Source organism: Somniosus microcephalus, chromosome 3 (assembly GCF_052327205.1).
Source record: "Somniosus microcephalus isolate GS21.2 chromosome 3, FLI_Smic_1.0, whole genome shotgun sequence".
NCBI lineage: Eukaryota > Metazoa > Chordata > Chondrichthyes > Squaliformes > Somniosidae > Somniosus > Somniosus microcephalus.
In genome coordinates, this window is record NC_140989.1 from 57,963,181 (window position 1) to 58,107,359 (window position 144,179).

Genomic DNA, 144,179 nt, shown 5'->3' on the forward strand with positions numbered 1-144,179 from the left:
TGGAATCTGGAACTCACTGCCTGAAAGGGTGGTAGAGGCAGGAACCCTCATAACATTCAAGAAGCATTTAGATGAGCACTTGAAACGCCATAGCATACAAGGCTACGGACCAAGTGCTGGAAAATGGGATTCGAATAGATAGGGCTTGATGGCCAGCGCAGACACGATGGGCCGAAGGGCCTCTTTCTGTGCTGTATAACTCTATGACTCTAATGCAGACTTTAATTGAAATAAAAATCAGGAGGGTTGTGAAACCGGCTGTCAAATTGCTATCACCCAATTTTCACTATCGCACAAAATCAAAATCTACCCCATCTTCTCATGGCTGGGCCTCTGAAGTCATTATCTGTGTCCTGAGCAGAGCTGGCAGAGGACCTGTGCCTATTGAAAAGTGGAGATGAGTAGGGCTTGTGCATATAGTGCATGTGGTGAGATCTGGAGAAGAAGCAAGGTGGAATGAGGATAGGGAGGTGATGTAAAGCCAAGTGTGTGGAATATGGTGAGGAAGGAGTGTTGGGAGGAGTTGGTAGGTGTGCAAATGCTGGGATGTGAGAAGAGAATGGAGTTAGTGTAAAGAGAGGAAATGAAGAAGCGAGTGTGCTTGGAATGAGAAAGAGCGGTGTTACGGTGTGACGTATGATTGAGGGGACGTTAATTGTTGAGAGTGGTGGGGAAGGGGTGAAAAGAGTGTTGTGAGATACTGTTGAGAGAGGTGGAGAAATTAGGAGGTGTACTCATCCTTGCTACTCTTGTGATGTCATGGAACCTGTTCTGACACTGAAGCTAGGTCTCGGAGCTGATGCTGAAGGCACTGACCCTTTCAGCACCTCACTCCATGCCTGCTTCATCCTGGTGTGGAGATGCCGGTGTTGGACTGGGGTGGACAAATGTAAGAAGTCACACAACACCAGGTTATAGTCCAACTGTTTTATTTGAAATCACAAGCTTTCGGAGCGCTGCTCCTTCGTCAGGTGGAGTGGAGAGATGCATAAAGACACTGCTTATATAGTCAGAGAATAATGCCAGATGATTACAGGTACTCTTTCTAACTGCCATTTATCACACCTCGGCAGAGAGATAATCACAGCAATCAAAGGTGTGAATGGTGTCCAAACAGTTAGTCAGGAAAACATTACATCAAAGAACAATGAGGTGGGGTCACAAGGGGTCAAATGTTGCAGATGCTGGGGTCTGTATGAAAAACAAAAAACAGACAAAAAAACATTTTTTTTGCTGGAAATCACAGCAGGTCCGGCCGCATCTGTGTAGAGAGAACAAGCCAACGACGACTCGAATCTGGATGACCCTACGTCAGGTGGGGTTACATGTAGCATGACATGAATCCAAGATCCCGGTTGAGGCCGTCCTCATGAGTGCAGAACTTGGCTATCAGTTTCTGCTCTACAATTTTGCATTGTCGTGTGTCTCGAAGGCCACCATCCCCACGCCTCCACTACTCGCCTTCAAACAGCCGCCTAACCTCAAACAGACCAGCGTTCGCAGCAAATTACCCAGCTTTCAGGAGAACAGTGACCATGACACCACACAACCCTGCCACGGCAACCTCTGCAAGACATGCCAGATCATCAACACAGATACCATCATCACACTTGAGGACACCACCCACCAGGTACATGGTACATACTCATGTGACTTGGCCAACATTGTCTACCTCATACGTTGCAGGAATGGATGCCCCGGAGCATGGTACATCGGTGAAACCATGCAGACACTGCGACAATGGATGAATGGACACCACGCAACAATCGCCAGGCAGGAGTGTTCCCTCCCAGTCGGGGAACACTTCAGCAGTCAAGGAGATTCAGCCTCCGATCTTCGGGTAAGCATTCTCCAAGGCAGCCTTCGAGACACACGACAACGCAAAATCGTCGAGCAGAAACTGATAGTCAAGTTCCGCACTCATGAGGACGGCCTCAACCGGGATCTTGGATTCATGTCATGCTACATGTAACCCCACCTGATGTAGGGTCATCCAGACTCGAGTCGTCATTGGCTTGTTCTCGCTACACAGATGCGGCCGGACCTGCTGTGATTTCCAGCAAAAAAAATGTTTTTTTGTCTGTTTTTTGTTTTTCATACAGACCCCAGCATCTGCAACATTTGACCCCTTGTGACCCCACCTCATTGTTCTTTGATGTAATGTTTTCCTGACTAACCTGTTCGGACACCATTCACAACTTTGATTGCTGGGATTATCTCTCTGCCGAGGTGTGATAAATGGCAGTTAGAAAGATTACCTGTAATCATCTGGCATTATTCTCTGACTATATAAGCTGTGTCTTTATGCATCTCTCCACTCCACCTGACGATGGAGCAGTGCTCCGAAAGCTTGTGATTTCAAATAAAACTGTTGGACTATAACCTGGTGTTGTGTGACTTCTTACAATTGCTTCATCCTGGTCTTGGAGACACCCTTGTGGCTTGTATGGAAGAGTTGCTCTCGCCTTCCCCTCACTTCCTCAATTACAATTTCCAGGAAGGCACAAGAGTATAATGGGGCAGAGGTTCTGCTTATCCTGGCTGCTAGAAGGTGTTTTCCAACCATTTGCAGTAGTTTGAACACAACAAATGAAAACGTGAAGTGCTCAGAATGCAATCAGAAATTGCGCGGGGCGGGTTGGAATGCACGATTTTGCAAGCAATCAGGAGGGCAGCCTGCCCATGATATTGCAATGAGGGGTCCGGGAGTTTAAATGAATTGGGCTTCACGCTCAGCTTACTGCGGGGGTTTCCCTCCCATCCCGAACGTACACCGAATTAAAATTGGGGCTCTGGAATTCATGTAATAAAAATGGAATTTCACTTATTCCATGACTGTAAATCAGTGGCCCTGGTAGTAAATTCTATTTTACATGACAAAACACCCTTTTTGTTATAAAACGACAGCCTAGATTTTCTGCTTGGGCAAATGTCCGAGCAGAAAAATGCAAAAGTGGGATTCCTACTCACAGAATGAGAACTGGGTTGCTCCTGACGGAGTTTCCCGGGTTAGCTGAATTTGCATAATGCTTTTAAAGGCCCGCAGCAGCTTAAAAGGGCAGCTTAAAAAATCAGACATTTCAAGAAGATCTTTAAAGAAAGATGTTTCAAAGACCTGGAGAATGAATTAGATGCCCTGGTTCATGGCTGAGGCCGAGTAAGTGCAACTAGCAGAACTTAGGCAGAGGAAGGAGTCCTTACTTGAAATCCCGTGATGGCATCCAGCAAGGAGAACAGAGCGGCAACAATAGCAGGAGGAACCTAAGGATATCATTACCTCAACTACCCCATCCATAGCAACACAAAAGGATTAACAACCCTACCAGATATGCCAAGGAGCCAACCATACTTTCTAGGTATACATGGCCTGTTAGCAATTTACAGTCAATGTATTGAAGGGCTTAGGCCATACTACACTGCTGATGGCCTCCTAGTCTGCCATGGACATTCTCTGGTTCTCCCAGGTAGGCTTCTGGACAGACACTGAGGAGGCTGCCAGAATTATTTAAATGATCCTGACCCTCGAGACTTGGATGGGGCCAAGGGCACCTCATTGTGATATCCAGAAGTCCTGCCCTGATGCACTTCAACCGGTGTTCCAACCGAGCAGATGATTAAGTGACTGTGTAAGCCCTGCCGCCTCCTGTACTTCTGTAAATCAAATAGATTTATCCAATAGATTGAGAAATATTTTTATTTTATTTGTTTATTTTCCAGGAGCCAATCAAAAAATATATACATCACAACCTTTCAGGAGGTCTCTTAGAAACTTTCCTCTCACTCTTTTCAGTGGGGATGTGCTCCCCTAACTACTTTTACACCTCTCTCCCAGCTTGGAAGAGTGCAACCTCTGATTCACCATGAGCACTACCAGGAAGATCTGTTCGATCTGATAATATTTTAGATTGCTCCAAGACCAATAGACAGATGTGCACATTGGGTAGAGCTCAGACAGGAACAAATAATAGATTTTTATTTCCAGTGATGAATATGGGAATGGGACTGGAAAACTACACTTAACAGGAAATTATTTTTATTTTACATTTGCAGGCAACGGGATTCCAATTACTAGCTAACAGATGCTGACTTTTCTAATTGGCATTTGCAACATAATCTTGTGATATTGGGTGGTGCTTCGACAAGGGAACTAAGATGGCCATAAATGATTGATTTTCTGGCTTTTGCCAAACTTTCTTTTATTATCTTTGAATTCCTGTGCTTACATAGCAAGGGAGATTGGAGCTCAGGAAAAGGAACATTGAAAAGTCAGAAGCCAAATTGCATAACTAAAATAAATATTGCCAGGTTAGTGTCTTGTAATAGCAAAACCATCTGCTCCCTTCTGTCACTCGATAATAATGCAGTATTTCATGAAGCTAAAGAGAACGAGAGGTCGTCAATAAAAAAATGGCAGATCATTTTTTTTTACATCTTACCCAGAGGAGTCCTGGGTGAGTTGAAGTACAGTTGAATTTGCTTTTGATCGGCAAAATTAATGAACGAACACAATACAATCTCGTACATTACAATAATAAATATTGGGGTTATCATTTCATCAGAACTGCAATTTGCTACATCAAACACTACATCGCTTTTGGCTACATTTCTGGCATTTGTTAAAGAAAGTCACAACTTCCTCCCTTCCTTTCTTGAAGGCATTGACTCTTGCTCGGCTATGATTCCACTCACCAGCAGCCACCACCACCCCCCCCCCCCCAATGGCATTCTTCATGTTTGAGGCTAGACAGTGATTGTCAACAGACCACTTAACCTTCAAGGGTATCACTGTCAATGTTCCCTCTATTTCGCTGTTGTGTGTGGCCAGTTTTTTCAATGCGCGGCATCTTTAAAAAAAAATTGCGCAGCTGGAGAGCTTGTGAGTGGCCTGCACGGTTGCAAGATTGCTGCATGCCCACACATGCGCGCAGCTTAGAGGGAACATTGATCATTGCTAAGCTCAGTCACGTCCTCGCCCAATGTCCCCCATACACGGTCCAGCAGGAGTCATTGGATACCAATCAGCTTTGGGAGACCTAGCTGACTTATCCCCTCTCTAGCCCAAGAATGTGAGATCAATTGAAGCCTTGCTATCAATACCCTGGCTGAGATTTGCTAACTTGCACCTGAGACCTTCCAGGGTCCGTATGCTTCAGGGCCACACCAAGGGCTGTATTTTCAATTAAGCCGTTGAGAAGTGTCGTATTTCTGTATTTCACATACGTCCTAAATGCTCCATTCCACCTTCACTTTTCTCCTGTTCTATGAGTCCTGGCCATATGACACATTGTTCCTTTCTATTATACTTTACTGATTTGTCTTTTCTCTATTGCTGTCTGTTGTACCTTGTGCACAAATAACAAGGCTGTAAGGGAGAAATATTAACCAAAATGACTGATGTAGTAAATAGTGCTTATTTTACCAGATAATGGGCCAGAAATGTACTGCAAAACATGCACATCAGTCCATATCGAACCCTGTGCATACTCGCAATAAATCTCATGGTAATAATAAAAAGTCAAAAATCCATCAAATCTGAGGAGAAAAATAAACAGGCTGTGTTCTGTTGACCCTGTTTTTAACTTGCATTTATCATGAAAACAATGAAAACTCTTTGGTGCTGTAATTAGAAACTTATAGGCTAAATGGTGAATGCTGGGGTTTTGTTATGTTTTTCTGGCTGGGAACTATATACAGGAATTTTTGATCAAAGTGGTTAGAAGAACTAACAATCTGTTCATTCATGCAAGCACCAGAAAAGAAAAATTCCTATGTGGCCAGTCTGTGCTGGGACTTTGATCCTCCTAAAACTGGCAGCTTCAATCTGTATTCAGAGCTTCAACTATGGGATGCTGACATTGCTGAGAATAGATATCTGAAACAGTCATATATTCTGTCTTGTAAAAAAGTCATACAATCGTAATAATAATGCTGTATTTCATTAGTAGTGGTGGGGTAGAGGGTCTCCAGTCAAAAGCCAACTTCTATTGCTCACTCTGATTATATTTAAATAGGCACTGTGTTCATAAGATAGCACCTTGGCAAACCGGTCTTAAATTTGTGCAAAATGTATAACACAATGCAAAATACTTTCAAGCACATCACTTAAAATTAACAAGAGGTTCCGTTGGACTCTTCTCAAACAAAGAACAAAATGTAGCTAAACATTATTTTTCATAAAAATTCTCCCTTTAACTGTTGCACTTGTTATTGTTTTCTCTTTTTTCTCTCCCCTCCTCTCCTGAAGGAATTGACTACTTTCCAGGGCATAGTTCCATGGGCACTGAGTATCCTCTGCCATTTTGCTTAAATGGCCATAATTCATATTTCACCCTTGACAGTTAATGTTAAAACGCGATTCATCCACAGGCAGCACCCCAGCCAATTCTGATCTTATGCTCACCCAACATTCACACCCCCACCACATGTTACAAAACTTAACATGTGGTTCTCCACATTCTTTGGTGAGCTGTCGACATCTTGGGATGTCAACTTGACAGTGATCAGAAGCAGCAACTTAATTTTTCCTTTCCTACTCAGGAACGCTAAGGCCAATTTTAAGACCCAACAACCTTCCCAACTGTGATCAGTTAGCTCAGCAAAGACCAGGGCCCCGATTTTCCCCGAGCCATTGGGCGGGGTTTCAGGCGTGTGGGGGGGGGAAATCCTGAATTTGGGGGTCCCGACACCATCCCGCCCAAAACCCCGCCCCACGCAACTTTCAGGGGCGGCGGGTACCTGCCCCGCACTGGGACCTGCCGAAACCAGGCGGGAAGGGATTAGTGCCAATTAACTGCCTGTTAACAGGTAGTTAATAGGCAGTTTTTAGCCTAATCCCTATTTTGAGGGGTTTCATGTGGGATTCCCAACGGCTCCAAACCACGCCAGGTTGAGCAGGCGGGCCGTCGGGTTGAAGGAGTTGGAGGGGTCGCGATGTCGGCGCTCAGGTGAGTGATGGGTGCATGAGTGCAAAGGTAAGTGTGTTTGGTGTGTCTAAAGTGTGTAAAGAACTTTTACTTACCTGTACTTACCTTAACAGCCTTTCTTCCTGTAGCTGTCGGGAGCGCATCACTCAGCCGGAACTTAAAGCTGAACGGCTGCGATCTGTGAAAAGTGACAGCCTTCAGCTTTGAGTGCCGGTGACAATTCTAACTGAGTCTGTGCAGAAGGACTCATGTTAGAACTCAAACTGTCAGTGTTTCACAGCTTCAAACAGCTGTGAAGCACTGATATTTCATCTGTGATGAAATTGCAGTTTGTGACGTCACCTGTTGCCGGGTGGCCCTTAATTGGCCTGCTGAGCCCGCTGGGTGAGCTTAACAAGGTCAATCAAGGGAAAATCGCGCGGATTGGCCGGACGTCGATGTAGGCGGGTCAAAAACCCGAAAGTTGACGTCCCGCCTTCTTCCCGACAGGTTCGGCAAAATCTACCCCGAGGGATCAAACTTTGGACTTGTCTGATCTGTATGGTTCAGTTGTGTACTGGGCAGTACATTTACCAATAGATCTAATTAGAGGTTCCAGCAGAGGCCATTGAATAGTAACGGCACGTGCCTGTTGATGTGGTCCCAGAAATGTACTGCAAAACCTGCACTTCAGTCCAAAACCTTGTGCATACTTCAGGCAAATCCCATGGAGATAATAAAAATAGTCAAAAATCCATCAAATCTGAAGAGAAAAATGAACAGCTGTGTTCTGTCAACCTTGCTTTTAATGTGCACTTATCATAAAAACAATGAAAACCCTTTGGCACAGTAAATCGATTCCATTCGACCACTGAATGTGAGACAGTTGGTGAGACTGTATGTGTATACAGAGATGGAGAGACAGAATGTTTCTGTGTAGCGGAATGAGCTGTGACCGTGAGTGAGATTTCAGCATAGGAGCAGGAGGAGACCATTCAGCTCCTTGAGCCTGATCTTCCACTCAATTAGATCCTTGCTGATCTGTATCTTAACTCCATTTGCCCACCTTGGTTCCACATCCCTCAATAGAAAGAAAGAAAGACTTGCATTTATATAGCGCCTTTCACAACCACTGGATGTCCCAAAGCGCTTTACAGCCAATGAAGTACTTTTGAAGTGGAGTCACTGTTGTAATGTAGGAAAAACCCTTGTCTAACAAAAATCTACCGATTTCAGTTTTTAAATTTTCAATTGACCGAGCCTCAACTGCTTTATGGGGGAGAGAGTTCCAGGTTTCCACTAATCTTTGTGTGAAGACGTGTTTCCTGACATCACCCCTGAACTGCCTAGTTCTAATTTTAAGGTTATGTCCCTTTGGTTTTGGACGTCCCAACCAGAGGAAATAGTTTCTCTCTATCTACCCTATCCAATCCTTAAATCATTTTAAACACCTCAATTATATCACCCCTTAATCTTCTATACTTGAGGGAATATGTCCAGTCTATGCAATCTTTCCAGCCATTATATCCCAACAGTTAGCCGGAGAGTCTCCCCAATCCCCCTTTGGAAGTGCTCAATAACATTGGATACGCTCAGTAACAACTTACACTTATAAAGTCTTCTTAAATAGCAAAATCTCTCAAGGGACTTCACAGGGGGAGTGGAATTTGAACACTGAGCAGTAATTGGAGGGAGTTAGGAGAGATGACAGAAGTAGTTGTTTTTATGAAGGGTTTTGAAGGTGGGTAGAGATGTAGCACAGTAGAGGGTTTTAGAAAGAGAAAAATCATAATTTATAACTAGAAATCTGTTTTACTTGATGTTCTTTTATGCTCTAATCCTCAAAGTGATTTCATTGCAAATTTTAACCAGCACTTAAAACAAAGCTGCAAATAAGAAAAAAATGTATTATTTCTAAAATAAGTCAGGTTTATGCACACATTTGTTCATTAGGGTCAATATTGATCCTGAATTAATAAATATACACAGCATGGAAATATGTGGATACTCTAAGATCAAAAAAGCACATGAATTTCAGTCTATTTAATCAATGATCCTCTCAACTGCCCATTCTATTTCTCATACTGCATCGCCCCCATCTGGATTTCTTTTGTCAGCTCATATTGTAATTTCTAAATCATTTGAAAAGGAAGATTATCCAGTACTGAAAATTCTGGGAGATGCAGTATTGTATCATTTAGCAGAAATTGCATGAGAAGGGACAAGAGTACTGAGGAAATGTTTTTAAAATCTGGAGCAGACTAAGCTGGAAGAGTGAAGAGAGGGAAGACTGAGTAGATGATTATTAAAACTGGTGCCTTCAACTTACACTATGAGAAAATACAACCCAAATGCTCAACAGGTTTGTATGAACTTCCTCTCTGCATGAGTTTAGCTGGGGCTCCATAAAGATAGTGGACGAAGGAATTTCAGATGAGTGCATTAAACATTCATTCACTGTAATGATCAGTAACATGTCATTCTAGAATGGTACACTAGGTGGAGCTGTATGTTTAGTAGGGGCTACCCACAAGGCAGTAGTCAAGATGGATGCCTGTACACTAGTCCACATGGCTGAATACATGACTAGCTCAAGCTAGCTGTTTATAATGAAAACATCTATTTATTTATGAACATAACATGGTACCAGGAGTGGGGTTGTCAGCACTGTTTTGAGGTTCATCCACTCTTGTTCATGTCTTTCTGTCCATGTGAACTCATTTGTTTTATGTAGCAGGTCTCGCAGACAGGCTGTCTTGGCTGACAAGTTAGGAATGAACTTTCCAATGAAGTTTATCATCCCCATGATGCGTAGCACTCCTTTTTTGTCAGTGGGTTGGGGCATGTTGAGTATGGCATTTACTTTTTCCATATCTGGCTCTATTCCTTTACCAGATAGATTATCTCCTAGGAAAGTGACTTCCTGGACACCAAAATGACACTTGGCTTTGTTGAGCTTTAGTCCATTCCGGCGTATGCTCTGTTGCACTTTAGTCAGTCTCTCATTGTGTTCTTTCAGTGTGGAGCCCCAGATGATGATGTCATCAACATAAACCCGAACTCCTTCCAGACCTTCAATTATGTATTCCATCGCTCTATGAAAGATTTCAGATGCAGATATTATCCCAAAAGGCATTCTGAGGAAACAATACCTGCCAAATGGTGTGTTGAAGGTACAGTATTTGGTGCTCTCTTCATCCAGTTTTAGTTGCCAAAATCCTTGTGAGGCATCAAGCTTTGTGAAGTATCTGGCACCTGACATTTCACTGGTGATTTCTTCTCGCTTGGGAATCTGGTAGTGTTCACATTTTATGTTTGCATTTAAGTCCTTTGGATCCATGCATACTCTTAGATCATTGTTCTTTTTCTTTACACATACCATGGAGTTAACCCAGTCTGTTGGCTCTTCGACTTTCCTGATGACTCCAAGTGTGGTCATTCTGTCCAGACATGTCATTCTAGAATGGTACACTAGGTGGAGCTGTATGTTTAGTAGGGGCTACCCACAAGGCAGTAGTCAAGATGGATGCCTGTACACTAGTCCACATGGCTGAATAAATGACTAGCTCAAGCTAGCTGTTCATAATGAAAACGTCTATTTATTGATGAACATAACATTCACTTTACAGCTGATTTTGTGGTCCAGCCTAGGAGCAGGCTTTAGTGCTTAGCTGCTAGCACAAAGTTGGTCAAAAGAGCATTGACCCAAAATTTTGCACAGTTTGTTTACAGAGTTACTCATAATTATCCGGGCAGCGTTGGTCTTGAGCAGAAATCTAGCCTAATGGGAGGATCTCAGAATTATGCTTATGCTGAAGTTTAATTGTAAGTCGCTGTATGAGGGGAAATATTATTAGCGTATTCAGAAAGGCTCAAAATGCATTTCAACCTTTTGACAGGTGCTGAAGGGGGAGAGGGGAGGGAAAAGTTTTTTTTATTGGACCTGGGATGTGGGCGTTGCTGGCAAGGTCAGTATTTATTGCCTATCCCTAATTGCCCTTGAGAAGATAGTGGTGGTGAGCCACCTTCTTGAACCGCTGCAGTCCCTGTGGTGAAAGTACACCCACAGTGCTGTTAGGGAATGAGTTCCAGGATCTTGTCCCAGCGATGATGAAGAGTCGGCGATATATTTCAAAGTCAGGATGGTGTGTAACTTGGAGAGGAACTTGGAGGTGATGCTGTCACCATGCGCCTGCTGCCCTTGTCCTTCTGGGTGGTTTGGGAGGTTCTGTCGAAAAGCATTGGCGACTTGCTACAGTGCATCTTGTAGATAGTACACACTGCAGCCATGGTGCGCCGGTGGTGGAAGAGGTCCATGTTTAAGCTGATGGACACAGTGCCAATCAAGTGGGTTGCTTTGTCCTGGATGGTGTCAAGCTTCTTGAGTGTTGTTGGAGCTGCACTCATCCAGGCGAGTGGAGAGTATTCCATCACACTCTTGACTTGTGCCTTGTACATGGTGGAAGTCAGGAGGCGAGACACTTGCCGCAGAATACCCAGCCTCTGACCCGCTCTTGTTGCCACAGTATTTATGTGGCTGGTCCAGTTAAGTTTCTGGTCAATGGTGACTCCCAGGATGTTGATGGTGGGGAATTTGGCAATGGTAATGCTGGCAAGGCCAGCATTTATTGCCCATCCCCAATTGCCCTCGAGAAGGTGGTGGTGAGCCGCCTTCTTGAACCGCTGCAGTCTGTAAGAAGTCACACAACACCAGGTTATAGTCCAACAGTTTTATTTGAAATCACAAGCTTTCGGAGCGCTGCTCCTTCGTCAGGTGAAGTGGAGAGATGCATAAAGACACAGGCACAGTCTGAGTGGTGAAGGTACTCCCACAGTGCTGATAGGGAGTGAGTTCCAGGATTTTGACCCAGCGACGATGAAGTAATGGCGATATACTTCCAAGTCAGGATGGTGTGTGACTTGGAGGAGAACTTGGAGGTGGTGGTGTTCCCATGCGCCTGCAACCCTTGTCCTTCCAGGTGATAGAGATCGCGGGCTTTGAAGGTGCTGCCAAAGAAGCCTTAGCAAGTTGCTGCAGTGCATCTTGTAGATAGTACACACTGCGCAAGTGGTGGAGGGAGTGAATGTTTAAGGTGATGGATGGGATGGCAATGAAGCAGGCTGCTTTGTCCTGGATGGTGTCGAGCTTCTTGAATGTTGTTGGAACTGCACTCGTCCAGGCAAGTGGAGAGTATTCCATCACACTCCTAATTTGTGCCTTGTAGATGGTGAAAAGGCTTTGGGGAGTCAGGAGGTGAGACACTTGCCGCAGAATACCTAGCCTCTGACCTGCCCTTGTTGCCACAGTGTTTATGTGGCAGGTCCAGTTAAGTTTCTGGTCAATGGTGACCCCCAGGATGTTGATGGTGGGGGATTCAGTGATGGTAATGCCGTTGAATGTCAAGGGGCGGTGGTTAGACTCTCGCTTGTTGGAGATAGTCATTGCCTGGCACTTGTGTGGCGCGAATGTTACCTGCCACTTATCAGCCCATGCCTGAATGTCGTCCAGGTCTTGTTGCACACGGACATGGATTGCTTCATTATCTGAGGAGTTGCGAATGGCACTGAATACTGTGCATTCATCAGCGAACATCCCCATTTCTGACCATATGTTGGAGGGAAGGTCATTGATGAAGCAGCTAAAGAAGGTTGGGCCTAGGTAACTGCCCTGAGGAATTCCTGCAGTGATGTCCTGGGGCTGAGATGATTGACCTCTAACAACCACAACCATCTTCCTTTGTGGTAGGTATGACTTCAGCCAGTGGAGATTTTTCCCCCTGATTCCCATTGACTTCAATTTTACTATGGCTCCTTGATGCCACACTCGGTCAAATGCTGCCTTGATGTCAATGGTAGTCACTCTCACTTCACCTCTGGAATTCAGCTCTTTTGTCCGTGTTTGGACCAAAGCTGTAATGAGGTCTGGAGCCGAATGGTCCTGGCAGAACCCAAACTGAGCATCGGTGAGCATGTTATTGGTGAGTAAGTGCTGCTTGATAGCACTGTCCACGACACCTTCCATCACTTTGCTGATGATTGAGAGTAGACTGATGAGGCGGTAATTGGCCGGGTTGGATTTGTCCTCCTTTTTGTGGACAGGGCATACCTGGGCAGTTTTCCACATGGTCGGGTAGATGCCAGTGTTGTAGCTGTACTGGAACAGTTTGGCTAGAGACGCGGCTAGTTCTGGAGCACAAGGCTTCAGCACAACAGCCCAGATGTTTTTGGGGCCCATAGCCTTTGCTGTATCCAGTGTGCTCAGCCATTTCTTGATATCACGTGGAGTGAATCGAATTGGCTGAAGACTGGCTTCTGTGATGGTAGGGACCTCAGGAGGAGGCCAATATGAATCATCCACTCGGCACTTTTGGCTGAAGATTGTTGCAAATGCTTCAGCCTTGTCTTTTACACTCTCGTGCTGGGCTCTGCCATCATTGAGGATGGGGATATTCATGGAGCCTCCCCCTCCCGTTAGTTCTTTAATTGCCCACCACCATTCATGACTGGATGTGGTCGGACTGCAGAGCTTTGACCTGATCCATTGATTGTGGGATCACTTAGCCCTGTCTATAGCATGCTTCTTCCGCTGTTTAACATGCATATAGTCCTCTGTTGTGGCTTCCCCAGGTTAGCACCTAATTTTTGTTATGCCTGGTGCTGCACCTGGCATGCTCTTCTGTACTCCTCATTAAACCAGGGTTGGTCACCTGGCTTGGTGGTAATGGTAGAGTGAGGGATATGCCGGGCCATGAGGTTACAGATTGTGGTGGAATACAATTCTGCTGCTGCTGATGGCCCACTGAGCCTCATAGATACCCAGTTTTGAGCTGCTAGATCTGTTCTGAATCTATCCCATTTAGCACAGTGGTAGTGCCACACAGCACGATGGAGGATGCCCTCGTTGTGAAGACGGGACCTGTCTCCACAAGGACTGTGTGGTGGTCACTGCTACCAATGCTGTCATAGACAGATGCATCTGCGACAGGTAGATTGGTGAGGATGAGGTCAAGTAGGTTTTTCCCTCATGTTGGTTCTCTCACCACCTGCCGCAGGCCCAGTCTGGCAACAATGTCCTTCAGGACTCAGCCAACTCGGCCTGTAGTGGTGCTACCGAGCCACTCTTGGTGATGGACATTGAAGTCCCCCACCCAGAGTACATTCTGTGCCCTTGCTACTCTTAGTGCTTCTTCCAAGTGGTGTTCAACATGGAGGAGTACTGATTTATCAACTGAGGGAGGGCGGTAGCTGGTAATCAGCAGGATGAAGCCATGAGACTTCATGGGGTCTGGAGTCAATGTTGAGGACTCCCAAGGCCATGCCCTCCCAATTGTATACCGCTGTGCCGCCTCCTCTGGTGGGTCTGTCCTGTCGGTGTCCTGTCCTGTCATGGGATGGTGATGGAGGAGTTTGGGACATTGGCTGAAAGGTATGATTATGTAAGTATGACCATGTCAGGCTGTTGCTTGACTAGTCTGTGGGGCAACTCTCCCAATTTTGGCACAACAACAACAACACCAACAACAACTTGTAATTATATAGCACCTTTAATGTAGTAAAACGTCCCAAGGTGTGTCACAGGAGTATTAAAAGACAAAAAATTTGACACCGAGCTACATAAGGATAAATTAGGGCAGGTGACCAAAAGCTTGTTCAAAGAGGTAGGTTTTAGGGAGCGTCTTAAAGGAGGAAAGAGAGGTAGTGAGGCGGAGAGGTTTAGGCAGGGAATTCCAGAGCTTAGGGCCTAGGCAACAGAAGGCACAAGTCCCCAGATGTTGGTAAGGAGGACTTTGCAGGGTCGACTGGGCTGGGTGTGCTGTTGTCGTGTCCGAAGCCGGTGCCTAGGTCGATGCCGGGTGGTCCGTCTTTTTTTAATTCTTATTATTGCTAGGTAAAAATTTAGCAAAAGCTAACCCAATGTCGGGGCGGGAAATAGAGTCTGTGGTTCGATGGCTAGTGAAATGGAGGTGCTCTGTATGAAATGGGTGCAAAGAAGGTTGCACTGTTCAACATTCCATTCGACTGGGTGGGTGCACCATAGAAACATAGAAAATAGGAGCAGGAGTAGGCCATTTGGCCCCTCGAGCCTGCTCCGCCATTCAATGCGATCATGGCTGATCACCCAAGTTCAGTACCCGGTCCCTGCTTTCTCCCCATACCCCTTGATTCCTTTAGCCTTAAGAAATATATCCAACTCCTTCTTGAATATATTTAATGAATTGGCCTCTACTGCCTTCTGTGGTAGAGAATTCCATAGGTTCACCACTCTCTGGGTGAAGAAATTCCTCCTCATTTCTGTCCTAAAAGGCCTACCCCTTATCCTTAGACTGTGACCCCTGGTTCTGGGTTCCCCAACCATCGGGAACATCCTTCCTGCATCTAGTCTGTCCAATCCTGCCAGAATTTTATAAGTTTCAATGAGATCCCCTTTCATTCTTCTAAACACCAGCGAGTACAAGCCCAATCGACCCAATCTCTCCTCATACGTCATTCCTGCCATCCCAGGTATCAGCCTGGTGAATCTTCGCTGAACTCCTTCCATGGCAAGAATATCTTTCCTCAGATAAGGCGACCAAAACTGCACACAATACTCAAGATGTGGTCTCACCAAGGCCCTGTCATGTCTGTAGCCAGTGCCCAGGTCCATCTGGTTTTATTCTTATGGTTTTTCATAGCAGTTTTTTACAACTGAATGGCTTGCTCAGACATTTCAGAGAGCAGTTAAGAGTCAACCACATTGCTGTGTGTCTGGAGTCAGACCAGGTAAGGATGGCAGATTTCCTTCTCTAAATGACATTAGTGAACCAGCTGGGTTTTTATGACAATCCAATAGCTTTATGGTTACCTTTACTAATACTAGCTTTTCATTCCAGATTTATTTAATTAACAGAATTTAAATTCCCCAGCTGTTATGATGGGATTTGAACTCACATCTAACTAGATCATTAATCCAGGCCTCTGGATTACCAGTCCAGTAACATAACCACTATGCTACCGTTCCCTACATGATCACACCCAAAATTGGATGGGATCATGGTGGAGAATGATGGAAAATTCAGGTAGTGAAAGATTTCTACTCCCTCCCCACCTCCAGCCCCATTTTGGATTTTGAGGAGGTTTTTAAAGGAGGGAGAGGTGGAGAGGCAAAGGAGTATAGGAGGGAATTCTAGAGAATAGGACACAGGAAGCTGAATCCTCCGGCACCAATGATGGGTGAAAGGGAGTAGGGATGCACAAAAGGCCAGAATCAGAAGAACAGTGTGTTTGGAGGCAGTATGGGCTGGAGGAGATTGCAGAGATAGGGCGAGTGAGGTGAGGCCATCAAGGGATTTAAAGACAAAAATGCGATCTAAAATTTAATGTGTTGGGGATGAGAAGCCAACGTAACTCAGTGAGGGAGGGGTTATTGGTGAGAATTTTAATTGGGTCAGGATATGTGCTGCAACATTTTGCATAAGTTTAAGTTTATGGAGGGTAGAAGAAGGGAAGCCAGCAAGGCGAGTATTGGAGTAGTAAGTCTGGAGGTGACAAAGGCATGAATGATGACTTCAGTGGCAATGAGGCTGAGGTAGGGGCAGTGGCAGGGAATGTTATGGAGATGGAAACAAGTGGCTTTGTGATGATGAAGATAGGGGGTTCTAATATGAGTTCTACAAGTTACAGCTCCCAACCCACTGCCTCCTGTAATTCAAGTTCCTGCAAATTAGTCGTCATATAGCAATAACTAAAACTCTCTTAATTCTACCAACAAGGAAGCAGCATTCTCCCTTAAGATTCTCTCACTATGTATTTTGGGTCAGGGTTACTTTCTTTGGAAAAGAGGAACCTTAAAGATGATCTAAGGTGCAATTATTTACTTGTCAATATCTCGTTGGCATGCAAACATAAGAACATAAGAAATAATAGCAGGAGTAGGCCATAAGGCCCCTTGAGCCTACTCCGCCATTCAATAAGATCATGGCTGATCATCGACCTCAACTCCACTTTCCACCCGATCTCCATATCCCTTGATTCCCCTAGAGTCCAAAAATCTATCTATCTCAGCCTTGAATATACTCAAAGACTCAGCATTCACAGCCCTCTGGGGCAGAGAATTCCAAAGATTCATAACCCTCTGAGTGAAGAAATTCCTCCTCATCTCAGTCTTAAATGGCCTACCCCTTATCCTGAGACTATGCCCCCTAGTTCTAGATACTCCAGCCAGGGGAAACAACCTCTCAGCATCTACCCTGTCAACCCCCTTCAGAATCTTGTATGTTTCAATGAGATCACCTCTCATTCTTCTAAACTCCAGAGAGTATAGGCCCATTCTACACAATCTCTCATCATAGGACAGCCCTCTCATCCCAGGAATCAATCTAGTGAACCTTTGTTGCACGGCCTCCAAGGCAAGTATATCCTTCCTTAAATAAGGAGACCAAAACTGTACTCCAGGTGTGGTCTCACCAAGGCCCTGTACAATTGTAGCAAGACTTCCTTACTCTTATTCTCCAACCCCCTTGCAATAAAGGCCAACATGCCATTTGCCTTCCTTATTGCTTGCTGTACCTACATGCTAGCTTTTCTGTGTTTCTTGCACGAGGACACCCAAATTTCTCTGAACACCAACATTTGAAAGTTTTTCACCATTTAAAAAATATTCTGTTTTTCTATTCTTCCTACCAAAGTGAATAACCACACATTTCCCTACATTATACTCCGTCTGCCACCTTACTGCCCACTCACTTAGTCTATCTCTATCCCTTTGCAACCTCTATGGGCTGGATTTTACCAGCCCTGAGGAGGTGTGTCTGGAGGCGGGACTGCTGGAAAAATCCCCAAAAATGGGAGCGGGTCCCAAACTCGCTCCTAACCAGCCTCCAATCAATCTTCCCGGGAGTCGGTCCCCGATTTGTGCAGGGTCCCGACTCCTAGAGGCGGGAAGAGGATTACAGCCACTTAACTGCCTGTTAACAGGTAGTTAACGGGCAGTTAAGAGGCTTTTTCCCATTTTTCCACTGCTGCTGTGGGCTTCCTGACTTCAGGGAACCCCGTCAGGGTAAGTGAGGCTTGATGTGGGTCTACTGTAATTTTTGTGTATATATGACAGCTGCAGAAGTGGTTTAAAGGATTCAATGGGACACTGGTGAGTATCAGAGGTAAGGAAAAGTTATAAAAGTAATGTTTAATGTGTTTAGATGTATCTGCAGGTGACAAGCTGTGAAGTGTTTGTGGAGGCTCATCTCATTGGGAGAAGTGACAGATGGCTTCTGCAATCTCAGCTGCAGCTGCCACCTGTTTTATCCTAAGGAGAGAGTAATTGGAGAGCCTGGGTACAAGGGCTCACCTTTGGACAGTGATTCTAGGTGTTTGACAACACCTCAATGCTGTCAAACACTGTCAAATCATCTGTCAAACAAGTGTGGTGCATATGCCTTTAAGAAAACCGGCAGATGAAGCGTGTTCAACTGATGTCATCTGACACCGGCTTTCCCTTAATTGGCCAGCAAGCCCGCAGGGCGTGCTTAACAAGGCCGATCAGGGGAAAATAGCATCAGCTCATCAGACGTCTCTGGGGTGGGACTGGAACCCGAAAACCAGCAGTCCCGCCTCGAACTCGGCCTTCCAGGTAAGATTCCACCCTTTGTGTTCTCCTCAGTTTACTGTCCCACCTAGCTTTGCATCATCAACAAATGTGGATACATTACACTCATTCCCTTCATCTAGGTCATTAATATAGATTGTAAATAGCTGAGGCCCCAACACTGATCCTTGCAGCACCCCACTAGTTACAGTCTGCCAACCTGAAAAAGATCCGTTTATCCCTACTCTCTGTTTCCTGTCCATTAATCAATCCTCTATCCATGCTACTATATTACCCCCAAACCCATGAGCCCTAATCTTCTGTAATAACCTTTTATGTGGCTCCTTATCAAATGCCTTTTGGAATTCCAAATATACTACATCCACTGGTTCCCCTTTATCTACCCTGCTAGTTACATCCTCAAAAAGCTCAAATTTGTTAAACACGATTTCCCTTTCATAAAACCATGTTACAAAGTAATAAATGACCAAACTGTCAGAGGAGTGTCCCCTTCAACTAACTGAAATTGTTTCTAAAATTGCAGCTTTCCTTTAAAAATATGGTCTGTCAGTGAACTGCACTCATTGTAGCTTGGATCGTCCGTTGGGTATACTTGAATGAGTTCCTCGTCCCAGGCTTCAACCACACCATTGCAACACTTACCACAGCACAGCGCAACACAGCTTCACTGGTACATCAATTTCCTGTGGGGAATCGGGAAGTTACACCCAAAATTATGCCCATTCGTGTGCCCATATTGCCATTGTCTATTTACACCCAAATTTCCTGCCAATCTCATTAGAATGCACTGGAACATAAAAATGGGCTTAAACAAGAGAAATCCGTGTAAACAATTAGGGCCCGAGGAAAGCGCCAAATTCACACCATATATTCCTTGTATGAAAACTAAAGTTTCAAGCAATCTGAGCATCATGCATGCACATTAGGCACAGCAAGTTTAAGAACATGCAGTCATGGAAGCTTTCCAATTTTTAATGTGATTTTTACTAATGCCATAAAAATACATTCAAAGAAACATTTTTCTTGTGAGGATAAATTTAAAAAATCACTCATAAAATTGCAATAAAAGACCAGAAAAATGATTTTGTTTCTTTAGCCTGGGGCTGGAGCCATTATAATGAACTGAGATGCGTTGGGGCGCAGGGGTCATAGACAGGCATAAAAGAGAAAGGAAATTTGGGTGTAGGGTAATTACGTACATAACACACTTGCGCCTGAGTTTACTCCACCTTTTACGTTGGGTATTTGCTTTATGGCGGGATTATACATGTCTTTGGTTGCAAATACACAGGAAATTCCACCCCAATTTGTTTATCTCGTGGTATCTACCAAAGCTGTAGCAATTAGCAATTGAAGAAATGGTTGAGAAAACAACGGCCCTGAATTTGCGGTGGGAGGAGTACCTCGGGAGTCTGCCTCCGACCCACGAAATATATCCGAATTTATCTCCTGGCTCCAAAGCTACAGAGTTTTCGAATTCCGAGCCTCCAGGCGTATGCCTGCGTAAAGGCCCACGGATCCCAGGGCCGTAGGCGGTTCGGAAGCGTTCCTGTGATCATGTGGTCCAGGTCCTCCAATAAGAAAAAAGGAGGATTCCATTTACGAACAGAATCCCCATAAACCCTAATGGAATCCCGAAATAATGAAACAATATAGGCAACTGGAATAAAAATAAATGTTCTCATTTTCAAATTTAATTAAAAGTCCCTTCATTACAGCAAATACAATAAAATTTTAATTTTTTGAAAAATAATTTTAATCCAGGCCAAAATTTGTATAACTTAATGTTAAGTGTTTGTGCATCACATTTTATTTTTAATTTTTTAATTTAAGATTTATATTAACCCTTACACTGGTGAACGCAGGCCCTATGCCTGCTTTTACCATGGTGTGGAGATGCCGGTGTTGGACTGGGGTGGACAAATGTAAGAAATCACACAACACCAGGTTATAGTCCAACAGCTTCATTTGAAATCACAAGCTTTCGGAGCGCTGCTCCTTCATCAGCTGAAGTGGAGAGATGCATAAAAACACCGTTTATATAATCAGAGAATAATGTCAGATGTTTACAGGTAATCGTTCTAACTGCCATTTATCACACCTCAGCAGAGAGATAATCACAGCAATCAAAGGTGTAAATGGTGTCCAAACAGGTCAGTCAGGATAACATTACATCAAAGAACAATGAGGTGGGGTCACAAGGGGTCAAATGTTGCAGATGCTGGGGTCTGTATGAAAAACAAAAAAAGACAAAAAACATTTTTTTTCCTAGAAATCACAGCAGGTCCGGCCGCATCTGTGTGGAGAGAACAAGCCAACGACGACTCGAGTCTGGATGACCCTACGTCAGGTGGGGTTACATGTAGCGTGACATGAACCCAAGATCCCGGTTGAGGCCGTCCTCATGGGTGCGGAACTTAGCTATCAGTTTCTGCTCGATGATTTTGCGTTGTCGTGTGTCTCGAAGGCTGCCTTGGAGAATGCTTACCCGAAGATCGGAGGCTGAATGTCCCAGCTTTCAGGAGAACAGTGACCACGACACCACACAACCCTGCCACAGCAACCTCTGCAAGACATGCCAGATCATCAACACAGATACCATCATCACACGTGAGGACACCACCCACCAGGTACATGGTACATACTCATGTGACTCGGCCAACGTTGTCTGCCTCATACGTTGCAGGAAAGGATGCCCCGGAGCATGGTACATCGGCGAGACCATGCAGACACTGCGACAACGGATGAACGGATACCACGCAACAATCACCAGGCAGGAGTGTTCCCCCCCAGTCGGGGAACACTTCAGCAGTCAAGGACATTCAGCCTCCGATCTTCGGGTAAGCATTCTCCAAGGCAGCCTTCGAGACACACAACGCAAAATCGTTGAGCAGAAACTGATAGCCAAGTTCCGCACCCATGAGGATGGCCTCAACCGGGATCTTGGGTTCATGTCACGCTACATGTAACCCCACCTGATGTAGGGTCATCCAGACTCGAGTCGTCATTGGCTTGTTCTCTCCACACAGATGCGGCCGGACCTGCTGTGATTTCCAGCAAAAAAAATGTTTTTTGTCTGTTTTTTTGTTTTTCATACAGACCCCAGCATCTGCAACATTTGACCCCTTATGACCCCACCTCATTGTTCTTTGATGTAATGTTTTCCTGACTGGCCTGTTTGGACACCATTTACACCTTTGATTGCTGTGATTATCTCTCTGCCGAGGTGTGATAAATGGCAGTTAGAAAGATTACCTGTAAACATCTGACATTATTCTCTGACTATATAAGCTGTGTTTTTATGCATCTCTCCACTACACCTGATGAAGGAGCAGCGCTCTGAAAGCTTGTGATTTCAAATAAAGCTGTTGGACTATAACCTGGTGTTGTGTGATTTCTTACAATTGCATTTACCAGGCATAAGAGTTTTGTGGGCAATTACTGGGCAGTAGCCCTGCGCCAGTGAAAGTGACTTTCTAATCTGTTCGGTAGACCTGTCAAGGCTATCCAGATAGATCGCAAGTTCCGAGTTTTAGCGCATGAGCAGCGCATGCGGAAACCCGGAACTTGCGGGGCCTTTCAGAAGGCTTACGACGGCATCCACTGAGCCTACGCCGTCATCGGGAGCGCAAATTCCGGGCCATTAATGTTACACCTTCCAACTGTATATATCTGTACCTGTTTCATGTTAGGCTCGGCTTCAATATTTCAATGTCATAAAGCATTCATCTGCATTCTGTTTTTTTGTGAATTATATTGCTTTAACCTCGTCTCCAGTTTCAATACAGTTCTGAACAAATTACTGGTAGATTTTTTTTAAATTTCGGACAAACTTTCAGTTTTCTCTTTCCACTTCCTATTGACAAGGTAATTCTCGTTAATTTGGGGCATTATCGCAGCCATCTTTTATCTGCCACAAACACACGGAATAGGCTAGTTTTGTATTTATTCAAAAAATACCTCAACATATTGCCAGAAGCATGATGCTGGTTGACAGGTATTTTAACCTGTATTTTTTTCTTTTCATTGCATCTGGTTTTCCTCTTATTAGAATTTGTTTGGAAAACAATAAATTTTAAGTAGAAAAATGAAAATGCTTAAACATATTCCGAGGTTTTGCAGTTATATACTATATATGTATTAAACATTACAATACTCTGATAGTGACATTTTAAAGAGTTAAATAGAAAGCTGGTTGTTTGAGAATTTCCCAGGGATAGGCTTCAAGTAGATTCATATTTATGAAATGAAGAGGGCTGGTATCGAATCCCAGAAATAATAATTCCACCCAAGCAAATTATTATATGGGCAGGATTTACCTATTTCTGAAATGTGTGACGCCAGCACTTTCAATTTATCCGCCTCTTGCATTACTTGGACTCACGCACTGTTGTGAATGCGAATATGTTTTATTCAATATCGCATCACAGGATCACAAGCTCGGTTGGTCTCCAAAACAAATTGTTGATAATGAAACCGCGGCAGTAACCGCGAAATGTAACCTGCGTATCGAATCGAATCTCGATGCCAGTGTTGTGTGTTACTGAAATCCAGAGAGCAAGATGAGGGTAGCACTCATTTTTCGATTCTCAGTACATCAGACTCGAACCTCACGCTGTGAGAAGTGTTTCTAAAGCTGTCAGACATTACTATGGTCAGTGAAGTCATGTACGTCAATTCGATGGAACTCACTGTCCTTATAATGTAAACTGAGTGGGTGCACCCAATATACGTATTGGTTTTTTTCTCTTTTTTAATTTATCTTGTTTCTTTAATCCTAAAATTTCTCCTGATTTCCGGTCCCATGTACTGAATTTTCTCTGCAGCAAACCCATTCCACTAACTTGCTGACTTATTAACGCTCTTTTTTTAAATTTTTGCAAGCCCTTTACTTCGACATGAGTTGATTTTGCAATGCAGACTGATCTGTGGTTCCGTAAATCTTTGCAGAAACTCCAGTTAACGAGAGTGTCATGGCGTCTGTTTGATTTCCAGTTGAGATTGTTCAGGACAGATGCACGCCGCGTTTATGGCACTTCAAATAAAAAAAAAGAGTATTTCATTGTATTTAAAATATTCGGGGACGATTGAAAAGTATTACATTTATTTGTCATTCAGCTTTTCCGGCATCTCTTTCCTATTTCGAAATGCAGGACATTCATTCTTTGCACGCTTCAAATAAATCCTATAATCTCTGTTTCGCAAAGCCTGTTTCAATTACTTGAGTGCATGTTTGGATTGCGAGTGCAGCTGCAACATGGGCGGTTTATGTCCCAGTTCGGGTGCACGGTGACGGTAAAGTTCCTTGTGCGAAGCATTTACCGAGTCGTTCAGACTTTACTGCACCGATTGTCGGCAAAAGAAGAGTTTCAGTAACGGGATGTGATTTAGACGAAGGATGGTTAACAAATCTACCACAAGATGCTCACAGAATTCAACGGTCAGATCCATTGAATGGGAAAAGGCCAAGTACAATTAGTTTGCCTCGCATGCATCCTCACTCTGCCCCTGTGTGATGGTCGTGGCGACGCTTAACTAATACAGCAATTTGTTTTCACCCGAGCTGAACCAGTAGCTGGGAGGTCCTGTGATCCAGACCTGATTTAACTCGGCAATGCTTGACTTGACATAGCAAGAGATAAACAGAGCATACTTCTTTCACTTCATTCCGAAAGTCATGGGTCGGAATCCATGCTCGTTATAGACAGAGGAAGCAGAACATTATTAAATGCTATGCGTTAAAGGAGTAAAGTACACGCAGAAATGTAGACAAACTCCCTAAATCTCAACTTCTGAAGCTAACTATTGAAAATAATCAGATTTAAAAGCGGAAAGAATTTTTTTGAGAACAGGCAAGGCCATTCGGCTCAGTTTTTGATCAAGCCCACTTCTCGTAATAACTCTCATCCTTTGTCTCTCTCCAGAAATCTCTAATTGTCTCATGATCCCACTGATGTGCCTTCAATAACTCAAAGACAAGGAGTTTAAAGGATTCAACTAAAGGCTTTTAATCACTAAGAACATAGCAGCATAGCAGGTCTTCCCACATCGGGTTCATCTGGTAGTGAGTGACTCATACAGCTCCTGAGACCTTTATATGGCAAAAGACAGGGGCGTAGCCAATACACACAATAGGAACAAAAGGGTGTGGTTCACACAATACAAGCAGGTAAAATACAAGCAGGTCTGATGAAGGCATATTTCATCACATTTCACACCCACATATACTGCCTTTCCCAATACTCCTTTGATGAAAACATTTCCACCCGATATCCTTTCTTACACCCAACTTCCTACTTTGTAGCTGTCAATAATGTACCTGAATCAGCTCTGTTGACTCTCTTGATAACCATGAAAGTCTCGGGTAAATCACTTTTTTTCGCCAAAGAATTAAAACTTGGTAACATTTCACCATCACTTGGGCTGCAGTTATACTACCCCTGTCACATTGATGTAAAGTAGTTTGGAGTCCACATTGACACAAAAACCTAACTGGAGTCAGACTAGCAACCCAGCCATCGAGCCCATTAAAGAAAAGGTGACGAGGTCACCTGCAGCAGACAGTCTCATATAACGTGGACTTCACACTGACTGTGAGATCATATCATTCCTGGTGCACAGTTTAGAAGTGTCCAGGTGCTTGTAACATTAAAATATCCCCCCCCCCCACACACACACACCTTCAAGAATGAGACCTCTGTGCATGCACCCAGTATAAATGTGTAAGTTATGGTCTGCTAGCTGACAGTTACAAGTCTGATGGGATATTTGTAATATAACTGGAAGCTAAAATCCCCAATACCTTCAATCATCTTTGTTCTTCCCATCTGCACCTCCTCGCCTGCTCTGATTTGGTGACCATAACACAGTAAAGGTCTTCAAATATTGTGGTCTTTTGCCTGGAAGAAAATATGAAATGTATTGCTTATTCCAAAGAAAGCAGATTCCGAGCTGGTTCCTGTCAGTTACTTAATTTACATGATTATACAAGTCAATTTCAGTGCAAGGAAGGTTCACCAGACTGGTTCCTGGGATGGGGTGGATTGTCCTATGAGGAGAGATTGAGTAGACTAGGCCTAGAGTTTAGAAGAATGAGAGGTGATCTAATATAAAATTCTTAAGGGGATTGACAGGGTTAGTGCTGAGAAAATGTTTCCCCTGGCTGGGGAATCTAGATCTAGGGGTCACAGTCTCAGAATAAGGGGTCGGCCATTTAGGACCGAGATGAGGAGAAATTTCTTCACTCAGAGGGTGGTGAATCTTTGGAATTCTCTACCCCAGAGGGCTGTGGAGGCTCAGTCGTTGAGTATATTCAAGACAGAGATCGATAGATTTTTAGGAATTAAGGGACATGGGGATAGTGCAGGAAAGTAGAGATGAGGTAGAAGATCAGCCATGATCTTATTGAATGAAGGAGCAGGCTCGAAGGGCCAAATGGCCTACTCCTGCTCTTATTTCTTATGTTCTTATGTAATTACGTGCTGTACAGTTATTGCGCAATAGAGTTATTAAACAATAGAATGAATCATTACAGATACAAATGGAAAAACTACTGCAAGTGCTGGAAATCTAAAATAAAAATATAAACTACTGGAAACATGCATGGGCGGGTTAACACCTGAAAATAGCTCAGGGTTTGTGAAAACGGATCGACACTGGAAACGTTAACTTGTCTTTTTTACTTAAAGAAATCGTCAGAGGAACATTCAATTCCGAAGGAGATAGTCGCATATATTACTGGGATATCAGAATGCTGCCTTGTTTGGTGCAATGAATGTGTAAGTTCAGACTTCCTGAGACAAACGCAAATCACAACAACTTGAGGCTCTTGCAGTGAGAGCTGCTGCCGCGCCTTGCCCTCCTCTCCGCTTCATCGTTTGCCTGCTGTTAGTTGACTGAGTTTCCATTTTCCCTCCGATGTCCAGCCGTTCCATACCGCGGGGAACTTTAAAAGAAAAACTCGATTTATATCGACATGGCGCAGAGCAGTGTCAACAATGACGTCTAAATAAAACCGCACAGTTGGAGTGCGGAGGGAGGAGGCGCTGGAGACAGACAGACAGACGCATCCTTGCACTGTATTTGAAGGTTGAGAAGCTGGAGGGAAGCCACATTACACCAGGGTAAGCGGCTTCAGAATATCACCGGCCACAATACGTGGTTGCGCGGAAAATGTTCACTAAAAGAATGCAAACCTCATCAGAACATTTCTGTAATTGTTACCCAGTGCAAATAGTTTCTTTTAGGAGTCGAGATTGTATCCCCTGGAAAAGTACGAACTACAATTTTATGTATTAACTGAATGTGCAGGGCGAGCACGCGTTAGAGAAAATATTATTTTGGTATAAGAAAAATAATTATTTAAAATAGATTTCACACAAGCAACTAGAGGATTCAAAATAACTTTACAAAAAAACTTCTATTTGAGGTCAATATTCTCCAAGATGGTGACAGCAACCTTTGAAAATGTCCTTTTACTGCACAGTTTGGTTTGAGCTGCTTTACTGTTAATTAATTAATAACTCCTCACCCCATCCAGAGATCACCACCTTGCAAAAGCTATCACCTTTCAGAAACACTAGGTAGGGGATTTAGCTTTGATATCAAAAACTGTACCTAGCAGAGTTTTAATATTCTATTTGAAAGAAGGCCCCTTTAGGCAGGGATTGTTTTTGTCCCTGCTGAATTGAGATTGCAGCTCTCTTCCCGTCCACGCTTGCTATAGGTTCGCTATCAAGCTGAGATCTGATTACAATAAGCTCAACGTTAACAAGAACCGAAATTGCACTTATTAGAAGGTAATAATTGAGCTAAAGTTGTGTTAACTTTGCAGTCTTACAATGCTGTAACCTCTGTTGCCAACATCCTATCCCCACAAAGTCTGACTTGTCCATCACCCATCTCCTCGCTGACCTACATTAGCTCCTGGTGCCAGAACATCTCAAATTTAAATTTCCCACCCTTGTGTCTAAATTCCTACATGACCTCCCTCCTCCCACTCTCTGTCGCTTCCTCCAGCCTTACAACCCCCCTCCCGAACGCTCTGTTCTTCTAACTCTGGTCTGTTGTGCATCTCTGTCCGTCACCCCTCCCTCCCTCCCTTGACCCGCCATTGGTGGCCCTGCCTTTAGCCGCATAAGCCACACACTCTGGAATTCACTCCCTAAACACCAGCGCCTCTCCATCTCCCCTTCCTCCTTTAAACCCTTCCTTAAACCTTACTTCTTTGATCAAACCATTTGGTCACCTCCTAATATCTCCTACTTTGGCTAGGCATCCACAACCCCCCCTTGGCCACCCCCCCCCCCCCCCACCTGCCATACTGCTCTGTGTAATACCTTGGGCACCATACTGTTCTGTGTAGTACCTTGGGCACCATACTGCTCTGTGTAGTACCATGAGACATTTTCTACATTACAGGTGCTATATAAATGCAAGTTATTGTTATTTTAAAGAAACACAGCTTACTAATACATTCTGCATTACTGGTATTATGCCTGAGGTTATAAAACAGCATGTGATCTGGCTTAAAAACAGAAAATGCTGGAAATACTCAGCAGGTCAGGCAACATTTGTAGGGAGAGAAACAGAGTTAGCATTTCAGGTCAATCACATTTCATTAGAACTGGAAAAAGTAAGAGATGTAACAGTTTTTAAGCAAGTACATAGGCAGGAAAAGGGAGGAGGGGAGGAAAGAAGAAAAGGGAAGGTCTGTGATAGGGTGGATGGCAGGAGTGATTGAATGATAAAAGGGATGATGGTGCAAGGCAAATGGGGATGGTAATGGGACAAGTAAAGAAACAAAAGATGGGTCTAAAGGAGCTGTAAATAGGAACAGCAGAACCATTACCAGCACCTGCTCTCCAAAAAATGGTGGTGTTTAGCAAAGTGACCACCCAATCGGTGTTTGGTCTCCCCAGTGTAGAAGAGACCGTATCGCGAGCAGTGAATACAGTACACTAAGTTGAAAGAAGTACAAGTAAATCGTCGTTTCACCTGGACGAAGTGTTTGGGGCCGGGATGGTGGAAAGGGAGATGGTGAAAGGGCAGGTGTTGCATCTCCCGCATGGGCAGGTGTGTGGGAAGGGGAGCGGGCGTTGGGTATGATGGAAGAATGGACCAGGGTGGCTTTCTGTGAGCAAACATCACAGGTGGTAGGCTAGTATATATAAAGATAAATGAAAGTCTCATATCCAGCATGTATCTGTTACACAACCAAACATCACATTCTGTTACAAATTCAAAATAATCATTGAAAGAAAGGCATTGAGTAAGCCTGAGATTTACAAGCAGTTACCTCTGGTCTCTGATTAATCTCAGCAGTTTATTTGAGTAGCTAGAATTACCTGGCTTTGTCCAATTAGAGCAGTGGCATTAACAGTACAGACCAGGTTAGAAGCAAAACATCATAGCCATGCTCCAGATCTCAGATGACCAGTGAGTTACAGCCCATGAGATTTGCTAGAACATTGCCTTGTATTGCAAGAAAATGCATTTTCTTTTTTATATGGCATGATGCAGTAATCACTTCTTGTCTGTTCTAATGACAGTGAAAATCAAGCTTGCTTTTGGAGATTTCAGATCAAACTAAACCAGTACATAGATAGATAGATAGAATCCACAGCACAGAAACAGGCCATTCGGGCCAACTGGTCTATGGAGCATTTATGCTACACACGTGCTTCCTCCCACCCTTTCCATCTAACCCTATCAGCAGATCTTTCTACACCTTTCTCCCTCATGTGCTCATGTACCTTCCCCTTAAATGCATCTATGCTATTCGCCTCAACTATTCCTTGTGGTAGAAAGGTCCACATTCTTACCACTCTTTTGGGAAAAGATATTTCTCCTGAATTCCCTATTGGATTTATTAGTGAATGGGAGTGAAATTGGCAAATGAATTTCAATATAGATAAGTATGAGGTGGTGCGTTTTGGTAGGAGGAATAAGGAGGTCACATGCTGCTTGGATAATAAGAGTCTGCTATCTTATATTTATGACATCTAGTTTTGGACTCTACCATAAATGAGAACATCCTTTCTATGTCCACCCTGTTGAACACTTTCATAATTGTTACGACCTCTATTAGGTCACCTCTCTCTTTTCTAGAGAAAAGAGCCCCAGCCTGTTTAGTCTTTCCTGACAGTTGTATCCTCTTAGTTCTGGGATTATCCTAGTAAATCTTTTTTGCACTTTCTCTAGTGCTTCTATATCCTTTTTGTAATGTGGAGACCAGAACTATGAACAGTACTCTAATATGATCTAACAAAGGTTCTATACAAGTTTAACATAACTTCTCTGCTTTTGAAATCTATTCCTCTAGAAATGAATCCTAGTGCTTTGTTTCTACTTTTTATGGCCTCATTAACCTGCATCGCTACTTTAAATAATTTGTGTATCCGTACCCCTAGATCCCTTTGTGCTTCTGCCCCATGCAGACTCTTATTATCCAAGCAGCATGTGACCTCCTTATTCTTCCTACTGAAATGCACCACCTCATACTTATCTATATTGAAATTCATTTGCCAATTACACTCCCATTCTGCAAGTTTGTTAATGTCTTCTTGTATTTTGTTGCATTCTTCTTCAGTATTACTCTACCCCCCAATTTGGTGTCGTCCGTGAAATATTTACAAAATTACCTGCTGGTGCCCAGGCTGAGAAGAGTTGTGGTCTCAGGCCTCGAGGCAGAGGGCAGTGTAATGGCCCATGGATCCCCGGGATGCAAGCAGTTCAGAAGCATACGTGGGATCACGTGGAACTGATATTTCAATGACAAAGGAGAATTCCACTGCAATCATTTATGAAGGGAATCCCCTAATGATATGCCATGGAATCCTGAAATGTAAAAATGATACAATTAGCAGAATTTTAATTTTAATCATAATTACCTTAATTCCACCAAACTCAATAAAAATTAAAATTTTTGTTAATTTCACACATCATTAAAACTGTACTCTGGGCCAATATTTGCATAATCTCATTTAATAAAGTGTATGTGCATAAATTTGGATATGAAAATGTTTAATTTAATGTTTAGATATCCCCTTACGCTGATGCAAGCAGGCCCTATGCCTGCTTGCATCAATCGTAAGACTTACACAGGCAATTGCTGGCCAGTCGCTGGGCAAATTGCCCAAATCTGCACCAGTGATTGCTTTTTCGAAGCCCCCACAGATGGCCTGTCAATGCGAGCTCATGCAGAAATCCGGAACTTGCGGGGCATTTCAACGGGATTACAATGGCACACTCCGAGGATACACCGTCACAGACACCGCAATTTCAGGATCATTATTTAGGGAGAAAGGGGGAAACAAAGAGGAAAGAGAGACAGTGAAGTAGTTAGGAGGAATAGAATTATAAAATGAAAATGCAAGAGTGAGCTCAATATATCTGACCAATGTCACAGAGTGATGTAGAAAGGCAGGTGGGATATTCCCAAAGGGAAGTACAGGGAGGACACAGTTATAATGCAGTCCACGAACTCGCTTGTTTAAATAGGAATTGTCATTAAAGAGGACATTAAGTTTTATCAGTCTTCTCTTGAATCTCAATTATTAGGTCTTTATCTATCTTATCTATCTATTATATATATATAAAAGAGTTTGTCTGTCTGTTTGTCTGTCTGTCCGGCTATACAAACAAATGTTATAGAGCGTACCTACACATATGTTATATCAAAAGAAAGCTTATCATTAGTGGAGTCTAATAGGTGTATTTACGTTTTGGTTAGACAAAACTTGTTCGGACAGTATACAAAAAAGTTTCAAAAAATGGCAACATTCCACTCATTAGCGTTGAGTGACGTGATGGTTGACCAATCGTACAGGGGATTAACCTGATGGTTGACCAATCAGTGCATCACGGGGGGTCATTTCGTTGCTTGTGTGGGCGGGCCTAATCCTTCTGAGCTGAGGTGAGTGGCCGCCATCTTGATTCCTAACTATTGATTTATTTTTTCCACTTTCTGTGTGCTTATTTTTCCCACTTTCTGTGTGTGCTCCGTTAGGTTCTTTTGTGCAGTTGTCTTCTTAACTATGGGGTGCTTAAAAACCTGAACTTTAATATTTAGGAATCTCTCTTTATTGTAGTGGATGCGCGGAGCCGCGGCCTAGCAGCGCGGGAAGCCTGGGCCTCGAGTTAAGCAGATTCCCGGCGCGCCCGGAACCTGTCGAACCTGCTGAAGGCCATTCATTTCCGCAACCACGTCACTGTCTTCGCCTCGGCCAACGGCATCAGGGTGATGGCCGAGCCCGCCAAAAACGTCCAGGGGAACGCGTTCATCCAGGTGTCGAGGTCCGGGCCCCGGGGCGGAAAGCCGACCAGGTCACCATCTTCGCCTCAGCCAACGGCATCAGGGTGATGGCCGAGGCCACCAAAAACGTCCAGGGGAACGCGTTCATCCAGGTGCCGAGGCCCGGGCCCCGGGGCGGAAAGAGGGATTGGAGCGGGGGATGAGGGAGGGGAAAGGGTAAGAGGGAGGGAGAAGAGGGAGGGGGGAGGAGGGGGAGGGAGGGAGGAGGGGGAAGGAGGGAGGAGGGGGAGGGGGGGAAGAGGGAGGAGGGGGAGGGGGGAAGAGGGATGAGGGGGGGGAAGAGGGAGGAGGGGGGAAGAGGCAGCAGGGGGAGGGGGGAGGAGGGGGAAGAGGGAGGAGGGGGGAGGGGGGGAGGAGGGGAGAGGAGAGGGGGAGGGAGGCAGAGGACAGGGGGAGGGAGGGTGAGGAGAGGGGCAGGGAGGGAGAGGGGAGGGGGGGAGAGAGAGTAAAGCAGGGAGAGACACCTGGAGCGAGAGAGGGAGGGTGAGGGAGGGAAAGAGTGAGGGGGTGGGAGAGGGAGAGAGAGCTCGCCTTCTTCCTTCCTTCCTTCCTTCGCAGGGGTCCATCGGGCCAGGCCTGAGGCGCTCCTTCCCCCCCTCTCTCTCCAGGCTAATCCCGAACTAAATCCAGCAGTCTCTCTCTCTCTCTTCCCCCCTGTCTCTCTCTTCTCCCCCCAGTCTCTCTCTCTTCCCCCCCCCCGTCTCTCCTCCCCCCGCCCCCCCCCCCCGGCTCTCTCTTCTCCCCCCCAGTCTCTCTCTCGCTCTCTCTCTCTCACTTCCCCATCTCTCTCTCTCTCTCTCTTTCCCCCCAGTCTCTCTCTTCCCCCCCAGTCTCTCTCTCTCTCTTTCTCTTCCCCCAGTCTCTCTCTCTCTCTTTCTCTTCCCCCCCAGTCTCTCTCTCTCTTCCCCCCAGTCTCTCTCTCTTTCTCTCTCTTCCCCCCAGTCTCTCTCTTTCTCTCTCTTCCCCCCAGTCTCTCTCTCTTTCTCTCTCTTCCCCCCAGTCTCTCTCTCTTTCTCTCTCTTCCCCCCAGTCTCTCTCTCTTTCTCTCTCTTCCCCCCAGTCTCTCTCTCTTTCTCTCTCTTCCCCCCAGTCGCTCTCTCCCCCCCCCCAATCTCTCTCTTCCAACAACAACATGCCCTCAAAAAACCCTCGGCACCGCTGGGCACTCCAGCTAGTAGTGTATATAAAAGTCACTGTGGCCTGGAATTTCCTTCATCTAATTAATGCTGTATATACACCGTCATTTGTCGATCCAAATCAGGTGATGGGGGCTATGCTGCACCTCTTATATTCGAGCATAAATATATGTCAGTGCATTGGTGGTGCTAAAGAATGAAACTCACACCAAATGCACTGTTGGATGGGTACTATGGAAATGAACGGTACAGGGTTTTGTAAGGTGAATGACGGACACGGCCATAAAGAGCAATGGAACCTGTGTGTAGCGATTCTTCAGCGCAAAAGTTAAAGAAAGTCTCCTCACTAAAAATTAGCACTCTGCTACTCGTACACCATATTTATTGAAGGGAACATATTGGCCCAGATTTTCCAGGGCCTATGACTGTGTACGCCGCCGTAAGTGCCCCACATGTGCTGCGCATGTGTGAAAACCCGAAACTTGCGATCTGTCAGGTTTCAGCTCGACAGGTCCACCGCATCCCCGGGAAATGGATGTTCACTGGTGGAGGGTTGGACTATTTTCCAAACTACTGCCCAGCGAATGCCCGTGAATGCCCCTGAAACACTTACGCTGGTAAAAGCAGGCATAGGGCTTTTTTTTACTAACGTAAGAGTTTTAAATAAATACTAAAATAATTTTTTTAAATTAATCATACATAAAAAAACGTAAAAATTAGTTAAGGTTATTTTTAGCCCCTTTAAAACGTTTAAATTTATTTTTCAAAAAATTAAATTTTTGTTTTAAATATTTAATTTAATTATATTTTAATTAATTTTGAACATGTAATGATTTATTTTTATTTAACTGGTGTGCAATTGTGTTTCAGGGGATTCCTATTCATGCTAATGGGCATTCCGTATGTAAATGGAATGGATCCCCCTTTCTGATTGACTTGCCTGGCTCATGTGATCCCAGGGACGCTTGCGAACCACGTGCGCCCCTGGGATACGTGGTCCTTTACACATGCGTACACGTAGATGCCCAGGAGTGTGAGTCTATGAATCTCCGGGACCATTAGGTAGATTCGTACTTTTCTTGCGGTTCAGAGGCATTCACCCGTGGGAAGTATCTGACCGCAAATTCAGGCCCCAGGAGATTCTAGACCTGTGTATTTTTCTCTGCTGGACTGCCTCTATTCTAGAACCTGACCTGTTTCTGCAGGCTTGGTTTTCCGCTCCTCCGCTGTGACTTTTCACTCTACATTGAGCTAGCTCTGATGTGTTCCTACTGGTTCCCATCCTTCTCTGCATTCTGCTTCCATGTTGCTGAATGATCACTGCTTTGCTGTTATCTGCTTGCTTCCTGTGGCAGGTGTCTCTGCTCTGCTCCACTCGACCTTCAGAACCATCTTTGCTGGACAGGGTTGCACCAGCTCCTCAAGCTCCTACTGCTGCTCCTGCTCTTGTAAGTTCTTCACTTGCCTCCCTACAGCTAATCCTCAGACCAGATTCCTTATTTACACTGATCCCATGGATTTACTTTACACCCTCGCCTGTCTCCTTGGACTTCACTGCTACCTGGTCCTTGGTTTTCACCTCCCACTGCTCTTCAACTGGTATTTTTTTGAAAAATCAAGCCAATGCAGACCAGCAGATAAAAATACTGCTTCCCTACAGTCACTGAGAAAGACAGTCCATTGTTTTAATGTTGGCCAGTAATTAATTTGAAATGTTACAAATGAATTCTCTGCTGGACTACCTCTACAAAGCTGGGTGGGAATGTAAGTTGTGAGGAGGATGTAAGGAGGCTTCAAGCGGATATAGACAGGCTGAGTGAGTGGGCAAGAATATGACATGGAATATCATGTGGAGAAATGTGAAGTTATCCACTTTGGTAGGAAAAATTGAAAAGCAGAGTATTTTCTAAATGGTGAGAGATTGGGAAATGTTGGTGTTCAGAGGGACCTGGGTGTCCTTGTACACGAATCACTGAAAGTTAACATGCAGGTACAGCAAGCAATTGGGAAAGCAAATGGTATGTTGGCCTTTATTACAAGAGGATTTGAGCATAAGAGTAAAGACGTCTTACTGCAATTATAAAGGGCCCTGGTGAGACCACACCTGGAGTACTGTGGACAGTTTTGGTCTCTTTACCTATTGAAGGATACACTTGCCATAGAGGGAGTGCAGCAAAGGTTCACCAGACTGGTTCCTGGGATGGGGCAATTGTCCTATGAGGAGAGATTGAGTAGACTCGGCCTATATTCTCTAGAGTTTAGAAGAATGAGAGGTGATCTCATTGAAACATACAAAATTCTTAGTGCTTGACAGGTTAGATGCAGGGAGGATGTTTCCCCTGGCTGGGGAGTCTAGAACCAGGGTTCACCTCTCAGAATATGGGGTCAGCCATTTAACACTGAGACAAGGAGAAATTTCTTCACTCAGAGGGTGGTGAATCTTTGGAATTCTCTACCCCAGAGGGCTGTGGAGGCTCAGTCGTTGAGTATATTCAAGACAGAGAGCGATAGATTTTTGAATATTAAGGGAATCAAGGGATATGGGGATAGTGCAGGAAAGTGGAGTTGAGGTAAAAGATCAGCCATGATCTTATTGAATGGCAGAGCAGGCTCAAAGGGCCAAATGGCCTACTCTTGCTCTTATTTCTTATGTTCTTATGTTCTTATTATAGATTTTTAGGATAGATAATGCACAAATCCAATAAGTTCCTGAGCACACATGACAGATGTGAGAAGTCATATGCATGGCTTCTCCTTCACCCTGCTGTGCTGCTTTTATTTGTAGTAATAGTGAGTGTTTAAATCCTCAGCTGAACATCTGACCACTGTCAACTTAAGCTATAGGGAGGAAATAACATCCAGGCTTCATGTTATACCAAAGAGGGCGAAATTGTATTATTGATTTTCCCATCTATTTAACCAGGCACTGTTGTCTAGCTCATTTTCCACTGGTCAGTCAGTCAATGGCATTGATTTACTACCCCTGTGGGTGCATTCTATTAAAATGGGGTAAGTGGTAAGTGCCGTCCAGTCCTACTTTACCTGTTCAAAACTAGTGTGATGATAAAGGTTAAAAAAATACAGTCTTTGACATTGCATCTGCCAATAAAATAGCTTGTTCAAAAAGGTTTTGCTAGATCCCCCTCTGTAATAACACAGTGGATAAACACATTGTCCACTGCTTTATAGCCAATTACGTACTTTTGACGTGTAATGACTGTTGTAATGGTGTAAAAGCCAAGATGTAAATGGTTGCTTTGCAGCAGATATAGCTCTAAATTAATCAACATGTTCCTGATCCCTCATTGAATCTCCCCTCAAAGAAGTAGTTTCTTGCAGTATTTGTAATTATAAATATATTACCCCGGCAAAACATTAAACAGGAAGTAAAATTGCTGGTACCACAGACCAGCGGAAAAGTAGGTGGATATCAATGATTATTATTAGAGTGGAGGTATCATTTGGATTTTTGAGAGAAGGAGCCACTGCTGGTAACTGTGTGAAATGCAGGAAATCAGAGAATGGAGTAGAAAATAGGGGAAGGGGGAAGGACCAGAGTTAGGGGGGAATGGAATTAGAGAGACAAGGAGGGATGGGGATGAGAGAAATAGAGAGAGGGGGAATGGGAGAAATTAGGAAGGGTGAATGGGGGGGTTAATGAAAGAAAAACAGGGAGAGAAGAAATGAAAGAAACAGGGAAAGAGGGAATAAGTAAAAAGGGTAAGGAAAGTCTGGAATAATTGAGGAGAGAAGGAATGAAAGAGAAATAGAATGAGAAGGTAGGAGAGAGATAAAGAAATATGAATGAGAAAGAGCAATGAGAGAAAAAGACAGGGAGCAAGGGAATTAAAGCATTATCCTTCTTCTTTCTCGCTTCAGCTTGTGATACAGTAGACTGTCTTCTTCCAATGCCTCTCCTCCATTTTCTAACTCAGTGGGACTCCCCTCGCTTGGTTCAACACTTACCTATCTGATCATAGCCAGAGCATCTCCAGCAATGATTTCTCTTCCTGCCACTGCAATGTTAGCTTCAGAGTTTCTCATGGCTCTATCCTTGGCTCCTTTTCTCTTCTATATGCTACCTCTTGTGACATTATGTGTAGACATAGTGTCAGCTTCTACTTGTAGTTTGACAACACCCATCTCTACCTCTCCATCATCTCTCTTGATCCCTCCACTGCCTCTGTCAGACTACAGAATCAGACTGTACACAACCTTGGTGACCTATTCAACCCTGAGCTGAGCTTCCAGCCCCCTATTCTCTCTGTGACAATGGCATCAACTTCCACATCTGTAGCATTACCTACCTATACATCTGCCTCAGCTCATCTGCTGCTGAAACCCTTATCCTTGACTTTGTCACCTCCAGATTTGACTATTCAAAAGCACTCCGGGCCTCCCATCCTCCACTCGCTGTAAACTTCAGCTCACCCAAAACGCTTCTGCCAGTATGCCATCTTGCATAAGTCCTACTCACCCCGCACCCCCGTCATTGCTGATCTACATTGGCTCCCAGACTTCCAAAGTCTCAAAGTGAAAATTCCCATCCGCTTGTTTAAAACTCTTCATGGCCCCATCCCTCTGTAACCTCCTACAGCCCTGGAATTCCCCAGTTCAAACTCTGTATTCCTCTATCTCTGGCCTCTTCTGAAATCCCTCTCCCTTTGTCCCACCATTGGTGGATATGCTTTTAGCTGCCTAGGCACCATGCTCTGTAGTTCCCTCCCTAAACTCCTCTGCATCTTCACTTCCCTCTCTTCCTTGGAGACTCTCATTAAAACCCACCTCTTTAACCAAACTTTTCATCACTACTAATATCTCCGTTGACTCAACATCTATTTTTTATTACACCGCTGCAAAGCAGCTTGGGATGTTTTTCTACGTTGAAGATGGTACATAAATGCAAGTTGTGTTGAAAGAAATTGAGAGAGAGAGAGAGAGAGAGAGAGAGAGAATGAAAGGGAAAGATGGAAAGAAAAGGAGAAGGGATGAAAATGAGAGAAAGAATAAGAGAATGAGAGAAACAAGAGTGGGAATAAGAGAAATAGAGAGAGAATGAGACAGAGGGGAATGTGAGAGACATTAGGAAAAAGGGGCATGTGAGAGACAGGTAGTGAAGGAATGAGAAGCAGGAAGACATAGGATAACAGAGGAGTGATTGTGAAAGTGACAGCAATTGTTTGAGAAGGAATATGAGAAAAAAATTGAGATATAGAATGATAGTACAAAAATAGACTTAAAATAAAGCCAGTCAAAAGTTACATTGATGTGGTAGGTTTCATAAATTCTTGCATGGTATATTTGTAGTTACAGGGAAACTATTAGGTAATATAATACTGTATTTAAAACTTTGGGCTCTTTTTGACTATAGTGTTTCTTCTTACAGCTCTTGAAAGGTTGGTCAGCACTGATACAGATGGTTAATTTAGATGTTTCAAATTTGATCTCAGGCCAAAATTAAGTGAATTGAATCATTTATGTTGAACTTTTAATCAACCAAAAGTAGAGATAGAAAATGTAAGCAATCTGTTACATACATTCTTTCTTATTACTTAATAAAATCAGGGTAAGCCTTTTAAGGGGATCATAAACAAGATATATTCCACAATATGTTATTGTTTGAAGAGGGAAAGGATGTCTGAAAAGTTACATTTTTCATCATAATGATCTCTAAACATTATTAAAGCAGATTTTCTTGTCATTATCACATTGCTGTTTGTGGGACCTTACTGTGAAAAATTGGCTGCTGCGTTTTCCACATTACATTCTTCGGCAGCACCTCCCAAACCCACAACCTCTACCACCTAGAAAGGACAAGGGCAGCAGGCACATGGGAACATCATCACCTCCAAGTTCCCCTCCAAGTCACACACCATCCTGGCTTGGAGGTATATCGCCGTTCCTTCATCGTTGCTGGGTCAAAATCCTGGAACTCCCTCCCTAACAGCACTGTGGGAGTACCTTCACCACATGGACTGCAGCGGTTCAAGGCCTGCAATGGTTCAAGGCGGCGGCTCACCACCATCTTCTCAAAGACAGTTAGGGATGGGCAATAAATACTGGCATTGCCTGCAACGTCCACATCCCAGGAACGAATTGAACAAACAACAATGACTTCAAAAACACTTCAACACTACTTCATTGGCTATAACGTGCCTTGAGACGTCCTGAGGTCCTAAAAGGCACTGTATAAATGCAAGTCTTTCTACTTTCTTTCATGAACAAGTGACTCAGTGACCATACATTTCTGCCCCAATTTACGTCATTGTGTGTTTGAGGAAGCAAAACGAGGCTTGTGCAACACTATTTTACAAAGACAACTTAACACAGGCTAGGAATACAAGAAAATGTCGTAATGTGGACCAGCGTTTAAGATCAAATCTAGTTCCAAAATAAATAATTTCTAAAGCAACAAACCTTCTAGGTCTACCTGGGACAGGGGGCTATTATTACAAAACACTTCGCCCTTGAAGGAGTTTTCGCAGATACATTACACAACCTGTTTGGCGTTCATTTATCCGGTCTGATTATTTATAAATTCTCCCAATGTAGATCGCAGAGGCACAACAACGTTATTATCCTGCAAATTGAGAATCTCTTCTCGTTAAGTTCTCTTTATTCTTTCGTTCCTCGTTTTGCCATGATCTGCCTGCAGGCTCTTGTTGGACCAAGTCACATTAATTGCAGACAGTCCAATTCTCTTCCTTTAACTTAGTTTCAATCGATTTATATTTAACGGTTTTTTTTATTGTAATCATCAGTTTCTGTATAGAAGCAATTAGCTCTCTTTCCCTTCCATTAATTGCTTTATAATTAAAGACTTAATGCGATTACTGTCCTGTCGAACAGCAATCTAAACACTTAATGAATGCAGCTTTCAGTTTCCGATGTCTTTAAATTAAAAAAAACTTGATTTGTTCTGATTCTAGTTTGTCTTGATTGTTGAGCATTCTAACTTTAATTATGAAGTAAAATAACAATAAGTTAAAAAAAAAAGTAGGTGATAGCCTATTGCAATGGTTTTGTAATTCCTGTGTGTGGTGTAGAAAATTTCAAGAATATGAAATTACAACGTTTCTGCGCAGGTTAATGAAAACTGGTCCGTTTGGGTATGCAGAAGTTTGTAATAGTGCCAACAACACCGAGAGGAACTATTGGGCTGAACCATACTAAAGAAACTGGTGCAAACACTGTAATCCAAATGAATGTATTCATAAAATACATACACGTATAAGCATAAATGCAATAAAAAGTTGCATCGTTATCCTCACTTGCACCCTATGTTTAAATTGCTATGAAATATTTCGTGAACAATATTACACAATTGCATGGAACCTTGACAACCCACCCAAGCATGTTTCGAAACCATAAAGAAGCCCTTGATGAAAAGCACACAGGGAAATTACATGTTTGATTACAGCTCCTGCGCTTATTGTTCTTATAATTATAGTATAAGTTAAAGGCTTTAAGGAAAGCTCATAGAGGGAACTCAAAGCAATACCAGGCAATCAGCTTTTTTCAAAAGATCTACCATTGTCCTTTAAGAAACTGCTCAGCCTCGTTGGCACATTTCATTTTTGTATATGCCGTCGGGTAGAGGCATGTCATCTAGGTTATTAGAGATGAATTAGCTTTTTACAAAAGGGACGCTTAGTTTAAACCTCACGCCTGTCCACCTGAGTGCTGACATACAGCCACCCACAACGTTTCCCCCTGACTTTCCTCGCCATCCATTTCACTTCAGCGCACTTTAATTATTCGAATTAAAGCGCAAGCCCATTCACTTGTCCTTCAATCATGCCACTGCTTGTCTGTAATAAAGAGGTCATCGTATTCATTACTGAGTCTAACCACTTTCATTAGTTTTGCTTTGGCCGACGATTGGCTGCTCGGGCCCAGTGGGGTCCTGAGGTGATGTCATGGTGCCACCAAGTAAACTTGTCAAACTGCGTCCAGAGGTGGAGAAGAAGCATTCCTCAGAGCTGGAGGTCCAAGACTTTGGTGCTGCTCCATAAAATGAAAATGGCTGAAGAAGTGCAGGCAGTCGGCGGACGGGGAGGTAAAAGAAAAGGTGATGACTTCCCAGACCTTTATCCCGATCACATCAACTCTGTCAATTCAACTGCAGGTCAGTAATTCAAAGAAAGACTAAAATTTATATAGCATTCACAGGAATATTATATATTCATACTGCATACACTCATAGAATGATACCCACTCATGCAATAATTCAAGTTATGTAATATTTTCATTCTTACATACTCATGATCAGATATTGATTGCCATTTACCGTATTAATAGTCATAATACATTCATCCATTGATACATAAGCATACAATATTTCCTTATGGGTATATAGTAGTGTATACAATAATTCATGGTAATATAATCATACATTCGTACAATAAGTCATGTTTATACAGTAATGACTTCATAGTGATTCATAGCAATATCAAGCAGGTATTCATTATCACGGATACAGATCTATCAATTAAAACAGAAGGACACATTGAGAATGTGAAAAGCTTATTATTTCGGAAAAGATGTTGGTCCTAAAGTATATCTTTAACCCTGGCCGCAGGCCCACCTCAAAATAAAGACCCTGTTTATTGTTTAAATTCCTCATAACGAAAGTATTAAAAATAGGCTAAAATAAATACAACTGCTAATCCAAGATATTAATTCGTGTACACTATTGTATCTTGTTTGTTTAAGTAACATTTGTCTCAGTAGAGAGTAAGGTGGAGAAGTATTTAGTTGTGCCAGTTTACAATCTAACTGGGTGGCGATTTGCGAGAGGTGAATGGAACTTCAGCTGAAGAACAGGTTGGGATGGCGAGAAGGTCAATCCGCGATCTTATCTGAATCTGTCAGGGCTGTGACCAAGTACACCAGCTCCAAGTCAAACTCTCCAATGTACTGAAGAAACACACAAATTAGCAGTTCCTCTATACACAGGGTATAGGTTAAATACCTTTTTAAATGGTAATAAAATCATTGAGTTGAGTTACAGACTCGTGTCAACGAAATATCAACCATAAAAATCACCAAATTTGACAAACAGGCTCTGGGTGAGAATTGCCCGACTGGTGACCAGCAAACATATAAAACAACGAAACACACACAATTGTTTGCTGAGATAAAAAATAATTTTTCACTCCGGATTTGTAAGGAAGGCTGACTCCCTGTTGGAAGTGACGCCTGGGTCATGTTAACCTGTCTCCTGTAAATACCGTGGAGCCCTGGTGTAATGTTTCACTACGGTTGAGGAAAAGGGATGAGGACCGCTTAATATTTTAATCCAAATCCACTGTATTCGCTATGAAACATAACTGTCTTTCGCACATTTAAGTGGGAAACTTTTAAGTGTCGACATTAATAAGAATTCTTTCAAAATACAAATCGGAACAAATTACGCCTTAAATGTTAGCCACCTCGCACATATTCACATACATTTCCATTTTATCATTTTAAAACGAATTAAGTTTTTAAACGAACGATCTGTAAACCTATTTATTACATTTGTCATTACCCAAAACAATTATTGAAAGAAAGCTAAATTACTTTATAAAACAACTGAAATGATCGTAAATCCAGCAGGCTAAACGTTGATATTAATATCCCGTGACTCAATTTCCGGGGCAAGGATTTTCAAAGTATAAAGTGGACCTTTAATTTTATCCAAATACTTGTTGGTCTTAATTTGATAGGTATTCTACTGTCTTCACATATACGCCTGTTATACGCCCTTTTAAAACATTATTAAAAATAAATCTGTCTGGCTTCCTATTTTTGCCTATGGAACTCTGGAGTGAAGTGGTTTGACATCAAAGTGCACGCCCAGTGTGGTGTCAAACCATTGGACCTCCTAGACACCTTTTTAAAGCCTATCTTACTTCAATTCAAATGTTTAGAGAGTTTGGATTCTCCTCTTCCCCTCTCTCAACATTCACATTTCTAACTGTTGGTAGCAGAAAGCTCTGCGTGTATTCAGGTATGCACAGAGCTCTCTCCTGCACAGGTAAAGGTCCAGCCACGCAGGAACCATGCAATGTAAACAGGGTGCTGCCTGGCTCGCACCCGAACTGCAGCTACCCAAGGTTGCCTGGTAGAACTCTCGTGTACACTACCTGGAGCTCAATTCAATTTTCAGGACTGGGGGAGAGCTCTGCACACAGATGTTTATAGTCAAGCGGAGAGTTCTGCTCACAAATGATAAATGTTAAATCGTTTGACAGAACTGGGTGGTGTCCACACTAAACACTGGCAGGAAGCCTCGCCCACCGACGTGAATATCGGTAATCATAGGTACACTTCCCACAATTTACTATTAACTTTAATTGATAGAAAATCGTGGGCAACGTGCCTGTGATTTCCTGATCTGTGCGGCCGGTAAGTGAAGTTCTGCCAGTAAACAACATATTTACTGAAAAGGAAAATTTTTACAGGGCTTTGGGGAAAGAACAGAAGAGCAAGACTAATTGGCCATCTCTTTCAAAGAGCCGGCACAGGCACGATGGGCTGAATGGCCTCCTTCTGTGCTGTATGATTCTAAGTCTGTTCTATGAAGTGTCAATGGACTCCTTGAATACTTTTTAAACAAGATTGACATGCAGTGGTGTTATACTCCATGCAGGGTCAAACCAAAGCAGCCTTCCTCAGGGTGCTTATGCTACTCCAGAGTCAGGCCACGTTATAGTGTCACTTTGGTGTTGCTTCAATCACTTTACAATAGGGTATAATTGCGACCTTTCTCCGTGTCCCATTTTTAAAGCTGCAAATGCTTATTTGTTAATTGATCCTCCTCTTGCAACAGTCCAGCCAGTGTACACGTTATACTGTACATTTCAAACGGGCCAATTTCATGCACCTTTGTATCGTTGGTAAATGTATATGGAATGGACAGTTCAGTTGTGGGAGAGAATAGCATTGGGGAAATAGAATTTGTTCTCTTAAATGATTAATTTATAGAAATTGAAGACTATATATATCATCCCAAGCTAGCACATTGAAAAGAATAATTGAAATATTTACATTAATAATGCATTATTCATTTTCTACTTATGAAAAAGCATGTGTATATTTTTCTATCTTATATTAAAATATAATAGGGCAGTTTTAATAGTGAACATTCATTTTTATAAAATATGCTCTGTTTAGAAATACCTGCTGATATGCTTAGTGTAGTCAGTTTGAGTGAGAATCGATAAAAATACATGGCATCTAGAAGTTGTGTGGTTTCGATAGTAGGGACAGTTTCTGTAATTTAATAATAAAAATCTAAGCCCAAATGAGACACTGAGCATTATCATTTGCTTGACATTGTAGGTCAGTCAGCATTTGATGAAATGATAGGTTTATCTTTTAAAATTATGTTCATCACTGAAAGGTCTTTACAATTAATTTATGAAAAGATTCATGTTAAATATTGGTGGAAATATTTTCATCATTCATCTATTGGCAGGCACAGGCACAATGGGCCGAATGGCCTCATTCTGTGCTGTGAGATTCGATGATTTTATTGACATCGTAAGGATCTACCAAATTTTTAAGTATGATTACAGTACCAAATCTATATCCATAAAATTTGAACTCGTATCACTACAAAATTCAAAGACTGTAATTGCACTTTTATAGAGGGCCAGTCAAAAATTGCAAAAGAGCAAATGTGAATCTAACACATCGCTGATGATTACCTAAAGAAATAATGCCTTAGATTTATTCATTAAAGAAAGGAGTCATTTGGTGACAGAGTAAGAAAGGTGAGTGCCCTTCATCCAGTATTCTCAAAAAAATTAGCTGTCCCATTAACAAACCAAAAAATCATATTTCAATTTAAAGTTAGCATTTTGTATCACCTATTATGCAAATATTAGAGGAAGGCACACATGCATATCTTGAATCAAATCAATGTTTAAAAATCTGTAAACTGTGGAGAGATGAAGATGAGCTAAGGCCAGACTTTCATTATATCTGATTAATAACAGTTATACACAAACAAGGTAACATATGTTATGTTTTAATTTTTTCACAATGATTGTGAATGAAAGCTGCTTTAAATAAAGAACAATCATTTTAGCAATGCACAATACAACATAAGTATTATCAAATTGTTTGATACCACATCATTAGCACTACTATTTAAATGTCTATTTACCATAACTAATTGCTGAAAGATAATTTGGTAGGCGTTTCCTTTGTGTTTTGTTTTGTGATAATATCCAAACTGTCAGACAGGAACATTATATTGGAATGGAAGTCAAATTGCAAAGACTTGTATCATGATCTAAAAATGAATACTAGTCGTGTTCATAGAGGGCATTTGAGTGACTTTCAAAAATTCTAATTGTCATTTGACTCAGCCACATACTCGCAAATTAAGATCCTCTCTCAGGTCAGAATAGATTGGTACAGAAGTCTAACCAAAGATACAATAACCCCGTTCTTCACTGATGTAAGAGCAAAACCTACATATCTGTACTTGTATCTTTTGCATGAATAATTTTTGCTCATGTTTATGACACCTTATTCAATAATTTTACATTATTTTTAGTGCTTCAATACATTCTTTATGAACCTGTGGTATTAAGTTACAAACCTATACAGATAATGCTGGATTAGTACAATTGCAATAAACTATACCAAATATAGCCAAATTCCTGAGGATATTTTTTGCAGTGTCAATACTGGCCGTGATATTCTCCTTTGCAAGCTATTTGCCTTGACTCCTTAGGACCTTGCCGCCAACCATCATTTCCCATGTAAAATGGTGATCAATGCCCCTCAATAATTGCTAATATTCAGATCGCAGGCTAGCTGAGGTGCAATTTTCATGGAATAGCATTGGATTGCTTTGTGGGCTTAATTTTATATAATGTTGTTAAGTGCACTTATGTGGTGTCCCAAATATAAGGATACCCTACTACATAGAATGATTCCCAAATTTATATATTGTTTTTATATGGTTAGCAATAATATGTAGACTAGTTGTAGGCAAAAGTTAGTCATATGTAAAATTTTATGAATAGTGATATAGTGCATACAAGAGTCTGAACTAGATATTGGGTCAACAGAGTCTGCATATTGTATCTGACTTACCCTATTGAGTTCTTTGATGAAATCACAGAGAAGGTTGATGAAGGTAGTGCAGTAGATGCTGTATATGTGGACTTCCAAAAGGCATTTGATAAAGTATCACATAACTGACTTATTCGGAAAATAGAAGCAAGTGGTATTAAAGGGATGGTGGTAACCTGGGTACGTAATTGGCTAAGGGAAATGAGATGGGAGTAGTGGTGAACGGATGTTTTTCTGACTGGAGAGAAGTATGCATTGGGTTCCCCAGGGGTCGATATTAGGACCATTGCTTTTCTTGTCATGTATAAATGACCTGGACTTTGGTGTAGGAAGTGCAATTTTGAAGTTTGCAGATGATTTAAACTTGGCAATATAGGAAATAGTGAGCATGATAGTAGCAAACTTCAGGAGGACATAGACATACTGGTGAAATAGGCAGACACATGGCGGATGCAATTTAATGCGGATAAGTGTGCAGTGATGCACTTCGGGAGAAACAAAATGGAGAGGCCGTATAATCTAAATGCAGGAAACTCTTTTTTATCCGGCACCGACGGGGCCGGCGTGGTGCCGGTTTATCAAAAAGTCCGGATTACAGAGAGTTATAGTTAAAAGGTATGAGAGCTCCGTACACAGCAACAAATCCAAGCTTCCCAACAGGTACAAGAAGCCCGACCACAGACCAAGCGTCCCTGCTGCTTAGCAACAAGTGCAGGAACCCCCGATTACACAGCCAAGAATCAAGAAACGGCCACTAATATGAAGAAAAACTTAACTGAACCTACTCCTGAATTTTGCCGGTTAACCGAGATTTCCAGTTGTTTGGGTGCCGGTAAATCGAGAGTTTCCTGTGGTACTATTTTGAGAGGGGTGCAAGAGCAGAGGGACCTGGGGTGCATATTCACAAATTCTTGAAGGTGGCAGGGCAAGTTGATAAGCCAGTTAAGAAAGCATATGGGGTACTTGGCTTTGTAAATAGGGACATTGAATAAAAAAAACAAGGAAGTGATACTAAACCTTTACAAATCTCTGGTTAGGCCTCAGCTGGAATATTGTGTACAATTCTGGGCACCACACTTTAGGAAGGATGTCAAGGCCTTTCGAGAGGGTACAGAAGAGGTTTACCAGGATGCTACCAGGGATGAGGGACTTCAGTTATGTGGAGAGATTGGAGAAGCTGGGATTGTTCTCCTTAGAGCAGAGCAGAGAAGGTTAAGGGGAGATCTTATAGAGGTAATCAAAATTGAGGGATTTTGATAGAGCAAACTGGTACAGGGAAACTGTTTCCTCTGGCAAGTGGGCTGGAAACCATAGGTCATAAATTTAAAATAATCAGCAAAGGAACTAGAGGGGAAATGAGGCAAAATTATTTCAAACAGAGGGTTGTTATGATCTGGAACGCACTACCTGAAAGGGTCGTGAAATCAAATTCCATAGGAACCCTCAAAAGGCAATTGGACATTTATTTGAAGGGAACTAATTTGCAGGGTTATTGGGGAAAAAGCTGGGGTGTGGGACTAAATTGGGCAGCTCTTTCAAAGAGCCGGCCCTGACACGACAGGGCGAAAGGCCTCCTTCTGTGCTGTAAGATTCTATGTTATATGGATTCCTCAGTAGTTTGGTTTGGAGATTGTTAAGCATCTGCCCATTTTTTGCAGGTGACATATTGTTTGAGGATTTGCCTGGGATCTTGTGCATTCCACTCACCATCTTGAACAATGACTTAACCAGTAGGAAACGGTGGTGGGTGTCCCCACGTGCAGTATATGGCTTTGTACAGTTCCAGATGATACTAATTGAAAAATACAAGGCACATTTGTCTCAATTGTTAATTCATATTGATATCTGGGGGTTCTAGTGGATATCAAGTTCACAAGATAAATACAGATGAGGAAGTCCATTCACCTATCTTGTTCACCCATCCACAAAAACCCTCCAGCCGCCAACCACCCTCCCCGCCCCCCCCCCCCCCCACCGCCCTTATTGTAACAACCGATTGTTTCTTAAATAATTCCAATGTTTTAACCTTCGCTATTCTATCCAGAAGTCAGTTCAATGCATTAATCACACATTGTGTGAAGGATTTCCTAATATTAGTCTTAAATTTTAGACTGATGCTAAAACTCTCTGGCTTGCAATGACACTTGATGAAAGATGTTCCTTTGAAGCTGATATCTGTACACGTATTCTTTTATTCAAGGTTCGGTGCTTACCTTGACTGAGTTGTAGCAAGGCAAACAGTTGCTGCTGCAGCTCCGACTGGTGGAAGCACTCTTTAATGGGTATATTATGCGTCCATGCTGTGGACAAGTGGATGGTGGGAATGCGTTTACACATTTTATGATGAGTTGTGCTGTTCAACATGCTGCTTGGGAGAACTTCCTGTTGTCCATCTAGCAAGAGCTCCAACCCACACTTGTCATTGGCAAATTACCAAACAGTGACTCTATTCTTAGAGGAGTATGCAAGGTCCCTTTAGGGTTGAGTTGGCAAGATGACATTCTTAGCAATGGGGAATTGGACCGAGGCAATCTTCTGTGGCAGACTCAATCATCCACTACCTCAGCTGTAGTAGTAGTACTCCAAGATTCTGTTGATAACTGCTAGCTAGCTTGTTCATTGATGGGATCTGCAGGTGTCTGCCCCTGGCAAAACCCTTCCTCCAAGTTACTTACAACTGCACTTTCAAACTCTTCTTCACTACCTCAAGTTCAAGGGGCGCAGACTTGCGTGTATCTGGCTCAGAATAGTTTAGCCATCCATCACCAGTTCTAGCTAGTATCAACTTAATCCATAAATTAGCTGGGACCAGCTGGGGAGCAGATACACACACACGCTGCGGACAGCCGCCTTGGCCCTTGTTTTCTCAGTAGTTAAATATTGCGCACCATCATGGGCCGGAAGTGTACATACAAATCTTGCTAATGTGCAACTGAACATCGCTATAAGAATCATCAAAGGAGTGCTGAAATCAATACCAACAGTCTGGATTCCAGTCCTCACACATATCTTGTCACCACCTCTCGGAAGAGAAGTAGCAATAATCAGAGAATACAATTGAGCGCAGCAAACTCGGATCAGCCTATTAATGAAGATCTCAGAAGCTCCCAAGATGCTGCCTTAAGTCCAGTAACCCTTTCTGCTTAGCGGCTGAAGCTCTCAAAAACTTGGTTCTCTCACCTAAAGACATGTGGCAGAGGATGCGGGAAATCAGTAGGGTCAATAATCAGGAACTGATCATGGACTTCACGGCTCAACCACTTGGTCTTTCTCCCTCATGTACTGATCCAAGTTCCCCTTAAATGCATCTATGCTATTCACCTCAACCATTACATGTTGTAGCGAGTTCCACGTGCTCACCACTCTCGGAGTAAAGAAGTTTCTCCTGATCTCCCCATTGGATTTATTAGAGACTATCTTGGATTTATGGCCCCTAGTTTTGGACTTCCCCACAAGTGGAAACATCCTCTCTATGCCTACCCTATCGAAACCTTTCATCATTTTAAAGACCTCTATCAGGTCACCTCTCGATCTTTTTTCTCGAGAAAAGAGCTCCAGCCTGTTCAGTCTTTCATGATCGTTGTACTCTCTTAGCTCTGGTATTATCCTTGTAAATCTTTTTTGCACTTTCTCCAGCGAGTTCATGGTTTCTTAATTTGCGGAGGAAAGGTTGAATGGTTTGCGACTGACACCAATATGGTTTATAATGGCTATTTTATTGTAAACAAGTAAAAGATCAATACATATGGGTAATAAAAACAGAAAATGCTGGAAATACTCAGCAGGTCAGGCAGCATCTGTGAAGAGAGAAACAAAGTTAACGTTTCAGGTCGATGACCTTTCATCAGAACTGAAAAAAAGCAGGAAATGGAACAGATTTTTAAGCAAGTGTAGGGGCTGGGAAAGGGGGGAGGGGATGAAAGAAAAAAAGGGAAGGTCTGTGATAGGATAGAAGGCAGGAGAGGTTAGGAGACATTAAGAGATATTCAAGGCAAAAGGAGATGGGAATGGGACAGGTTAAGAAACAAAGGATGGCTCTAGATGAAGTGTAAATTGCACTGGCAGAATGAAAGACAGCTGCCATGTGGGAGAGAAGAAAAGAAGACACAAACAAAGTGTGGATAAAAAATATACATATGATAGGGGCCGAGGTTATGATCTGAAATTGTTGAACTCTATGTTGAGTCCAGAAGGCTGTAAAGTGCCTAATCGAAAGATGAGGTGCTGTTCCTCGAGCTTACGCTGAGCTTCAGTGGAACAATGTAAGAGGCTGAGGACGGTGAGGTCTGAGTGGGGGTAGAGCGGAGAATTAAAGTGACAGGCGACCGGAAGCTCGGGTGGGCCCCTTATGAACTGAACGGGGGTGTTCCGCAAAGCAGTCACTTAATCTGTGTTTGGTCTCCCCAATGTAGAGGAGACCGCATCGTGAGCAGCGAATACAGTATATTAAATTGCAAGAAGTACAAGTAAATCGCTGTTTCACCTGGAAGGGGTGTTTGGGCCCTGGACAGTGGGAAGGGGGGAGGTATAAGGGCATGTGTTGCATCTCCTGCGCTTACACAGGAAGGTGCTGGGTGAAGGGGAAGGGGTGTTGGGGGTAATAGAGGAGTGGACCAGGGTGTCGCAGAGGGAGTAGTCCCTTCGGAATGCTGAACGGGGAGGTGAAGGGAAGATGTGTTTGGTGGTGGGATCACGCTGGAGGTGGCGGAAATGGCGGAGGATGATCCGTTGAATGTGGAGGCTGGTAGGATGAAAGGTGAGGACAAGGGGAACTCTATCGTGGTTCCGGGAGGGAGGGGCAGGGGTGAGGGTAAAAGTACGGGAGATAGAACGGACATGGTCAAGGGCCATGTCAACCACAATAGAGGGGAATATTTGGTTGAGGAAAAAGGAAGACATGTCGGAAGCACTGGTATGGAAGGTGGCATCGTCGGAGCAGATGCGGTGGAGACGGAGAAACTGGGAGAATGGATTAGAGTCCTTAAAGGAAGCGAGGTGGGAGGAAGTGTAGTCCAGGTAGCTGTGGGAGTCAGTGGGCTTGTAGTGAATGTTTGTCAATAACCTATCCCCAGAGATGGTGACGGAGAAGATTGGCACCCCATCCACCACCTTAAACCTTCACTCCCTCCACCACCGGCGCACCATGGCTGCAGTGTGTACCATCTATAAGATACACTGCAGCAACTCGCCAAGGCTTCTTTGGCAGTACCTCCCAAACTCGCGACCTCTACCACCTAGAAAGACACCATTAGCTGCAAGTTCCCCTCCACGTTAACATCATCCTGACTTGGAAACATATCGCCGTTCCTTCATCGTTGCTGGGTCAAAATCCTTGAACTCCCTCCCTAACAGCACTGTGGGAATGCCTTCACCACACGGGCAGAAGCGGTTCAAGTAGGCGGCTCACCATCACCTGCTGAAGGGCAATTAGGGATGGGCAATAAATACTGGCCTTGCCAGCGACGCCCACATCCCCTGAATGAATACATTTTAGACCAGAACTGTGAACAGTACTCTAAGGGTGGTCTAACAAACGTACTATACAAGTTTAACATAACTTCACTGCTTTTGAATTCTATTCCTCTAGAAATGAACCCCAGTGCTTTGTTTGCACTTTATTTATGGCTTTGTTAACCTGCATTGCTACTTTTAATGATTTGTGAATCTGTACCCCTCGATCTGTTTATACCTCTACCCCATTTAGAATCTTCTTTTCCAAGGAGCAGAATGCCTCCTTATTTCTCCTACCAAAATGCAACACCTCAGTTATCTAAATTGAAAATAATTTGCCATTTACATGCCTATTCTGCCCCCTTCATCCTCCCTTTCCTCTCCAAAGTCCTTCAATGTGTTGTCACCTGCCAAATCATGCCTATCCTTCCTACAACTGCATGTTTGAATCTCTCCAATCAGTTTCCACCCCTGCCACAGCACAGAAATGGCCCTAATTAAAGACACAACTGACATCCTCTGTGACTGTGACCACGAGACACTATCCTGCCTCGTCATCCTCAACCTCTCTGCAGCCTTTGACACAGCCAACGACGGCATCCTCCTCCGCCTCCTCCTTTAAGACCCTCCTTAAAACCCACTCCTTCTGACCAAGCTTTTGTCACCCTTCCTAATATCTCCATCTTTGACTTAGCATCCATTTATTAATGATTATGCCTCTGTGCAGTGTCTTGGGACATTTTTATGTTAAAGGCTTATATTAAGCAAGTTGTTATTGTTGTAGATGTATCACGGACTGCCATCCTTCCCATTTGGCTCCAGATCTTCTTCCAAGCCAATGCAATAAAGAGCAAACTGGTGCTAGTTGCAAAGAGGCAGGAAACTTAGAGTGCTCCGTGCTGGTAAGCTGTGAAATTTTAGCTGGTTAAATTCCAGGCTGTATGCTGATGGACATTTGGGGGTCTGTAGCTTTGGTTCTTACCAACCTGAGACTAAGTTCTTTGAGCTTAGATGAGGTATTTAGCTACAGGGATGGAGTGTGAATTCTATGGTAAGTAAATGGAAACTACCAATATATGTTTTCTGTAATTTGGTTAAGAGCATTGTTCTTTAGCATTACCTTAGACATCTGAGTATGTCAGACATCCACTGACCAAAGAAGTACAATATTGCAAAAAGAGGATTCCATTGCATATGTGAACAGTTTATTTATGATCTTTTAAAGTCACCAGTTTCTAAGAAGTACTGCTTGCTGCAGCAAAGACTGATGTCTAGTGTGCACCAAGTTACAAGGCTCACTAATGAGTTTGCACAAAGCTTGAAGTACAGTATTACATTCTAATTCTAAAGCCAGTTACTTAGGCACAGTCAATTGACTTCCCCGCTAATCAGTAGCACCAGTAAGCTCAGCGTCCTTTTCAGACAAATTAGTCTCTTTGTTAGTTTTGTTCTTTCTGGCTGAACAGTCTAGCCCTGGCTCTTGTACGCTTTCTCACGATATTGAATTATATGAACTAAAACCAAGTGATTATCAGATTCCACATTCCCAGTAAGGTTGGTATAGTGGGTATGATAGAGTTTAATCCCTGGATCCAGGGGCTGAATGAGCATTTCCACTGCCATCTTCACGTCCGGATGAGCAATCAGAACCTGGCCCAGCTCTTCTGCTTGCTGAAGCCAGGGCTTGACCTGTTGTCAAATGCAAAGCTTATACCTCTTTATACTTGTGTTATTCTACTGACAAAAGAAAGTGAACACAAAAATGAAGCTTTTTCCATTGCATTTCTTTACAATCAGAAGGTCTATTGCACTGCCAAATCTTTGATTGTTTTAAAGATAGAAATGGAAGACATGTCAGTTTACAAATGTCCTGAAATGTTTTGCTTTAATTAAACCTATTTTGTTCCAACCTGGGATTTAGATCCACTTTTGAACAGTAATGAATAGAAATTGGATAATTTTAGAAGTTAACTTAGACACCGATGAAAGAAAACATTTATTTTGAAGAGGCTAGATCGCCATGGGGCAGGTGTTGCAATCTACCCAAAGAAGACGAGTAGTGGAAGTAAGTTTGTCACTGTGGACTGTTTGCCCTAATAGACACAGCAATGGCCTAACCTATGCTAATTTAATATGATGCAACCCTGTCAAATCATAGTTATTGCTCACAGCTTCATAATTTTCCTCTCATTAAGCCACACTTTATCACCAACAAATTCAATTGATATTATTAGGGAGACTCCTTTTTGCAAGGTACTTAATATGGACATGTTGAGCCCTACTTTTCTGATCCATGAGTTTTAAGACACTTAAGGCAATAACTCTTAGTTCCCATTGAACTAAAAAATGAGTTTTTTCAATCCACTGCTTTGCAACTTACCACCAGCAGCAAGTTAAGTCACTCAATAATAAGCTGGTGGAAATTATTCAAATTTATCACTTTAACAACCATAAATGCACTTGTCCTGTGGAAAGAAGCTTGATGGAGGTAAATGGCAGCGAGTGCAAACATCATCCTCCACTAATTGGATAGCTCTATCAAAAAGCCGGCACAGGCACGATGGGCCAAATGGCCTCTTTCTGTGCTGTATGATTCTACAGAGGGCTATCAAAAACATCTGGAGTATTATAGTCTATGAAATTAGTTAAATTTAATAAACTGCTTATGGTGCAGAGAATCGAATAAAGTTGTACCAGAAATTTCTTCACTCAGAGGGTGGTGAATCTTTGGAATTCTCTACCCCAGAGGGCTGTGGAGGCTCAGTCGTTGAGTATGTTCAAGACACAGATTGATAGATTTTTGAATATTAAGGGAATCAACGGATATGGGGATAGTGCAGGAAAGTGGAGATGAGGTAGAAGATCAGCCATGATCTCATTGAATGGCAGAGCAGGCTCGAAGGACTGAATGGCCTACTCCTGCTCCTATCTTCTATGTTTCTATGTGAACTTGAAGGGATTGTGTTGTGCAAATGCAAAACCCTGTATTTATGTCATGTGCTTTTTTACATAGTACTTACAGCACAGGCCATTCGGCCCAACAGATCTATGCCAGTGTTTATGCTCCACACAAGCCTCCTCCCACCTTACTTCAACTCACCCAATCAACATATCCAACCTCTGTCCTCCTCTTGTAGCCAGTTTTGATATGGATGATCCTGTTCAGCTTCAGGTCAATAATGACGACCCCACCCACCCCCCACCACCAAGACCTCAGTTTTGCTAGGTCTCCTCAATCACATGTTGCCTTGCTCTTGCATCCCTAACTGAAGCAAGGATGTAATAAGCTTAGTAGCCTAGTGGTTCTGACAGAACCTTAACTGGTAGAAGTGTCACTGGGTGGCACTATTGATGACTCCTTCCATCACTTTACTGAATATTGGGAGGATGCTGATAGGATAGTAATTGGCAGAGTTAGATCTGTCCTACTTTTTGTAGATGTAACATACCAGGGCAATCTTTCGCATTCTCAGGTAGATACCAGTGCCACAGCTGTACTGGAACAGCATAACTAGAGGGGCAGCTCGCTCGAGTGAAAGGATTCGCAAATTTCATGTCTCCCCCGAAGATTTACTTTTGGCCTATTGAAGAAACCCTGGCTGGACTGAGTTTAAAATCCAGGGCTCAACAAGATGGCTGTGGTCAACCTCATGGCCAAGGCCTGTAAGTTTCAGTTTGGACTGACAAAGAAGGAACTTTCCAGAAATTAAAATGCAGACAGACTTTATGCATGAGAAGCAAACCCAGTGACATTCGGGCCTCTGATTAAAACCCATCAAGGTTGTTTGCACAGACAATCAAGAGCAGGCAAAGCCTATTCAATATGTAATAGCTGCATTCAGACCTTCGTTAGAGAACATCAACGGGGCATTCAAACTGGAATGGCCCCATCACGAAACCAGTTGGACAAAGGGGAACACTGATGTGATGTTTAAAACTGATTAACTGGCCATTCAGGTCGATGGGCCCAGATCAGTACCCTTTGTATGAGCTTCAACGCGTCCAGGTCAGACAAAAGAAATAAGCTGATCTGGCGAGAGATAAGGGCTACCAGGAAGGGTATAACTAGTCCCTCGGGAAGCCATCACTCTCTCTCTCTCTCTCTCTCTCTCCTCGCCTCCAGTGCCCTGCCGTATCGTCAACCCAGCGAGAGTATCGTTGATGAAGAGCCCGTCCAGGGAAGTAGGACACCCGCAGTTATGTTTGAATTACTGGGGTATCTCTGCTTTGGGGCGGTGAAAACATAAAAATATCGACAGGCAACAGGGCACGGAGCAGGCATTTCAACATCCTAGACTGCTGAGCATCAATTTTCTGGCCCATCACAAGATAACCTAGATAGGTGTAAAGGGTGGGAGTTAAGGGGATTGCTAAAATTGGCATTTTAGTCATTTTCCCTCGATGTGTCCGTTTCTCCTCCCCCGCTAAGTGTAATTGTGTTGCATCCATAGTGATTTTCTCTGTATAGTAATTATTTCTCTATTTTAATAAACATTAGTTTTCTTTGCACCGAACCACTGGTCTTGTTTGTCTATATCGCTACTCGTAAATAAGTCCGGTGCTCAGAACTAAAAGGGGGAAGCGATTCGAACCGCACGGGGCTGGAGCAGCTCAGACATGACTGACTGGCCTGACACAAGCCCCAAACCAAAACCCCCTACAGAAATGGTGAGCCAGGTAGGAGCATCGGCGACGGTATGCAATATGACAGACAGTGGTGCGGAGGGAGAAGCCGCAATGGAAGAGAGGTTGTCCACTTATGTGTGTAGAAAGGTTAATATCGCCAAGAAGTGGGTGGGCGCTATGTTAAAAGCCGAGCGTCCCATAGACGCCGCCGCCCAGTGGACAGCGAGTAAACCGCATAAGAGGGCAATTGAAAAGGCAGTCTGGTTAATGTGTTATAAGAAACAGGTCCTAGTGCTGGACAGGGTTGTACCAGCACAGGCTGCCAAGCTCAAGAAATTGGCCCTAGAAATGCAGGATAAGGTTTTAGCGGAAGAGAAGGTGCTAGTGGCGCTTCAGGCATTAAGCCAAGAAAGAGAGCAGACGGCCAAGGAACACCAGGCAAAGGTAGAGTGCCTGGAGGCCCAGGCCCTCGGAATGCAACGGGAACACCAGGCAAAGGTAGAGCGCCTGGAGGCCTGTGCCTTCGCGGTGCAACAGGAACACCAGGCAAAGGTAGAGTGCCTGGAGGCCCAGGCCCTCGGAGTGCAACGGGAACATCAGGCAAGGGTAGAGCGCCTGGAATACCAGACCGCTGAAAGTAAAGCCAGTGCTAGGCTCAAGATGGAGCACTTGGAATACCAGGTCAGAGAGGCGAGGGGCAGCGAGATAAAGCTGTAGGACACGATTTGCGACCTCATCCAAAAATTAAAAGAGCAGGAGGAGAAAGTAAAGGAGGTAAAGGCAGCATACAAGCTAGCCTGCGACCGGGGTTTCGAGGAGGCAGATCACGGGCCCTGTAGGGAGGAGATAGAAAGCTTGGGCATGGCCTTATCGAGGGCGAAGGGCATGGTATGCCTCATCAGCCCAAAGGTGGGCCAGTCGGACTTTACCGGCAACCCAAACAGAACCGTCCTACAGGCAGCACCCAGAACAAAGTTGGCTAGGGAATCAGAGGTCCCACGGCCGCCACCCATAGCTCCGAGTTTTCAGGAGGTCTGGCAGCAAGGGGGGGTGGAGGATGAAGTGGTAGGGGAAGCACAGCAGGCCCCGCTAGATAGGCCGGGACCAGGGCCGGTGTACCCCCTCCGACAACGGAGGTACGGCCCGCCCGTTGACGATGAGGACCTGGGGCCATCCAAAATCAGTTTGTGGTGCCGCATGCCACCCAACAGCTCAGGGCCATGGTTAGTCACATCCCCAAGCTCACCGAAAAGGGAGACCCCTCTCTGCATTTCAGGGACATAGAACAGGCAGCGTGCGTTAATAACTGCGATGACGCAGAGCAAGCTAAGATGCTGCTGTTTTCTCTGGGGAGTGATCTCCTCCAGACCCTGTCTAATGAATGTAAAAAGGGGCAGAAAGATTGAGGATTTGAGGAACGAGATATTGGAGGCCATGGGACTCGATGACGGTAGTTCGTTCGCCCGGGTGGAAAAAACGGTACAGCTCCCAGGGGAGTCCCCGCAGGCGTTCACAGACAGGCTGTGGCCAGTCTACCGGAGCGCATGCCCGGGAATGCCAGCGCGGACATTACTGAACCAAGTCCAATTGACCCACTGGCTCCGTTGTCTAATGACAAACTGCCTGCCCCAAATCCAAGCCCAGGCTGCAGCCTGGTTTGACCCCAGTAGCCCCCAAACCACCAAGGAAATGGTGATCAGCCAGCTCACGATAGCATTTAAAAATATGAGGGGTATCGAGACGCCCCAACCCAAGGGAAAAGTCCATGAGGTTAAACCTGGGGGCCAGAATAAGAGAGTGGCACCAGGAGGGGAACCGTCCCTCCCAGACTAAGTTAAACTGTTACGGGTGCGGGAAGGACGGCCACTGGCACAAGGATTGTAAAAATCCATGGAAAGACAATAAAGTAAAGAACTCCACAGCCCCAGCCCAAAAGGCAGAGCCAGGTATCCCTCCCGCTGCGATCGAGCCACTCTTGGAGTCAATACGATCTCTCCTCCTGACCAGCCAGGGGAGAATAGCAGCCACCACCAGTGCTTTGACCCCGTCTGCCCCATCCCACTCCCAGCAATGACTAGAACCAGCACAGCCTGTCGACCTGTGTCCCTGCAGAAATGCTGAGGGGAGCAGGCCCTATGTTAAGATGGGGGTGAAGACGGTGCAGGGGAGATATTCGGTGGACACTGGAGCTTCCAGCACGGTGGTCCATTCGGAAGACCCGACCAATTCACCCCGGTCTAACAAGGTCCCATTTAGCTTAATGGGACCCACAGGGAACGAGCAGGCTGGGAAAAGGTCAAAACCTTTGGCCATAGGTTTAGGATCCCTCCATACCACATGGGAGGGTAACCAAAAGACCGACGAGGTGGCCAAGCAGGGGGACAGGGAAGGAGAGTTCTGGGACCCCTGGAGCAGGCCCGGTAGCAGCAATCCGGGACAAGGGAGGCACACGGGGTAGCTTTGGACCCGGACCAAAAGCAGGTCCAAGCCCAAGATCCCACCTTTAAGGCCGCCCTGGTAAGGACAAAGAATTTAGAACAGGGTTACTGGCAGGCTGCTAGTTATATTAAACGATGTAAGTTGTTTAAACCCGAAAAGAAAGAGCAGCCAGTTGGGAAAAGGTCTGAGGTTAGAAATCATCAGCCCGCAGCGGGTACAAGCTCACAGGCTGCACAGGCAGGCACTGTGGCTTGTGTTAGGGGAGGAGCCATTCCGCCCACTGTTCAGGACACTCCCCCAATCCTCTGGGATTCAGATGGGAAGGAGCCCAAGTGCGAGAATCCCGCCCCCGACCCAGGTTTGGAACCTGGGGGCGGAGACACACAGCCCGCTGCAACAGGCGACAACAGGTTACCTGCCCTCAGCCCAAGTTTGGGAGAGGTGAAACCTGAGGGAGAGGACCCCCAGCCAGCGGTCGTGGAAAACCCACAGACCGTGCTAGCAAAGGCTGCGATCCGAGCCAAAGGTCCACCCGCCAAGAAAACCCCACCCGTAGCCCTCCCTAGAAGGTTCCCTCGGACACCCCAGCCCAGAAAGGTATGGTCACCGACTCCCCAGCTTAAAATGACAACCTCCCGAGTTAGAGAAGTCGGAAGACAAAGGTCCCCAGCTAGCAGCTACAGACTGCAAGGGACCGGAAGTGCAGGTCAGTGCAGCCACACCGCAGGGAGCAGCCTGCAGCAGCCCAAACCGGGATTAGGCTGGCCGCCCGGAGACGGGCGGCAGTTGTATATAGTTTAGGTAGTTTAATTTTTAAGTTTATATAGTGTTAAGTTTAGGGTGTTTAATTTAATTCTAATTAAGGTGATGGTTAGTTTTATGTAATCTGCTCCGAGTGTGTACATTTGAGTCGAGGTCGCAAGACCCGACCATGCTTCACCCAAGCCAACGAATCTCTAGGGAACCTGGCTGTGTGCTTCGATATCTATTGCAGGAAAATTTACGGAATGAAGGGGGGCGTAGTCCTACTCGCCCTGATAGGACTGAGCTTCGGAAGGAGAGGTGATGTGGAGGATTCCCACCTCTATGGGTGCTCCGGAGACACAGTACCGATAGCGATCGATGGGAGCGGCGAACGGGATGCAAAGGAGAATTTTACCAATTATGGGGATAGCTGTAAGAATGCCGGTCATGGGCGGGATGACCCAACCCGCACCGGTATACAGGGTGGAGAACATTGGAATCATTCAAGGGGGTGCACACATTCATTTTGCAGCGGTCCCGCCCTATGTCATAAAATGGGAGCACGCTATGACGGGTACTGACCTCTCGGGGTGCCGTAGCCGGGGAGCACACATCATCCTGTGTCCCCAGCGCTTGAATGCCTATTCGAAACCACAATGCGGGTTCAGAGCTGCTGACACGAAACCTATAAATTGTACCATGGAAGCCATGGCACAAGGCCATGTTCCCCCACGGGTATCATATATAGGAGGTGGGACATATTGCGTCACCACAGGAGCGTCTCACTACCAGCACGGACAGCACAGCTGGTGCGCGGAGAGTGACAGCAGCTTCTGTTTCAAACCCGAGGCAGAAGTTCAAGTGGCACAGACACGAATTGTCCCCATTCCTGAACCATCCACTGTTCACCTCACTGTGGAGGAGAATTTTACCCACCTCCAGAAATATGTCGCCCACTTCGGTTACCCGATTTCCCCCTCTCCCAGAGCACCTTACCAAATTATTAAAAGCCATTCTAGTATCACAAAAGCACTTCTACACTTTGGAACGGAAGACTGTACAGATAGGGGCTGACATTTTAGATATTACAACCCCACCCTGGTGGGACGTTTTTGAGAGTATAGAGGTCCCCTCCTGGATTTGAATGGCATCCCACATCTTAGTAGTCTGTCAGCTAGGGATCGTCCTCTACCTGGTTTGTGTCCAGTGTAGGAGAAAGGGTCCTGAGGTAGAATTTAAAGCAAAAGGGTTGTGGAAGGACCAGTATGCCCGGGTGGAAGAAGAAACACCCGCGTGAGCTTTGTGTCATATCACTGCCAAGTGATGGCAGATCTGTTTGCTATTTTTAATAAAGCTCGTTCCTTCTGTTTGCTATTTTTAATAAAGCTCATTCCTTCTGTTTGTTATTTTTAATAAATATGTTTTTTTGGCCTGATGTTTATTTTTATTAAAGGTTGTGTGTTGTAATGAAGTTTTATGATGTCCCAAGTAGTGCAGGGGTGTTGGACCCCCTCCGTGCTTGGACTATTGTAACAGATAGTAATTGTTTCTATCAATAGATACCTGTCATACACTGCAGTTTTCTCTAAGTAAGGGGAATGTATGTGTCGAGGGATCGTGGATAGATAAATATAGGGGAAGGTTGTTTGTGGGGGGTCAGAAATTTGCTCACCTTGATTGGACACTTCAAGCAAGTTTCAGTATCCTAGGGGGGGACTGAAAGGATTCACAAATTTCATGTCTTCCCCCGAAGATTTACTTTTGGCCTATTGAAGAAACCCTGGCTGGACCGAGTTTAAAATCCAGGGCTCAACAAGATGGCTGCGGTCAACCTCATGACCAAGGCCTGTAAGTTTCAGTTTGGACTGACAAAGAAGGAACTTTCCAGAAATTAAAATGCAGACAGACCTTCTGCATTTATGCATGAGAAGCAAACCCAGTGACATTCGGGCCTCTGATTAAAACCCATCAAGGTTGTTTGCACAGACAATCAAGAGCAGGCAAAGCCTATTCAATATGTAATAGCTGCATTCAGGCCTTTGTTAGAGAACATCAACGGGGCATTCAAACTGGAATGGCCCCATCACGAAACCAGTTGGACAAAGGGGAATACTGATGTGATGTTTAAAACCGATTAACTGGCCATTCAGGTCGATGGGCCCAGATCGGTACCCTTTGTATGAGCTTCAACAGGGCCAGGTCAGACAAAAGAAATAAGCTGATCTGGTGAGAGATAAGGGCTACCAGGAACAGTATAACTAGTCCCTCGGGAAGCCATATCTCTCTCTCTCTCTCTCTCTCTCTCTCGCCTCGCCTCCAGTGCCCTGCCGTATCGTCAACCCAGCGAGAGTATCGTCAACAAAGAGCCCGTCCAGGGAAGTAGGACACCCGCAGTTATGTTTGAATTACTGGGGTACCTCTGCTTTGGGGCGGTGAAAACCTAAAAACATCGACAGGCAATAAGGCACAGAGCAGGCGTTTCAACATCCTAGACTGGTGAGCATCAATTTTCTGGCTCATCACAAGATAACCTAGATAGGTGTAAAGGGTGGGAGTTAAGGGGATTGCTAAAATTGTCATTTTAGTCATTTTCCCTCGATGTGTCCGTTTCTCCTTCCCCGCTAAGTGTAATTGTGTTGCATCCATAGTGATTTTCTCTGTATAGTAATTATTTCTCTATTTTAATAAACATTGGTTTTCCTTGCACCGAACCACTGGTCTCGTTTGTTTATATCGCTACTCGTAAATAAGTCCGGTGCTCAGAACGAGAAGGGGGAAGCGATTCGAAGCACATGGGGCTGGAGCAGCTCAGACACGACTGACTGGCCAGACACAAGCCCCAAACCAAAACCCCCTACACTAGTCAGGATGTTGTCAGTAGCTAAACTTTAAGCTGAATTGTGGCTAATGCCTGTGTTATGAAACCAAATAAGTTATAGTTACTCTGATAGCTGAAACAGCTTATTTAAAATGTTAGGATATGCATATTGACAGACAGATTTGTGAATTCCATTCCTCAACAATTCTCAACCCTCCATCACTTCCTTCACCACCCAGCACAAGGGCATACTAGACCACTTCTCATTCTCATTCCAAACACACACTCGCCTCTTCCTTGATCCCTTCACACTAGCTACTAGCAGCATTTTTCTCACATTTGGTAGCCTTCGCACCATCACCAGCTTCTCTCAGGATTCTTTCCTGACTTCACAAACCACACACCTGCTTCTCACTCGACAGCTCCTCACCCTGCTTGCATCTTGCTTCTTCTCCTTCTCAGCATATGCAATAACAGCACAAGCCCCACACATCTGCACTCTCCTTTTCAGTAGTCACTTAACAACTCTTGCCCTCTCTTCTGCAGGACAAAATGGTGAACAGTAATCGTGAGGAGCGAGACCGGGGGAGGACCAGCTATCCTCATGATCCTGAGCGAGCTGGAGCAGCAAGCCATAGAAATCTGTGGGCCGACCAAAATTGTGCGCATCAGCCATTTCGTGGTTAGGCATATCACTGAACAGGGTCTCTGATAATTACTAAGCACTGGAAAAGTGCACATTCAGCCAGCTTGACTACATCAAATCACATAACGATGTATGTCTTCTGCAACTGTGCAGCTTCCAATGCAATTCTAACTCTTCTTCCTTTTCCCTTTCCCCAAGGTCCTTCTCAACAGCCAGAGCCTCCAAAGAAGACACCTCAGAGGAGGAGTGTCCTTCTGAGGAGGCACCACCATGCATTCCATCACTTCCAAGCATCAACACAGACATTGGCATTGTGACTGGGTTAGAGAGTGAGTTAGAGGGGTTGGCACTTAGTGATTCACCTAGAACTAGAGTGCAAGAGCAGACAGAGATAGTCCAGGAGACAGCTCACCGGAGGACGAGATCCTCTTCCAACTCTGCTGAGGAGGACAGAGATGAGGACTTCAGGGGCCCGGCAATAAGAAAACGGTTTGCTTCATAGAAGCAGTTGTACAAGGTACTGGAAGTCGTGCCAAGGTGTTTCACCATCAAAACAAAGTATGAGGGAGTCACTACCAGCCTGTGTGGTGTCATCTCACATGGCACCAGCACTTTGCAGTCTACCAGAGAGAGTGTGGTCACCTAAAAGGATGCTGCAGTTGGGCCCTCACAACAAGAGTCCATGTTCATACACTTTGCAGCTTATGTGGAACCTCAAACGGCTGTGATGCAGATTCTGGGCTCAAACCTGTAGTCTGCTTGAGATAGACAGTCATCCGCCTAGAAGAGGTAGACTTCCACTGTGGACAGAATGGTGGAGTAAGTGGATAGGGCATTCAAGGAGTCACTCATCTTCTTCAGTCTGCCCTGCTGCAGATCAGTGGAAGTGATGAGCTCCAGCCTTATGGGAGTGGCTGTGGGGCAGTGGGAGTGGCAGGTGTTGACCTCTCTCAAGAGGTCAGAACATTTGCTCCCTCGCCACACCCATTAACCAATGCCCAGTATGGTGCCAGAAAGCCAGCTGAACCAGACTGCTCTGGCAGAAGCCGAAATGCAGGAGTCACCGGTCACAGTCATAGTTTAGCATTCCCACATAAACAACAGCAGCCTTCCACCAGCTCTACTGAAGCCACTGGGGGAGCACTTTGTACAGGTAGAAGAGTAAAGAAATCTTTTGTTAAGATAAGCACAATGGATTGAGCACTTGGGTGTTGAGATTTTAGTTTAATCTTCTGTTTGTAAATAAATTCAGCACCTTTTTCACATTTGGGAGTTGGGTAAATGGTTTGACTTTTCAATGATGCAGAATGAAAGGACTGGTGAAGGTGTACAAGGATTGTTAATGCAGAGGAATTCGTGTCACTTTTCAGGTGGATTGAGCAGGTCAATGTTGAGAGATCAACTGCTCCCAGGCCTCTCTGGCTGCCAGGCATTATGGTGCCTCTCCTTCCAGTTCTCTCTCACCTTCACCAAATTCTTCCTCATCAGTCGATGCCTTTTGCTGTGGCTATCCTTCTCCAATTCCAATCATAGTCATGTTGTGTACAATGCAGCACACTAATAGGATACAACCTCTGTGTCTAGAGCATATTGCAGGGAACCCCCAGGGCAATCAAGAACCTTAGATTCAAGATGCCAACAGTGTGCTCAATGATGTCCCTGGTAGTCCCATGGCTACTATTCTAGCTGTGGAACTCAGCCGTGATGGGGTTGCGGAGGGGGTGTCATCAGCCAGGTGTGAAGGGGGTATCTCTTGTCCCCAAGCAACCATCCTCTAACATTCCTGGAGGGGCGGAATAGTGGGGAGATGGATGAGTGACTTAGGATGAAAGCATTGCGGCAGCTGCCAGCGAAACGAGCAGAGACTTGCATGATCCTTCGGCAGTAGTCACACCCGAGTTGGACGTTGATGATATGATAGGTCTTCCTGTTGAGAAAAACGTTTGGCTCCAGCTGCTCGACCATTTAGAATAAAGAAGTAAAATGGCACCCATGATGAGCTGAACATGCGTAGTCAGGGTGAGTAAGGCAAAGCAAACAAATCAAAACAAAGCAATCTCCAAGCTCTGAAATGCCCTGGCACTGCAGTAATCAGAAAAGCATAGACATCCTATTAATCCAAATGAATGGAGGTAAGTGACCCTTTAAATTTTGCTTCATTTGTGTCAGTCAGTTTCTCAGGCCAATCACGTAAGGTATTACTGAGTGGGTTGGCCACGGAGTGCAATTTCCATCCTGCCCAGTTAAAAGAGCACTGGGGTCTCAATGACATCAAGCAACCCCGATTTAAATATATTCACCAGGCACCCATTGACCGGCAGGTGCATTTCCAAACAGTGTCAATTTCTCCGTAAAAATGTCAATGGGCCAGTTCATGGCGGGAATGGAATGATAAGTGGATTCCCCCAATTTTAACCACTCACCTGCCTGTTCCCAGCATGCGTGTAGATTTAAAATTGGGGCCTAGGAGTAATTTTGTTGTAAAACATCTTCAGTCCATCGCTAGTACAAAATCAGTTAATGGAGATTTGTATTTTACAACTCCACTGGTAATTCATTCTCAACCATATACTTGATTGCCAAAGGAAGGGATATGTGAACATTACGACAATGTGGCTGGTGAAGGGAGAAACATTGCTGTCAAATGATAGGAGCACATCACATATATGGGAAAAATTTCCACATAACAATCTCTAAATTGCACCATACAAGTTGGAGAGTCTAATGGAAAAATGTTGACCTATCAGCCAGGTTCTTGCCATTCATCAGCCCAATCCACAACCAGAGCTACAGAAGACAGGCACTGTTCCAATACCTCAAAATATTTAGTGTTTCTACCAGGAGCATAATAATCATATCATTCAATCTGACTGGGTTCAGTTGGATCTGTGCTCAATCTGCTCACACTACTAGTCAGAACTAGCAAACCTCTTCCCCGCAGCTCTGGGATAACTCTGTTCAGAGCTCAATTGAAGACCATTGGGGATGGTTAGGACAAATTGCACTGTGGTTGATTTGTCACCACATTCAGAACTTGACCCTGTGACAGATCCTTCCAAAGCCTAGCAAACAAATTGAAATAAATGAGTTAATGCATCCGTTTAAGCAGCAGATGAAGAAATGTTGTGTGATTGTGTTGAGAATTCACACAATAATATTGCACATAATTTCTAGGCTTTAGTCAGGATATTTAAAGTTTGCATTGACTTTTAATTACAAACTTATTAGCTTTCAAAAGGGAATTGAATATACCTGAAAAGGAAAAGTGGGTTATGAACAAGTGCTTATCCTCCACTTGAGGCCTCTACAGTGGAACAGATAATTTTACAATGGAGAATATCAACAGTGCAAAACCATGTCCTACTATTTTCATGATGCATGATAGGTCTCCGTTGCTTTGCAGGGCACTGCACCTTTAATAAGGAAGGATTTCTATGTTGTCTTTCTGCAATGCAACATACTGAAAGCAGTGATCTGAAAATCTTTCCATTTCAGTTGATAACAGTATCTACAAGAAGTTCCCTGGAAGTTCAAACTCGGGTAGCAACTCCCGGCTGCCAGCCAATGTGCACGGACAGGCTCACTACCCGACACCCGCACGCAGGCGCCATCGGACCACCTTCAGCCAGGAGCAGCTGGAACATCTGGAGGCCACTTTCAGTAAAAACCATTACCCAGACATCTACTGTAGGGAGGAGTTGGCCAAGATCACCAAACTTAATGAGGCACGCATCCAGGTCAGAAATTAGGGGCATTCAATTCTTAGAACAAAGCTATAAACCAAGTTAAAATGCAAAATTATAAAACATGCAATTATGCAATAGATTTGTTTTTACACATTTGTATTCAACTTTTCATGTTAATGATTTATTCATTTATTCATTCATTCTAAGTGGTTCTCCATTTCATTGTCTTTTTATAGGTTACCAACTTTTAATTCTACATTTTAACTTTTTGAAAATATATGTATTATTCCAAGTTTAATATCCTTTAATTTGAATATTGGCAAAGCTCTGTAATAAATATATTCTTATAAATGTACAATCACGCTCATAGATGTGCCCTGGCAGGAACTTGGATATTTTGTTGAAATCCTGAGACCTGCAGTGTTATCTAGTAACATCTGGCAAGAGTTCACTTTTGTTTTGGAATGGTTGCAAATCTTACATATGTTTGGCTGAAAATTGATTTGCTGTAGTTGGCTGGTATTGAAGGGATAGAAACATAGAAGATAGGAGCAGGAGTAGGCCATTCGGCCCCTCAAGCCTGCTCCGCCATTTAATGAGATCATGGCTGATCATCCAAATTTAGTACCCTGTCCCTGCTTTCTCCCCGTTCAGATAATAATCTGCCTTCCTGTTTTCGACACCAAAGTGGATAACCTCACATTTATCCACATTATACTGCATCTGCCCAATCACCCAACCTGTCCAAATCATACTGGAGTTTCTCAGCATCCTCCTCACAACACACACGCCCACCCAGCTTTGTGTCGTCTGCAAACTTGGAGATATTACATCTAGTTCCCTCATCTAGATCATTTATATATATATTGTGAATAGCTGGGGTCCTAGCACCAATCCCTGCGGTACCCCACTAGTCACTGCCTTCCACTCAGAAAAAGACCTGTTTATTCCAACTCTTTGCTTCCTGTCTGCCAACCAGTTCTCTATCCAAGTCAGTACCTTGCCCCCAATCCCATGTGCTTTAACTTTACACGCTAATCTTTTATGCGGGACCTTAGTCCAAATACACAACAGCCACTGGTTCTCCCTTATCTATTCTACCAGTTACATCCTCAAAAAATTCCAGTAGATTAGTCAAGCATGATTTACCTTTTGTAAATCCATGTTGACTTTGTCTGATCCTGTCACTGTTTTCCAAGTGCTCTGTTATTATATCTTTTATAATGGACTCTAGCATTTTCCCCACTACTGATGTCAGGCTTACCAGTCTATAATTCCCTGTTTTCTCTCTACCACCTTTTTTGAATAGTGGGGTAACATTAGCTACCCTCCAATCCATGGGAACTGTTCCAGAGTCTATAGAATTTTGGAAGATGACCAGCAATGCATCTACTATTTCTCGGGCCACTTCCTCAAGTACCCTAGAATGTAGATTATCAGGCCCTCGGGATTTATCGGCCTTCAATCCCGTCAATTTCCCTAACACCATTTCCCTACAAATACGGATTTAATTCAGTTCCTCCCTCTCATTAGACCCTATGTTCCCCGACATCTCTGGGAGGTTATTTGTGTCCTCCTTTGTGAAGACAGAACCAAAGTATGTATTTAATTGGTCTGCCATTTCTTTATTCCCCATTATAAATTCCCCTGATTCTGACTGCAAGGGACCTATGCTTGACTTCAGCAATCTTTTTCTCTTCACATATCTATAGAAGCTTTTAGAGTCAGTTTTTATGTTCCCTGCAAGCTTACTCTCATACTCTATTTTCCCCCTCTTAATTAATCCCTTTGTCCTCCTTTGCTGAATCCTAAACTGCTCCCAATCCTCAGGTTTGCTGCTTTTTCTGGCCAATTTATATGTCCTCTCCTTGGATCTTATGCTATCCCTAATTTCCCTTGTTAGCCACAGTTGAGTCACCTTTTTTGTTTTATTTTTATGCCAAACAGGGGTGAACAAATTCTGTAGTTCATCCATGCGATCTTTAAATACTTGCCATTGCCTATCTACCATCAACCCTTTAAGCAACGTTCCCCAATCCATCCTACCCAACTCGCACCTCATACCATCATAAGTTTCCTTTACTTAAATTCAGGACCCTAGTCTCTGAGTCAAATACTTCATTCTCCATCTTAATGAGGAATTCGATCATAGTATGATCGCTCCACCCCAAGGGGCCTCACAAACAAGATTGCTAATTAATCCTTTCTCATTACATAATACCCAGTCTAAGATGGCCTGATCTCTAGTTGGTTCTTCGACATATTGGTCCAGGAAACCATCCCGTATACACTCCAGGAATTCCTCCTCCACAGTATTGTTACTAATTTGGTTAGCCCAATCTATATGTAGATTAAAGTCACCCATGATAACTGCTGTGCCCTTATTGCACGCGTCTCTAATTTCCCGTTTAATGCCATCCCCAACCTCAGCATTACTGTTTGGGGGTCTGTATACAACTCCCACTAACATTTTCTGCCCCTTGGTATTTCTCAGCTCTACCCATACAGATTCCACATCATCAGAGCTAATATCCTTCCTTACTATTGTAGAGATCCTGTACATATCATTTTGTGTGTCTACTTTTACTTTAATAGGCTCAGACTATACCTCTAGTACTTTACTTGACACATGAACTGTTGTCATGAAACAAATGCTGAAACCTTTGTCTATGCTTTTGTTACCACCAGCTTTGTCTTTGCCCACACCCTCTTCACTGGTCTCCTTAGTTCCACTGTACACAATCTCCAATTCAGCCAACAACTATCATTTATATAGCAACTTTAACGTGGAGAAATGTCCCAAGGCTCTTCACAGAGACATAATGATACAAAAAATTGCTGCCAAGAGATAGGAGGGGCTTGGTCAAAGAGATAGGTTTAAAGGAGGAGGGGGAAATGGAGAGGTTTAGGGAGGTAATTCTAGAATGTAGGGTCTAGGTGGCTGAAGGTACAGCCACCAATTGTGGGGCAAAAGAAGGAACGATGCACAAGAGGTCAAGGTCAGAGGATTCTGGATGAGAATTTTAAATTGGAGGCATTGGGAGACCAGGAGCCAAGGTAATTCAGCAAGAAGAGGGTTGATTGGTGAGCAGGGCTTGATATAGGGTAAAATATGAGCAGCAGCATTTTGGATGAAGTTTATGAAGAGTGGAGGGTGGGAGGCTGGCCAAAAGAGCATTGCAATAGTCAAGTCAGGAGCTGATAAAGTCATAGATGAAGGTTTCAGCAGTAGATGGCTGAGGCAGGGACAGAGACAGCCAATGTTCTGGAGGGAGAAGTAGGCAATGTTTGTGATAGAGATTATATGGCATTGGAAGCCCAGCTCGAGGTTGAATAGGATGCCAAGGTTGTGATCAGTCTCATTCAACCCGAGCTGGGGCATGAGAGGGGAATTGAATCAGTGGCAAGGGTACGGAATGTGATGGGGGGTGCTAAGAGGATGGCTTTGGTCTTCCCAATGTTTAATTGGAAGAAATGTTGCCTCATTCTGGACTGTATGTCGAACAGGCAGTCCGACAACACAGAGGCACTGGAGAGGTAAAGACAAGTGGTGGAGAGGTAGAACTGGGTGTCATCAGTGTTCGTGTGGCAGCTGACCATACGCCCATGTATTGTGTTGCCAAAAGGCAGCATGTAGAAGAAGAGGGGGCCAAGGATAAATCCTTGAGGGACTTATGAGGAGTGATAGTGCGCCATGGTCAGTCACAGAGGGTGTCATTTGTGACTTTAAGTAGGGGCATTTCAGTGCTGTGGCAGGAGCAAAAATCTAATTGGAGAGATCCAAACAGAGTTTCAGGAAAGGTGGTCACAGATTTGGGAGGTGGCAACACATTCAAAGACTTTGGTGAGGAAAAATTAGGTTAGAAATGGGGCGATAGTTTGCAAGGACAGAGGGGCCGAGGGTGCTTATTTTGAGGAAGGGGATACTGACAGCATTTTGAAAGGGAGGGGTACAGTACCTGAGGAAAGGAACCATTGTCAATGTCAGCTAGCATAGGGATCAGGAAGAGAAGTTGGGTGGTCAGCAGTTTAGTGGGACTATGGTCAAGTGAGCAGGAAGTGGGTCTCATGGACAAAATGAGCTCGGAGAGGAGATAGAAGAGGAACTAGAGAAAGGCACACCAAATCTGCTGCCCATATCTTGTTCCACTTGTCCATTATCCACAACTTTGCCACCCTCATTAGCTTGATGTCCATCAATGCATTGTAATTGAAATCATTGTTCACCTTCACTCTGCAACCTCCTTCAGCCCCACATTCCAGCTCATGGTCATCTGACCTCTTGACTCTGACCTTGTGTACATCCCTGCATCCTCAACTCCACCATTTAAAGAGTCTTATGCTGTCTCAATTTGGAACTCCGTTCCTATCTCTTTTTCACTACTTTACTCCCCACCTTTAAAAGACTTTCTTGAAAACCTATCACTTTGATAATGTTTTCAGTCATTTTTCCCATATCATCTGCTGCTAGACGTTCATTTCTCCTCTGCGTAGTGCCTTGGGATGTTTATATAAATGTCCTATATAAATTCAATTTATCGTTGATGTACATCACTATTGAAAATTTGTAAATGATTGGAAACACATGTTATTCTAAAGGAAATGTTCAAGCACGATTTTGGATACTTTCAACAAAACAGCATGGAAATCTTGGACATTATAAACTGAGATTGAAGGCTGGGTTCTTTATGAACACGATTTAGAAAGATTAAATAGATATTTCATGTGATGTCGTGCAAACCATTTATCAACACCACATTAATGGAATTGTTTGTTTTGGCACCGACTAATTCCTTGCACTATGTAACACCAGGACCCCTGGTTTATACCAATGGACTATTTTTAAACAGCATTTCAGTAGATCAGTCTCTGGTTCAGCAAATGTAACTCTTTTTTAAAGAAATGAAGTGCAATTAACATGATGATTTCAGCATATTTTACATAACCCATCACTACTGCTATCTAATAAGCCGAGCTGGGTGTCTGACCTTTATGGAAAATCATTGGTATGCTCAAGAGTGTCCAAATCAAACCACCGAGGAATTCATATACAAGTAGAATTTCTGCTTGCCTATGGGCCAGGACTTGTGATGTTAATGAGCGTGCAGTGTTGGGTTTGGCAAATCTATTGTATAGTCCTTGCTGATTCAATTCCTGTTCTTTCAGGTATGGTTTCAAAACAGACGCGCAAAGCACCGGAAACAAGAACGAGCCATTCAGAAGTCAATTCCGCCGACTGTTATCTCAGCCTGCAGCGGCCTGATACCGGGTGTTTGTCCCGTGTCTACTTCTGCCAGGCCGTACCAGTATCCGCACGCCATCAATCACATACCGCGTTTCTCTTCGATGGCAACTAGCGCCTATGGTTCTCCACCAGCCGTCAGCCAGTTCACCTGCACCAGCACGCATGCACACTTGGCCTCCGCCCCACCTCCACCACGGCAGCATGACGACTGGTACAGTCCTCTACGCTCCATTAACTCTCCCACGGCTGGCTTACCTTCATCAATGCTCTCCCTGGGGCCTATGCCAGGCCTGGATCCACCAACACACTGGAACTAACTGCTAACTACAAAGATCATTCTAACTTTCCAAAGTAAACTCAAGGTGCATTATGTAATCCTATGCCCTGATTATCTGATAGCTCTGCACTAATTTAGAAAATTGTATTTAAGCAAATGTGCCCAAATCAATATTTGTTTTTAAGTTGAATTATTGGTGAAGGTCATATGAGTCATTTCCAGTTACCAAATTGGAAAAAGATTGTATGGTTTAAAAAAAATAGAACTTATAGGCTCGTTCATTATTGCTTAATTAAAGTAATATGTTTTAACAAAAATAGTTGTGGTTCTCGTGCCTTATCAAGCAGCTGACGTGTTTTATATTTTGACCATTGCTGTCTGAGGTACATGTCAAAAATAGAGGAAAGTTGAGTTTTTCCCCTGGTTATTCAGAGAATAATTATAAAATGCTTATAAACATCTGACTATAGTATGATATCTAGAAAATGAGTGAAAGTGGAGATAAACTAAGGCATTTTTACTCTAGATATTTTTTCTATATTTTAAATGACTTCATAGATAAAGCCTTTCCATGGGCTTCTCTTCGTCTTCAAAAAGTGGCAGAATAATGCATGAGACTATTTTAGGTTTTAAACTGCCTGATAAATTTATTAAATAGGAATAGTAGAAAAAATAGGTTTACAGTAGTTAAGTTTAGTTAGCTCCTTGTTGTAATAGAAAATTAAAAACTTCTAATGTCAAATTAAACTTTAGTTAACATTTATCTATAGTTGTTCTGTTTCTATTCCCACTATCGAAATACCTAGCTAGCTAACTTTCTTTGGAAAATTTTAGACAGATTGGCCTAGAAATTCGGTATAGCCGCGTTTGGGGCGCTAGTCCTGGCGATGCGCAAAGTTTAGCGCCAGGCGCAATTTAGCGCCACCTAGCGCGATATTGGGTTGCAGCGCCCCTAAAGGTGATTGCAGCACTAAATCAGGCGCTGCACGCTACTCTTAAGGCGCTAACCCGGCGGTGCAACCCAATTTCACGGCGGCGGGGCGCAGCAAGGGTGCTGTCAATAATCACTTTCCCTGAGACACACTGGCGCCGGCCAGCTCTTAAAGGGGCAGGTCAATTGGCATCACCAGACACACTCACTGCCTTGTAGGCCTTCAAAGCGGTGGGAGCCTACCTGTGGCGCACCAGCCTAGCAAGACATGGAAAGGGTGAGGCAGAAGGCGGAATGCCTCACTGATGGGGCATTGGATGCTTTGGTTGGCGCAGTGGAATCAAGGCCAGGGAAGATGGTCGGAATGTGATTTATGTTTTGGACAGTCTCCCGGGTGTGAGAGGCAGTTATGTGTCAGTGTATTAGTTTTGCTTTCTATTGCCATAGCTTTCTCATGTTTGAAGGAACCACATTCTGTGTAATGAAACACTTTCTTCATTTACAATGGCTATGCCTGCTATTTACATGCATCTTGCCCTTCACAGGCTTGGGGGTATCAGACCGGTTCCATTCCTGGTCTTGGAATGGCAGCAAACATTCCGTGAGAGGGGCCTAGAAGCTACTTCTGATCAGTCTGTGATGTGCAGCCTGAGAAGAGCCACTCGCGTAGAAGTTCAGGCCAGCAGGCATCTTCTCAGCCACCGACAGATATGTCCTGCACCTTAACTGAGGCTGCAGATCTGGCTGAAGCAGCTGGCACAGCTCAGTCACCACCTCCTTTCTAAATCGCAGCCTTCTGACACACCGCTCCTCCGGCATGTTCATGTAGGAAAACTGCCGTCGGAAAACCCTGCCAGTGTAAGGTCTGCTGGCCCTCCTCCGTCTGGCCATGCCCGCCCCCCTCTCCCAGCGTCTCAGTGCCCTTTCCAGATGATTCAGGAGCAGGATGTTCCCCTCCAATGCAACCCCCATAATAAGTGCCCACAGGAAGGTTCCCCATTGTCAAGGCTCACCAACAGCAAGGTGATGGTCAGAAAGCTGAAGATCGTCTGCCTGCGCTGGCTCAGTGGTCAAATGGCTGTGTGTGCAGCTCAGCAACTCTTTGCAGCTCTCGAAGAAGTTGTGCTCCAAAAATGGCTGCCGCTTTTAAACCACACCAGTCCCTTTTAAATAACGCTCCTCCACCCCGCGAGCGACTTGGTAAGGTCCAGGTAAGCTGTCACTATTAGCGCCAGGCGCTACGGAGGGGGGCGCCACTGAATTTCCGGTCTGGGGCGCGCAAAAGGCGTTACACACTCAAATGACGTCATAATCAGCCTGCGCCCATGAGCGGGCGCTAAGATTTAGCGCCGGCGCTAAATGCATGCTCAATATGGGGCGAGGCGCTAGGCGCCCTGCGCCCGCCTGGAAATTGGTTAACGCCCCACTTCTCGGCCTCTTTAGGCGTTAATTGGTGGCGCTAACAACCGAATTTCTCCCCTATTGAGTTTGAAGATCACCTAAATCATCTTAGCTCATTAAAAGGTCCAGCTTGACTCAGTGATTTGAAATCATTTTTGTCTAAGACTTAGCTTGCTATTGGCTTCTTCAATTTGGTCATGGTACATAAGTGGTTAAAAATAATTTCTCATAGAAATCATGTCCCAGCTGAAACCAATACAATGTTTAAAAATGCTTGATTTTTGTTACATCCTATTTTCAATGGCATGTCCTAGAATCATAGAATGGTTACAGCACGGAAGGAGGCCATTTGGCCCGTTAAGCCTGTGCCAGCTCTCTGCAAGAGCACCTCAGCTAGTCCCACTCCCCTACCCTTTCCCCATAGCCATGCAAATTTTTTCCTTCAGATACTTGTCCAACTCCCTTTTCAAAGGTAAGATGGAGTCTGCCTCCACCACCCTTTCAGGACCTGCATTCCAGATCCTAACCACTCGCTGCGTAAAAAAGTTGTTTCTTACGTCACTTTTGGTTCTTTTGCCAATCACCTTAAATCTGTGTCCTCTGGTTCTCGACCCTTCTGCCAATGGGAAGTTTCACTCTATCTACTCTGTCCAGACCACTCGTGAGTGTAAACACCGCTATCAAATCTCCTCTCAATCTTCTCTGCTCCAAGGAGAACAACCCCAGCTTCTCCAGTCTATCAACGTAACTGAAGTCCCTCATTCCTGGAATTATTTTCTTAAATCTTTTCTGCACTTTCTCTAAGGCCTTCACATCCTTCCTAAAGTGTGGTGGCCAGAATTGGACACAATACTCCAGTTGGGGCCAAACCAGTGTTTTATACAGGTTCATCATAAATAGAGGTACAAAAGTGTGGAAATTATGAAGCCTGGGATCCTGTAAGCCTTTTTAACTGCTTTCTCAACCTGCCCTGCCACCTTCAACTATTTGTGTAAACATACCCCTAGGTCTCTCTGTTCGTGCACCCCCTTTAGGATTGTACCATTTAGTTTATATGTCCTCTCCCTATTTTCTACCAAAATGTATCACTTCACACTTTTCTGCGTTAAATTTCACCAGCCTGTCTGTCTTCCTGAAGTCTATCACTCTCCTCCTCACTGTTCACTATACGTCCAAGTTTTGTGTCACCTGCAAATTTTGAAATTGTGCCCTGTACACCCACATCCAAGTCATTAATATAGATCAAAAAAAGCAGTGGTCCTAGAACCGACCCCTGGGGGAACACCACCTCCTCCAGTGCGAAAAACAAACGTTCACCACTACTGTTTCCTGTCACTTACACAATTTCATATCCATGCTGCCACTGTCCCTTTTATTCCATGGGCTTCAACTTTGCTGGCAAGCGTATTATGTGGCACTTTGTCGAACACTATTTGGAAATCCATGTACAGTACATCAACCGCATTACCCTCATCAGCCCTCTCTGTTACCTCATCAAAAAACTCAAATCAAGTTGGTTAAACACTATTTGCCTTTAAAAAATCTGTGCTGGCTTTCCTTAATTAATCCACACCTATCCAAGTGACTGTTAATTTTGTCCCCGATTACAGTTTCTAAAAGCTTCCCCACTACTGAGGTTAAACTGACTGGCCTGTAGTTGCTGGGTTTATCTTTACACCCTTTTTTGAACAATGGTGTAACATTTGCAATTCTCCAGTCCTCTGACACCACCCCCGTATCTATGGAGGATTGGAATATTATGGCCAGTACCTCCACAATTTCCTCCCTCAATTCCCTCAGCATCCGAAGATGCATCCCACGCGCGCTTGATGATTTATCTACTTTAAGTACAAAAGACGTACCTCTATCAATTTTTATACGCTTAAGTGTCTCCTCTACCTCCTCCTTCACTATGTCTGACAGCATCCTCTTCCTTGGTGAAGACAGATGCAAAGTACTCATTTAGTACCTCAGCCATACCCTCTGTCTCCATGCATAGGTCTCCTTTTTGGTCCCTAATCAGCCCCACCCCTCCTCTTACTATTTATATGCCTATAGAAGACTTCTGGATTACTTTTATGTTGACTGTCATTCTATTCTCATACCCTCTGCCCCTATTATTTTCTTTTTCACTTCTCCTCTGACCTTTCCATATATAGCCTGATTCGTAGATGGATTTGCAACATGCCATCTGTCATACATGCTCTTTTTCTGCTTAATCATATTCCCTATCTGTTTCGTCATCCAGGGAGCCCTGACTTTGGTTGCCCTGCCTTTCCCCCTAGTGGGAATGTACCTCAACTGTACCTGAACTATTTCCTCTTTAAAAGGTAGCCTGTTGTTCCATTACAGTTTTGCCTGCCAATTTTTGATTCCAGTTTACCTGGGCCAGATATGTTCTCATGTTGGACTTCCCCCAGTTAAACATTTTTACTCTAGATTGCTCCCGGTCCTTTTCCATAGCTAATCTAAACCTTATGATACTATGATCACCGTTCCCTAAATGTTCACCTACTGACACTTGCTCCACTTGGCCTACCTCATGCCCCAGAAACAGATCCAGCAATGCCTCCTCCCTCGTCGGGCCGGCAAACATACCGATCAAGAAAGTTCTCCTGAACTCACTTCAGAAATTCTTCCCCTTCACTGCCCTTAACACTATTACGGTCCATGTTAGGATAGTTGAAGTCCCCATTTCTTTTTCTGTATAAAGAGTTTGGGAAAACTTTTTTTTTTTTTAATTTTTTTAAACACAAGTATTGCCACATATGAAGGAAATTAAAGTTTTTTTTCCCCAAATATTTTATTGGCATTTGGCTCATGCCTATTTAAGAATCTCTGAAGAATTATTCTTCAGTGGAGTGTGCTAATGTTGATTTTAGCAGAACTTTGAGCATAGAAAGTAGATGACATTAGTTCAAACAAGACTTTAAATTAAGATTCATTTGTTGTCTCAATTAAAAGTTGAAAACTTGATATCTCTTTGAAAACAGAATGGAGGGTTCCACGGATAAATATACATAAGGATGATCAATGTTATATCCTCACCAGATACTTTTCTTTATGCCCAGCTCAAAGTATTGCTTTCACAGGCAAGCCATCACTGCCTACAAACTGAAGTGTGACCTTCTGCACAAAGTATCATGAAGGGGTAAGCAAAAAGCTCCTAATGTTGCTGATAAGTTCACTAGAAATAGTAAATCTGGACCTTTTGACTCGTGGATAAAGAACAGGGACTGACTGTCTACCTCCGGTTATAATTTACTGTATAAATCAGGTTTAAGAAAAAAATTGGAAGAAAACTGCAAAAAGATAAATCACATTGGTTTACTTAGCTTAACCTATTTCAAAATATTCCATAACTTGGAATATACATGTACGGAAAAGTTTGTATGTGAAAGCAGATATCCATACTTTTTCCATTCATTCCAGCTCATTAAATTACCCGAAGAAGATATTCACTGAAGAAATCTTGATACAGTGCCCCACTTATAGTTCTCTTTCCTGTGAAGACAAAGGAAGATCAAAGCAGTATCTCAGCTGCCAATTATAGCAGGGTTCAAAGGCACTGGACAGTCTTTGAGTACAAACTACAAGTTGAGAAGGCTGTTAAAAAGGCATACAGTAACACAGGCTTTATAAGTAGAGGCATAAAGTACAAAAGCAAGGAAGTTATGCTAAACCTTTATAAAACACTGGTTAGGCCCCAGAATTCCATTATTTCTTATGTTTATGAAATTGAGTTAAGTTTCTTCCCTTGCTCCAAGGTTCTCACAGTAGTCGCCAATTCTCATTAAACCAAATGGCTTTTATTTCCCTTGCAACAGAAAATATTGTAATACTGGATATATTTTTTCCAGTTTTTTTTCCTCTCTCCCTTCCTGCACGTGGCAACTTATGCTGGGGTACAGTTCCAACACAGCAACAGCCCTATGATACTCCTCCCTCCCCCACCCAAGTGGCCATTCTTAATTTGTGAGCCTAGACAGGCAGCAGGCTGTTTGACCACCATTAACTGGACCAAATCATGTCCTCAACCAACACCCCCCCACACATACACAAAGAAAGAATCATAGGAACAGGAACCCTGGCTGATTTTCTTCCTCTAGTTCAGGACTGATGCCAGAAATCATTTCTTCATATACAAAAAAAGTGATCAATAAAAAAAATTGAAGAGATTAAAAACTCTGGAATCATTCAAGAGGTAGTTAGATACCATAAAGGAAAATTATAGCTTTCAATGAGAGGATGAGCTAAATGCGCAGAATGACCCCTTTCATCTGCAAGATACCTTTTTGCCAAGGCCAAATGCAGCACTCCCACCAACACCCCAGCTGAAATCAGCAATTTTTTATTTAAAAGATTGGAACAAAATGTTGTAAGTTAGGAGACAAAAGGGTCAGATTATCTAATAGGGTAATTTTAAAGATATAGACATTAATAAGACATTTCTGTCACCCTCAGATAGCTAGCCAGCTTGTCCTTAAATAGAAGTGCGAACACTACAAGGTGCACCATGTTAAAACGTGTCATGCTATAACTGATGAAAACCAAGTGCAGTTATGTTATTATTCAGCCTATTAAGTGATGCATCTGTAAGGGAAAGGAGTGAGGTAGCACATTTCATCCAAGGCGCATTTAAACGCTCGACATTTAAATGCAGAGAGAAAATTATTTGATTCAATGCATATCTGGAAGTCCCAATGCAGAATTACATTTCTTCATATAAATCTCCCATAAGGTTTTGAAATTATGCTGTGTGAATATTACATGAACACACTACATCAGTATGAAATTCATCTATTTAATTCATTTATTTTAATATTACTTGTTATAATAGATATAAATGTCATAACACACTAAGTGTTTGTACACTAAAGTGCAAACAGTGTAATTTCAAGGCTGGAATGTTATAGATGCCAACCACTGCCCCATTCACCAGAATCATCACCAGTTGAAAGGTGCATTGCTGAAGTGGAACATGAACAGGTTCCAGCAAATGCTAATGAGACTCAATCTTTTCAATAAGCCAAATTTTTAAACTGTAATACATTTTCTAGATATAAAATATGACAAAGCCACCAGTACTGGTTCTTATACATGTATAGCTTTCAAGCAAACACTGCCATTCTGTAACAAGGTGTGTGGTAATTTGGGATAATCAGTCTGGGAGCACAATCTTCATTCTGCTTCTTTTGACAGCTCAGCAGAAACTAGGAACTAAATGTGAAGAATGATGTCCTACATTATCAAACATGTCCTACCATATCAAATTGTATACCAAAAGCATTCCACTGCTGGCCCTGAACAGTTTAAAGCCTTATTCAACTCAAAAAAAGTAGAGTAACAGCAAGGTTACCTCAGTTACAACTTTACACTACATATTGAAACTTTTTCCAGTTTCCTCTACAAATGAGTTTTAATTGCAAGTCAGAAGTTTGCACTGAATGCGAGAGATGATGGACATTGAACACTGAGCTGAATAAAGTGTCACATCTGTGACGGTCTTGTTGGATGTTTCACTAAAGCCGATAGTTGGGCTCCTGAAACTAAAAAAAAATCCTACAATTTAAAGGTTTACTTCACACATACTACCTCATACCAATTTTGATTATATGTACAGTAATACACAATAACTAGTGCATTTATTGGGCACCCACATTTAAATTGCAGGTCATGAGGGAAATCATATTAAACATCAAGATACTTAATTAAAAAAGTCATTTTCTAGTTCACTGACTTGCCCTTTACAGCTCAGGAGCAATTCTAACTTAGAAAAAGAAAGTGATCACTTTTTAAATACCCATCATTTCACTGTGATGATCTAAAAAGTGACATGTCAACACTTCAGTTTCATTACTGTTTTATTTACAGCATAAATGTCACCATTGCAAAATTTCACAAAATATTGAAATACAGTATTAGGATAGCAACGCAACACTACTATCCTTGTACAAGTTTCATTTTTAAATTGCACAAACTTCAGTTTCATTACTGTTTGATTTACTGTATAATGTCTCCACTGCAAAACTTCACAAATATTGAAATATTAGAAGGATAGCAACAGTAGCACTATCCTTGTACAAGTTTTTTTTTTAATTGCACAAAAATATTCATAAGTATCCAGTGACATTTTTTAAAAATTTGAGTGTACAATTCTGTACAGAAAAGTTAAAACCTTCTGGTTTAGAGAGACTGGTAAACTATGATTGGCTCAGCTGTTAAGAAAATAAAGTTAACTGACCTTTACCAATAATAAAAAATATATTTAACTGCTTCCACTACAGCCGTCAGAAAATGGTAACTAGAACGCCATTGTTTGTGCGTCTTTTTTACTCGAGTGACTTTGCAAACTCAGCATAATCAATGTATCCATCATTATTCTTATCATCATCTCTTAAAACATCATCAATTAAACTAACGATTTCTTCCTCACGCATGGGCTGTCCTTGGCCACCACTTTCCTGCACAGAAAGGCAACACAATCAGACAAAAAAGTATAAAAATGTGTGAAGAACAAAAGCCATCAAATCACACAATTTGCCCATCTGAAATAAGTCAGCAAGTTTAAACAGTTTGTGTAATTTCAATTGACATTGGCACGTATCGTCAGTTACAATTATATATTTTAATGGGTTCTGCCTCAGAGAGACAGACAACCAATTACTAATGAAGATCTGTGGCTGGAGTCTTTCTTGTGTCCTGCACCAGAAATATTAACCTCTTTCTCTTTACAGACACTAACTGATCTGTACTTACTTTATTTTTTGTTTTTGTTTCATTAAATTACAATTAGCAGCCAAGTACTTTAACTGGCTCAATATTTACTATTCCAGTATAAAGCATGCTGGAATATTCATCACAATCATTTGCAGATAAGGAAATTGTGAACCATGTTCCCAGGCTGCAGTTATACTGCCACTTTTGCATTGATGAAAAGCACTTTCAGATGCACATCACTGCTAAATTGGCTGTATAACTCAGGTCCTGATAAAAAGCACAACATAACCAGGAAATGATAGACTCCTTCTCCTCCAGGAGGCCTCTGTGCTTTATACTGGGTGGAATACAACTCCAGCTCAGACTGTTGGGCTGCCAGGGTATTTAATTTAACATTGCATGTTTTACAGTTACAAGAGAGTGCATTCTGCCATCCACTCTTTTCTAATATTTAATAGCAAGTGGAGCTCTGATGTGTGTGCAAGCAGGCTCAGCCTTCAGTACAACTTGGGTTGTGCCAGCTGCACTTTCAGCTGTATAGGCATCAGTCTCATACTGGTACTGTAGTATAAAACTCACAGAGCAGCGGAGGAGGAGCAGACCTGACTGGGTACCAGAGCAGAGGCAGGAAATAAAGAGCGCAGTTGGAGAGGGGCCCAAACTCACTGAGCAGCAGCGGCAGAGCGGATCTTACTGGGGACCGGAGCAGAGAGAAAAAAAAAACCAAGGAGTGACATCACAGGACAGCATGTAGGTGATTGGTTGGTGAGCATTAGAGCATTTTTTTTGTCTCTAATCTAGTGCAGTGTTCTAAACTAAGAGCTGGGGAACAATCACTAATACTTTACTAAATTAATAACTTAACTAGATAAACTAATTAATACAACTCTAAATAATCACTTGATTAAAAACTTTAACTAATTTAAATTAACATATAAATTTTAAAAAACTATGGCAGGGCAGGCTATGTGTCTCTGCCTTCAGTCACTCCGGCTCAGAGTCATTGAGCTGGAGTGCGAGTTAGAGACACTCCAAAACATAAAGGAGGAGGGAGAAATTTCTGGACAGTTTTATCCAGAATACAGTCACACCCCAGAGGAAAGCACAGGTTCAGGAAGGGGAGGGTGCGACTGCTAGGGAAACAGGGAGCAGGGACTTAGGAGAGGTTGAGAAGGAAGTCCTGCAGACACTGATCCTGTCCAACAGGTACGATGTACTTGCTACCTGTGAGGACAAGGAGAAAGACTGCGGGGAGGACAGCCACAATGCAGACCAAGGTACCATCGCGCAGAAGGCTGTCCAAGGGGAGGAAGAGCAGAATAGAAATGTGGTAGCGATAGGGGATTCTATAATTAGGGGGATAGATAGCGTCCTCTGCAGCCAAGAATGAGAATCCTGAAGGGTGTGTTGCCTACCCGGTGCCAGAGTAAGGGATATCTCGAGGCGGCTGGAGAGGAATTTGGAAAGGGAGGGGGTAAATCCAGTTGTTGTCCATGTCGGAACAAATGACATAGGTAGGAACAGGGAGGAGATTGTGCTGAAAGAGTATCAGGAGTTAGGAGCTAAATTAAAAAAACAGGACCTTGAGTGTAATAATCTCTAAATTATTGCCTGAGTCACGTGCAAATTGGCATAGAAGCAGTCAGATCAGGAGAATTAACACGTGGCTAAAGGGCTGGTGTGGGACACTGGCACCAGTACTGGGACGGGACACTGGCACCAGTACTGGGACAGGAAGGAGCTGTACTGATTGGTCAGGCTCCACCTGAACTGGGATGGGACCAGTATCCTAGCAGAAAGGGTAAATAGGGAGGTGGCAAGGGCTTTAAACTAGTAAGATGGGGAGAGCAATCTAAAAGAAATTAAACCAACCTAATTATAAACAAAACAGGAAAGGAGAGCATAGTAAGGGAGGATATTGATGGCCAGGGAATAAATGGAGTTATAGATCAGGAGTGTAAAAAGATGGTTAAAAATAAAGTGAAAGGAACTGCTATTAAAAATGAGTTAAACTATCTGTAAAGCAATGCACACAGTATCTGTAATAAAATGGGAGCTGGAGGCAATCATGCGTTGCGAGAAACCAGACACAGTAGGGATTACTGAGACATGGCTACAGAAAAATTAAGACTAGGAATTAAACATTGCAAGGTATAATATATTTAGATTAGAAAAGATAGAGAGGGAAAAAGGGAAGGTGGAGTAGCTGTACTTATTAGGGATAACATAATGGCAGTAGAAAAAAGTGACACAGCTATCAGGCAAACAGAAATAGAATCCATGTGGATAGAGATAAAAGATAATGGCCCAGAACTTGGTGTCAGGGACTTGCCGCGCGTGCAAGCCCCCGATGTGCACTTACCCAGTGCGCCGACATCTGAAACCTGGCCCGCAGTGGATTTCCTGTCAGTGGCCCGGTTCGGATGTCGGCGCGCTGTGCTAACCTGACCCAGCGGCGTAGTTAGTGCGATGTGCCGGCTGGGATCAGGTGAGCACTGTTCAGCCAATCAGGGGAGGGGAAACTTCATTCATAAGTTTGAGAGTAAGAACTGTCAAACTCATGAAAAGTACTGCACCCCAAAACACTACTTAAACTTTAAATAAAATTTTAAAAAACATCCCAATCATTAAATTAAGTATAAATAAGTTTTAAAAAATAATTTAAACAATAATTTTTTTTTGAAAAAAATAAATTTTTAATAAAAAGGGTCAAAAACTAAACTTACCTTATTGTAGATTCTTTAAAATAATAAACCTGTGGGAAAAAAATTTCTAAATTGCACTAAAACACCACTTACCTGTAAAAATAAATACTTGTGTGCTTTTTACAAGTGTAAAGACCGGAGGCCTTTACACATGCGCAAATCCCCCAAAACAGAGGAAATCCAAGACGCACGCGCTGCCCCCTACAGCGCACGCGCTAGCCTCTTCACCTCTTGGGTTAGAGGAGAGGAAATGCCGGTTTTCAGCGCATGCGCTGTGCATGCTGAAAACCGGCATTTCCTCCGGCCAGACGCATGAGTACCCCTTCCGTACTCACGCGTTTGGGGAGGAATTACTGCCCCAATAAAGGATCAATCACACTAATAGGGGTAGTCTATAGGCCACCTAATAGTGGAAGGGAGGTGAAGGAAGAAATATGCAAACAAATTAGGGAAATTAGTAAAAAACATAGAATAATAATCATTGGGGATTTCAACTAACCCGATATTAATTGGACAGAAGAGGTAAAGGGGATAAGGGAATGGAGTTCCTACAATGTGTACAGGACTCCTTTCTAACCCAATATGTAAAAAGCCCATCAAGGGAGGATCCGCTATTGGATCTAGTAATGGGGAATGAACCAGAGCAGATAACAGAAGTAAAAGTAGGGGAACATCTAGGCAATAGTGACCATAATATAAGTTTTAAAATAATAACTGAGAAGGACATAAGTATGACGAAGACCAGAGTAATAGATTGGAGAAAAGCTGATTGAGGGGCTGAGAATAGAACTTGGGAAAATAAAAATGGACAACAATATTGGCAAACCATGATGTAGAACAGCAATGGGGAACTTTTAAAACAGTGTTCAGAGTCCAGGAAAAATATATTCCGCTAAAAAACCAAGAACAAGCTAAATGCTGGTGAGACACCATGGATGAATAAAGCCATAAGGGAAAAATTGAGGGTAAGGAAAGAGGCATACATTAAGTACATGGACAGCAGGAGAGAGCATGATAAGGGAAAAGATAGAGATGGATGGGATGGGAATAGGACCACTAAGGGATGGAGAGGATAATACCGCAGGCAGTGATAGAGAGATGGCAGAAATATTAAATAATTACTTTGCCTCAGTATTTACCAAGGAGATAGAACAGGTGGACATGACATTGGATCGCGAGATTAGTAATGAAATAACTGCATTTAAAATAAAAAGATATATATTAAATAAACTAATCAAACTCAGAGGAAAAAAAAAACCTGGTCTGGATGGATTACATCCCAGCATTTTAAAAGAATCTAGGGAAGGGATAGCAGAGGCATTATTACACATATTTAATAATTCATTAGAAAAAGAGGTGTAGTGCCAGAGGACTGGCGGATAGCTAACATAATACCTATATTTAAGAAGGGAGATAGAACATGTCCAGGGAACTATAGACCAGTCAGCTTAACATTGATGGTAGGAAAAATAATGGAATCCCTACTAAAGGAGAAAACAGAAGAGCATCTAGAAGCCAAAAATATAATAATGAATAGTCAGCATGGATTTCAAAAGGGAAAGTCTTGCTTGACCAACCTTAATGAATTTTTTGAAGAGGTAACAGAGAGAATAGACAAGAGTAATGTAGTAGATGTAATTTATCTAGATTTTCAAAAGGCCTTTGATAAGGTACCACATAATAGACTAATGACCGGAGTCAAGGGACAAGTAGCAGAATGGATAGTTAGCTGGCGTCAAGACAGAAAGCAGAGAGTAGAGGTAAAGAGTAACTAACTATTCACTGTGGCAGAAGGTGGGTAGTGATTTGCCATAAGGATCAGTGCTGGGACCACTGTTGTTCACAATTTATATTAATGATTTAGACTTTGGAATCAAAAACACAATTTCTAAATTTGCAGACGACACCAAATTGGGGGAGATAGTTAATACTGAGGAGGACTGCAAAAAATTACAGGAAGTAGCACTGAGTCCAATTCGACAGAGTACTGCTTCTACTGAGTACTAAACTGTGAATTTGGTGAGTGAGGGAATTCGGTGCATTGAGGAAAGTGGTGCTGTTCTGGTATTTGAAAAAACAAGGAGCGGTCAGAGAGAGGGAGCATGAGGCAGCGATACCCGAGAGCCAAGGTCTAGAGACATTCATTATAATTAATAGTTTAAACAAGATACTGATTAGCTTTTGAAAGAGGGAAGAGACATTTTTTAGATCATGTATGGGCAGCTGATACCTGTTGCTTGCAATTCCTGCGCCATGTGGGAACTTCAGGACACTTCATGTGTCTTGGGGGACTGTGTGTAGGAAGTGTTTCCAGATGCTTGAGCTCGAGCTCAGGGTTTCCGAGCTTGAGGGGCAGCTGGAGTCACTGTGGAGCTTCAGGGAGGCGGAGTGTTTCCTGGGCCGTATGTTGCAGAAGGTGGCCACCCCGCAGGCAGAGAGAGTTCAGGATAGTAAATGGGTGGCCATCCGGAAGAGTAGGAAGGGGCAGGAAGTGCAGGAGTCTTCGGGTGTGCGTCACTTTCAAACCGGTACACAGCATTAGAGACTGCTGGGAGTGACAACACCTTGAAGGGGTGCACCAATGGGCAAGGGACTGCAAGGTGGGTGGGGGGAGAACAACAGCAAAGCGTAGAATTGCAGTTATTTTGAAGATTCCATAGTTAGGGGGACAGACAGACATTTGTGTAACCGTCATCATGAGTCCCTCATGGTGTGTTTCCTCCCTGGTGCCAGGGTAAGGGATATCACGGAGAGGGTGCAGAATATTCTGCAGGGGGAAGGGAGTGAGCCAGACAGAAGTTGTGGTACATGTCGGTACCAATGACAGAGGGGGCAGGTTTTGAAGTCCTAGTCAGACTTTCAGGAGTCAGGGAGGGAGTTAAAAAGTAGGACCTCAAAAGGAAGTAATCTCTGGATTACTCCTAGTGCCACGCGCCAGCGAGAGTAGAAATAGGAAGATAGGGAGGATCAATGCGTGGTTTGAGGCATGGCGCAGGAAAGAGGGCTTCAGATTCTTGGGGCATTGGGACCAGTTCTGGGACAGGAGGCACCTATTCAAAAAGGGACAGGTTGCACCACAACAGGACTGGGACCAATGTCCTCGCGGGGAGGTTTAAATTAAATTGGCAGGGGGGTGGGCACCAGCATATAGAAGTAGAATAGAGGAATAAGGTGCATAAAGGAGGGAGTGTTGGATAGTACTAGAGAAGGAAGTAGTACCATATTAGATAGGAGTAGACTAAGAAGGACTATGAGGAATACAAAGACAGGTTTGGAATGCATATATGTAAACACACAAAGTGTGGTGAATAAGGTTGATGAGCTACAAGCACATTTAGCCATGTGGGAATATGATGTAGTGGCAATAATGGAAACGTGGTTTAAAAATGGTGAGGACTGGGCGCTTAATATTCACGGATACAAGGTGTTCAGAAAAGATAGGGAAGGAAAAAAGGGAGGTGGGGTGGAAGTACCAATTAGGGAAGACACTGTGGTGTTGGAAAGAGAGGATGTCCTTGAGGGGACAGAATCCATTTGGTTAGAGTTGAAAGGGGTGTGATCACGCTTTTGGGGGTATTTTATAGGCCTCCAAATAGTGAGAGAGAGATAGAGGAGCAAATCTGCAGGGAAATCAGAGAGATGTGCAAGAACTATAGAGTGGTGTTATTGGGGGACTTTAATTACCCAAATATCGATTGGGATAATGTTAGAGTAAAGCTAAAGGAGGGGGGAGGCATTTCTGAAATGTGTTCAGAACTTCCTTGACCAGTATGTTCTCGGCCCAACTAGGAAGGAGGCATTGCTAGATCTGGTGCTGGGGAATGAGGCGGGCCAAGCGGGCCAAGTGGACCAAGTGTCTGTGGGAGAACACTTGGGTAAGAGTGATCATCATAAGGTTTAGATTAGTAATGGAGAAGAGCAAGGAACAATCTAAAGTAGAACTTCTAAATTGGAAGAAGGCTAACTTCAAATGGGATGAGAGGGGATCTAGCCAGGGTAAAATGGAACCAAAGATTGACAGGAAAAACTGTAATGAAACAATGGGCGATCTTTAAGGAAATGTTTCAGGTAGAGGCTAGGTACATTCCAACAAGAGGGAAAGGTAGGGGAATCAATGCTAGAGTTCCTTGGATGACGAGGGAGATAGAGAATGTTATGAAACAAAAAAAAAAGAGGGTGTATGATGCGCGTCAGGTCAATTCTTCAAGTGAGAACCAGGCCAAATACAATAAGTTGAGAGGGGAAGTGAGGAGCAAAATAAGACTGGCAAAGAGAGAATATGAGAATAGAATGGCAGTTAGCATAAAAGGGAACCCAAAAATCTTCTACCGGCATGTAAATAGTAAACGGGTAGTAAGAGGTGGGGTGGAGCCTATTAGAGACAAAGAGGGTGATATATGCTTAGAGGCACGGCTGGAATACTTAATGAGTACTTTGTATCAATGTTTACTAAGGAAGAGGAAGCTGACAAAATATCGGTAGAAGCTGAGATGGTAGAGGTAATGGATAGGGTGAAAATTGATGGGCAGGATGTACTGGAAAGGCTGGATATGCTTAGAGTGGATAAGTCGCCTTGTCCGGATGGCTTGCATCCTAGGTTGCTAAGGGAAGTGGGGGTGGAGATAGCAGGAGGGATTGCCATAATCTTCCCTAGATGCAGGGGAGGTGCCAGAGGATTGGAAAGTGGCAAATGTGACACTCTTGTTTAAGAAAGGGTGGAAGGACAATCCTAGTAACTACAGGCACTTTACAGCCTTCTGGACTCAACATAGAGTTCAACAATTTCAGACCATAACCTCTGCCCCTGTTCTTTTTTCTTCCATTTTTTTTTTCTCTCTCCTACTTGGCAGCTGTCTTTCATTCTGCCAGTGCCATTTACACTTCATCTAGAGCCATCTTTTGTTTCTTAACTTGTCCCATTACCATCTCCTTTTGCCTTGCAGCATCTCTTAATGGGGGAGAAATTGGGTGAGTAGCGCCACCTGTTAGCGCCTAAAGAGGCAGTCAGTGGCTGTAGCGCCACTGGCTGCATCTCCGGCGATATTCAGTAGGGGCGCTAATGGTGGCGTTAGGCATTTGCGCTGCGCCGCCACCGATGAAGTCATCGGTGTGCGCAGCGCCCCATTCGTGATATTTGGTAGCGAACGCCGCAGTTGCGCCGCTCGCTACCCGCGCCCGGTTCATGGGGCCTTACTGTGCCGGCAGCGGCGCAAGTTAAGGTGGAGGTGCGGGGCGGCTGCTTTTTCGGCGGCCGCCTGCCAGCACCTCCGTCCCCGGCCTCCTAACCCCCCCCCCCCCCCAGCGGCATTGCCGGCTGTTTCCCGAGAGCCCGGCACTTCTCCTTGGTGCCGGGCTCATTTGCCGGCACTCGCGATCAGGGATCGCGCTGTTGCAGGCACCTCCCCCTTAACAGTGGGAGGAAGGCCTGCAGTACCGCAGCGTGCCGTGCCGCAGCAGTTTCAGCGCCCTAAGAGGGACGCGGAGCGCCTCGAGCCTCGCCCCGTGTCCCTCGAGGGGCAATGAAACTGAATATCTGGCGATCGGTATCACTCCAATCGCTGCGCTAAATCCTGCGCTCCGCCGACTTTTGCGCCCCAACCCAATTTCTAGGCCAATGTCTCAATCTCTCCTGCCTTCCATCCCATCACAGACTTTCCCTTTTGGTCTTTCCTCCCCTCCCCCCTATCCCTGCCCCACACCCGCTTAAAAACCTGTTCGATCTCCAGCCTTTTCCAGTTCTGATGAAGGGTCGTCGACCTGAAATGTTAACTCTCTCTCTCTCCACAGATGCTGCCTGACTTGCTGAGTATTTCCAGCATTTTCTGTTTTCATTTCTAGTAACTACAGGCGGTCAGTTTAACATCAGTGGTGGGTAAGGTTTTAGAAACAATAATCAGGGAAAAAATTAACAGGCACTTGGAGAAGTTTAAGTTAATTAAGGAGAGCCAGCACGGATTTGTAAAAGGCAGATCGTGTTTGACTAATCTAATTGAATTTTTTGATGAAGTAACAGGGAGGATTGATGAAAGGAATGCAATGGATGTTGTCTACATGGATTTAAAGAAAGTGTTTGACAAAGTACCACATAAAAGGCTGGTTAACAAAATTGAGGCTCATGGAATAGGAGGGTCTGTGTCAGCTTGGCTAAGAAATTGGCTTAAGGACAGAAAACAGCAAGTCGTGGTAAATGGTTGTTTTGTCAGGCTAGAGAATGGTAGACAGTGGTGTTCCCTAAGGGTCAGTGCTAGGACCACTGCTTTTTTGATCATTTGGATATTGGAATACAGAGTAAAATTTCAAAATTTGCTGATGATACCAAACTTGGAGGTGTGGCAAACCGTGATTATGATGCCAATCGACTGCAACAGGACATAGAAAGGCTAGCAGAATGGGCAGACAAGTGGCAGATGGAATTTAATACAGAGAAGTGTGAGGTGATGCATTTTGGCAGAAGGAACAGGGAGAGGCAATATACACTTAATGGCACAGTTCTAAAAGAGTGTGCAGGGACAGAGGGACCTGGCGGGTTCATGTGCATAGATCTTTGAAGGTGGCAGGACATATTGAGAGAAGAGTTAGCAAAGCATATGGGATCTTGGGCTTCATAATTAGAGGTACTGAGTACAAAAGCAGGGAAGTTATGCTGAACCTTTATAAAGCTGTGGTTTGGCCACAACTAGAGTACCGTGTCCAGTTCTGGTCACCACACTTTAGGAAGGGTGTGACGGTCCTGGAGAGGATGCAGAGGAGATTTGCCAGAATGGTTCCAGGGATGAGGGATTTTAGCTACAAGGTTAGGTTGGAGAAGCTGGGGTTGTTCTCCTTGGAGTAAAGGAGGTTGAGGGGAGATTTGATAGAGGTGTACAAGATTATGACGGGTTTGGATAAGGTAGACAGAGAAAGGCTGTTCCCACTAGTTGATGGTACAAGGACTAGGGGACACAGATTTAAGGTTTTGGGCAAGAGATACAGGGGGATGTGAGGAAAAACTTTTTTAAGCAGTGAGTGGTGAGGACCTGGAACTCGCTGCCGACGATGGTGGTGGAAGCGGAGATGATCAATGATTTCAAAAGGAAATTGGATAGGCACTTGAGGGAAATAAACTTGCAGGATTACGGGGATAGAGCGGGGGAATGGGACTGACTGGATTGCTCTACAGAGAGCCGGCATGGACTCGATGGGCCGAACAGCCTCCTTCTGTGCCGTTATGGCTCTATGACTATGATATTAATAAGCTTGCAGAATGGGCATATAATTGGTAAATGCAATTCAACACAGATGTGAGGTATTACATTTTGGTAGGACGAATAGGGAGGTCATTTATTACTTGGAGGGCGCGAGTTTGGGTGGGGCAGAGGAGCAAAGGGACCTCGGAATACAAATACACAAATCACTAAAAGTAGCGACACAAGTTAACAAGGCCATAAGAAAAGCAAACCAGGCACTGGGGTTTATTTCAAGAGGGATAGAATTGAAAAGTAGGGAAGTTATGCTAAACTTGTATCTAACCTTGATTAGACCACACTTGGAGTACTGTGTACAATTCTGGTCGCCATATTATAAAAAGGATATAGAGGCACTGGAGAGGGTGCAGAGAAGATTTACAAGGATGATACCAGAAATGCGAGGGTATACATATCAGGAAAGGATGAACAGGCTAGGTCTCTTTCCGCTTGGAAAAAAAAAGGCTAAGGGGCGAGGGTCTTTAAAATTATGAAATGTTTTGCTAGAGTAGAAAGAGAATGTTTCCATTTGTGGGGGAGAATATAACTAGAGGCCATCAATATAAGATAGTCACCAAGAAATCAAATAGAGGATTCAGAAGAAACTTCTTTACCCAGAGAGTGGCGAGAATGTGGAACTTGCTACCATAGGGAGTAGTTGAGGCAAATGGTATAGATGCATTTAAGGGGCGGCTAGATAAGCATATGAAGGAGAAGGGAAGAGGGTTATGTTGACAGAGTTAGATGAGGAAAAACGGGAGGAGGCGCGAATGGAGCATAATCGCTGGCATGGACTGGTTGAGCTGAATGGGCAGTTTCTGTGCCATTTATCCTATGTAATCCTATAACGGGATCCCAAGAATGGAGCGCATAGACCAATAAAGACTAAAATGTATCATTTTTTGATATACTGTATTTTTTAAAAAGGAGTTTACACAACACTCACTCAGATTTAATGGGAAATGAAATTTAATACTGCGAAATGTACAGTAATGCACATTGGTCAAAATGTAATATGTATGCAATGAATATACACAGGGAGACTTCAAAAGAATCTGGTAATCACTTCCAGTTCCAGTGAATAGCCGAGTCATACAGACCAGGAAAGTTTTAGGTTTGATCCCCAGTCTGTACGGAGTTAACAGATTTCAGCTACTAAACCAGAGAGGAGAGATGCACGTTCTCAGTAACATAATATTTACCTCTTTGTGTACATGTGTAATAGCCGATATTAATTCCAATCCATCAAGAAGATTATTCCCATCATAATCATGCATTTTGAAGTAATGAAGTTGAAGTTCTTGTGGTGTCATCTCAGATTCTGGTTTGTCGATCACACCATCTAAATGCTCCATAATATGACTGCAAAATTAATGAAACCACATTCATTACAAACAGTGCATCTTCCATTTAAAACAGTAATACTGTATGTGGATTGAGAACTGCAGTAGCATTTCTGCCATGATAAATGTTTGTTCTGCGAATAGTATCAATCATGGAAAGATACGCTGTGACAAAATACATTCCTCTCATATCTCATTGACATACAGCAAAAAAAATCCACCCTCTTTTCAACATCATAATACAACAACATTTCGCAGGGAGGTCTGAGATATGAAGTTCCAACAACAATTTGTATTTATAGAACACCTTGATTGTGGAAAAACATGCCAAGGCACAGCAGAGGCATAATCAGGCAAAAATGAATGCCAAGCCCAAGGAGATATTATGAGGGGGGTGACCAAAAGATTGGTCAGAGGCAGGTTTTAAGGAAGGTCTCAAAAGGAGAAGACGGAAGTGGAGGTGTGGAGAAGTTAAAGGTGGGAATTCCAGAGTATAGGGCCTAGAAAGTTGAAGGCACAGCTGCAAATGATGGGGCAGGAGGAATGCAGAAGAGTTCAGAGTGGGATGAGTGCAATGTTCCTACACCAAATAATGCTTCTTAGTTTTCTGGAATGTTAATCATTCTTTAAATCATTTCAGCCAAGCACGCTCCAGGACATGGTCAATACTGAGCTGGAAAATAACAAAGCTTTCTGGTTAAACTGATAACATCAAACCTCCACTCAACTAATATTTTGAAAACTGGCATTTGTCAACAGCCAAAGTGCAGATCTTTTAATTTAATTTCAAAATAATTTGTATTGCTTCAAATACTTCTGACTACATTTTATATTTCTGAGTTTCCTTCAAAGTAACAGAATTACTGCACAGAAGAGTTATTTGCACTAGACTTACTGGCTGCAATTCCACATCTTTGAACTGAAAACAGCCGATCTAGTGATGCAATTTTGTTTTGATGGAAGGTACGGGGAAAAAAAATAGTAAATCCAAGAAAAGGGTCAAAATAAGCACAGGAATATCAATAAAATAATAAAAAACCAGATAGCTTAATAATGACTTCAGATCAACATTTCAATCCATGAACTAGGTAAATAAACACATTGTTTTATGTAGTTGCTCATTGACTGACCTGGTGACCACTATCATCTACACAGGTCACCAGCATCTACAACTTCTGAAAGGTCATAGGGTAGATTTTCCTCATCCCTACATCCGAGGGGAAAAATAAAACTAGCATTCCCCGGGCACAGTGAAGAAGAAAAATGCGGCAGAGAGCCATTATGTCAGATCTTCACCTATACTATACGGTCAAGATTTCTTGGAGCTTTGCCTGCTGATATAACTGGGCCTGCACCTGGACTAGGCGCAGGCCCAGTATCCTTATTATAATGAGGTGGGAGATATCCTGCCATTCTGCCTAATTTTGTGATGGCCAAGATTGTCAGATGCCCCAGCCTGATTGCACCTGAAGATACCTGGTATGTGAGGCACCCAGACACTGGACCGCCTGCAACAATCCACAGAGGAAACCAAAAGGCAGCCAAGTTTCAAATTTGTTAGCACCCTTCAGAACAATTTGAGATGCTTGGGATCTTGGCTCCACACCAGCATCCAAGACGCAGCTACACGTCTCAGGTCTGCAGCTGCACTCCAGTTTCTTCCCAGCTTTTTAGGCACACAGCCCAGCCAGAGGGCTGGCCTGTTACTGAGCCATGGAAATGGAATGGGGAAGGGGAGGAAAGGGTGAGGGGTAGAGAGAGACAAGCAAAAACATTCAAGTAGCTCCTTCCTCACAGGTGCAACCATCTAATATGCACTGTCCTATTAAGATACCCAATGGGCACCCCTAGAGGACATCCACCCTTATGTCTTTTAAGGAGGGGGCAGAGAGAAAACAGGGTGTAATATTGTAACAAGCCACTATTGTCACTACAGATTTTGGATATCAAGACCAATACACTGTAAATGTTGTAGGATCAGCTCAAATTATTCCCACCAATACCAGTACTTCACCTTAGCATTACAGTGCTCAAAATACATTTCGCAGACACAACCAAAGCTTGGAGGGATAAACTCTATAATTGGAAAAAGTACACAGTAAAAGTAGTCACATTATAACATTTCACATGCTTACAATTACTACTTTATGATGAAATCCTAGAAGTGCTATTTCTCCCATTTTAGTCTTCTCAGCGAGACAGTATGCTTGTTCAAAACAATTTTCATGTCTTACAAGCGTTCATTGAAGTACTGTAGATTTTTTAAGGGGTGACATTGTGCCACAGTTCAGAATTAGTGCAAACTTTTGCAACAAATTTCCTCCTGTTACCGAGGTGCTATTCATAGTTGTGCAGCTGGGTAGTGTCAAGGAAATCTCCCAGAAGGCGACTTCTAAATTAAACTGCTTGAGGGCTGAGAGGGGCTAATAAAGTTATTTTAGGAAGGAGGATGAGGGGGGGAAAAAAAGCAGGAAACAGAGCAAGTACATTATAGGGGGAGACAGAGACAGAACCTTAAAAAGGGCAATTAAATCTTTTCTGAGGGAAAGATAAATGTATGAAGTGGTCAGCCAACAAACGGTACAACATGAAACATGCCAAAGTTATGATGCAAAGCAAAAATGGAAAAAAAAACTTCCAAATTAACAGATTCTGTTAAGTGTAAAGCTACTGTTCAACTTAGCAATATCTGGGAAATTAAAATGGAATTACTGCATTACACAAATAGAGAAAACTCCTTTACTCCAATTTATTCTCTATACTGTAGAAACAGTGAGTTACATACTCTTTGTCTTGAACAAGGTTCTTATCTAGACGAATGTTCGGTCGATGACCCTCAGTGATTTCAGAATCATGCGGTAGATGACCTTGAGCTAGAGTTGAAAACGGATGCTGCCTGCCCCATAGTACAAGACACAAGAACCCTACGAAGCAGCTCCTCACAATTCTACTCCAGTATAACATGATGCAGATCCTGTATAACAATGATACATTATAAGTTTATTCCCAAAAGGAGCATCAAACTGTTGAAACCCTTAACTTTGTACAAAACATTAAAATACTTGTGTATCCTGTGGTAGCTTAACCTGGGAACAGAGAACCTCCATTTGAAATTTTAAAATGCAGAATTGAGCCCCACCAAAAAAAAAGGTAATTTATTTGACTGCTGTTTGATGGATATCGGTAGGTGTGCAAATTGGCTGCCATATAACGACTGCACTTCAAAGTGTAATTCATATAAAGCAGAGACATTTGGCAGAGTTATGATAGGGCTCATTACATATGCAAATATTTATTTCTAGCCAGCCAGACAGCACGTACCAAGAACTCCTCCCAAGTTGCATGGTGAGCATGACAACTCACCACAAAAGGCACTGTCAGCAACCACCTGACCATAGAATGAACATACATCATACTTTATGGAACAGTGGTTCCACCTTGGCCGTGGTAGGCACCAAAGTTTGAATACACAAGCACGTTTGCATATCTGGTTTCAAGGTAACATTTCCAGTGGCTTTCATTCCAAACTTCATCAGCCCAAAAAATAAACTCAGACTTCAGCCGCAGCTCAGTCGCTAGTATTCTCAGCTCCGAGTCAGAAGGCTGTGGGTTCAAGTCCCACTCCAGAGACTTCAGCACAAAAAAAGAGGCTGACACTCCAGTGCAGTACTGAGGGAGTGCTTTCCTGTCAGAGGTGCCGTCTTTCGGATGAGATGTTAAACCGAGGCCCTGTCTGCTCTCTCAGGTGGATGTAAACGATCCCATGGCACTATTTCAAAGACGAGCAGGGGAGTTATCCCCGGTGTCTTGGCCAATATTTATTCCTTAATCAACATTACTAAAAGAGAGTATCTGGTCATTATCACATTGCTGTTGTGGGAGATTGCTGTGTGCAAATTGGTTGCCACATTTCCTACACTGCAACAGTGATTACACTTCAAAAAGTACTTCATTGGCTGTAAAGCACTTTGGGACGTCTAGTGGTCATGAAAGGCGCTATATAAATGCAAATCTTTCCTTTTTTCTTCTTCCACAACAGTGAAGGACACATGCAGTCTGGTTGATCAATAATCAATGGTTCACTGGAGTACTACACTTTGACTCAGCTTTTGAATTACTGAGTCTGTTACATAGGGCTGGCTCAGTTCCAAAGTCCCATTGTCAGGAATGTCACCTCAAGCCTAACTGCAAAGTGACCCCACGTCCTGACGAAGAGTTTCGGCCAGAAACGTTGACTCTATTTCTCTCTCCACGGATGTTGCCTGGCCTGCTGAGTTTTTCCAGCATTTTCTGTTGTTATTTTGGATTTCCAGCATCCGTAGTATTTTGCTATCCCACATATTTAAGAATGGAAGAACATAATCATTAGGAGCAGGAGTAGGCCATACGGCCTCTTGAACCTGCTCTGCCATTCAATAAGATCATGGCTGATCTTCGACCTCAACTCCACTTTCCCGCGCAATCTCCATATCCCTTGATTCCCCTAGAGTCCAAAAATCTATCTGTCTCAGCCTTGAAAATACTCAACGACTGAGCATCCACAGCCCTTTGGGGTAGAGAATTCAAAAGAGTCACAACCCCCCACCCGAGTGAAGAAATGCCTCCTCAGTCTTAAATGGCTGACCCCCTTCTCCTCAGACTATGCCCCCTAGTTCTAGATTCTCCAGCCAGGGGTAACAACCTCTCAGCATCTACCCTATCAATCCCCCTCAGAATCTTACATGTTTTAATGAGATCACCTCTCATTCTTCTAAACTCCAGAGAGTATAGGCCCAATCTACACAATCTCTCCTCCTAGGACAACCCTCTCATACCAGGGATCAATCTAGCGAACCTTTGTTGCACCGCCTCTAAGGCAAGTATATCCTTTCTCAGATAAGGAGACCAAAACTGTGCACAGTACTCCAGGTGTGGTCTCACCAGAGCCCTGTACAATTGCAGCAAGGCTTCCTTACTCTTGTATTCCAACCCTCTTGCAATAAAGACCAACATGCCATTTGCCTTCCTAATTGCGTGCTGTACCAGCTTGCTAATTCTCGGTGTTTCACTCACCCAGGACAGTTGGCCACCAGTTGACACTAATTCGGGAGATCCTCACACAAGTCCAGGAGGCAGAGGTCTCAGAAGGGTGAGATGTCAGATGAATAAGGTGAGGGGTCGAGGGGGTTGATCCAGATTGATCTTGCAGTAAAAGGCTGCAGTGGCGGCGAATGAAGAGGCAATGGAGAGTGTTGGGGGGCGGTGGGGCAATATACCATCCACCCGCCCACTGCACGGGTCCTTCCCCCTGCCCCTTTGACCTCCTCTCCGATTGGCGCAGCCCCGAACATTCCGAGCGGCCCCTGTGACGACGCGCGCCCTGATTGGCGGACGCGCCCGTCAAGCATCCCTCTGCCGTCACACACAAACAGACGCGGCCGGGTGAGGGTCGGAGGACACGGGGTAGAAATCAAACAGAGAGAAAATAAAGTCCGCCCGCGCGCCACCGCCTCATTAACACTCGGCCGCTAAATCGGCTCGTCGTGTTTTACCGGCCAATACGCCAGATACATCCCAACAAAAGACCGCCGGCTGCGGATTAGAATATAATATTAGCATAATAACCAGCTTACCGCCGCTAACTTCTTGTCCGCCGCCTCGGTTTGCCAGCCTTCGAGAGTCGAAGTGACGCGCGATTTCCGTTATTTATTTGATTTTCCTAACTCACTTCGAACTGCGTCCGCTGAAGAGGGGAACCTTTGAACTTACGCCCAGGCCCTGCCCCCTTGGCGGTTGATTGGCGGGCCAGCCCGTGTCACGTGGCCGCAGTGTGAGCGGCGTGGCAGCTTTTCCAGTCCGCCACGTGTGTCCCCGGGGGTGGTGCTAGTCAGCGCCTGACAGAACTGTGAGGCATATCCCATTACCGGTACAGGTCTTCTTCTTCTTAGGCAGTCCTTCGGAACCGAGGATGATTTGCTTCCACATTAAAAATGAGTTCTCAGGTGACTGATGAGTCCAGCGCGGGACCTACAGTCTCTGTCACAGGTGGGGCAGATAGTGGTTGAAGGAGCGGGTGGGTGGGGTGCTTGGGTTGACGTGCGCTCCTTGCGCTGCCTGTGCTTTGCGTCCGCTTGCTCCCGGCGAAGAGACTGGAGGGGTACAGGTTGCCAGTCTGCTGAAAGGTTAGAACTGAAACCTTAACTTGTCTGTTCTCTTAACAGATGCTGATTCGACCACGGCCGCCAACCCCATAGTTCCCCAACCCCGCACAGGCCGCTTCTACCTCCTTCCCAAGATCCACAAACAGGACTGCCCTGGTAGACCCATCGTTTCAGCCTGTTCTTGCCCCACAGAGCTTATCTCTTCCTATCTCAACTCTATTTTTTCTCCCCTTGTCCAGTCTCTTCCCACCGACATCCGTGACTCTTCCGACACCCTCCGCCACTTTAACAGTTTCCCGGCCCCAACCACCTCCTTTTCACTATGGACGTTCAATCCCTCTACACCTCCATCCCCCACCAGGATGGCTTGAGGGCGCTCTGCTTCTTCCTTGAACAGAGGCCCAACCAGTCCCCATCCACCACCACCCTCCTCCACCTGGCTGAACTTGTTCTCACATTGAACAACTTCTCCTTTGACTCCACTCATTTCCTCCAAATCAAAGGTGTTGCTATGGGTACCCGCATGGGTCCTAGCTATGCCTGCCTGTTCATGGGATATGTGGATCACTCTTTGTTCCAGTCCTACTCGGGTCCCCTCCCGCACCTCTTTTTCCGGTACATTGATGACTGTATCGGTGCTGTCTCCTGCTCTCGCCCTGAACTAGAAAATTTCATTCACTTTGCTTCCAATTTCCACCCTTCCCTCACCTTCACATGGTCCATCTCCGACTCTTCCCTTTCCTTCCTCGACTTCTCTGTCTCCATCTCTGGGGATAGGTTATTGACTAACATTCACTACAAGCCCACTGACTCCCACAGCTATCTGGACTACACTTCCTCCCACCCCACCTCATGTAAGGACTATTCCATTCTCCCAGTTTCTCCGCCTCCACCGCATCTGCTCCGACGATGCCACCTTCCATACCAGTGCTTCTGACAAGTCTTCCTTTTTCCTCAACCGAGGATTCCCCTCTACTGTGGTTGACATGGCCCTCGACCGTGTCCGTTCTACCTCCCGTACTCCTGCCCTCACCCCTGCCTCTCCCTCCCGGAACCACGATAGAGTTCCCCTTGTCTTCACCTTTCACCCCACTAGCCTCCACATTCAACGGATCATCCTCCGCCACCTCCAGCGTGATCCCACCACCAAACGCATCTTCCCCTCACCTCCCCTTTCAGCATTCCGTAGGGACCGCTACCTCTGCGACACCCTAGTCCACTCCTCTACCACCCCCAGCACCCCTTCCCCTTCGCCCGGCAACTTCACGTGTAAGCGCAGGAGATGCAACATATGCCCTTATACCTCCCCCCTTCCCACTGTCCAGGGCCCCAAACACCCCTTCCGGGTGAAACAGCGATTTACTTGTACTTCTTTCAATTTAGTATACTGTATTCGCTGCTCACGATGTGGTCTCCTCTACATTGGGGAGACCAAACGCAGTTTGGGTGACCGCTTTGCGGAACACCTCCGTTCAGTCTGTAAGGGGGACCCCGAGCTCCCGGTGGCCTGTCACTTTAATTCACTGCTCCATTCCCACTCAGACCTCACCATCCTCAGCCTCTTGCACTGTACCATGGAAGCTCAGCGTAAGCTCGAGGAACAGCACCTCATCTTTCGATTAGGCACTCTACGGCCCTCTGGACTCAACATAGAGTTCAACAATTTCAGATCATAACCTCGGCCCCTATCACATATATATATATACAGGAAACTTTGTGATATCTGGCACCGACGGGACCGAGCTGTTGCCGCCCCATCAAAACTGCCGGACAAACCAGCGGTACTGTTAAAACATACGGAGCTCATATCTAGCAACAAACCCTGTGCTTCTAAACAGTCGGCCGTAGCTTGCAAGCGTCTCTGTAGCTAAGCAACAGCTTTAGCTAGACTTTGCAGAGCCTGACTGGTGAAAAAAAAGCAACGAAAAGAAAAAAAAACTTACTGAACCAACTCCTGAATTTTGCCAGTGGATCGAGCATTCCAGACAGTTAATCTCCGGATAAACCAAAGTTTCCTGTATATTTTCTTTTTTTTATCCACACTTTTTGTTTTTTCTTCCCTCCCTTCAGCTGTCCTTCATTCTACCAGCGCAATTCACACCCCATCTAGAGCCATCCTTTGTTCCTTAACCTGCCCCATTTCCACCTCCGCTTGCCTTGAATATCTCTTAATGTCTCTCAATGTCTCTTAATCTCTCCTGCTTTCTATCCTATCACTGACCTTCCCTTTTGTTCTTTCATCCCCTCCCCCTTTTCCCAGCCCCCAAACTTGCTTTCCATTTTCCTGCTTTTTTTCCTGTTCTGACGAAAGGTCATCGACCTGAAATGTTAACTCTGTTTCTCTCTCCACCAATGCTGCCTGGCCTGCTGAGTATTTCCAGCGTTTCCTGTTGTTATTTGTTGATTAGACAGCTCAAGTGTTTCCAGCATTTACTCTTTTGAATCCAGTGTCCATTTAATCCTTACAGCCCTTCCAATTTGGGAAAATTTTAATTGTTTTTGCCTTCTTTGGTGCATTTTGAAGTACACTATGATTTTTTTTCTTTGCTTCTTTTTGATGTACTTTCTCTTTTTTTGTCCACCTCAATCGTGCATCTTTATCAGTGTCAGCTGTGGCTCAGTTGGTAGCGCCCTCGTCTCTTTCTTCTTTCTTTATCATCGTTCACGTGTGTTTGTGTAGACCCTTTCATTCAAACCCTGAACTATGCCATGGAACTTGAACTAGTTAAATTAGAAAACTCAGTACAATCCACAATAGGTGTGTCTGCGGTGAAACAGATAAACATGTAAAATAAAATGTGCTACATGGTACAGAGAAAAATGCCATTAAATAAACTGTTCTGTAACCAGTATGAATTTACAACATTGCTTCTCTCGCAGTATTACTACCAATTGTACACAGAGGCTGGTATCGCTGCCATAGGCATGAAGTGCAGCGTTGCGGGCAGAGGGGCCCACTCTGCTCTATTAGCAGTTGGACTTGGATAGGAGCAGGACCGATGGGAGAAGAGACTGACTCACACTTTTGTCAGCAAAAGTTTGGACATTCAGCCAGCTACGAAATGCTGATGTCGGTGTACAACACCACTCACTTGTTCCTTCATTGCTTTGTTGCCACTCATTGGACATAAACTGTATTGTGTGTGTGATGAAATATTCCATTCATCACTGCCTCATCACTGCCTGTGACTGTGGTTGGTTTCAGGTTCCCCCTTACCATTGTATTGCCTGTGACTGTGGTTGGTTTCAGGTTTCTCCTCACCATTGTATTGTGTATTGGAATGTATGGAATGTGTTGTGTGTAGGACTCCGCCCATACCTGGCCTCTATGTAAGCCAGCTCAGTCTGGCCTCACAGCCAGTACTGCAGACCTCCAGGGAAGATACCTCTCTCCACTTCTAAGTTAATAAAAGCCTTGTTTTGTTTCGCTAACATCGAGTCTCGGGATTATTGAGGCACATCAATTTTATTAACTTATTTTTCAACACAATGGATCAACTCCTGAAACCCGAACGTTTGGATTTGGATCAGCATGCTCCGGACGCATCAGCACGCTTCGGACACTGGTTTATGTGTATGGAATTCTTCCTGGACAATTCCGCAGCCGTCAAAGACGCTACGGACGCTGCGAGTATGAAACTCGGAATTCTGCGGAATTGGGTAAGCCACCGGGTTTACCCCCTCATCCAAGACGCCGACACGTACCTGGCCGCCTGCGACATCTTAAAGGCGCATTACCAGCAGCCTATGAATGAGGTGTATGCTAGGCATCTGCTCGCCACTCGCGCACAGCGACCTGGGGAATCGGTGGAGGAGTTCCTAGGCACCCTGAAAATGCTTGGCAAAGACTGCAAGTGCCGAGATGTAAAAGCCGCAGTGTACACCGACGAGCTTGTTCGCGATGCCTTTATCACAGGCCTCAGCTCAACTTACATCCGGCAAAGACTGCTGGAAAAAACGGGATTGGACCTGAAACAGGCTGCGGACACCGCGCGATCCCTGGATGTGGCCCAGAGAAACTCGGACGCCTACTCTTCAGCCCGCGCCGTCCACGCCGCCACGTGTGCACCAAGGGCGCCGCCATCTTGGAAGGCATCTTCCCCGCCCGGCAGCCCGACACCGTCGGGGCCCCGCTCTCCCCCCAGAAGCCCTACGACAGCCGCGACGCGTCGGGGACCCAACTGCTACTTCTGCGGGCAGCCAAAGCACACCAGAAACCTGTGCCCGGTGAAAGGCACCACCTGCTTTAAGTGCGGTAAGAAGGGGCACATCATAAAGTCCCGCAACTTACCCTACTCGATTGAGGAAGTTCGGTCTCTGACCAGGAACTGCCGCACTTGCGCTGAGTGCAAGCCTCGGTTCTACCACCCTGATAGAGCCCACTTAATCAAAGCTACACGGCCCTTTGAGCGGCTCAGCTTAGATTTCAAGGGCCCCCTCCCGTCCGTCGACCGCAATGTTTACTTCCTGAACATTGTGGACGAATACTCCCGGTTCCCATTCGCCTTCCCCTGCCCAGACATGACCAGCGCCACGGTCATTAAATGCCTCAACAGCCTGTTCTGCCTGTTCGGTATGCCGAGCTACATCCACACGGATAGGGGGGCGTCCTTCATGAGTGAAGAGCTACGCCAGTACATGCTGTCCAGGGGTATCGCCACGAGCCGTACCACCAGCTACAACTCCCGGGGTAACGGTCAAGTGGAGCGAGAGAACGGGACAGTATGGAAAGCAGTCACTCTAGCTCTAAGGACCAAGGGCCTCCCTATCTCCCGCTGGCAGGAAGTCCTCTCAGATGTGCTCCATTCGATACGGTCGCTATTGTGTACTGCCACTAATGCCACGCCTCATGAACGAATGTTTAGCTTCCCCCGGAAATCCACCTCAGGCGTATCCATGCCGTCATGGCTCTCCACCCCGGGTCCGGTATTCGTGCGAAGGCATGTGAGGGGCCATAAGACGGACCCTCTCGTGGAGCCAGTGCACCTACTCCACGCCAACCCCCAATACGCGTATGTCCGGCACGCCGACGGAAGGGAGGACACCGTGTCAATAAAAGACGTCGCCCCAGCCAGTAACGACAGCAACCACGGCAATAGCAGCAACAACGACCACAGCAACTCTTACCCACCCACTACTCTTTCATCACCCCCGGAAGAACATCGACCAACGGCACCCCCACCAACTACCCCTTCAACAACCCTGGCGGCACCCCCGGCAGAGACCCAGGAGGCCACCGGGGACACCCAGCCGACACCCGCGACACCACAACAGCCACGTCGGTCGCAGAGGACTACCAAACCCCCGAACAGACTAAATCTATAGAAGGGGTGAATGTGATGAAATATTCCATTCATCACTGCCTCATCACTGCCTGTGACTGTGGTTGGTTTCAGGTTCCCCCTTACCATTGTATTGCCTGTGACTGTGGTTGGTTTCAGGTTTCTCCTCACCATTGTATTGTGTATTGGAATGTATGGAATGTGTTGTGTGTAGGGCTCCGCCCATACCTGGCCTCTATGTAAGCCAGCTCAGTCTGGCCTCACAGCCAGTACTGCAGACCTCCAGGGAAGATACCTCTCTCCACTTCTAAGTTAATAAAAGCCTTGTTTTGTTTCGCTAACATCGAGTCTCGGGATTATTGAGGCACATCAGTGTGAATCATGATACTATATCCTCAAATGGAGTCATAGGTAATTAAAATGAGTAGCTTGAATACATTCACGGTCATTTGCTTTTACTGTTGATACTGCAACTTCATTGACGATAAAAATATTTAAATAGAATTTTGCAACACAGAAACAGGCCATTGGGCCCAACAGGTTTATGCTCCACACGAGCCTCTCCCCAACTTACTTTATCTCACCCTATCACCCTATTCCTTTCTCCCTCATATAATTATCTAGCTTCCTCTTAAATGTATCTATGCTAATTGCCTCAACCACCCCATGTGGTAGCAAGTTCCACATTCTCACCACTCTGAGTAAAGAAGTTTCTCTTGAATTCCTTATTAGATTTACTGGTGACTCATATTTATGGCCCCTAATTTTGGACTCCCCCACTGATAAACAATCATAACTGTTGTGTGTGCATTGTAAGGGCTGGATTTTGATACTGGGGCGGGCTGGGGTCGTGCAATCCGCATTTCATGTTAGCCACCCGATTCTAAATCGATGTGGGAAAATGATGCCATTATAACTTAATTGGCCAATTGAGTTCCAACGTGTGGGAACCCATGGCCAATGAGTTTTTCCAGTCTGAAAGTCGCCTCCGATGACGTCATCATTGCTGCTGCATTTAAGGTCTGCAACAAGCCTTGCTTCTTCTGCAGACTGTCAAGCTTTTGTCCTTGCATGTTAGAGGCACCTGCAGGAAGAATGGCCAGCCAGAGACCTAGGTCTGCACCCCGCTTTGATGATGTTGCCCTGCAGGCTTTAGTAGAGGGAGCAAGAACAAATAAAGAGGTGCTCTTCCCTTCTTCAGGGAGGAAGAAGCCTCCCCAGCAGACCAAGGCTGTGTGGATCCAGGTGGCCCAGGAGGTCAACTCTTTGTCAAGAACCTGCAGAACCTGGCTTCAGTGCAGGAAGAGGTTTCATGACCTTCTGCACACTGGAAAAGTGAGTATGACTTTCCCATTGCCCTCAATCTGATCCCCATTGCCTCTCCTCACCAGCACTCAGCTTTAGCAATCTCTTCCTCCACATCCCACTTCACACTGACATCCATGCACCCTTACCCATTCCCTCTCTCTCTATGGTCACATTCACCTAACTATTCGACTATGCAGCCCTCACACTCCCTATCACTGTGATGCTATGAAAACAACTTACAACACACAGGGAGGGCCCTTGGTCTTGCCACCTCACTCCATCTTTGTCTCCTAAGCATCTACGCTATAGATTCTCTACACTCACTCCTTCATTCTCACTCAAACTCCACTTGTCTCCCTCATTGCAGGAAAAGAGAGCTCACAATAAGAGGGAAAGAGTGAGGACAGGAGGAGGGCCACCCTCAGTAGCCCAACTCACCACCTGGAAGGATGCGGTCCTGGAGATCGTGGGAGTGGAGGACGATGCGCAAGTGGGGGATGGACAAATGGGTGCATCACAACAAGCTAGTGACAGAATAGTTTTCCATCTCTCTCATTGACATTGCATGAGTCGCTGATAATGATTCTGAAGCTCTAACAGATGGGACTTATGATCATGTGCAATGTGCATGTAACCTTGGCATCACATCTCTGACTCTTTCCTTTACTTCCCCACAGGACCATCGCAAGCACCCCTCCCCACTAGCCAGGAGGAAGAGCCTGAGCATCCAGACTCCTCAGAGGAAGCTGCAACCTCTGAGGGCGCAGCATCAGCAGAATTTAGCGCACCCAGCACCAGCGCAGACACTCACACCTTGGTGGGACCTTCGCGAGATAGAGTAGTGTTGTCACCTGATGTATCACAGCTCACAAGTGAGCATCAGCAGATGGTGGAGACAGGGACAGCAGTGGAGAGTCCTCGTCGGAGGGCGCAGGCCTCTGCCAGCTCGGTTCAGCTGCATGTCGACCCTCTGCCTCTGGGTCCATCCACAAGATCAGCGGTGCTGGAACTCCAGGAACAGATGCAGGAGTCTCTGGCAGGTTTTGTCTCCAGGGTCACTGCGAGTGTGGAGCGCATGGAGGAGTCCATTGCGAACAGTTTGGGTGATTGGGCAGAAGCATGGCGGATGCAGTATCGTGTGGATGGGTGTGGGGTTGTCCACTGTGGTGGCAGAAGCAGGGAGGCAGATTATTATCTGAACGGCGATAGATTGGGAGAAGGGGAGGTGCAACGAGACCTGGGTGTCCTTGTGCACCAGTCGCTGGGGGTGGGCATGCGGCTGCAGTGGGCGGTTGTGAGGGCGAGTGGTATGTTGGCCTTCGTAGCGGGAGGGTTCGAGTGCAGGAACGGGGATGTCTTGCTGTGGTTGTGCGGGGCCTTGGTGGGACCACGCCTTGAGTGTTGTGTGCAGTTTTGGTCGCCTTATCTGAGGGGGGATGTCCTTGCCATGGATGGAGTGCGGCGGGGATTCACCGGACTGATGCCTGGGATGGTGGGAGTGGCGTATGAGGAGAGATTGGGTCAATTGGGCTTGTACTCGCTGGAGTTTAGAGGAGAGGGGATCTTGTTGAAGCTTGTAAAATTCTGACCGGACTGGATGGACTGGATGCGGGAGGGATGTTCCCGATGGCTGGGGAGTCCAGAACCAGGGGTCACAGTCTAGGGATAGGGGGTAAGCCATTTAGGACAGAGATGAGGAGGAATTTCTTCACCCAGAGAGTGGTGAACCTGTGGAATTCTCTACCACAGAAGGCAGTGGAGGCCAATTCATTAAATACATTCAAGAAGGAGTTGGATATATTTCTTAAGGCTAAAGGGATCAAGAGATATGGGGAGAAGGCAGGGACAGGGTACTGAATTTGGATGATCAGCCATGATCTCATTGAATGGCGGAGCAGGCTCGAGGGGCCGAATGGCCTACTCCTGCTCCAATCTTCTATGTAACTATGAACATGAGCAGCAGAGCCTTTGTGGAGTCATTGGCGCATGAATGCATCACCATGGAAAGGATGGCAACCTCCATGGAGGTGATAAGTCGCCAGAGTGCAGAAAACATGGTGAGTGTTCTGAATAGAATGACATTTCTGGAGGAGCGATGGTCATCTATTGAACAGAGAAACCAGACCTTCATGGAAGTCCTTCTGAGTAGGACTGCCAGTGCAGATTTGGGTCCCCATGGCCCCCCTGATGTGCAACAAGGTGCTCTCAAGCCACTTGCAAGTGCTGAGGGGGACCTGACCCATGAGAGGGAAGTTGGTGGCAGATATCAAGGAAGTGGGGGCTCCTCTCCAAGCGCTCACACTTCCATGCCACTGCAGAGCCCTCGGTCAGAGTCCCACCAGAGTCCACACCCAACTGAGATTGGCGTCTCAATCCCTGCACAGCCGCAGGAGCAGCAGACTGTTGGCGAGCCCTCACAGGTTCACAACCCCAGAGGACGCCCACCAAAGGTGTCGAGACAGGAGCAGCAAGAAAGTGAGCAAGGGGCCTCCACATCTGCTGAAGCCACAGGGGAAGCACCACGTAGGAGCATGCGTAAGAGAAAGATACTGCACAAATAGTCACAAGGTTAGTCACTTGGGTGAAATTTGATGTTTAATGTTAAAAAGCCATCAGATGGTTACTGTAAATAAAAAATCTGATGGCTACTGCTGCAGCTGTGGTGTGTGTCATTTCGCTAATGGGACTTCCACATTGAGGGCTTAGGATTACTTGGTATATGCCTCAGTTGAGGAAGCGCTCAGTGAAGGTGGCGAGAGGGGTTTCCCAGGAGGTCACACTGGAGATGGGTGTCAGGCTCCAAACTTCCACAGCTATGTTTATGCCTGCTAAAAGTTCCCCCAGACCTGAGACAACAAAGTCCTGCCACCTGCAAATGATGGCTGATCAAATATCCTATTTAATGGTGGAGCTGCAGCTAATAGTCAGCAATCCAATTGTGCTCCCGCCAGGTTTCACCGTCGTGTTTCAGAGCAGGCGTGCTTCATGTCGGAAAAGAGTTAAAATCACCAAGGCCTTTCAAAATGGGATAATAGAGGCAATTTAGTGCTTGTTAAGGGCCTTAACGGCCTATCCTGCCTCTTGGAGGCGGGACGGAGACGGGACCAGTAGACACGATTTAATGAAAATTGCTTGGAGGCGGGGTTGGGCCCGCCCACCAGTTTTTGCAATTTTAACCCCCCACACGCCTCCAATCCCGCCTCAACCGCCCGATGAAATTCGAGCCCTAAGTGTTTGCCAGGTGAACTGCAATGGGCTTTTGTTCCATAATCTACCAATTTCTAATGCTATTTTGATTTATTCAACCAGATTTCATGCAGCAGGATAGGATATTATACAAGAATGAGCATAAACATGAGACCTCATTATTTCTTCTCTTGCTGGCCATCTTCTTTGCCTATGCAAATAAATTAACAAAGTATGCATAATGCTCCCATATCGTATAGTTGCCCTGAGTGCTCCCAAGCCATGCCCTTAACTCCACCCCATTGACTTTGAATTGCTAATTGCAACCTTGGTTCACCTACCTCACTCTCCTAACCTTGTAGAGTCACAGAATGATACAGCACAGAAGGAGGCCATTTGGCCCATTGTGCCTGTGCTGGCTCTTTGAAAGAGTTATCCAAATAGTTCCATTCCCTTGCCCCTTCCCCACAGCCCTGCAAATTTTTCCCCATCAAATATTTATCCATTCCCTTTTGAAAATTATTATTGAATCTACTTCCACCACTATTTCAGGCAGTGCTTTCCAGATCATCATAACTTGCTGAGTAAAAAAATTCTCCTAATCTCGCCTCTGGTTCTTTTGCCAATTACCTCTTGCTGTTTTCCATTCACTCTGAGTGCCCCCAACATCTTCATTGTCAGGCCTTGACATTTCCACTTTCTCCTACTCACTAATTTTCTTAAACCTCTGAATACTGGACACCTACCTGCTGCTTGTGTCTACCTCTGCTCAGTTTCTTGGGCATAGCCTTTTCTCCAATCTACAGGCATGAGCTTGGCCTCCGCTCTGCTCCCCAGGTGTAGGCCTGGCCCCTCCTTTGTTCCAGGCCACAGGCCTACTTTCTGCTCAACTTTTAGCAGTCCCCTTAATGATTCTGATGTGTTGTACAAGACTGCTATAATAGTATTCCGTCATTGTGCACATCTTAAATAATAGCATATTAAAGACAAATGCAAACTATTCTAAAGTTAGCAGTGCATTGTTTATTAAAAGTTAAATAACTCAGTGGAATGATCAGTTGCATTGTCATTCAAATATATAGCAAAATAAATAATTGAATATTGGCAATGTACATTAAATCTATGCATTAAATAGGATAATGACTAAAAAAAGTTTTAACGGGCATGGTACTTATTAAGACAATACAACTGTGTGGAGATGTATGCCAGATCATCTCACACTTGTTTAGTTATGACAGTTAACTATGTTTATAACAATCATTTAAAAAATATAGTTTATATGCTAATTTAAAATTGAAAACAATAAAAGGAATATATATGAACAAGCTTCTGCGAACAAATTATAACTAAATTGTTATATAATCATATGTTGTAAAATTCCAAATGAAACTGGCTTACTATGAAACAGTAGATATTAATATTTTACGTGCATTCTTATGTGCAGTGTCGCAGGAACACCATGACACATCAAGCTCAACACATATACAAGCCGTTTTATAAAACATGTCAGAAATTCCAAAATATCAAAATTCCTTCTTATGCCAATTACTGATTAACAAAGAGGGGGAATTCCGTCTTAATATAACACCACATTGTAGGAAAAATACAAAATTATGGAAATGCGTGACTGATAAGAGGCACAAAGTTGTACAATGATGTATTTGTATTAAACATGAAATATGGAAACATAATAAATATTATATTTCATTAGTAAAGGAGAAATAGAAAAGGACTTGGGTATGATTATTGACCACTGAGTGTATCCAGTCAGTGTAAAGCTGCTTTGAACAGGGCGGTCAATTGCCAGGATGCATCCAAGGGTATTTTATTATAAACTAATGGTAAAATCCCATCTAGTTCACTAATGTCCTTTAGGGAAGGAAATCTTACCTGGTCTGGCCAAATGTGACTCCAGTCCCACTGCAATGTGGTTGACTCTGAAATGGCCTAGTAAGCCACTCAGTTGTATCAAAACTGCTACGAAAAACTATCACCACACAGACTGCAGAGGTTCAAGAACCTGTTTGACATAACTTTTTGCTACAACAGGATCCTTGCTTTTCCTTCATGCACTGAATTGTGGGGAAGGTGACAGCATTGGAATCAGATTGTGATCTGTAGCTGTACAAACAGAATTTTTTTAATACAACTTTATGAATATTTTTTCCTTGAATGAATAGGGACTAGTCACACTTGTAACAACAATACTGTCAAACTCGCAACAGCGTTTTGACTCCTTAAAACAAAATTCTCAGAGAAATGTTATTATAGAGCAATAGAGCACAAGTTGGCTGCAGTTATGTAACCTTTCTTGGAATGCACTGCATTAAAGAGAGTGATATGCAACTGGCAGGATGTCTCTAAAAACATGCTCCAGAACACGTGGCAGAGTAATGTGATTGTGCTGAATTTTGTTTTACTTGTTGGAAAGAGTTCCTGCTTCAATTCTGTGGTAAACCACTGTCATACCTGTCTGTGTCTGTATGTGTATTCCACTAGGTACAGGTCTGGACATGCCTCGGCTGACTCCTCCCACTATTCCAGGTATATAAGTGACTACCTCCCAGTCCCTTAGTATTCTGGACGGGTCGACCACTCGAGACAAGACCTTCATTCTTTAGTTAATAAAAGCCTGGTTGTTACTCGCTCAACCTCAGTCTTTTGAGTAATTGATGGCGCATCAATTTTATTAACTAAATTTTTTATAATGGAGAAGATCCTCACACCAGCATGCCTGGACCTGGACAGTCGGGAAGCGGACGCTTCCACCAAGTTTGCTCACTGGCTCACGTGCTTCGAGACATTCCTGACTGCCTCCACTGCGGTCGAAACGGATGCGGACAAACTGTCTGTCCTGTTCTCCAAGGTGAACCACCGAGTGTACTCAGTCATCCGGGACGCGACCTCGTACACAGCCGCCCTCCAGCTCCTCAAGACCCAGTACACGCGCCCTGTGAACGAAGTATACGCTAGGCACCTTCTGGGGAGTCGCAAGCAACAACCTGGGGAATCGACTGAGGAATACCTCCAAGCACTGTCCGTGCTTGGCCGGGCCTGTGGGTGTAAGGCGGTAACGCCCACTAAGTACACGGAGGAACTGATCCGGGATGCCTTCGTAGCAGGCCACAGGTCCAACTACACCCGACAGCGACTGCTGGAGCAGAGTGACCTCACCCTCGACAAAGCCTCCGACATCGCACTAACGCTGGACGCAGCCTTCCGGGGCATGGATGCCTACTCCTCTGCACCGTGGACGCCGCGGGGAACGACAACCTGGGACACGGTAGGACAGCCCCATAGCACCGTGCCACCCCAGCCACAGCCCAACAACGGCCCAACTACCGCAGCAGTGTCCCAAAGCCAGACAGCAGTATCCCAAGGCCAGAAATGCTACTTCTGTGGCCAGGCCAAACACCCCAGAGCGCGCTGCCCGGCGAAGAATGCGACCTGCTCGGGCTGCGGGAAAAAGGGACACTACGCCAGCGTCTGCAAGGCCAAAGCCACCCCGAACGCCAGCAGCGCCGCGTGTGGGCCGTGCGAGCCACCATCTTGGGCAACCCCAGCCATGTGCGAACCACCGCAGCAGCAGCCATCTTGGACGACTCCAGCCACATGGGAATCATGGACACCGCCATCTTGGACACCAGCCGGGACGCAGCAGACCGCCAACCCCCCCCCATCTGATACTCGCAGCAACACACCGACCCCTACGCTGGCCTCTGTGACGCTGGACCAAACGAGACCGCACCAGCTAGCTCGGTCCAAAATGGACGTTAAGGTAAACGGCCATGCAATAAACTGCCTTTTTGACTCCGGGAGCACAGAGAGCTTCATCCACCCCGACACGGTGCGGCGTTGCTCTCTCCCAGTCCTGCCTGCGCACCAGCGGATTTCTATGGCCTCCGAGTCCCAATCAGCGGACATTGGCGGCTACTGCGTGGTGACACTAGTAGTAGACGGGACTGTGTTCAATAATTTTAAACTCCTGGTCCTGCCCGACCTCTGCGCTGCCGTTCTACTGGGGTTGGATTTCCAGTGCCACCTCAAAAGCGTTACGATGGCGTACGGTGGCCCCCTCCCCCCACTCACAGTCCGCAGCCAGCAGCCTCCAAATTGCCCGCCGCGCACCAGATGCAACCTCTCCACACTCAGAGTCCCACCCCCCCCACTGTTTGCTAACCTCACCCCCGACTGTAAGCCCATCGCCACAAAGAGCAGGCGATACAGTGCCGGGGACAGGGTTTTCATCAAAACCGAAGTGGAACGGCTCCTGAAGGAGGGGATTATTGAGGGCAGCTCCAGCCCCTGGCGAGCCCAGGTTGTGGTCGTTAAGACCGGCGAGAAACAACGCCTGGTCATCGACTACAGCCAAACAATAAACCGCTACACCCTGCTGGACGCCTACCCACTCCCCCGCATAGCTGACATGGTCAACCAGATCGCGCAGTACCGCGTCTTTTCGACCATTGACCTGAAATCAGCGTACCACCAGCTCCCCATCAGCCCTGAAGACCGCCAGTATACTGCTTTTGAGGCAAACGGCCGCCTCTATCACTTCCTTAGGGTTCCCTTCGGCGTTACCAACGGGGTCTCCGTCTTCCAAAGGGAGATGGACCGGATGGTCGATCAAAACGAGCTGCAGGCCACTTTCCCTTACCTAGATAATGTGACCATCTGCGGCCATGACTTGCAGGACCATGACGCAAACCTCGAGAAATTCCTCCGCACCGCCCAACTCCTGAACCTGACATATAACAAGGAGAAGTGCATATTCCGCACAGACCGCCTCGCCATCCTTGGCTGTGTTGTAGAACACGGGGTCATCGGTCCCGACCCGGACCGGATGCGTCCCCTTATGGAACTCCCACTGCCCCACTGCCTAAAAGCTCTGAAGAGGTGCCTAGGGTTTTTTTCCTACTACGCTCAGTGGGTCCCCTACTATGCAGACAAAGCCCGTCCGCTGATCAAGTCCACCTCTTTTCCCGTGACGGCAGAGGCCCGCTTAGCCTTCCACCGTATCAAGGAAGACATTGCCAAAGCCACCATGCACGCAGTGGACGAATCCATCCCCTTCCAGGTGGAAAGCGATGCGTCCGACTTCGCTCTGGCCGCCACCCTTAATCAGGCGGGGAGACCTGTGGCATTCTTCTCACGAACCCTCCAGGGCCCAGAGACCAGACACTCCGCGGTCGAGAAGGAGGCCCAGGCTATCGTGGAGGCTGTGCGTCATTGGAGGCACTACCTGGCCGGAAAACGATTTACCCTGCTCACTGACCAGCGTTCAGTTGCTTTTATGTTCAACAACAAGCAGAGGGGCAAAATCAAAAATGACAAGATCTTGAGGTGGAGAATCGAACTTTCCACCTACAATTACGAGATCTTGTACCGGCCTGGGAAGCTCAATGAACCCCCAGATGCCCTATCGCGTGGCACCTGCGCCAGCGCGCAGATCGATAGGCTGAGGGCCCTCCACAATGACCTCTGCCACCCGGGGGTCACCAGGTTCTTCCACTTCATCAAGGCCCGCAACCTGCCTTACTCCATCGAGGAGGTCAGGACCATGACCAAGAACTGCCAAGTCTGCGCTGAGTGCAAACCGCACTTTTATAGACCAGACAGAGCCCACCTGATAAAAGCCACTCGCCCTTTCGAACGCCTGAGCGTCGATTTCAAAGGGCCTCTCCCCTCCTCCGACCGCAATGTGTACTTCCTCAACATCATTGACGAGTACTCCCGGTTCCCGTTCGCTATCCCCTGCCCGGACATGACCAGTGCCACGGTCATTAAATCTCTGAACAGCCTCTTCACCCTGTTCGGTTTCCCCAGCTATATCCATAGCGACCGGGGCTCATCGTTTATGAGCGACGAACTCCGCCAGTACCTGCTCGCTAGGGGTATAGCCACAAGCAGGACCACCAGTTACAACCCCCGGGGGAACGGACAGGTGGAAAGAGAGAATGCAACTGTTTGGAAGGCCGCCCTACTAGCCTTAAAGTCTAGGGGCCTTCCGACCTCCCGCTGGCAGGAGGTGCTCCCCGATGCGCTCCACTCGATTCGGTCACTTCTCTGCACTGCCACCAATGCCACCCCTCACGAGAAAATGTTTGTCTTCCCAAGGAAGTCCACATCGGGGACATCGCTACCGCCATGGCTGACGTCCCCAGGGCCGGTACTACTGAGAAGACACGTGAGGGCCAATAAAACGGACCCCCTGGTCGAGAGGGTCGACCTCCTCCACGCCAACCCCCAGTACGCTTACATTGCGTACCCGGACGGGCGGGAGGACACAGTCTCCATACGAGACCTCGCACCCTCGGGGACCGCTGTAACCCACTACCCATTACCACCCCCCCCCACGACCCGATATCCAACCCCAGCAGCCGGCACGCCTGAGCCCGTCACCCACGAGGACTACACTCCAGGGCCCCAGCCTACACGGGACGCGACGCCGGAAGCTCCACCACCCCTGCCGTCGCCACGTCGATCACAGCGGCAGACAAGACCTCCGGAGAGACTCCAATACACGAACTTTTAAATACACTTCACCCCGCCGGACTCATTTTTAAACAAGGGGTGAATGTGGTAAACCACTGTCATACCTGTCTGTGTCTGTATGTGTATTCCACTAGGTACAGGTCTGGACATGCCTCGGCTGACTCCTCCCACTATTCCAGGTATATAAGTGACTACCTCCCAGTCCCTTAGTATTCTGGACGGGTCGACCACTCGAGACAAGACCTTCATTCTTTAGTTAATAAAAGCCTGGTTGTTACTCGCTCAACCTCAGTCTTTTGAGTAATTGATGGCGCATCAAATTCCAACAGTGCTTTCAATTCAGTTTCTATCCTGTAACCTTAATTAATTCTGTAGACTGATATAGTAGATATGGAGATACAAAACAATAATGATATACAAAGGAAACCATATTTTTCCCTAATGTTCTAGTTGGCATATTTACTTTTCACAGTTTTAAAAACCTGTATGGACACATAGATTTAAATACAACATAATACAGCTCAATATGAACTTCACAATTTTATAGTACATCTTTCTTTTGACATGTTACAATGATATTTCTGTTCAATACTTCTCACTTTATACTCAGGACTCCAACACTGGTGAAAGGTCACAAAAATGGACAGCACCTGGACCAATATTTTTTTGGTGATTGTTATTTTTCAGGTCTTTAGAAACAATAATCAAGAGTCTTGCTCTGCTACTCTAGCCCAATGTGTGACATGGGACAATATTTAGAATGCTTATGTGAACACGGCACATTAGGTATGTTGAGGAAGAATCAGCTGTAGCACAGCAATTTTGGGTTCATTTGAAAGAGCAGTCTATGTATAATAATTTATAACAATTATTATGAATAATAACTAGGGGGAAGATTTCCTGTATGCTATGTGTAACAAAATCATAAAACTGCTTATAAAGAACATGTTTAATTTTGTTATGCATAGGGTACAGAAGAAATTCTCCATTTATATAACAATTTCTTATTAGGCAATTACACTCAAACCAACAGATGTTGGCATAGAAGAAATAACTGCAACAATAAACATGGGATAAAGGGAGTTTGGAGATGGGGCAATAGTTTGCAAGGATAGAGGGGTTGAGGGAGTTTTTTTTGAAGGGGTGATGATGATAGTTTTAAAAGGGAGGGGGAGTGACTGAGGAGACAGAACCATTTACAATGTCAGCTAGCAAGGGCGCCAGGAAGGGAATTTGAGTGGTTACAAGTTTAGTGGGCAGGAGGTGCGTCTCATGGACAAGATGAGCTTGGAGTGGGCATGAGGGAAGATGAAGAGAAACGAGAGAAAGACACAGGTAGGGCAGAGCAGGGTGCGCCTGGAGAGAGGTATGGCTAGATGGGCAAGGAGAAACGAGGAAGCGGCAGAGGCAGCTGAATGGATGGTCTCAATCTTAGTGAAATGCTCGAACTTGGTGGAGGTAAGGATGGAGAGAGCTGGGGGGGGCGGTGGGGAGGAGATTAAGGAGATGGTTGGTAGTCGAGAAAAGAAGATAGAGATTATCTTGGCTCTCCAGATGATCCTGGAGTAGGCAGTTTTGGCAGAGGAGAGTGGGGCCTGGTAGCGTTTGATGTGGTCTAACCAGATTTAGTGATCTATGGCTAAACCTGTTCCAGATATGCTCTTGGACTTGAGTGAACAAAGATGGGGGCCATATCATTGGGAATGACCAGGATGTGAGAGAGTAAGGTGTAAAGGGACAAGGGCATCAAAGGTGGAGGTGAGGGACTGGTTGAGCTGGTTGATGGATGTGGAAGTATCATGATGAATACAGGATCAAGGGCTAGGCAGTTGGGAGTTTAAAAGTGCAGTTGGGATTTCATTGATTTCGATTAAAATTTCAGACTCAGTGAATGTTTGTGTAAGTAGTGTACAAACTCTTTAAACATTTTTTCAGCACAGATAAAGTAATGTAACTTTGTCTAGCAAATATTAGGTTTCAGTGCTACCATTATTATAACAAGGTTGGTCCTTTAGTTGGCCTAGAGTATGAAAGTAATGGTTGAATTCCCATGTCCTTTAATTTGTGTCCTCCTGTCTGGACAGAAAGTGAAGATGGAAGCGACATGTGGTGAACTGCCCCTTTCTGATGCTGGAAACCATTGATGTAACTGGCTGTCAGCAAAGTGATCTCTAGAATCTGTTTTTTAAAAAAAAATTTAAATTGGTGAGTTGAAGTTCATGACAAAATTTTCTTTTCATATAAATAAGGAACTGTTCAGCTATATCTTACCAGGTGTTAGTGTCATAGCAAACTGGAGATACAGCACTTGCCGTATTTTTAATATGGCTTTAAGTAGTGCTATTAATTTTTTTTAAATCACCTTGTGACAAATATATGGCTGGATTTTTTCTTCTGTGGTCTTGGGTGCATATTAAAGAGGATAAATATCTTGATAGCCTGTTCAATGTGCCCCTGTGCACGCAATCACAATTTTTGGCTTCTCTATTGGAAGCATATTTCAAGCATATTCTGTCTGTGATATCCCACACAATGCTTCCAAAATGGAAGACGCCCCTGGATAAGGGGCCTGATTTTACAGTTTTCATTTTTTAAAGTGAACCACTGAACAGTGTAACAGAATAAACTTCTATCCTGATGTACAAGGCAGCCTTTTTGTTAAAAAACATTTTTCAGGTTGAAAATAGTTAGCTTTATCTCCAGTGTATGGACTTTAGACCCTGATTGTTCATTAAATGTAATAAGAAAACAGCAACACACAAGTACTTATTGCTTAATTGGTAATTAGTGAAAGTCAGAACGTTTAATGTTAAAATAAAGCAATGTTTTACTCTTACCATTTACGAAGGATTAGAGCAAACATTTGAACATTATTCAAAGTACTTATTTGCAAAATACTGTCCTGTAATTTATTTAGGGGTTGAACAATCTTTTACAGACAAGTGGTCTGGATAATGGATCCAACTTTAAGACCATGGGTTGATTGTAATCCTACCCACCCGGCAGACACTAGGCGGGTGGGGAGTTAAAATGCCCCGAGTTACTTACCAACCCTGAAGGCACCAGGACCCCACCGCCTGTGATTTTAATCAGCTGTCTTGATGTCATCGGGGCCTGACTGCAGTTTTAACTCAGGCTTGAGTGGGGAAGCCGTATGGCCAACCCGGGACAGAAGAGGCTCAACATCAGAAGAGGCCAAAAAGGTAAGCAAGAGTGCTCCTCCTGGCCCCACCTGCTACAGACTATCTACCTCGTCACCCCCGTTCGTGAATGCGAGGCCCCTGCGAGACATCCCCAGAACCCTATCCCGCCACCTACCTTGTGTCGGAACGTAGCCTCCGGGCCGCGTGACTTACTGCTGCTTCCCGCCCGGAACTAGTGGGAAGTCGGCCAGCGGCCTGTCGGATGTAAATGAAGCCCAGTCGTTAAAATCGGCACATCAAAAAATCATGGGGGCACCCTCCAGGGTTGTCTTGTTACTCTAACACATTGAGTTCAAAATGCTTTTTGTTGCCCCCAAATCTCTCCACTCTACCCCTGCAATCTCCTCTGGGTTGCTATGCCTCACCTAACCTACAAAGTCTCCTTACAGTCTACCTAGGTTTCAGTGCACCTCTCCTAATTTCCCTAAAACTCCTGCCTCGATCTGGACTCGCTCCCCCAGCTGTCAAGCATCTTGGGGCATTTTGCTATGTTAAAGATCTTATATAAATGTGAATTGTTTTTATAGATTCAATTGTTTTTCAGAATTAACCATTAATAAAGGACAGGTATCATATTTATTGCAACATAAAACTAGACATACACACAAACAGCACTCAGTGGTTTTAAGTACAGTTAGATTGAAAATATAATCATACAAACCTTTGGTTTTGACATGGCAAACAGGAGCTTTTGTGTTGGTTTGTCTTTTGTACATACGCCGTCTGCTGTCTTTCCAACTACAAGCATAAAATCGTCACGACAGCCTCCAAAGGTCATGATACTCTTGTACATATATGTTGTTATCAAGCGCTGTGGAATTATAAAGAAACCCAAAAAAGAATTAAGTGCAACGAATAGAAAAATTTTAACTCCTGGTGGGAAGTGGGTGGGAGCAGATGCATTCCCGCCCAGGAGTTTGAATTGGAGGCCCGGCAGATCTACCTGCCTGACATCATTTGAATGCCGCTGGTCAGCTGCTTGGCCGTTTCCAGTGAAAAGCTGGCCGGTGTACGGGAGAAGATCGGGCTGCCTCCGGGCACCCGGAGAAGGCTTCTGGCAGTAGGAGGAGGATGTTGCAAAGGTATTGTAGCTGGGGTGGGTGTAGAAGTTCAGGGCAGCAGAGGTCCAGACTTTCCTGGTCGGGCCCTATTGCTCCTGAATTGTTTAATTCTGATTTCTGAATTTATACTGTATTTTGTTAAATTTCAAAATTTGCCAGTATTTAATGGTTTACTAATCTCAGTGATGGAAAACTAACTGACAGCAAATCAGTTCAATGTCAAAGGGCTATATATTTTGTCATTTTGGAAACTTGGTTCAGTCCGGTCGAAAGAGCAGTTGACAGTAACACTTTCATGTATACAGCTGTAATGAGTGTCATGAATCTTATCATTCATGATGAAGAAATGACTCATGAAATAACACTGGGCGGCCAGCTGGTGGTGCTGTCCAAGGAGTATAAATACTCGGGTGTGGGCCCAGCTTGCCCAGGACGTTTTTGTAACCAGGAACTGGTGATGTAACTAGAATCACATGGTTGTGAAACAGTTGATTAAAGCCTTGTTTTATACTCAACCAAGTGCTTAGTGAGTTTTCTTACGTCAATGAGTTTATGCAAGACTTTTTGTAATATTCTGCTTGTAACAGTAAATCAGTTTATATTATTTGTTATTCTAGAGTTTTATCTTTTAGTGTTAAAGTTTTAATTAATCTCTGCACTTCCTGGTCCACGTGTATAGAGGTAATTTCTAAAAATGTTCTTTCTTTACAACAGAGGAAAAGCCTTACTTCGGTTGAACAGTATCATACTGCATGTTTCAATTAAATACAGTGACAAATGTGATAATGCAGTGTTTGAAAGTGATCATTCTTACCATAGAGCTGTATTCCAATATGCTGATGCCATTCTCGTGCACAGCTAACCATACTGGTGCAGTGTCAGATAGTGGTGGAGCAATAGGCTACATAACAAAAATAAAAATAGAACTATGATATATCTGCAAGCCAGAATATGCTGATAACAAAAGAATATGAAATCAGTCAAATTGGTTGAACTGACATTTTGATCTCTTGTTCACCGTCCTTCCTTATTTCTCAGTGCCACATCCCAATTGCCAGTGCTAGAAGGGAGACTGTTGGAAATCTACCTTTCATTAGTGAAACAAGTGGCCTTCTAATATGTAGAAAATTCAACATCTTTGACTCTTATGCTGCCCCTGTTGCTGTTTAAAGGAAAATTGGCATAAATGCATACTAAGTAGTAATAGCTTTCAACACATTTCCACTATTTGATTAATCTGACGCTCCTATTGATTTTTGTTTTCTGACCATCATTTACCAAGTAAGTTTTTTAAAATTTGTTTATGGGATCAGGGCATCGCTGGCAGTGCCACCATTTATTGCCCATCCCTAGTTGCCCTTGAGAAGGTGGTGGTGAGCCGCCTTCTTGAACCGCTGCAGTCTGTGTGGTGATGGTACTCCCTCAGTGCTGTTAGGGAGGGAGTTCCAGGATTTTGACCCAGCGACGATGAAAGATCAGTGATATACTTAAGTCAGGATGGTGTGTGACTTGGAGGGGAACTTGGAGGTGCTGGTGTTCCCATGCACCTGCTGCCCTTGTCCTTCTTGGTGGAAGAGGTCGCGGGTTTGGGAGGTGCTGTCGAAGAAGCCTTGGTGAGTTGCTGCAGTGCATCGTGTAGATGGTACACACTGCAGCCACGGTACGCCAGTGGTGGAGGGAGTGAATGTTTAAGGTGGTGGATGGAGTGCCAATCAAGTGGGCTGCTTTGTCCTGGATGGTGTCGAGCTTCTTGAGTGTTGTTGGAGCTGCACTCATCCAGGCAAGTGGAGAGTATTCCATCACACTCCTTACTTGTGCCTTGTAGATGGTGGAAAGGCTTTGGGGAGTCAGGAGGTGAGACACTCTCCTCGGAATACCTAGCCTCTGACCTGCTCTTGTTGCCACAGTATTTATGTGGCTGGTCCAGTTAAGTTTCTGGTTAATGGTGACCCCCCAGGATGTTGCTAGTGGGGGATTCGGCGATGGTAATGCCGTTGACTGTCAAGGGGAGGTGGTTAGATTCTCGCTTGTTGGAGATAGTCATTGCCTGGCACTTCTGTGGCGTGAATGTTACCTGCCACTTATCAGCCCAAGCCTGAACGTCGTCCAGGTCTTGTTGCATGCGGGCATGGACTGCTTCATTGTCTGTGGAGTTGTGAATGATGCTGAACACTGTGCAGTCATCAGCGAACATCCCTATTTCTGACCTTATGTTGGAGGGAAGGTCAATGATTGTTGAACGAATGAGGTAACATAAAGCTGAACATATTTAAAACCTAGGTCTCAGCTGGTGCTTCAACACTATAGACTGATACAGCATCTTACATCGACATGAAACCTTTAATATAGCAAAATGTCAGAAGAAAATTCACAGTTGGGGATCAAACCCGACAGGGCTAAACAAAATCCTACCTTTGTTGCAAACAGTTTTGCACCAAAAAAAGGCCACTTCCTAGCTACAGTAAAGTAAATGCGAACACAGTCAGCAGCAGCACGTCCTCGCAGAGCCACCCATTTAGTAGAAAGTCGCTGACGTAGTTGTCTAAAGTAAACACAGCAAAACAGGATTTGCTACTGCATGTACTTATTTAAAAAATATTTAAACACTCTACAAGTAAAGTAAGTGCAGAATAAACACACTTATTCTTTCAACAATAATAAAGAGCTACGTGATTAACTATTTCAATATATACTGAATAGAACAGTAAAATTACATAAAACTGGCAGTCACAGTGTTTGTCCTGAATGGGCTCCATACTTACTTAAGTTGCTCATCTGTACAGCCTTGTTTGTATCTTTTTGGATAAAATTTCTCTATTACTTGCTTCAGAGTTTGGTTTGATTTGGATTGCATTGAGACCTGACCCGCTGGAGTTGAAAATGTTCGTTCAAAGTCTCCGAACTCCACCTAATGGAAAACGCACAAATAATAGCTGTCGTGCCACCTTACTCTCAGGCTGTTTAAAATGCATTACAAGAGTAAGTGTCAAACCTCCCAACTGTACTGTTTTAATTTGGACATTCTGATATTAAATAGAGTTGCTGAGAAAAACTGCAGTGGTATCTAACATTCACAAACTGGCAAAATCAGTTGATTGCTAATTCTACAGAAAACCAAATCTGAATTCACCCTTTCAACACACATGGCAGTTTGAATGTTATTGCCATAATGACCAGAAAGATCGACGGTGTAATCCCTGCTCTGTGCTGCGTTAGCCAACCTCAGCTGGAGCAGCAACGTGGGTGCTTCCTCGGGCTTACGCATCCCCAGCCAAGAAATAAAACGAAAATTGATTAGGGTGCCACTCCTGATCACTGTCCATTAACCCTTGCTGGAAGCATTTTGGGTGTAGATAGGATCAGGTTCAGCATGATAGCTCCCAAACTCAAATGGCTTCTCAGCACTTGTTCTCTCGGATTACACAGGAAAATGGCCAATTTGTGAGGTTTTTGAAGGCTGCTGGTGCCATAACCCCAGTATGTGTCACTGGCTTCAGAACAGGAGAGATTCAGGCTCAGGATAAACTGAAAAGGGATCAAAAAAGTTTTTGTTATCAATTTTTTCAGGGCATTTTTCTGATACACATTCCTAGTTTTTAACTGAAATACAAGGGGCACTTTTAACTATCCCGATCAGCAGGAATGGAACAGGAGAGGAGTTAAAATGTAACGGCTCCATTTCCTGCTCCGTTCCTTTCAACCTGCGATTTTAACACAGCTGGTTTGGGTTGCAGATGAGGCTCCGATCAGACTCCGGCTCGGCTGTCAGGCATCAGAATTCAAAGTTCTGCAGGCCTCCGATCTAGGGCTTATTGTTATTTGGTGTAGACCAGAAGAAATCCCTTCTTTGAAGCTGAGAGAGAGTAAGTTCTATTGTGGTAATTGTTGTGTATCTACCTTTAAGGGAATAACTGGTCTTAGACTGCAGTACCGGCAGTGACCACCCCTGTATAAAAGGCCTTAGCAGGCTTCTGTATTTTCAGTCTGACACTGCCTCCTGTTCAGTAAAGTACCTGTTAAACTGTTCTCCCGAAGTCCGTGTATTATTGAGGCGCGGACTTTACAGTGGCGACGAGTAAGTTCGAACTCACCTGCAGTGTGGCTTCATCTCACGGGGATCTCGCCTGAGAGGAGGGTCCTGGAAGGTCGTAGTCTGTGCAACGGGCATCGACCGAGGGCAACCGCCCAAAGAATTCATCAGTGTTCGGAGAATTGCGGGAGAGACTGTGGAGAGCTGTGCTTGGCTCCCCAGTTAAGGTGTTCCAGCAAATCGTGCTGGTAGCAGGTAGCACGCTGACCCTTCCGGACTGCGGCGGGCTCAAGCTCGATCGAGCGGCTCTACAAAACGGGCCGCGCAGCGTCGCCGGGAAAAGAAAACAAGAGAGAGAGAGAGGGTGGAGTGCACAGGGCGCGGTCGGTGCTCAAGAACAGGGCAGCGGAGAGAAACTAAATGGGGGGGAAGGAAAGCGAGACGCGCCGAAGCTGCGGGTCGCCGCCATTACCCCGTAGAACGCTAGGAGCAGCGTGGCAGCAAGGGGAAGAAGCAAAAGCGCGGGAGGCGCCATGTTATCCCGTTGGGGAAGAAGCAAAAGCGCGGGAGGCGCCATTTTATTCCATTGGGGAAGAAGCAAAAGCGCGGGAGGCACCATTTTAAATCGCCCAAGATGCCGAAAAGTGGCAGTATCACTGTTTTCGACAATGGGGTAGAAGACTGGACCACGTATGTGGAAAGAATTGAAGTGTACTGCAAGGCAAATGAGGTGGCCGATGGAAAGAGGGCATCGGTATTATTATATCTGATGGGTGCGAGTATGTACGGCCTATTGCGGAATTTAATTACCCCAGCTAAACTAATGGAGAAAAGTTTTGAGGAGATTGTTCATATCTTACAGGAACACCTAAGCCCTACACCACTGCTGATAGCAGAAAGATTCAAGTTCCATAAAAGAAACCAGCACAAAGATGAGAGCAATGCTGACTATCTTACAAAACTATGCAAGTTATCGAAGCACTGCCAGTTCGGAGCAGGACTGGCAGACACCTTACGGGTTAAGTTTGTCTGCGGGCTCCAGAGTGAAGGAACCCAGAAACGACTACTTTCAAAAAAGGACCTGATGCTAGAACAGGCTTTCAGCGTGGCAGTATCCTACGAAGCAGCAGCACGGGGAGCTGCGGAAATACAACAGAAACCACAAGAATACAGCGCTAACGAAATGGCGTATGGAGCAGAAAAGTGCTATCGCTGCGGCAGAACAACCCATGAGCAGAAGGACTGCTGGTTTAAAAGACAAAATATGCAGGCAATGCAGAAAAATGGGACATATAGCAAGAGTCTGCAGGTCGGGAAAGAAACCCAACACGACAAGAACTACTAAGGAACAGTACAGGAAAGTAAAGAAACTGACAGACAGTAGTTCAGAAGATCAGGAGAGTGATAAGGACTCCGGGAGCAGGAGACTAAGTTGTTTAAAGTTACACAACGTGATCGCAAAGGAAGATCACCGAACCATTTGAGTCACCCTCATGATAGCAGGGTCCCCAGTAAAGATGGAATTGGACACAGGATCAGCCCTGTCATGAATCGACGAGACTATGAGCGGCTATTCTCACACATACCCTTAAAGGACACGTCCATTGTATTGAAGACATACACGGGGCAAAAGGTCTACCCCAGAGGAAAAATAAGGGTGCCAGTTGAATATAATGGAAAGGAAACACAGAAACTATACATGTATATACTACGAGATGGAGGACCACCATTATTGGGACGTGAATGGATCCGAAAACTACAATTGGATTGGCATTCCATTCTGGCACTAACTGTGACTGACAAAAAAGATGATGACGTCGCACCTGGACGTCTGTCACAAATTCTATCTGACGCGGAAGAGGTGTTCCAACAAGGACTTGGGACTCTAAAAGGAGTAAAGGCAACCATAAAGATTTAGGATAACGCAACCCCAAAATTTTTCAAGGCCAGACCAGTGCCATACGCGATCCGCCCAGCTGTGGAAGCTGAACTGGAGAGTCTGGAGCGTTCGGGGGTGCTGTCTAAGGTGGACTGGAGCGAGTGGGCCACACCCATCGTTCCTGTAATGAAGAAAGCATTGAGCAGCACGCCTGGGGAACCAAGGAAGGTTCGCATCTGTGGGGACTTCAAGGTGACTGTGAACCCAGTCCTGCACATAGTACAGTATCCGCTTCCGCGGATAGAAGATATTTTCGCCTCACTATCTGGAGGGAAACGTTTTACAAAGATTGATCTGGCTCAAACGTATCTACAAATGGAGGTGGAAGAAGCATCTAGGAAATACCTCACGATAAACACTCACAAAGGCCTTTACCAGTACAATCGACTGGTATTCAGGGTAGCATCGGCCCCGGCTATTTGGCAGAGAGCAATGGAACAAGTCCTGCAAGGGATCCCGGGGACCCAGTGTTATTTGGACGGCATCCTGGTTACGGCCGAAAATGACAATGAACACCTTGCCAACCTGGAACAGGTGCTCACGAGATTGCAGGGGTATTAGAAGCTGATGAACCAACCAATGACAATGAGCCAGAATTGACTCCACCGCCAGAACAGGATACTCGAGAAAGGCGCTATCCAGTCAGGATCAGGAAGCCTCCTCAAAGACTGAACTTATAAATGACTATTTCAGTTGATGTATATAGTACCGAGAAAATTGTAATTGTAATTAGTTATTATTTAGTTGTTAAATGAATGTTATGTACTGTTTATCTAAAAGGGGAGGAATTGTTGTGTATGTACCTTTAAGGGAATAACTGGTCTTAGACTGCAGTACCGGCAGTGACCACCCCTGTATAAAAGGCCCCAGCAGGCTTCTGTATTTTCAGTCTGACGCTGCCTCCTGTTCAGTAAAGTACCTTTTAAACTGTTCTCCCGAAGTCCGTGTATTATTGAGGCGCGGACTTTACAGTGCTGCACACATTCTTGCTACTGCTAATGGTCACACTTGTTTGCATTGAAATGTTGCATTAGAGTAATGTTACTTTCTGGCCACCATGAGGCTTTTGTGAGAAAATACCACCATCTGTAGTCTCACTAAGTGGCAGGAATCGGATATTCCATGATGCCTTGTTGTTAGAGATCTATAGATAGTGGGTTACACAGCAATAACACATGAAAAAATTTAATTGAAAGGAGCTTAAAAGAAAAAATGCTAAATACATAGAAAATTGGTACAGCAGAATTTTCTGCATCTAAAACATTTTTCTTATGCATTTAGCCAATGTACATGTTCTCTTTAGACAATTAACATGAGACAAGTTGTGGAAACTGGAATTGGTCAACCGGTTAGTTACATTCTTACCTGAGCTAGTAGCACAGCCATTTCTAATGCAAGTTCTTTGTTTACAGGAAAGTGTCCGTTTACAATTTCATCATTTGTTTGGTACATCAGCAATAGTTTTTCTCTATCTGTCTCTCCACGAGCTTGTGTAGAGAAATAGAGCCTGTGAATGTGAAAATAATGGAATGCAATATATGACATTCACTTTTCCCATCCGTCATTCAGCATCAAAATCTGTGCCAGCTCTGATGAACGGTTCCACCCAAAATATTAGCCTATCTTTCTCTTTCAGCTGCTGTCAGACCTGCTGTGCGAGATATCCTTTGAGGTGGATTCATTATAACCTTAAAATTGCAATCAAAAATGCAAATTTCCTAAAAGACATCATATATATATAGATAAAATAATGTGCAATATCGGTTAGCCGGTAGAAGACAGAGAGTAGGGATAATGGGTATGTACTCTATTGGAAGGAAGTGACTAGTGGGCCCCGATATTTACTGGGGCAGGATTTCCAATCCGGGGGTGGGGAGGAGTTCTGGTCAGGAAGTCCGTGTTTCCCCCAAGGCCATGGAGTTTTTTCCCATAGCGTGTAAGTTTTTTTTTAACAGGTTCCCTGCCCGGAAGCCAGCATGATTGACAGGCTTGGCTCTCTGTCGGGTGGGGAATGCTGCAGAAGAGGCCTTAGTCCAGGAGCAGGTAAGCTTCTTAAGTCATTAAAATGTTCTCATTATAGGGACTTGACATATGCTGAAGGTATTGTCCTAAATGAGAGAATCCTTGCTACAAGGTGCAGCATTCTGATTGGTGATGTACAAACAAGTGGGAAAGAGAGTTTTGTTTTGAGAATCAAAGGTATGAAAGATGAAGATGGTGCTTTTGACAAAAGTTTGGAGAGGAGCCGACCACAGAAGATAGATAGAAGGCTTTTCGGTGGGGTAGGGAGGGTTACAGGAGTTCAGGGAATTTTAAGAACTCCAGCGATAAGCAAATAATTTAGTGTATCATTTGTATGTAAGAGTTAAGTTCCTGAGAACAGAAGCAAGGTTAGTGCTAACAAGAGAAGACAGATGCTGGAAGAAGGATTAACTACTATGACAGAAGGAGATTCATCAAGCTAATGCTTGGAGGTGGACCCAAGAATCCCAGAGGAAGGCAAGACCACCAACTGTACTATACCAATTTGGAAGGATGAGGTTGTATAAGATCTGGAAATCTCTGCTAAGACTGAGCTTATCAGCAGGAACAAATATCTAGACTTTTAACATATCCAATAAACTGGCTATTTAAAGCTGTTAACTTGTTTGCTATACATGGAACCTAATCTAAACCAACCTTGTTGACTTTATGTCAATCTTGGAGGCTGAGTATAATATTAACTTGTAATAAATAGAGCCCAGTTGATGCTGAGTTACTGTGATACACTTTACTGCCTATTGTAACCTCCAATATTAATTGCATCCATTAATAATGTCTACCCCAGTATCTTGAGTACTCTTATTGTTTATTATTAAGATGCTGCTAATTGTTTTATAAAAATGTTTGTGATTTCATGGTCTGACTTTCTCTTTGATTATTTGGCAAGAAGAGGTTAACTCATTCACTGAGTAGCTTTTAAGTACAGTATCTAAATAGAAGATTGGTAAATATGCGTTAACATAATTTGGACCGATTGATGTAAAAGGGTCTAGTACTTCCCTTGACATGGATGGTGAATTGCTGCAGATTCTTGGATGAGGAGTTAAGGTGAAGGAGTTAAGGATTCATCTGGAGCCCTTAGATTAATATTCCTTACAAAGTTCATGGGTTTCCTGATGAAAGTGTTCTTACACCTTCACCTGGGCAATATGAAGATGCCCAATTTCAACAACAGCCTACACAAAGAGCTTATACTCTGAAGTCTCGATGGACTAAATATTCAACATATTAAAAAGAAAGAAAAAGACTTAAATTTATATAGTGCTTTTAACAACCCCAGGACATCCCAAAGCGCCTTACAGCCAATGAAGGACTTTTGAAGTGTAGTCTCTGTTGTAATGTAGGAAACGCGGCAGCCAAATTGCGCACGGCAAGATCCCAGAAACAGCAATGTGTTAATGACCAGCAAGTCTGTTTACGGTGATATTGGTTGAGGAATAAATATTGGCCAGCACACCGAGGAGAACTCCCCTACCCTTCTTCGAAATAGTGCCATGGGACTTTTTACGTCCACTAGAGAGGGAGTCTCATCTGAAAGACATCCTTGCGATGTCCTGAGGTTGTGAAAGGTGCTGTATAAATGCAAGTTTTTTATTTACATGAGGTAGGCATTTAACTGAAGCTCTCATAAATAGATATATAAAAGTGCAATCATCGGCGGTAACAACCAGATGTGGGATTTCAGGCAATGCACTGAGCGGGAAATCAACAAGTTCATAAACTGCCAAGTTGCCAACTCTCACTCATTCAGTTCCAGTCAGCAGAACTGTTTCTGTTGGTTGGAAATTTTTATCTTTTGTGATGACAACATAAAAAAATAATAGGACAAGCCAATTACCACAAGCTTCCTAATCTGGCACTTGAATATAATTAAATGATCAGAGAAGAGTAATAAAAAAGATCATTGATTCTAGTGTAGAACTTTTGCAGGGAAGTTGGTGAAGCTGAGAAAGGTAAAGTAAACATTGTAGTGCTAACTCTATCTGCTTCGAACATTACCTGTTCTTATAAGTGAGCCGGACAGTTCTAGTTCCCTCAAATTTGCCAGGATGCTGTTCTTTGGAGGCCTGCTCCCATTTGCAAATTATGTCACAAATCTGAATGAAGAAATGAAGATCACTGAAATTATTTTCTACCAAGTTACTAAAACTAAATAACAACGTAACACTAAGTAACATTAGATTAATATTGTATAAGACTGACATGGCACAGATGAATCTGAACAAACCAAGAATGTAAATTGCAAAATGTGTTGCACAAAAGAACTCCAATTGCCAAATGCACAGGAATTTAAAAGTAATGATATTTAAAATTCCTTGAACACTCTTCTGGATTGAAAAGTAATCTATTTTAAAATCGCAATTTATAATCATAATCATCAACTAAGCTAATTATTTCCATAATTTTAAAAAGTTAATAATTAAATGAATCCATTTGTATTAATGAATTTATCACTTTACGAATTCCTCCATTTTCTGGAGTAATCAGACATATAAAATATTTCACAGTATTATTTTACTGTTCCATTCAAATGCAAGTATTCTTAGTGATTATTTGTGAGCTGGTGGTAGTGTGGCAGTGCACAGCACTGGTGCATTACACACTGTGCCATGGAGAAGTAAAGCAGGGTTGGCTTTTCCTCACAACTCTCCATATGTTGACCACAAGAACCGGGTGGGGCAGTTCAATTATTGTATCCACCTGACCTGTAATGTACTGATCCTGCAAGAGTTCCCTAGGTAAACCTCATCTGAATAATGTGGTATGCTCTAGGTGTGGAAAATGCCTGTGATGGGAGCTCACCTGCTGCTGGGTTGGAAATCACATGTCTTGCTGCCACTTAAAGGGGCACAAATTATAAGGGCATGGGGGAGAAATTGGGTACCGTTGTGCCTCCCGTTATCGCCTCTGGGGCGATAACGGGACGTTAACCACTTACCGCCTGGACACGGTGAGAATATCGCCTCCCGCTAAATTCGGCGGGAGGTTTGCGGCGGCGATATGGCGCTGCGCCCCGATCACCTTTGCCTGGAGATCGTGACGTCATCGCCGTGTGCATCGGCCCGGTTGCGCCCCGGACCCGAACTTCGGTTTCTCCCCCTACAGCATCGCTGGGCAACAACACCGACAGCTGCAGGAGGCATTCATCGGGAGGCCGGGCACTTCGGGGGCAATACTTAAAGGCGAGGTGGCCGAGGTAGGGAAAGCAATAATCAAATGCTCATTTTCTGGTTTCTTTCCTTCTTTCCCCAGCGCTCGATCTGCCCGGCACTCTGCTGCAGTGCATCGGGCTGAATCACGGCTACCATCGGGGACCAGGTAAGTTTTCCCCTTGCAGAGCCTGCAGCGATGGCCTTTCCCTTTAAAGGAGGGAAGGAGCCTTCCAACGCGGCAGTGCTGCACGGCCCATTGTGTAGCGCTGCTCACCTACCACCTCGCCTGCTGCCTGTTGTGCTCCAGGAAGGAAGTGGAGTACTAAATCAAGCGCTCCACTTCCTTCCTGGAGCGCAAAACCGAATTTTTTAAAAGTTGAGAAACATTAGCACCTGCTGCTAATTTTTTCAACTTTTAAAAGTTAGTGCCCCAAACAGGGCTATAATGAATTTCTCCCCCAAAGTGTTTGGCAAAGGTCATGGATTTCCCAGGAAGGGGTTAAGCCATTCAACTCAAATATCCCATGTGACTGATATCCTGCAGGTTTCTTAAAAGTAATAGGTTTGATTGACAACAATTCTGAGGTGAAGGTGTGAGTCAATTCTGAGAGGGGGACAGGGCCATGATTCTTTGTAAACACTTTGATAGACAGCTCTATAGCTGGGAGCTTCTTATTGCAGGTTTATATTTAGTTGCCTGTGCTCAGCTCACTGGCCAGCCTAGTGGTATTCAGTAATGACCACATTTCAATTTTATGTTGAATGTCAGTGCAGGAAAAGTGTCTTTGTTGTTTTGGGATTAAGGAGGATAGTAAAGTTTGTAATTCCTGTAAATAAACTGAGTGTTATTCATTTGTCCATTTAATGTTCAACAAATTTGTCTGTTGATTTATAGTCTGAGCCACAGTCTTACAGAGTGTATATTCTTCAGCTTACTGAAGCTGAGGTCACATGGTGGCATGTGATAAGCGGGAATACAGTGAGTTCTCCATTTGACCTCTGTTCATACTACATTCACTTAGATATTAGGCAGATAAAGGCCACTCTGCCTTCTAGGGGTGTGAGGTACAGAAATAACCAGTGATGCTGAAACCAAGGAAAATATCCAGTGTAAAAAACCCCAAAACATAAAAGGAGGCCATATAGGGTGCTGGAGATGGGACATAGCAGTCTTTCTATCAGCTGAGGTTTCACAACTTTCCTGTTGCTTCTCTTTCTCACCCCATTCTTTCATACACATACTGGCAGCAAACCACATCCTGAACCCTTTATCCTGTTTTACTTTCAACTGAAAACATAAGTTGAAGGCTGCTTCCAAGGGCTCCTTTGTAACTTGTCTTTGTCTCGGTGTACAAGAGGAAGCAGAACCAGACCTCAATGGATCCAATCATGTCAGCACTTCAAGGGAGATGCCATCACTAAATCTATCTATCTATATATATATAATATATATAAATAAAAGAGTTGGTTTGTCTGTCTGTCTGTCTGTCCGCTATACACTCAAGTTATAGAGCGTACCTACACGCATGTTATATCAAAAGAAAGCTTATCATTAGGGGAGTCTAATAGGCGTATTTACTTTTTGGTCAGACAAAAATTGTTCGGACACTATACAAAAAACGTTCAAAAAAAGGATAAAATCCGCTCATTAGCGGTTGACCAATCCTACCGCTCATTAGCATTGAGTGACGTGATGGTTGACCAATCGTACAGGGGATAGCGTTGACTGATGTGATGGTTCACCAATCCTACAGTTCAGTGACCTGATGGTTGACCAATCGGTGCGTCACGGGGGGCGTTTCATTCCGTGTGTGGGCGGGCCTAATCCTGCAGCCTCCCGAAACTTCGCCGCCATTTTTTTCATCCCCACAGCGACAGCACCAGCCAAACAAACCCCCACATTGTGGCTCCGGGAGCGGGAGGTGAGTTGGAGTCACTCGGGCCGGGCCTCACAACCGCTCGGCCCGAGACACAGAGCGGGCGGGGGAGCGTCAGCGGCCAGCCATAAACCGCACCGCCCGCACGCACCGGGAGCTCAGCTGGGGTCCGTCTCGGCCCGAGAGCCCGGCCGGGCCTTCAGCGCTAGGCCCCGCACGGCCACCGCGGCTGGGCTCAATTTTCAAAGCCCTTCCCCGGGTGCCAAAAGAGGGGGAGGGAGGGAGAGGGGCAGGGAGAGAGAGGGGGAGGGACAGAGAGAGGGTCAGGGAGGGAAAGAGTGACACAGAGCACGGGAGCGGCAGCGCCCAGCCGTAAACCACGCGGCCCAAAAGAGCCCTGGCAACGCCGGGCCCCCCCAGCTAGTACTTCATAAGTAATAGTAAATGAACCTGTGAATCAGACCTCACAAGCCTACTTTTAAAAGAATGGTGCTTTCTGAACATCAAGTGCTGGTGCAGCCAGACTTTGCCAAGCAGATTGTTGCAGATGGTGACTCAGGTGGAGGAGTCCACTAGCCATATGTGGCAGTCTTGTGTGAAGGTTTTGCATCCGAGGAAGGATGTTCTTGCCATGGAGGGAGTGCAGCGAAGAATCACCAGACTGATACCTGGGATGGCAGGAATGACGTATGAGGAGAGATTGGGTCGATTGGGCTTATACTCGCTGGAGTTTAGAAGAATGAGGGGATCTCATTGAAACTTATAAAATTCTAACAGGACTCGACAGACTAGATGCAGGAAGGATGTTCCCGATGGCCGGGGAGTCCAGAACCAGGGGTCACAGTCTAAGGATAAGGGGTAAGCCATTTAGGACAGAGATGAGGAGGAATTTCTTCACCCAGAGAGTGGTGAACCTGTGGAATTCTGTGCCACAGAAGGCAGCTGAGGCCAATACATTAAATATATTCAAGAAGGAGTTGGATATATTTCTTAAGGCTAAAGGGATCAAGGGATATGGGGAGAAGGCAGGGACAGGGTACTGAATTTGGATGGTCAGCCATGATCTCATTGAATGGCGGAGCAGGCTCGGGCCAAATGGCCTACTCCTGCTCCTATCATCTATGTTTCTATGTATCACTGTGTATCTGTAGTGGAGACCCCACCCTCCCATGCTGGAAATCTTAATAGCTATTGGTGCTTCTTCCATGGATGTTCAGACTGCTGCCATAGAGGCCTGGGATTCCAGATTGGAATGGGTTATCTCTTCTATCTGCGACAGGCTTGGGAACCAGATAGAACCACGAGGCAGGGCTTCACTGATCTCTATGGTGCCACGAGGACTGCTTTTGTGCTGATCTGTGGTCAGTGAGGTAGAGCTTAGCAGCAGAAACATGGCTGGAATAGGCACAGCTGATGGTGCTGTCTCTCAGGATGCCAATTCATCCAGACTTTCCAAGTCAGCACCCTGTATCCCTGTACATATGGTGGAAAGCACACAGGGCCAGGCTGCTCATGCAGTAGCAGAAGTGGTGCAGTCTGCAGTAGATAGAGCTGTGGTATTTCTGAGTTGCTTGAAGGTTTTAGGCACTTTAGGCAAAAGCATATTTGTGGAACTCTGTTACTGCAGTGGCTATATTGGCAAGTTAAAAAAGGTGTCCATGATGATACCTCTTTGCACATCAAAGTTGTGCACTATGCAACACACAACAAGAATCTCTGAAAGCTTAGCCAGTCAAGAAATTATCCCCTGTATAAAGGGGAGGAACTATGAAGAAATGTTAGAGAAGTTTAAGGTCTGCAGTCTAGAGAGAAGGGACAACTTCATTGAGATATATAAAGTATTATTAAATGGCATAGACAAGATGAACCCAAAATATTACGTTCACTCAGTTCAGTAGAACAAGAGGAACTCCGGCTCCGTGTTGAAGAGCTGGAGACCGAGCTTCAAACACTGAGACACATCAGGGAGGGGGAGAGTTACCTGGACTCTGTGTATCACGAGGTAGTCACACCAATTAGATTAATTAATTCAGATGTAGTCCGTGGCCAGGGTCAGGATGGTGTGACTAGAAGTGAGGCAGGTACGGGGATCCAGGAGGTAGTGTTGGAGGAGCCGCAGCCCTTGCACTTGTCCAACAGGTTCGAGGCTCTTACTCCCTGTGGGGACAGGAGCAGGAACTGCAGGGAGGATGAGCAACCTGGCCACAGCACCGTGGAGCAGGGGGCCATTCAAGTGGGGGGAGTTAAAAGAAAGGTTGTAGTGGTAGGGGATAGTATCGTTAGGGGGATAGATAGAGTTCTTTACAGCCGAGAGCGAGAGTCCCGAAGGCTGTGTTGCCTGCCCGGTGCCAGGGTTAAGGACATCTCCTCTGGACTGGAGAGAAACTTGGAGTGGGAGGGGGAGGATCCAGTTGTCGTGGTCCATGTTGGTACCAACGACATAGATAGGACACGGAAGGAGGTTCTGCTGAGGGAGTTTGAGCAGCTAGGGGCCAAATTAAAAAGCAGAACCACAAGGGTAATAATCTCTGGATTATCACCTGAGCCACGAGCGAATTTGGCTAGGACAAATAAAATTAGAGAGTTAAATGCGTGGCTCAAAGACTGGTGTGGGAGAAATGGGTTTTGCTTCCTGGGACACTGGCACCAGTACTGGGGCAGGAGGGAGCTGTTCCGTTGGGACGGGCTTCACTTGGCCAGTGCTGGGACTAGAGTCCTGGCGGATCATATAACTAGGGCTGTAGAGAGGGCTTTAAACTAACTAGTAGGGGGGAGGTTCCTAGAGAGCAAATAATACAAATGACAACAGAGAAGGTCATAGACTTAGGTAGCAGTGGGGAAATTAAAAACCAGAGCGTGTCAGGAAGGGGCAGAGGTATGGAGTAAAAGGTAAAGTAATAAAAAGGGCAAAAGCAGGAACTAAGTGTCACAAAACATCTTTGAAAGTTCTCTATCTGAATGCACGTAGCATTCGTAACAAAATAGATGAGTTAATGGCACAAATAACTACATATGGGTATGATCTTGTGGCCATTACAGAAACATGGCTGCAGGGTGACAATGCCTGGGAATTAAACATACCAGGTTATTTAACGATCAGGAAGGAAAGGCAGGAAGGAAGGGGAGGTGGGGTGGCTATGTTAATAAAGGAAGGAATCACTGTAATACAGAGAAATGATATTGGGTCAAAAGATCAGGATAATGAAACAGTTTGGGTGGAGGTAAGGAATAATAAGGGGAAAAAAACACTAGTGGGCGTAGTCTATAGGCCTTCGAACAGTGGCAACTCTGTTGGACGGAGTATCAATCAGGAAATAGTTGAGGCTTGTAATAAGGGAACATCTATAATTATGGGGGATTTTAACTATCATATTAATTGGACAAATCAAATTGGGCAGAGCAGCCTTGAGGATGAGTTCATTGAGTGTATTAGGGATGGGTTTCTTGAGCAGTATGTAACTGAACCGACCAGGGGGCAAGCAACCTTAGATCTGGTCCTGTGTAACGAGACGGGATTAATTAAAAATGTCCTAGTAAAGGATCCCCTTGGAATGAGTGACCATAACATGGTTGAATTCCATATTCAATTAGAGGGTGCGAAGGTTGGATCTCAAACAAGCGTGCTAAGCTTGAATAAAGGAGACTATGAAGGTATGAGAGTGGAATTGAGTAGAGTGGATTGGGAAAATAGATTAAAGGGTAAGACGATACATGATCAGTGGTGTACATTCAAGGAGTTATTTTACAACTTCCAAAAAAAATATATTCCACTGAGAAGAAAAGGGTGTAAAAGAAAAGACAGCCATCCGTGGCTAAGTAAAGAAATTAAGGATAGTATTCGACGAAAAACAAGGGCATATAAGGTAGCCAAATCTAGTGGGAGGATAGAGGATTGGGAAAACTTTAAAAGACAGCAAAAAATAACAAAAAGATTGATTAAGAAAGGGAAGATAGATTATGAAAGTAAATTAGCAAAAAATATAAAAACAGATAGTAAGAGTTTTTATAGTTATATAAAAAGAAAAAGGGTGGCTAAAGTAAATGTTGGTCCCTTAGAGGATGAGACCGGGAAATTAATAGTGGGAAATATGGAGATGGCAAAAACACTGAATGAATATTTTACATCAGTCTTTACAATAGAAGACACAAAGAATATCCCAACACTGGACAAACAGGGGGCTAAAGGGGGGGGGGGAGGAGCTAAACACGATCAAAATCACTAAGGAAGTGGTACTCGGTAAAATAATGGGACTCAAGGCGGATAAATCACCTGGACCTGATGGCTTACATCCTAGGGTCTTGAGGGAAGTGGCGGTAGGGATTGTGGATGCATTGGTAATAATTTTCCAAAACTCCCTGGACTCGGCAAAGGTCCCGGCAGGCTGGAAAACTGCTAATGTAACACCCTTATTTAAAAAGGGCAGTAGACAGAAGGCTGGAAACTATAGACCGGTTAGCCTAACATCTGTGGTAGGTAAAATTTTGGAGTCCATTATTAAGGAGACAGTAACAGGACATTTGGATAATCATAATAGGACAAAGTCAGCATGGTTTTATGAAGGGGAAGTCATGTTTGACAAATTTGCTGGAGTTCTTTGAGGAAGTAACGTATAGGGTGGATAAAGGGGAACCAGTGGACGTAGTGTATTTAGACTTCCAAAAGGCATTTGACAAGGTGCCACACAAAAGATTATTGCTTAAGATAAAAAATCACGGGATTGGGGGTAATATTCTGGCAATAATAGAGGATTGGCTATCTAACAGAAGGCAGAGAGTTGGGATAAATGGTTCATTCTCAGACTGGCAATCAGTAACTAGTGGTGTTCCGCAGGGGTCAGTGCTGGGTCCCCAACTCTTTACAATCTATATTAACGATTTGGAGGAGGGGACCGAGTGTAACATATCAAAGTTTGCAGATGATACTAAGATGGGAGGGAAAGTAGTGAGTGAGGAGGACATAAAAAACCTGCAAGGGGACATCGACAGGCTAAGTAAGTGGGCAGAGATTTGGCAGATGGAATACAATACTGGAAAGTGTGAGGTTATGCACTTTGGCAGGAAAAATCGTAGAGCAAGTTATTGTCTTAATGGCAAGAAACTGGAAAGTACTGAAGTACAAAGGGATCTGGGGGTCCTGGTGCACGAAACTCAAAAGGTTAGTATGCAGGTGCAGCAAGTGATTAAGAAGGCCAATGGAATGTTGGCTTTCATTGCTAGGGGGATAGAATATAAAAATAGGGAGGTATTGCTTCAGTTGTACAAGGTATTGGTGAGGCCGCACCTGGAATACTGCGTACAGTTTTGGTGTCCATACTTAAGAAAGGACATACTTGCTCTCGAGTCAGTACAAAGAAGGTTCACTCGGTTAATCCCGGGGATGAGGGGATGGACATATGAGGAGAGGTTGAGTAGATTGGGACTCTACTCATTGGAGTTCAGAAGAATGAGAGGCGATCTTATTGAAACATATAAGATTGTGAAGGGGTCGGATCGGGTGGATGCGGGGAAGATGTTCCCGATGATGGGTGAAACTAGAACTAGGGGGCATAGTCTTAGAATAAGGGGCTGCTCTTTCAAAACTGAGATGAGGAGGAACTACTTCACTCAGAGGGTGGTAGGTCCATGGAATATGCTGCCCCAAAAAGCTGTAGAAGCTACATCATTACATAAATTTAAAACAGAAATAGACAGTTTCCTAGAAGTAAAGGGAATTAAGGGTTACAGGGAGCGGGCAGGAATTTGGACATGAGTCTAGGTTCGGATCGGACATGGCCCTGTGGGTAGCGGAGCGGGCCATGGGGCCGTGTAGCCTGATCCTGCTCCTATTTTGTGTGTCTAATTCTGTTAGATGCAGGAGATGGTTCTGTGATAGTGGATTGGCGGTTAGGATCAGATCAGTCATGATCTTATTGAATGGCGGAGCAGGCTCGAGGGGCCGATTGGCCTACTCCTGCTCCTATTTCTTATGTTCTTATGACATCAATTTAAACTAATGAAATGTAAATTTTAAAACAGATCTTAGAAACAATCTTTTTTTGGGAAAGGAAAGAACGTGCATTTATATAGCGCCTTTCATGACCTCAGGACGCCCCAAAGCGTTTTACGATGTTAATGTTTGAATGAACTACCAGTTAAGGTCGTGGAATCAAAGATGTTAGGAGAGTTCAAGATGTTAGACTGGGTGATTTCAAATACTAAAAGGATGGGCTTGATAGATAGCTTTTTCTTGTCCATGACTTTTTCTTATGTTCTTAATAATTTACAACACCCATCAGCTGCGTCTTTTGTGAAAGTAGTTAGTAGATTTTAATTTTTTACTTTTACTGTTCTCTCCACCTTCCTTTTTCTTGTGCTCGTGCTGATTTTTCCTTTCAGTCCTCTAAGAAGGGGCTTCTCCAGCCTGACCATGCCAGTTATGATGAAGGGTCACACTTAAGGAGATTTTTTTTCCAAATACTGATTAATTTGCTATGCAATTCCATACTTTCTGCTTTGAATTACTAAGAGTGTATATATTTACCATGCATGGGTTCATGGCTTCTTCAGCAGTCGAAGGACTTAATTTATTGGTCTCTATTTAATAGTGCCACACATTTACCTTAATGTTTCCCTGAAGACAATGCTCCTGATCCTTTCCTGAGGGATCGTCTGTGAAAAGAAAGAATCCAGACTGCACTGGTTTCCTCATGCCAGTGTCTTGGTTCAGAGTGTGTAGAAATTCTTCCACTGTGGTGGATGCATCAAACCCAACTACCTATACATTCAGAACACAGCAGTGTTACAGTTAATGCAGCTTCAAAATGGCTCGCTTGCATTTAAATAATTTGCTAAACATGAGCTTTGTTTTTGGAGGAGACACACATCATTGAAGAGATAATCAACATACTGTGTTCTTAAAATCTATAAAATAAATACTGTTATCACCATCAATAGATTAAACATAAATCAACATATATTTCAGGTTTTTCTAAACTGTAAAGTAGTTGCTATTGTGTACAATGAAGCTTTATTGTTACAGTCCCTGTAGTTATAATTATCTGATCCTTTGCACTAGGTTTGACTGGACTCCATTGGAGCAATGAGGTTCACCTTGATAAGAACTTGCTGATTCCCAAACGTTTGCAATGATCAGGTTTGACTCTGGTTTCATAAGTTTTAACATGCAGACAAATATATTTTCAGATGGTCAATAATAAGTTTTATTGAATTAGCTACAATCTTTCTTACAATCAAATATTTAGGACCATAACTTTTGCTACTGGTAGTCTAGCAAGAAAGAACAACATTGCATTTATATAGTGTGCATTATCACATCCTCAGGATGCCTCGGAGCAATCCACATCCAATAAACTACTTTTGAAGTGTAGTCACTGTTGTTATGTAGGCAAGTAAGGTGCCCACCTGGTATGTGCCATTTGTGAAATGTACAGGAACGCTGAAAGGTAAGGAATGGTGATATGGATTTCTCAAGAGAATTGATAAGATTTCCATTCTGGAAGGCTTTGATTCACGATCTCCATTTTTCTGAGTTCTCTCCAGTGACCGTTGGCAGTAAATGGCATACTTTCCTACTTCAGTCCTGGAATTTGTTAATGAAATACAATAAAAGTGTTATTTTTCCTCTTTTGAGTTACAATGTGAAACTATACACTTCAGTAACAATAATCATCAAAAATGCAGAAATAAAAAGGGAGCTGTGATCAAATCAATAGGTAAACCCAGTTACCATTATCATTGTGTTTTTATGTGCGCATTTGCCAAGGTCAGTTTGTAGCAGTGATGCACTTTTTAAGGTAAGAATATACAGGACAGGGCTGTTCTGCTCCAAGAATCTCAGAGTCAAGAATTTCCCACTGCCATTACTTCCATGTGTGTTACCTCATGACAGAAAGTCATTGGACCATAATTTGCTGTGGCAGGGCATCTTACGGCATCTGATTAAGCGTCTGATCCAGTGTGGTGCCCTCTACAGGGATCTGTGGCGTGTGTGAGCAGAGCAAGCAACAGCGTGGCTCTTCAACCAATCAGACTGAAGAATCCTCAGAGACACTCAGGGGTCGATTTTCCTAAAGCTGTCGGGAAGAAGGCGGGACTACAACTTTCGGGTTTTAGACCCGCCTACTTCGACGTCCGGCCAATCCGCGCGATTTTCCCTTGATTGACCTTGTTAAGCCCGCCCAGCGGGCTCAGCAGGCCAATTAAGGGCCACCCAACAACAGGTGATGTCACAGACTGCAATTTCATCTGTCAAGAGTTCTTGACAGATGAAATATCAGTGTTTCACAGCTGTTTGAAGCTGCCAAACACTGACAGTCAGAGTTCTAACCTGAATCCTTCTGCACAGACTCAGTTAGAACTCTCAGCAGCACTAAAAGCTGAAGGCTGTCACTTTTGACAGATCGCAGCCGTTCAGCTTTAAGTGCCGGCTGAGTGATGCGCTCCCGACGGCTACAGGAAGAAAGGCTGTTAAGGTAAGTACAGGTAAGTAAAAGTTCTTTACACACTTTAGACACACCAAACACACTTACCTTTGCACTCATGCACCCATCACTCACCTGAACACCAACATCGCGACCCCTCCAACTCGTTCAACCCGACGGCCCGCCTGCTCTAACCTGGCGTGGTTTGGAGCTGTCGGGAATCCCACACAAAACCCCTCAAAATAGGGATTAGGCTAAAAACTGCCTGTTAACTACCTGTTAACAGGCAGTTAATTGGCACTAATCCCTTCCCGCCTGATCTCGGCGGGTCCCAGTGCGGGGCGGGTACACGCCGCCCCTGAAACTTGCGTGGGGCGGGGTTTTGGGCGGGATGGTGTCGTGACCCCCAAATTTGGGATTCCCCCCCCCCCCCCACACGCCTGAAACCCTGCCTGACGGCTCCAGGAAAATCAACCCCTCAGAGTCTAAACCAGGAAGTATGAATTAGATTTAAATCATGTACAGAAAGCAAAATAAAGAGAGGGAAAGAAAGATGGGATTAAGGGAGAGAGATAAAAGTGACAGAAAAAGTTTTTAAGAAAGTTTTAAAAATCTCCAAAACAAATTAAATTCTGAAGGAATGAGAAACCACATTCGTAAAAATTATATTTTCAGTGCCAGAGATGTTGTTTGGCAGTAATTATGACTTATGCCGTTAAAAATTCACTTACACCTGCACCAGCCCTAACTTTTTCTGCTGTGTTCTTTTTTTATTCGCTTATGGGATCTGGGCGTCGCTGGCAAGGCCAGCATTTATTGCCCATCCCTAGTTGCCCTCGAGAAGGTGGTGGCGATCCACCTTCTTAAACCGCTGCAGTCCATGTGGTGAAGTTACTCCCATAGTGCTGTTAGGTAGAGAGTTCCAGGACTTTGACCCAGCGACGATATACTTCCAAGTCAGGATGGTGTGTGACTTGGAGGGGAACTTGGAGGCGGTGGTGTTCCCATGCGCCTGCTGCCCTTGTCCTTCTAGGTGGAAGAGGTCGTGGGTTTGGGAGGTGCTGCTGAAGAAGCCTTGGTGAGTTGCTGCACTGCATCTTGTAGATGGTACACACTGCAGCCATGGTACGCTGGTGGTGGAGGGAGTGAATGTTTAAGGTGGTGGATGGGGTGCCAATCAATTGGGCTGCTTTGTCCTGGATGGTCTTGAGCCTCTTGAGTGTTGTTGCAGCTGCATTCATCCAGGCAAGTGGAGAGTATTCCATCACACTCTTTACTTGTGCCTTGTAGATGGTGGAAAGGCTTTGGGGAGTCAGGAGGTGACTACCTAGCCTCTGACCTGCTCTTGTTGCCACAGTATTTATGTGGCTGGTCCAGTTAAGTTTCTGGTCAATGGTGACCCTCAGGAGGTTGATGGTGGTGGATTCAGCAATGGTAATGCCACTGAATGTCAAGGGGAGGTGGTTAGACTCTCGTTTGTTGGAGATAGTCATTGCCTGGAACTTCTGTGGCGCGAATGTTACCTGCCACTTATCAGCCCAAGCCTGAACGTCGTCCAGGTCTTGTTGCATGCGGGCATGGTCTGCTTCATTATCTGAGGAGTTGTGAATGGCGCTGAACACTGTGCAGGCATCAGCGAACATCCCCATTTCTGACCTTATGTTGGAGGGAAGGTCATTGATGAAGCAGCTGAAGATGGTTGGGCCTAGGACACTGGCCTGAGGAACAGCTGCAGCGATGTCCTGGGGCTGTAATGATTGACCTTCAATTACCACAACCATCTTCCTTTGTGCTAGGTATGACTCCAGCCAGTGGAGCATCTTCCCCCTGATTCCCTTTGACTTCAGTTTTACTAGGACTCCTTGATGCCACGCTCGGTCAAATGCTGCCTTGGTGTCAAGGGCAGTCACTCTCGCCTCACCTCTGGAATTCAGCTCCTTCGTCCATGTTTGGACCAAGGCTGTAATGAGGTCGGGAGCCGAGTGGTCTTAGCGGAACCCAAACTGGGCATCAGTGAGCAGGTTATTGGTGAGTAAGTGCTGCTTGATAGCACTGTCGATGACACCTTCCATCACTTTGCCGATGATTGAGAGTAGACTGATGGGGCAGTAATTGGCCGGGTTGGATTTGTCCTGCATCTTGTGGACAGGACATACCTGGGCAGTTTTCCAGGACTGAGAAATTAGTATAAATTAGAGTGGGTGAATTCAATGCCAAATCCAGTATGGAAAAAATAAAGAGCGGGAAAGAAAGATTGGATTAGGAGAGTAAATAATAGAGAAAGGAAAAGTAAAAATTATTATTTAAAATTTTAGTTGGTAAGTACAGCAACTTCACACCCTTGCATGGATTTCAATGCTGAGTCTATCGGCAAGGTACTGTTATAGCCTGTGGAGGAGCAGAGTAACTCAGACAGCAACTTCTGGAGTTCCACATTTAACTGCCCATGTGCGGACTCTGGAAGTTGCTGTTCGATTTATTCCATTATAACAGTGAGCACTGTTAGCCTCACCATTGTTCTCAACGCAAAATTATGGCCAAGGCATCTGGGACCTGAGTGAACAGGGAAAGCAACAGTGTATCTCTTTACCCAATCAGATTGAAGGATTCTTGAATTAACAGTGCATTGTCTGAGAAGTTAGTATAAATTAGAGTGGGTGAATTCAATGCCAAATCCAGTATGGAAAAAATAAAGAGCGGGAACGAAAGATTGGATTAGGAGAGTAAATAAAAGAGAAAGGAAAAGTAAAAATTATTTAAAATTTAACATTTTTAAAATCTCCAACAACAATTAAAACCTGAAGAAATGAGACGCCACACTTATAATAGTTCATTTTCAGTGCCAGTGTAATTAATTGACTGGCAGTAATTAACACTCATCACTTTGTTAAAAGAATACTTAGACTGAAACGGACAAGACTTAAATTCTTGTGGCGAGTTTAGTTTGTATCTACCGCACAAGTACAGGAATATCACGTCATTCAATGCATTTAAATGGTGAGGCAGATAGCGAGATGCCGTTTCCACAAAGCTAACAGTGGAGCAGTGCATCTTGGACAGCAACTTCTGGATTTCCTTGCATCTGCCCTCGCCTGAAGTTTTTGTAGCATTTGTGCATAAATAACGAAAAGCGCCATTAACCTCGCCATTATTTAGACAGCCAATTATGGCCCATTATTATTTTGTAGTTCTGTACATACCTAGGATCTGCATTTTGCTGCAGATGAAGTTTGAGCAACCAGAGGAAAGGGTGCCGAGGCAGGAAAAGGCCAACACACAGAGCCAACAACTGCCATCCCTAAAAGATACAAAGGTTCATTTTAACACATATGTGTGACATGAAACTACTTCCCAGATTAGGCCACACACTATTACTTACTGGTTTCCACATTATATTCTAGAAATATATGATTAGTGATGTGGATAATTTGTGGAACAATGCAATAGTGGTATATTCTCAAAGTTTTTGAGGAAATGTACACTGATTCACACGTTATGCACAAAATACTGATGAGAATGATATGAAAATGCATCTAAGTTACTTAAAGTCATTGATACACAAGGTCTGGGTGGTACATTGGATTATCGCCTTGTCATTTTGTCTCTATAAACTTGAGTTCAAATCCAACCAGGCTGATGGGTCTAAAGTCTCTTCAATGTGTTATCTACAAGATTCTAAGTGACACAGTGGCATAGTGGTTAGCACTGTTGCCTCACAGCGCCAGGGACCCGGGTTCAAATCCGGCCTCGGGTGACTGTCTGTGTGGAGTTTTGCAC

At 44.5% G+C, this 144,179-nt stretch overlaps 3 protein-coding genes and 2 long non-coding RNA genes across 8 annotated transcripts in view; 2 read left to right on the forward strand and 3 right to left on the reverse strand.

Moving 5' to 3' along the window:
- Positions 1 to 26,244: 26,244 nt before the first annotated feature.
- Positions 26,245 to 39,852, forward strand: LOC147121080 (uncharacterized). The gene is made up of 2 exons (XR_015076413.1): positions 26,245 to 26,606; positions 38,624 to 39,852. It is a non-coding gene; the product is annotated as an uncharacterized LOC147121080 (long non-coding RNA).
- A 199-nt stretch (positions 39,853 to 40,051) lies between these two features.
- LOC147121081 (uncharacterized) lies at positions 40,052 to 43,220 on the reverse strand. Its single transcript, XR_015076402.1, has 2 exons — positions 43,065 to 43,220; positions 40,052 to 41,056 (listed from the first exon to the last, which is right to left on the reverse strand). It is a non-coding gene; the product is annotated as an uncharacterized LOC147121081 (long non-coding RNA).
- Positions 40,803 to 72,274, forward strand: prop1 (PROP paired-like homeobox 1). Its single transcript, XM_085980638.1, has 3 exons — positions 40,803 to 41,062; positions 66,231 to 66,472; positions 71,588 to 72,274. The coding sequence occupies exons 1-3, from the start codon at positions 40,849 to 40,851 to the stop codon at positions 71,981 to 71,983; spliced, it is 852 nt and encodes a 283-aa protein (XP_085836764.1). The 5' UTR covers positions 40,803 to 40,848; the 3' UTR covers positions 71,984 to 72,274.
- Positions 72,275 to 80,121: 7,847 nt separating this feature from the next.
- Positions 80,122 to 98,033, reverse strand: mcfd2 (multiple coagulation factor deficiency 2, ER cargo receptor complex subunit). Of its 4 annotated transcripts, none has more exons than XM_085980594.1 (4): positions 97,879 to 98,033; positions 95,052 to 95,240; positions 92,126 to 92,285; positions 80,122 to 80,739 (listed from the first exon to the last, which is right to left on the reverse strand). In XM_085980594.1, exons 2-4 carry the CDS (start codon positions 95,228 to 95,230, stop codon positions 80,608 to 80,610), a joined length of 471 nt encoding a protein of 156 aa, XP_085836720.1. In that variant the 5' UTR covers positions 95,231 to 95,240; positions 97,879 to 98,033; the 3' UTR covers positions 80,122 to 80,607. The 4 variants fall into 4 exon arrangements, with proteins under 4 accessions (XP_085836720.1, XP_085836728.1, XP_085836736.1 ...); XM_085980602.1 differs by lacking the exon at positions 97,879 to 98,033 and adding an exon at positions 97,319 to 97,543; XM_085980610.1 differs by lacking the exon at positions 95,052 to 95,240 and having other exon boundaries at positions 97,879 to 98,025.
- Positions 98,034 to 114,143: 16,110 nt separating this feature from the next.
- plekhh2 (pleckstrin homology domain containing, family H (with MyTH4 domain) member 2) overlaps positions 114,144 to 144,179 on the reverse strand; it is a 146,138-nt gene continuing 116,102 nt past the window's right edge. The window contains exons 21-30 of the mRNA XM_085980626.1: positions 143,603 to 143,700; positions 139,384 to 139,561; positions 138,581 to 138,736; positions 128,952 to 129,049; positions 126,276 to 126,417; positions 121,704 to 121,849; positions 121,354 to 121,483; positions 119,756 to 119,842; positions 118,542 to 118,691; positions 114,144 to 116,855 (exon numbers count right to left, since the gene is read on the reverse strand). Coding sequence (XP_085836752.1) covers positions 116,670 to 116,855; positions 118,542 to 118,691; positions 119,756 to 119,842; positions 121,354 to 121,483; positions 121,704 to 121,849; positions 126,276 to 126,417; positions 128,952 to 129,049; positions 138,581 to 138,736; positions 139,384 to 139,561; positions 143,603 to 143,700 — 1,371 coding nt within the window. The 3' untranslated portion in view covers positions 114,144 to 116,669. The remainder of the gene's footprint in view (positions 116,856 to 118,541; positions 118,692 to 119,755; positions 119,843 to 121,353; positions 121,484 to 121,703; positions 121,850 to 126,275; positions 126,418 to 128,951; positions 129,050 to 138,580; positions 138,737 to 139,383; positions 139,562 to 143,602; positions 143,701 to 144,179) is intronic.

Coding starts and splice junctions, on each gene's coding strand:
- prop1 (XM_085980638.1), top strand. CDS start 40,849: ATGTCATGGTGCCACCAAGTAAACTTGTCAAACTGCGTCCAGAGGTGG. Junction 41,063..66,230: donor CTCTGTCAATTCAACTGCAG/GTCAGTAATTCA, acceptor TTTCCATTTCAG/TTGATAACAGTATCTACAAG. Junction 66,473..71,587: donor TTAATGAGGCACGCATCCAG/GTCAGAAATTAG, acceptor CTGTTCTTTCAG/GTATGGTTTCAAAACAGACG.
- mcfd2 (XM_085980594.1), bottom strand. CDS start 95,230: ATGTTATACTGGAGTAGAATTGTGAGGAGCTGCTTCGTAGGGTTCTTG. Junction 92,286..95,051: donor AACCTTGTTCAAGACAAAGA/GTATGTAACTCA, acceptor TTAATTTTGCAG/TCATATTATGGAGCATTTAG. Junction 80,740..92,125: donor TTACACATGTACACAAAGAG/GTAAATATTATG, acceptor CTTTCTGTGCAG/GAAAGTGGTGGCCAAGGACA.